A 144179-nucleotide genomic window follows, 5' to 3' on the forward strand; every position below is an offset into this window, starting at 1 on the left:
CATATATCACATTAAGACAAATTTAACAGTAAAATGCAATGTGTTCTTTTATTATTGTTCTTATTGTTCATTTCTTCAAGTTTGGACTACTTTGGGCTTTTAGGTTATTTAATGTTGAAGAAAAAAAAATTATTTACAGTTTAGAGCCAACTACAGATGGTCCCTGACTTATAATGGTTCAACTTAAAATTTGTTTAGCAGGACATGAGCCCACAGTTCAGTTGAGGAGCATCTGTCTTCCAAAAGTTTTTAAGGCAACTTGAAGAAATAATTAGCTGTATCTAAAATCACTCCAAGAGCCATTCTGCTTCTAAAATGTCCTCTCCTCCGCTCTCCCCCAACCCCCACCCCCCCCATCTTGTACAAAATAGTCTCAACTGGTTTGTTGATTTGGGGAATGAAGGCAAGAACTTTAGATATAAGGACAAAAAAATCTCTAAGAGCTGGTGTCTCTGAGACCTCTCCTGGGTCCTGGAATGGCTAGACAGGCGTAATTCCCAGCAAGTGGAGGGAGTTAAGCCCATCAATTCAGCACATCCAGTACACAACTGAAACATTGGCAACTTAAAGAATATGACAGCTTTAAGCTTTGAGACTGTAGACATATGAAAAATAAAATGAGAATGAGATAATTGTCTCCTCAGGAATCTGCTTACATGAAGTGTCTGGGGAAAGACAAATGTTATGTTTAGTGTCAGAAGTGCCATTTCATTCTGCTCTTTATTAAACAAAGGTGCTTTGCAATCCCCTGTGTCTCCGAGATTGACAGGTCATACCTCCAAGTGTCAAATATTATGCAAACACTTTTGCTGCACATCTACTGAGGAACTAGAATGAAAAGTCAAACTTGTCACTTGTGATGGAGTAAGGAGGGGGCTGGTTTGTTTTTGTGTCTCGTCTTGCAGCGGTGCCAATGTTGAGAGCTCACAAAATGCTTGTAGGTGCGTGGCTCAACCAGGAAATTTGATGAAGTCATAAAGGTCAGAATCCATTGGTGCCAGCAGTTGTTATGCAGAAGGAAGAAAAACATCCTTAGACTACATTTTCTAAAGGCATACAGAAGAAATCACAGACTTTTGAAGACCAAAGGATTCTGTTGTGTTTGATTCACTGCAATAAATTCGTTGAATGATGCTATGGCAGACAAAATCTGCTGACTTCCATTTCTTACTCAATTTCCTAATTTGCATCCAGAGGCCATATAGGCTGTTTAAAAGCTAGCTAAAAAAATGAGTTATAATAATAAGATTTTTGTGAAGTGTTTGCACACTGCATTTCCTGCCAACTCAAAATAGCACTCGCTGGTTGACTACAAATATGTCAGAGTACAGCAAAAGCACTAGAAAAATTATGCTCAGGAACCAAATAAATAACTGACTCGAGAGCTATGTAGGTAAGTAATGCTCTTGTTCTCCACCTAGATTGAGGAGACAATATCTAGCATGCTGCTTAAGAAGGAAGTTCGTTTTCTGAAATTCATTACTAATTACACTGTGGTTATATAAGAGAATGACCTTATTCTTAGAAAATACTTCCTGATTTAGGGTAAAGGATCATGATCGCATCCATTCGCCCTCAAATCAAGGGGTGATTCCACGTGCAGGGGCATATGGGGAATCTGTTATACCATTCTCATAAATATTTTGTAAATTGGAAATCTTTCAAAATAAGTTAAAAACCGTAGTTTCTCCAGTCTTACACTTATATCTGCTGCACAATCTACTTCAAGTTAGTTGCTGTTGTGAATTCTCAATTTTCTTATCTATGAAATGAGGCTAAACACCAGTGACAACCACAAAGAATTCAATGCAATAATAATGCAAGAAAAGTTAGTAATAGCTTACTACAAATGTTAACAATAATTTTCTATTTGTGCCTGATTAGGATTTTGGTTTTGGTAAGTTAACAAGCAGCTGAGTCTTTTACATGATACTTGCTGTGATGAGAAAACATGCCACTACCATCTCTATTAAATGGCCATCAGTGCTCAAAGATACTCGGTTTTTGTACATGTAAGGCAGGCTGTTACAGAAGTGGTCCGATTAATTACAAAATGAATTATATATCCAAATCTATTTATTAAATGAAACTGAATAGATTGGAAACTTATTAGACATTAAAACTTTTTTAGAAACTGTGGAATTTTTAGTAGCTTCTCAAAACACAGAAAAGACAGACAAAAAACAAGAAGCAGAGAAATGTTTGCTTACGTTTTCCCAGATGTAGTGAAAATGTTAGTAATTGTTTTTGGCGTGTATAGGCAATGAAGCCTATTACCATTATCACTGTGTCACGGAGGTGGGAGAAATATTTTATCAACAGAGAAAATAAGCATTGGCACCTCCTTTTGAGTAGGTTGGTGCTTGAGTTGTAATTAAAACCTGTTCTATTTTTCACACAGTAGATTATTTTTCTGATCCTCATGAGAGCTATAATTAATTACTCTAGCAACTTCAATGTTAACTTTAATTCTACCTAAAATATTTTGACAAGCTGACAATAAATATGTTAAAATAGCTAAGATATAGGTTGCTTTTGCCTTTGAAACACTGAGCATATTAATCCATGAAGATATTCTGTAGGGCAGGCACTTCCATCTGCATTTCTTAGCATGAAGGAAAAGAACCAGGGAGATTAAATACATTCATGGCCTCAAATGGAAGGTGGTACTAGAATGGACCAGACCAGTACTGGAACTGACCAGATAATCTTCTAATTATGCACCATTTATAGAGAGCTGCACATTCAGAAAACAAAATGCATTTATGGTGGAGACAAAAAGCATTCAAAATCCAGGCAATTCCCCCTGGTGAACTTCACATTCCCCTGTGACCAGGTACCTCTGTTCTCTTGACTCTCAGAGAGGTAGAAATATTACATCCCTGTCGAAGAGTTTTTAAAGCTCAAACTTTAGACTAAATTATATCGTACACCCCTACTGCATCCTGTTTATGAAATTCTAATTTCAAAGATCCTGGGCGACTACATACATTGTCATTCAAACTGGACAGCTCTGAGAATGAAAAGGGATACGGTAGGATTGTCTGAGCAAACCAGGATATATGATTACACCCTTTGAAGAATAAAATTTGAATAAGCTGTTGACTTAGTGATGCCAAGGGAAAGAAAGCATTCTCATCACAGATGTTTATTACTAGGGGACCAACCATTCCCCTGTGACCAGAATGGTGCTGATGGTACATAAGGAATTCTTAGAAGAGTAACTTGGGTAAATACCTAATGAGACGGAAGCTGTCAGCATTGGGCTCTTTAGACAAAGTTGTTAGAATATCACTATATTTGCTCAAAGATCAGTAGGCCCAGAAAGTCTCCTGCAAGATACAGTCTTAATAGCTATTTGTAAGACTTCACACATGAGCAAACATTTCATTTCATGTACTTGATGAAAAACTAATCAAGTTATTGTCTTATAAGAGAGACAAATAAGAATATCAAATACTACATATTACATTTTGATAGAATACAGAGGACGGATCATTGCCCAAAAGGAATTTTTTAAAAGGTATCATTCACATAAGAATTGTTTCTAGAGTGACTGCATCTTGTGTCTAGTAACTACTTTCACGGAAAAAAATGTAAATGTCACTCACAGTGTATTTTCTCAGTGATCAGCAGGATAGCATACTAAGAAGTTTCAGGGCATTGAGAGAAAGACCATGAAATTTGGAGTCAGAAACACTTGAACTCAAACTCTAGTTCAATCACTTAGTATGTGGGGGAAATTACTTGTGGCAAATACGGGTAGTTGCCCATCCAACATCATCTATTCCTCCCTTCTTCCTTCCCAACAGAACCCTGAATTTGTTCAGGTACACATTTGTCCTATTTGGAGCCCATGTGTTCCAGGGATAGGACTAAATATAAAGGTTACATCCATAATGCCTTTGCCAATGTTAGTTTAAGAATAAGCACATGTGGCCGGACACGGTGGCTCACGCCTGTAATCCTAGCAATCTGGGAGGCCGAGGCAGGAGGATTGCTTGAGCACAGGAGTTTGAGTGAGGTTGCTGTGAGCTAGGCTGATGCCATGGCACTCTAGCCCAGGCAACAGAACAAGGCTCTGTCTCAAAAAGAAAAAAAAGAAAAGAATAAGCTCGTGGCCAGTTTGGACCATTGAGAAATAAGTAAAAGTTTGCTGAGAATTCATACTTTTGAAAATGAAGGTGAAGTAAACACTTTTCAAACGTACAAAATCTTAACGAATTTATCACCAGGAGCCTGGCACTATAAGAAATGTTAAAGAAAGTCCTTCAGGGAAATGCTAATCATTGAAAACCTAGATCTATGCAAAATCTAAAGAACACTGGAAATGATAAATGTTTAGGTAAATGTAATTTTTTTCTTTTTAAAAATATTTTTAAAAGATAGCTGACAATTTAAAGCAAAAAAAATAATGTTTTAATGAGTTTTAATATATGTGGAAGTAAAATGTATGCTATTAAATACTAACGGTATAAACACACCAAATAAAAGGCAGATTCTCAGATTGTGTAAATAAGCAAAACCCAACTATATGCTGTTTATGAGAAAATAACTTTAAACATAAAGAAACAACTTAAAAGTAAAAAAAATAGAAAAATAGATGTGCTAACACTAATACAAAAAATATGGAGTGGCTATAATAATATCAGACAAACTGTATTTTAGAGAAAAAAAGTTGGGATAAAGACGATCATTTCAGAATGATAATGGGGTCATTGATTCAGAGGACATAACAATCCTGAACATTCATGCACCTACTTACAGAGTTTCAAAAAACACAAAGCAAAAATTTATAGAACTGTAAGAAGAAACAAATTCACAATTATAGTCAAAGAGTTAGCACTCTTCTCTTTAAAATTCATAGAACAAGTATACAGAAAATTAAGAAAGATAAAAGATTGGAATAACAATATCCATCAATTTGATGTAATTGACAATTAATAAAACATTTCACCCAACTCCAGCAGAATGCTCATTCAAGTGCACACAGAATATTTACCTTGAAAAACCATATTCTGGGTTGTAAACAATTATCAATAAATTTAAATGGATTCAAATCATTCTAAGCATGTTCACTGACCACACCAAAATTAATTTAAACATCTGTAGTAACATATCTGGGAAAATTCAGAAATATTTGAAAACTATACAGCACATATTTAAATAACCCATGATACAAACAAGATATCAAAAGTGGTTAGAAAGCATTTGGGAATGAATAAAAATTAAAAACATGAGGTACCAAAATTTGTGGGAAAAGCTAAAAGTTTTTAGAGGAAAATATAGCACTAAATTCCCATGTTAAAAACAAAATGATATCTCTAGTCAGTGACCTTAAGAAACTATAAAAGGAAAAGCAAATGAAACTGAAAGAAAGAAGAAAGGAAATAAACACCAGATCAGAAATCAGAGACCCAAAAGCTGGTTCTCTGATAAGACCAATAAAATTGTTAAACCTCTAGCCAGGGAGACCAGAGGAAAAGAGCAAAGACACAAATTACCAATACGAGAAATGAGATGGGGAGTTCATTGCAGACTCCACTAAATTAAAGGATAAGGGAATATTATGAATAACTTTATGACAATAAATTCCACAACTTAGATGAAGTTCTCTGAAAGACAGCAACTACCAAATGTCACTCAAGAAGAAATAAATAGATAATCTGAATGGTCATATATCAATTAAACACATTGTTCAAAATTAAAAATTGTCACTCGCGGAAAATTGTAGGCCAGATAGTTTCACTGGTGAATTGTACCAAACATGTAAGGAAGAAAATACCAAACTTATATAAACTCCTCCAGAATACCAAAAGACAAAACACAAACAAAAACACTTGGAAAAAAGAGTAAGATTGGAGTGCTCCCATTGTTTTATTTCATGACTTATAAAGCCATAATGATCAAAATGGTATAAGCATAAAAATAGACAAATAAATCAATGAAACAGAATAGAGTCCACAAATAAATAAACCTAAATATAAATCAATTTCTTTTCAACACAGGTACCAAGCAATACAATAGGAGAAAATCTCTTCACAGATTCTACTGCAACAATTGGATAAAGTTATGCAAAGTATGACTCTTTGACTTTTACCTCACACCCTAACTAAACACATACAAAAAATAATTAACTGAAAGTAGCTCATAGGCCTACTGTAATAGACAAACTATAAACCTTCTAGAAGAAAACATAGGAGAAAATCTTAGTGACCTTGGGTTTGGCAAAGATTTCCTAATTTACACAAAAACACAAACTATAAAATTTCAAAATCATTATACTAGACTTAAGTAGAATTTAAAATTTTTGCTATTCAAAAAGAATCTCTTAAGAAAATGAAAAAGCAAACCACGGACTGAGAGGAAACTGTTGCAAAACATATGGCTGACGAAAGACTTGTATCTAGAACATACAAAGATCCCTTGTAAGTGAATTATAAGAAAAGAACCCAACTGAAAATGGCCAAAATATTTGAATAAACACTTCACCAAAGATATATGGAAGGCAAATAAACACATGAAAAGATCATCATAGGGAAATGCAAGTTAAAATCAAAATAAGATACAACTATACATCTAATAGAATGTCTAAAATTAAAAAGACTGCCCATACCAAATTTTGTCAAAAATGTAAGGCAGCTGCAACAAGAATACACTGCTGATAGAAATATGAAGTGTTACAACCACTTTGGAAAACAGTTTGGTAGTTTTTTAAAATATTAGACACACACTGACCATGTAACCTAGTCATTCTAATTCTAGATATTTGTCCCAAGGAAATAAAAATACACATTCACACAAAGACTTGTAAACGAATGTTCATGATAGCTTTATTTGTAATAGCCAAAAACTGGAGACATTAAAATGTACATCAACAAGTGAGTGGATAAACTGTGTTACATTCATATAACATAATTCTTCTCAGTAAATAAAGGAACGAATCATTGACACACAAGCATGAGTGAATCTTAACATTATGTTGAGCGAAAGAGCAAGACATAAAAAGAAATACACATAGTATGATTCCATTTATATAAAATTCTAAAAAATGTAAATAGTCTATAGTGTAAAAATGTAAACTAGTCTATAGAAAAACAGGTCAGAGATTGCCTGGAGATCAGGGTGGGATAGACAGGGAGGAGGATGAGGAAGAGATTACAAAATATCAAAACATTTTGGGGCAATGGATATGATATGTACATTGTCTTGATTGTAGAGATGGTTCCATGGGTGTACATGTGTATACTTTAAATAGGTGCAGTTTATGATATGTCAATGATATCTGATATTGATTTTTCTTTTCATTTTATAATTGCATAATGGAAATCATAGTGGCTTTAGAGTCAGACATGTGAGTTTGAATGCTAGACCTGCTATTATAATACAACCTTACATAAGTTACTTATGGCTTTGAGTCTCAGCTTCTATATTTATTTATGTGGTAGTAAGGATATTTTATGTGAGGATAAGAATATATGTGTCAAAGGTTTGCTGTATTAAACATGATAACATGTATATTTTTCTTCTTTATCCCTAAACCCACTCCCATGACCCTCTTCTTGATGGGAACCTTTTATGTATGTGATATGTGGCTTTGAACACACATGTATGCATGCATGCATGTGCTTTAAAGTAATTAAATGGCATTGTGCTAAAGCTCTTACTTTTCCCTTTATGCTAAATGTTAAGGATCTACCCTTATTGCTTTATATATGCCCAGTAAGTTGATTCTAACTGCTGTATTGAATTCCACACTATGTGTCCACCAAAGTTAACTCATTAACTCCCTAAGAGATAGACACTTGTGTGTCCAATTGTCTGCTACCACACAATAATAATGAAATAAATATCTTAATACTTGTTTTTTGTGTGTGGACCTGCACAAGAGGTTCTTGAAATCTATATCCGAAAGTGTAATTGCTGATCTATAGGACAGACATATGATTAATTTTACTAAATCAGTACTTCCAGATTGCTTTCCAAAATGGTTCAATTTGCTTATGCTATTCTTCCACCAGCACTTGAAATTAACGGTCTTACTAATTTTTGCCAATATATATGGTGTCTCACTTTAATTTGCATTTCTCAGATTACTAGTAAGTTTAAGCATCACTTCCTGTTCTTATTACCTACTCAGCTTCCCCCTTTGTAAATCACATTCTTATCTTTCACTCATTTTTATATTGGGTTTCCTGTCTTTTACTTGTTGATTTATAGTTCCTTGAAATGTCTCTCTATTAATGTTATTAATTTTATGCATTGCTAAAAACTATTCCAGTCTGTCATCAGCCTGTTAACTTTAAGGTGTCGTTCATTGTCTAGAAATCTTTCATTTTAATATAGTCATGGCCATCATTTCTTAATCTAATTCTTTAAAAAATTATTTTGGGGTCATATTTAAAATGTACAGTTCATCACCTATATCTGACCTAATTCTTCTATATTTTCTTCTATTAGCTTTATACTTTTACTTTTTAATCCATCTTTAATCTATCTGGAGTCCAACTTTTTATATGGTACAATGTAGGCATTTATTTTCTCCAGGTTGTGATCCAGTGTTCCAATATCATCTGCTAAAGAGTTTCCCATCTCTATTACATAAGTGCAGCATCTTTATCATACATCACTCACATTTTTTTTTTGATAAAAAAAATAATGCTTCTGGAACCATGATGACCTAGAATAAGAAAGGGCACGAGAAATATTCCTACCTATCCACTGTCAGGACGATAATGGTGACACTGCTGACTATGCAGTCAGCCCTATGAAGCCACATGCAAAGAGTAAATCTTAAACACATCTAGCAGCTCCAAATGGATTTTTTGGATCAAGTATAAAGAAAGAAACAGCCTTGCTAGGTCAAGGGCATCAGATATATCTGGTGGATTCCTGCAATGCCTTCAATGTTTAGTAGCCTAATAATGTGTTTCCATGTCATGTTAAATAAATAAAAAGTTTTGAATGTCATAACCAAATTATATATTACATTCTAACTATACTTCTCCAGTAGCTGTTTAGCATGTTAGTGGACCTATTATCCACAACATTTTCTAATCTTCCCAAAGCTTCCTGAAATTCATGGAAAGATTTAAGGTACCTGACATGATATAATATCTAACTGGTAAATTTTTTTGTAAGCAAGGGAAAAATCTAGGCAAAAACAGTCTGATTTATGGCTTAATTCAGTATTCTATACACAGAAAGTCCTCAAAAAGAAAAAGTCCTTGCCTGATTACCTGGCTGAGAGCCCACATATTTACTGGGTTAGAATTTACATGCAGAAGGAAATCTTTCGTGAGAGTCATAATCTATTTGTCATTGCCTTTTGTACAAAGGAGAAAACATCCAACACTTCAAGGACTATTACTCTGTGCAAAAATTAACTCTATGCAACTTTTCATGGAGTCCTTTATGGAGAACATACAGTAGCACTATGGACTATGTACTTAAACGAATATTTCTGCCTTACCCTCGAATTTAGCTAAAAATTATTTTGGAATCTTGTTATTCTGTTACATCGTCCAGTGATAGTGAAGAACAAGTAGAAAATAGAACCAAGCAAGCTAGTATTTCTCTTAAAAACTGATAGTGTGTGGCATTATGAGCTAGAATCTTAACTAAACGACTACCATTGTCTAGCAGTAATACTCAGACTTTCCATTTTTAATCCCCCAGATATACTTTAACTTTAAGAGTAGAAGATCAGATTCAATCCCTCTGACATTTAAGTCATGCTCATCATACACGCAAATTTCTCGACGGTGTCACAGTCAAACTTGGCAGTGGTTACTCTACAAGATGGAGTTTATAGGGTCTTTTTTGTTGTTGTTGTCATTGTGTTGATCTTGGTGAAAAATTTGCAGTAATTCACCAGCACAGAACAAAGAAGAACTGTGATTTATGTTTTACAATGTACACAGCTGATACGCTGTAATGTCAAAATTCATGTTCCTAAAATCATATTTTAGGAAGTTCTAAGTAATGTACTGTTTTGGAACTAAAGGACATGATTGGCACATGATAGGCAGACATGCCGAAGGTCATGCTCTGCTAGGACAGAAGTGTTACGGTGTGACATAGCTCGCTTCCTTTCATTCTCCACAACACACTGACTACACCAGACAGAGTGCAGGGCCCCCATCTCTTGTGAAATCACAGCAACTACAGACTCACTTGAGAAGGAGAGACAAACTGCACATGCTCTGTGTGATACTTACAACATACAAAATATGATAGAAATGAATTTTGGCAATGCAGCATATCAGCTATGTAAATTATAAAACATAAGTTACTGATTTTTTTTCCTTCTGTAATGGTGAAGTATTGCAAGTTTTCCACCAGGACTAAAACAAAAACTATCAACTCCATCTTGTAGATTTGTAGATTAACCACCATTAAGTCTGACTGTGACACTCTCCAGAAATCTCTGGATATCTTTTCAATCAAAGACTTTTGGCTAATTTGAATCTAGGTAGGATGGTTGTAAAATTTCGAACATGCTTTTAGGGTGGCAACACAAATATTAAACACAAGACATAAGCTTCAGATGTGTTCACGTGGAAAGGTCTACAATTTTCTCCACATACACAAAAAAACTACATAAACATTTTTTTCTACTGAACTTTGTGAACTAGAAATAAAATCCAAAGCCCTTCTCTAACTGAATGGACCCCTCTGGGCCAAAGGTACCCCAGAAACACCTTAAAACTGAGTTCACAGACGTGACGGGAGAGGTAAAGCACAATTACACATGTATGACTTCGCTTCATAAATATTCATGAATCCTCCTATAGCTTGTTGCATATGTATATTTGACTACCCATTCAGAATACGGTCCTGATACTTTTTGTCTCCTTTGAAACATGTGCCTGGCTTCTGACCTGGGGTTTGCTTCCCCACCTGTAGGAATGGACGCCCACCAGGCTGCTAACCTTTATGTGAAATAAAGCTCTCCTTTTTCCAAAGTGTAAACCTTATTAGTTAATTTTTTTTAGTTAACAACTTTTACCAGAACTTGAGTATCATCATGCTCCTTGATCTCATACCATTCTGAATATTTCTGAAATTCGTATCAGTGACACCAGAGATTCTGTTTTGATGTTCTAGCGAAAACGTTCTAAGTTAAAATACGATGTTATATGGGAAAAACTTAAGTAAGCTCTAAACATCTTAATCATAAGTAATTTTTATTAAAATAACATATAAAGTCCCCACATTGTATATTTAATTATTTATTTCAGTAGATTCTATTACTTTTACTCACTGATCATATATTTCCAACATCATCAAAAAGAAGTCGCTTAAATTTCTACTTATCATAAAACATTTTGAGGGAAACATTTTACTGACTGTAAAATACTAGAGTGTTCTGATCTATTTTTAATAATTCATTGCTAGTAGTGTGATTGAAACACTACCAATCCTGCTAACAAATTATTTAAGATTAATTAAATCCATTAGGAGCAACAGAAAAAAAGTCACCTATTCACCACCGCAAGAAGAAAGATAATAAATAAGTTAGACTTTATGTAACAAAAATCATTTGCCTTTTAGAAAATATTTATATATGAACTTTCGAGCAATTTATGAAGCTAATAAGTTTCATTTGCTATCAAAGAACAAAGCAACATATGAACTGAAAATAACATCACCAATGTCAACCTCAAAGTAAAGACGTACTTTATCTAAATGAGCAATTTACATCAGAGTGTTCTTGAAAGAGAGCATTTAGTAAAACAATAATATGGCTCAGGTAAGAATCAAAATTTATAATTATTGTGGCATGCTGACCTGGTTTGCTACATTTCTGTTTCCAGTCTTCTTGTAATGATATAATGAACAGAAAATTATAATTACTTCAGCTAAATAACTTATTCAGTAGATGCTTAAGAGTGACCTATATTAACAGGTATCATCATAACATAAGGAAGTGGTGTGAAAATGCTAATATTCAGAATCTACCCAAGTTTTATTTTATATTGATGTTCTCATGTAAACGTACATCTTTCCTGTGATGTGACCGACTCCACGAACAAATTTCGATGAAACCTGTGGGCTTCTTTTATAATCCTCTCCCTGCTCATGTTTTAGATTCTCAGGCCAGTAGGGCTTGATGACCAGAACCCTGTAACTTTTAACTAACTACTTGATCTTTTGAATTGTTTCTCAGAAATGGTGAAATTTCTGCAAGCCAAAGGAGTTGAGATTCTGAAGGCCCCTGCAAAGACTTCCTAGCCAAGAGTCACCATTTACCACAACTTGCCCCAATGCAGGTAGCCCTTTGTTAATTTCCCCTCCTTAAGAGGCCTATATTTTCCCTCAGTTGGAAAGACAGATGGATTCAAGACTGCTTCTCTCATTCTCTGAACAAGAAAGATGTCTTTCCTATTAAAATTTCCTTTCTTTCCTGGAAATCCTTGTTGTCTCAGCAATTGGTTATTCTGTGCTGCAAGCAACTGGACCTAGGCTGGAACCCCCTTGCAATTTTGCTAACAGTGAGAATTAAGTTTTGGTGTGTCTTAATCCTTACAGCTTTCCTATGAAATTGGTCTGGTCAGTATTATTCCCATTTCGAAGATGAAGGACCAAGCCACCACCCCCACACAGTAAGTCCTCCCTTTTTGTGGAAGTTCTTGGGGCAAAGACCATGGTCTACCTTCAAATGACCTTGTTTTGATAGATCAAAATCAAGGAGACAGCTTTTTCCCCATCATATTCCCTTTACCTAAAATCTTCCTCATTTGCTAAAAACTTACTCATTTTCTAGGTGTGATTCGGAAATCACCTCTTCTCTGAAATAGATACAGTAGTCCGCCCCTGATCTGCAGCTTTCTTTTCCATGGTTTCAGTTACCTGTGATCAACCACAGTCAGAAAATATTACAGTATTTTGAGAGAGAGAGAGAGACATCATATTCATATAATTTTTATTATAGTATATTGTTATAATTGTTCTATTTTATTATTATTGTTCATCTCTTATTGTGCCTAATTTATAAATTAAACTTCATCATAGGTGTTATGCATAGGAAAAAACATAGTCTATATGAGATTTAGTACTATCCATCGTTTCAGGCATGAAACTGGGGGTCTTGGACCATATCCCCTGTGGATAAGGGAAAGCTACTGTATGTTGAAATAAATTTCACTGAAATAGATTTAATTACCTCTGCTTCTGTTCCTCCTAGCACTTTATTTATAACTTTTGTCATTATAACACTTATCATATCCTATTATAATTAATGATATGCCCATCTGCTTCCTCCTGCTAGTGATAGTCATCATCTTTATATCACTCTCATAGATCCTAGTACAGGGCCTGGCATTAAGTAGCTATTCAATAATTTTTAAAAAAAATAAATTGAATGAGTGACTCCATAGACAAGACAAAAGGTAAGAAAGACCAGATTATTGTCACTACTCATAACCTTGAAGCAACATCCCATCAGTGGGGGAGAAAAAGGTCTAAGAGTGAGGAGGAACATTAATACAGAATTATAAAAAGTGATGAAAAAATGTAGATAAAGGAGGAAATGAAGTGGCCTAAATTCAACATCATTGCAACTAATATTACAAGTGACATATCGCTGTGCACAGAGAAGAATTTTATTCCTGAATGATCAAGGATTTCTTATTTAAGTACACAGTTTTCTTGTATGCATTCTTTAAGACAGAAAGAAAAATGGGAAGGATATTATTAATTAAGAAAAATCTTCCAGAGAAGGAAATCAAATGAATACTGGCAATTCAGCTGTTCTCTTCAGAAAGTGTATCCAAGACAGCATGCCTTTTATTATCAGTCTGGTGAGGGTAGACATGGCTGTTACAAATAGTATCAAAAAAAAATTCATTGAGTCCCTACCTCACACCAAACATTATGCCAAGAATTTTTACAAATTATCAGCTTTTAATTGCATGAGTCAGATATCATGGTCCCCATTTTACAGGGAAGGAAACTGAAGATCAGAACAATTGAATGACTTGCTGAGGTTGCAAAGTTAGTGGGGGAGCTTTGGTCAAACCAAATTCTGGTCTTTTCCTGTAATACTCTATTATCACATCCTTTAGTGTATGGAAACATTGTTACCCACCACATTTTATTAAAATTATTCCCATTTTAAGACATTTTGTTTAGGCTGTTTCACATTTGCTAAATTGTAGTTTGAGGATTCCTTTGACATGCAGTTGGAGGATCTGGCTATATTCTTTGGGCATCTGATGGAAACCGCGTTTAGGTAACGTGTTGTCATAGTAGTGATGGCTGACAGGTGTGTCTTCTACAGTTTTAGAGAAGGGCCAAAATCCATAAAGCTTCACGTTTTCACACAGTTCCACTGCGACACTTGCAATCATCAAACCGGTGGACAAGCGGTACGCGGTCACACCTTTAGTTCTCCAGAAAAGGGCCAGATGTTTCAGGTACTTGGGATGGAAAAACAGAACCTTCTGTCTTGCTTTAGAGTCTCTGAGTGTATAGTATACTTTAAAAGAGACACCAGTGTTGGCCCTGAAAGAAAATGCTGGCAGAAGAAGAAATGCATCTCCATAGGTTGCAATGTCCTCCAGAAATATTGCTTTCTTTTCCTTTAAGTTCCCATATCTGCCAAATTTTAAAGAAATTATAATAATAACAAGGATAATAATCAAAGTAGCAGTTTTGGTAACATGAGGCTGAATGTACCAATGGTCAAAAAAGTGAACCACTTATATTCTGCATATAAAAGAGATAAACTGCAGACTCAGGGAAAACCCATTCAAATAAGCATCATGCCAATCAATATTAAAGACTAGATCTTCATCTCTCTTTCATGGAATACCTAGGCTTTCAATTTCTACTTTCTTCCTGGGCTATATTCTTACTGGACAGACATTTCTTATATTATTTTATATTCTGACTCAGTAATTTTTTTCTAAAGTTATATTTTGGCACTGAAACAGCTTCCAAATTTGTAACAATAAAATACTTTTTCAAACATAGCACACCTATCAATAGATTTTAAAAACTCATTGAGCTGTACACTTGTGATCTCTGTATGATATGATATGTACCTTTTGTACATATTTAAGTATAAAATAGAAGTTCCCTTTAGAAAACCTAAAATAACTATATATAAATATAGATATATTTTTAAATTTCCTCCATGCATTGTGCTACCTCTAGATGTATGATTTAAATAATACCTTACTAAGTATTCTTGTAAGCACGATTGTGAGTGTTTAGAAAATAAGCTTTTGGAATGCAGGTACAACATTTTGTTTTCTCTTAAGAGACGCTAGAGTTATTTGGAGGGGCATAATCTATTCATAATATTTATCAGTCATTTTTGATTTAAAAAAGTGAAGTAAAACCATGTATGGGATTTTTTATTAGTCAACCAACAATTTTATAGTAGTTACATTGCAGAAGTGAATGGTCATTAGTTTTTAGTGATAAACTATTCAAAGTGAAAACTGTATTCATTTTGCAGATTGTCCTAGAACTCACTCTCTGAAGTTTCTAAGGACATTAAATTTTATCAAGAAAGTGCAGCCAAGATAAAAGAGTAGTGTTAAAACTCTGAAAGAAAATGGAAAAAAGCAACTTTACTCTTGTTAAAAAAAAAAAAAAAGGATGAGGAGAAAAGTTCTCATTTGATTTGAAATATTTAGCTTATGGCATTAGAAGTACAACTGAGTTATACCTCTTACGAACCACAACCTTGATAGAATGTCAAAATTTGCAAATGTATTCTTATATATTTTCCCCAAAAGCCATTCCAGCTGTATTGCAAGTCAGCCTCAGCAAAAAGATTAACGCTCAGACTGAGAAACATTTTAAACAATGGAAAAATGTTCCTGAACAGTTATGTAAGTTGCAGGTACTTACTTTAGCGTTATGATGCTGGGATTGACAGTCACAAGATTTGTTTTGCTTCCAACATCTTTATTAACATCTCCTGTGGTTGGGGGGAGGTTACATCTGAAATTTGGAAGGGAAACAATTTTTAAACTAGAACTTGTAAAAAAAAAAAAGTGTATACACACAGATACGTACAATAATTGTCCTTTTATTGGAGAAAATCACTGCTGTTAAGAGCTCCTCAAAATCCATCTGATTTCCATTTAAAATTATTTAATAACTACGGAGCATTTGGTTGACATTGTATGAAATATACAAATTTGATAAAGGCTTTTAATATTGATAATGATCTCTTTTAAGTATCAAAACCAGAAATGACAAGTACACCTTGCCTAACTTTTGAAGAGTTCCCAATCTTTTTATTAAAATTGTTATTTATACTGATGATATTCCCACAGTGGTAGGAGCACTAATTTACAGACTTTTAAAAAATTGAGGTACTGTGACTAAAGTTATAGAGTCTTCCAGAAGCAAAGACTACATTAAAAAATCAAAATCTTCTGATTCCACATGGATAGTTTTGCCACCAAATCATGGTGTTAATAAATAAAGCCTTAATGTTCTTATAGTGATGTTTTCATACCAGTGTTCTCATCTTCCTTTGAGTACTAATTTGTTTTTAAATTGGAAAGCAAATTAAGAATTCTAATTTTGAGTAATTATATTCCCGTCACAAGAAAGGGAAAGTTGGTTATGACTCCCTCAATGCCATTTGTAGAATTTCAAGTAGTAAAGCTAAGCATAAAAAGGGAGCATCTTTGAGTGATTCCTAAGGAAGGCTGTTTAAAGTTGACATAGTCTATAATATGACTGAGATTGAAATATTTTATACCATGCTTTATGAAACATACAAATAAATGAAACATGTAGTTCCCTCATAGATATCAAAGATAAGTCAGAAAATGAATATGGCAGCCTGGGAAAATAAATGTTAATCCTAGGTACTAAGCCATACAAATGACCTCATTAGTGGGCTTCCCATAACAAGTCTACCTCCTAATACAGTCTCATGTTCTTTTGAAGAATCAAAAGTGACTTCCAATATAGTATCACAGGAGATTGCTAGGGGGAAGGGTATTTTTTTGTGTATGTGTATATATGCACATACACACACATATATAATTATATTTACATATGTATACACATATACACAAACGCAGTATATAGTCATAGTATAGTAGTATGTTACATGTACATGTATATATTATATACCATACATGTATACATATGGTAGTACACTACATTTCACATATATACACACATACACAGTAGTATAGTCATAGTATAGTAATAGTATAATCATTACCTATTTTTTCCTCCCCCACTTATTTCATATCTCCCAATCTTTTGAAATGAAAAAAAAAAAAAAAAAACCAGCTTCCAGATTGTGTTACAAACTATCAATATGCATAGCCAAAATAAGTTCAGGCTTAAAAAATTAAATTTTAATGACACCAACTATGTCTAGTCCTCATTTTGCCTTTCAGTTTAAATGACTGGCTTCAAAGGGAATTCTATATTCAGAAAAAATACCTGGCATCAGCAAATGTAGAATCTAGAAACACAGGCATTTATTTTAGAGTTATAAATTAAATATCTGCTGAGTTTTTTTTTTTTTTTTTTTTTTAGTATTCGAGCCTAAATTTATATTTCCTATACTCGCTATAAAGTAAAATGAATGTTTAGGCATAATCCTCAACACAGATGTTTTGGGAATTTTAAGTCTATAAAAAGTCTATTGCAAGAAGAATTATTTATATTCATTATGGCCTTTTCACACTGAGTTCTTGAAGGAAATGGCTCAACCATTCACATACTGGCCATTTTACCGTTAATCATGAAGAACATGAATATTCAGTAATTGTTGGACTGTCAGGTCTATGGTTGTTCCATCATTACCCTCATCATAAATTTTAAAATGAGGGGGAGCTCTTTTTTTAAAATCCTGTTTCTTTATTATTTGCAGCATTGACTCAATAAGGATCAAAGCATCATCTCTGATGTATACAATCAGTGCTCCTAAAACAGGGATAAACAGATTTCTACTTAGTCTTTTAAAAGGTGCATTTTAATTAAAGCCCATCCTCACTTGGATAAATCACCTTTCCATCATATTCTGAAAGTGGAGCTACTTTGTAGAATGGCTTGTTAGTACCACTCACACATAGAAACCATTTTGTTTCTATTTTTGCAAGCTAGCTGGTATCGAGACAGAAAATGTTTAAAAAGACCAGAATTCAGAAACTGCACGATTTTTTAAAAATTGCAAGCCAGAAGACTAAACAATGGCCTTGCATGGCTGTAAAATACCTTGATCGCCATTTTCCCAAGTATTATCCAAGAACAAAACATCCTTGAAAAGCTCTGCAAGGAAAATGGTCTTTAAGATCAGGTGAGTCTGAGAAATGTTGTTCCTTAGAGTTCTTCCAAGGGAGCCATGGGATCCTTTAAGATACTGAAGGCTCTGATAATTCCTGTACTATAAATCCCTCATTCACCATGATTTCACCCAGAATTTTGTACCTGACCATAGCACATTTTTATCCTTCTGGTATCAACATTCTGAGAAACTCATGAACCATGGGACACTTCGGGAAAGCCAACCTGAATAATTTGTAGACTTCAGCAACACAGCTCAAAGGGCAAAATTTCCATGAGATATCTTTCCACTCTCCCTCTAAAATACCCAACTGATCTTTTGTTTCAAAGAAACCAATTTGACAGGTCTTACCTAAAAACGAAGTCGGATTTGTCTATTTCAGCTCCGCAGAGAGACTTATTGAGAATCCCCCCATTTCCAACCACTGCGCACTGATTGTAAGGGTACCCCACAAAAGGCTGGGACTAGCAGGAGAAAAGGAAAAACTGTGTGAAATATCTTTAATTTTAGAACCACAAACATCAGCTTAATTCCAGTAACTTCACTTCTTATGCAGGCTAAGGGGAAGAAAAACAACAAGAAAAGGAACAAGCAGCAGTGTAGCATGCTGATCAACTTATTATGACTTATAATAAAAATCATCACGGTGAACCTAAATTTCATTTCTCTCGAGAGGAATAGACATCATACAATATGCAATATAATATAATACTATGAAATATAATATCTTTGTATACAAATATAATTTAACATATCTTACATCATATAATAAAGTAAATAAAATGAGAATGGCAAAATTCCACATTGTGCCTTTCTGATAAACAGGACTTTTTTCAGCAAAAAAGAGAAAATAAAGAAATTAGAAAGTAGCATGCAATCTTCTATTCCAGGGCATAAAGTTAATAGGTAATTTAGCAAAAATTCCCTGTGCTTCTTAAATATAAATTAGACCTTCAGGCTCGGTAATGGTATTAGATTTATGCCTGCCATCTCCACAAATGACCAGCCAGGGTGCTTCAGGGAGGCCTATCAACTCTGCGCTGACATATTTCAAATTAATTTCCAAGGCCTGAATCTTTTTTATTTCCTCCTGGGGTCCAACTTGCTTACCCCAAAAGTTTTCCCACTTTCCCCAAGTCCTCCACAGTCTGAAACATAACTTTTCAAGTCAATGGTGCACTTTTCCTTTTCTGGTCACTTTCCCAGAAGTAAGAATGTGTGATCTGGAGCCCACAGCAAAGGTGCCAGCTCATACTCCACAGTGATGAGGTCCCGATTCACCTACACTGTCTATAGGTGCTGGAGCTGACTTGTGCAATCTGGTTCATATTGGTAAATATTCAGGAATTTTGTGAGCTAGCAGTTAAACCCTTGGTAACCTGAAATTGTCCATGATGGGGATATTTACAACATTGAAATTGGCAAAGGCTACAAAATCAAGGTGCACCCCTTCCCAAAGCCAGTTTACCAGCGCACTGGCAACAGCCCATGGCCCATGTGGTTCAAGCAGCCCCAAGCACCAACAGACACCCCTGAACCACTACCACTGGCATCTGCTCCTGGTGCTGCATCTGGGGGAAGCCCAACAGGCAAACAGAACTCTATTTCAGTACTTCTCTCTTCGTAGGTTTATCTACTGTGCTTGTCATGTGAGAGGCACTTGTTCCAAGTGCATAACTTATTAACACAGTTAATCCACACAACCACCTTAGGAGCATTTTACATATGGGAAAATAGAGGGATGAGCTCAAGCAGGAACCAGAAAGGGGCAGAGCTGGGATATGAACCCAGGCAGCCTGTTCCAGAGTACATGCTCTTAACCACAACCCATTGCACAGTTTCTCACCAGTTAAGTTAAATCATTGACTTCATTAAGTCCCTTAATTCTCGTTATAACCATAATGCCTAGTAGAGAGTGCCTGGCTCTGAAATGAGTGGTTCTCAGATACCTCAGGCTATTTCATGACATTGAACTTCTAGCTCAAGATGTCTTCAAACAGTGTCTACTAAATGTTTCCACAATAAATTCTGGATGTAATAGATACGATAGAATGCAAAAATGAAAATATGCTCTTTATGGTACAAAACAGAAGAGATTATTGAGGGAAACATATCTCAAATTATGCACTCAAAATAATGAATGTTTTTCTCTGGTTTCTTGGTCAACTAGGGGAAAACATCCATATGCTTCAGTATCTCGTGTTCAGTAGGAATTTAAATCAATTACAAACCTCGACATTCCCTTAAATAAACCTCCAGAGAAAATGCAAATTTGCACGGCTCCAATGCCTGCTCCTGGCACACTCTGGTTGAAAATTAATTTTGTTGTTTCCCTTTTCAAGTGACTTCGAAAAGTTCGTGGAGGAAGTGACTTCACACCACTTAATCAAAAGCAATCTGCTGTGTGCCCAGCAGTTAGTCCCTGAGAGCTGCATGTAGGAGACTGGAGTAGACCACCAGCCCCACCTATCCATGGAAGGTGAAGGTTGAAGCAAAGCAAAAAAGTGGTCTAGCTCTTCAATTGTCACTATGTTGACTGCAGAATTTCCTCTCCCCAGCTTTAAAAAAAAATCAGTATAAATTTGGAAAGCAAATGCAATTGTTAACTGCATCACAATTCTCAAACCTATGCTAAGTTATTTCTTTCAAGTTACCCAATGAGAAACAAAATAGCTGCTGCTTCTCTGCTCTGGTCAGTAGAAAACAACACAAATACTAGCAAAAACTGCATAAGTGAAAAAGTTGCTCATTGTCAAATTCTCCAAGGCCTTCCCTGATAGGGAATAGAAATATTCTTTTGTTATCTTTTCAATTATTAGCAAATTCTATGCACTGTGAGAATTCTTTATGAGTTATTTTTACACCCTTTTTCTCCCAGAAAATTTGCAGTATTCTCTTCTTTATCGTTTTCCATTTATTTCTCATTTATTCTCTGCAAATTCTTCTTCCTCTGCATCATACTATAAAAAAAAATTGGAACTTACATGATCAAAAATAAATTAATTGAAAGAAGTCAAAGGCTCAACAAAAGAGAATGATAACAATCTAACATCCTACAGTTGGTAAACTGCACATATAAAGGGATCCCATTTTGGCCATATTGACTTGGTCTAACTGCTTTTAATCAAATTATGGAAAGGTGCCTGAGAGTGTATATTTATAAGCAATGGTAATTTTCCTCTTCATAGTAAAAATTTCCCACGTTTGGATTTGTATTAAGGGTCAAGTTTCTCCTCACTGTGTCAAGTGGTACGATCTCATATTATCACTCATTTGTTTACTTAACAAATATGTAACAAATGTATATATGTACTGGGAAATGTTCTAGAAGCTTGGGATGCATCAGTGAACACAGACAAAAAGCCCTGTTTTTATGGTGGTTATGTTTGTTGACCACAAATTCTTACATATTTCCTTCCCAAAGACAAGCCACATAAGCCTACATTTCTTACAGTTCTTTGTGAAGCAATTGATGTAGCCACACAAAGTGACAACAGGAAGAATCTTACTCCAGGTGAAAAATGGCCACCTTCACAAGCCCCAGCAATTAGTATGCAGAAAACTCGAGCACCACATCTCATGCTATGAAGAGTCCAGAAAACTTGGGACTGGAAGAGCTCATCATTTAAGATATAAATAGCTTTTCCTGCAGAGCCACACTGCATTCAAACTGCCTTTTTAAAATGGCCCACTGTATGTATTTTATACAAAATAAGTCCATGGTGTTTTAATTAGTCCCTTCATTATTATAAGTTATAGCTTAAAGTGAGAGGAAATTCATCTAGAATGGTGACGCAAATAACCGACAACAAATCTTTACTCACCACTGGAAACATATGAAAAATATTCTTTCTAATTGGGATTTGTTTTTTACTTTCCACCTCGTAACTCACATTAGTCCCAACCGGAGTATTATTTTGAGAAACAACAAAGTTTTGAACGGCGTCACAACAGGAAGCAAGTTTTGCTCTGCAAAGGAAAAGAAGACAAGTGAGCCAAGGCATAAGATTAAAAAACCAAAAATAGAGGCTACAATGGAAATGTAAAAGGGGAGTCTGCCATATTGACTTTCTAGAAGATAAATTATTCACAAAGATGACATTTTTATCTCATTCAATTCTAACTGTCCCTGGATGGTGGGGTTGTAACTCGTCAAGGTGAAATAGCAAAGCAGTTAAACATACTTACACTCAGGTAGGGACCTTCTCACTCATAGAAAATACTCATGAATACAACAATTTTAAATATAAAAACTTCCTTCTAAAAATATTGTTAAAACGTTGAAGAGAAAAACGTGGGACAACATTATAGTTATTTTGCAAAATACAGAAACTAAGTTAACAGAATCACAGTCACCAAAGCAGTATGTAGTCATTTATTATGAGACAAGTCCAACAAAAAGGAGAATTATTTAACACAGTGAATCTTTAAGGGAAGTGAATTTAACACATTGACTGATACACTAGAAAAAAATATTTTTTTCCCTTGGATCCATGGTGTTTTATTAAGAAAATAGAATAAAAACTTCAAAAACAAAATGATCCTTTCTAATTTAATGAAAAATTTGTTTTTTATTGTTTTCTGTGCGTTACTTATAAGCAACTTGAAAAACAGTTCATGTGGCTCTCAAAGTAGAGACGTGTGAGTTACATATGCTTCACAGGGCTCAAAACTAGCATGAGTTAAATACAACTCACATGGCAGTTAATGTGTTAAAGTTGTCATTCCTCATAGAAAGCCCAGAAAAGCATAAATAGTACCAATTATATTTCAAAACTATCACTGTGGAATGAAACATCATTGTTAGAATGCAGACCCAGAAATGTGCTTTCAGGGATCACCCAAGTTAGCCCTCAACCTCCAGCAGGTGAGTATAGAACCACTCAGAATTTATATTTCATTAATGTACTTCTCCAAAGACATAGATTCCAGAGCATCTCTTGATAAATATTCCGGGGTTTAATCAACCTTAAAGTCAAAATCAAGGCGCACCCCTTCATTTTGTCAAGAGATAAAGTCAAGAGATTCTTCCATTTGCACATTGGAACTATTCACTTAAATCCATTTTCATCAATAGGTTTTCATAGACTCTCTTCATAAAAATACTTCATGTAATTAAAAATGACAATCAAGCAAAACTTTAACCTTTTCAATCTTGAAGAGTTTACAGAATTTCCTCTTCTCTCAGGTTTTCCTCAAAGGAAAAGATTTTCATTAGTCATCTTTTTCCTCTTTAAATCTTGACTTATTTCTCCATTTTACTTAAAAATATGTATCCAAGCTGGATCCAATCACAAGACAAGGGAGAGGGAATATTCAGCAAGGAGGTTGACTTTGGCTAGATTCATTAGAATTGGTCCTTTCTCATTCCACACTCTTATTACTGGTTTTTGGTCCTGAATGATAAACATTTGTACATGTTTCTACTGAATTTTGTCCTTTTGAAAAAATACAATTCTCTAACTTGTCACAGTAATTTTAAATTCAGTCTTCCTAAATGCCAATAATTCTCAAGGTATGAAAAGTTAAGATGCTATTATTTGCATCCTAAAGTCAAGGTTTTCAACAACACTTCTTCCATCAGTTAACTTATATCGCTGAAATAGTGTAGTCTTCTTAATTGAATTCTGTCACATGCTCATGACTTCTTTTTGTATTTTAGAACCTATTATTGCAAAAAGATGGTTCATGGAGATTAGCAAAAGAAAAAAAATGAAAATGAAATGATGTGTAGTCAAAAACATGATGCTAAGTAATTTTTAATTATAAATTTAATTTTTGATAATTCATGTGACATATTGCAAACTCAGAAATCCTCATGTGTTTATAATTTTAAATGTCTTTCTTATCCAGCATTTTGAGGAAAGGCAATATAATATAATAAATTCCTGTTTAGCTCTGACAAATATCTTAATTTCTCTAAGGATATTCAGTACTGACATGAATATTGCATCACCAAAAACACTAACCACAGTTCCTTTTGTGCTTTTTGTTATGTTAATAACTTTTTTCTGAAATTATATTTTTAAAATATAAAATTTTCAAACCTACAAGAAAGTTGAAAGAAGTAGACAATGAGCACTTGAATATCCACCAGCTAGATTCTGCAATTAACTTTTCATTTTATTTGCCTTATTGCGTATCTACCCAGCAATCCATTTTTGTTGTAATCATTGCAATTCAGAGTAAATTACAGGTCTCAGTATGCTTCCCCTCTAAACCCTTCCTGTCTCCAGCCTTCCCCCAAACCCCAGAAGCAACCACTTTTGTGACTATTTTCCACCATAGATTAGTTTTGCCTGTTCTAGAATATGAAGAGAATCATACCACTTGTGTGCTTTTAGGTAAGACTTCTTTCACTCAGCATAAATGGTTTTGCAATTCATATATGTTGCCGTGTGCATCAGCAGTTTGTTCCTTTTTATTGCTGGAGTAGTACTCCACGGTACGGGTGTATCAGAGTTGGTTTAGCCATTCCCCCATCAAGAATCAACATGAACCATCTAAACACTCATAATAATCTCCCAGGAAGAATAACAGAATAATCATCCAAAATGTCATTTCTGCAACCTGCCTTTAGACACAGACGAATGGGACTTGTTAAGCCTTTGTATCCAGTGGCAGTATGACAAATGTATGGTCTTTGTCACGTCCCAGCTCATGCGGGTGTTAACCAAAAAATCTGCCATTTCTGCGACACCTCAGTTGTCTGTAACTTGAGCTTTCCCATCCCACAATAGTAAATGCCCAGCCAGATCACAAGACACAAGCCTGACCCTGGTAAAGCGCTGTACTTTCCAGAGCCTTTGCACACTCATTATCCCATGCGATTCGCACCACACGCCAAGTAGATAGAAGATACTATTATTCCCATTTTAAAGATGAGAAAACAGGGATTGAGAGAGGGTAAAATGACATGACCAAGGCAGGCAGGTTGTAAATGACTCCAACTCAAGTCTTTGGACATTCAGTTCTCGGCAGTTTACACTACAATATGTTGTCATTGGGGGGAATGCTGTCATTTAAGCCTTTTCCTTCTGGATGCTTTCCGAAATGGTGCCACGGTAACACGGTTGTTCACAAAGTAATGCTGGTAGCACCTTGCTGAAAACCTGCCCAGGCACGACTCGAAGGCTACCGTACCATTTATGTATAAATGCTTCAAATCCTATATACAACTGAGACATTTGAGGCTCTCATTTTACATAGAAGATGTACAGGATCCTCAATGGGATCAGGGTTATCAGGCAATCTGGTCAATGTGCCCTAAACAAAATGGAAAAGAAACCCTAGCTTGATGACAATCTAACCCCTGCTGTGTCCCACCTTCAGCAATTTCCTCCATCTAGTAACCCAGGTTCAAAAGACAATATAATGCCCTCTGCCCCCCAGGAAAAAATCAGGACCCTCCGTGCTGCACTGAGTCCCAGAATTCAGAAGAGAATTCAGAATTCATATTCTTTCAAAAGTACTTAACTTTTAAGAAGTAGGTTGGCCTTGGGAGAATCTGCCTGAATCCTTGTAGCATTGATCTATAAAGATGGAATCTCAAAATGTGCAAAATCATCTTTGCATCACAGGTGGTCTAATAAATACACTTTTGAGAAAGGGCTCTTTGTTAAAATTGTGGAGATTCCTTTTTCTTTTTCATTGTAGGTACTATTTTCTTTTCTAAAAAAATTTTTTTTGTTTGTTTTTGTTTTTATTCATTTCAAGTCTCAGGTCAAAATTCTTCTTCAGTTCTAAATGCAATGCTTCCTGGATTTCCATGAAATGTTAATGATGACTTAAGGCTTTCAGTGCAGAGGACACTCTAGGACACCCTGAATACTAACGACCTAAAGGCCGGAGCCCAAGCTCCCAGGCATTGCTTCTGTTTATTAAACTCTCTGATAGACTCCCTAATGAGATGTGGGGCTGTTACGGGGAGGTAGAAGCTGCAGGCACTTTCTAAGCACTAATAAAAAGCTAGATTTCTGGGATTCATTCTCTGTGATTCTAATGAGGGTCCTAAAGTCAGGAGTTTTAAAAGGTAAGCACCTGCAGAAACTCAAAGGACGTATTTCCCATCCTAACCATTTCTAAAACAGTCAAATTTCTTTTCCTTCACCAAAAACACAGCAAACCTAGGCCAAGAAATACACCACCTGCCTCTCTCCTGTTAATATTCCTTTCTTTTTGCCTTTCCTCTGGCCCCACTCAACCCTACATAATTCAGGGATTGATAATTCAATAACAAACATTCAGTGCACTCTCACTATGTGCTACATACTTACATTGATTATTTTATTTAAGCCCTACAATAGTTCTCCAAAATAGGTACAATTAATACTCTTATTTTGCAGATGAGGACAATTCGGGCCCCTACAGTTAAGGAGGTGAATATGAATACATATTCATTCATTCATTCATATTTATTTAGCACCTAATAAATACCAAGCACTGAGAGGTGCTGCTGTCTACACATTGGTCAATAAACTAAGCATTGTCTCTGCCTTTATAGTGTCTGTGATCTAGTAGGGAAGAAAAAGGATTTACAAGGATGACTTGTCAGGTAGTAAGTGGCAAAGCTAAGATTCAAACCCAGGATTCAAACCTTTACTCCAAAGCCCACTTCCAAGGCATGCCCTACAAAGAACTATGGTGTGCAGTGGGGGAAATTAACATAAGTAAAATATTCTTGTCTGAACTGCCATATCATACAACCCAATAGATTTTTCTAGAATCCTCAAGTTCATAATTGGAAGCACTTGTTAAAGAAAAAAGTAGGAGAGATCGATGGGCTCAAAGGGCCTTTCTACTACCGTTCACGTCACATCCTGCAGAAAACCCCACCTGTGTGTTCTCCACACACAGTGGCCATGTCCTAGTGGCTGTGCTGGACTCTGCAGGAGTTTGTGTGTTTGTGTGTGGGCCTGTGTGTACAGCTATGGGGAGGAAGGGTCTGGGGAAGGTGGGAGAGAAAGAATAACTTGGTATTGAGGGTTGAGAACAAGTCTTCCCTGGTTGGAGGCCGCTTAAGGCATGAAGAAGAAGTATAGGCTTTCTCCTGACTCGATAGAACCCAGCAGCAAGCACTGGCTTACCGAACTTCAAATGAGACCTGAAACTGCACAATTAAAGGAACAGTGGCTAGAAGGAGAGAGGAGACACGAATTCTACCCTGTAATGTTCAAACCATGCCCGGCGTGCTTGGGTCTGTGGGGAAGGCTTTACTTTCCAAGGCACGTTGACAATCTGGGGGCCTGTCTGGAGGGAACAGATCGAAATCCATGACAGATGAAGAACTGATCATGTCCAGGCAGGAGAACAGCAGATTCAGGGGATTCAACAGCTATCATCAAATATATTATGAACTATAATGGGAAAGAAGAATTAGATTTAACTTAGGGAGCTTCAAGATACAGAACTAGAACTGTTATGGTCTGAATGCCTGTATACCCCTCAAGAAAAAATACAGAACTAGAACTGTTATGGTCTGAATGCCTGTATACCCCTCAAGAAAAAAATTCCTATGTTGAAACTCTGCCCTCAATGTGATGGTATGAGGAGGTGGGGCCTTTCGGAGGTGGTTAGGTCATGAGGGTGGGTCCCCATGAATGTGAGGTTACAGTGAGAAGCTGATTGTCTGCAGCCTGGAAGAATTATCCTCACTAGAACTTGCCAGAACTAAGCTGGGACCCTCATCTGGGACTTTCAGTCTCCAGAACCGTGAGAAATGAATGTTAGTTGTTGAAGCCACCCAGTCTATGGTATTTTATTACAGCAGCTCGAGCCAACTAAGATAAAGAGCAATTCAGCACACAAGTGATGTTCACAGCCCAAAGTCACAGAATCACAATTTACGAAGTATTAAATACAAATATGAATAAAACATGAGTGGGCCCTCCAGGAGCTTATGTACATCAGAAGAGACAGACACAGATCATGCCTGGTATTTCGATATTATCATTTCAATATAATACGAAGTTATACTAAGAACACATGGGAAGTGCACTTTAACCTGAGCATTAAAGGGAGATTTCATGAAGGTGGTGTTAGCACAGTGCCCAGCACACAGGAGGCACTTGATAAATATTTGTTCACTGAATGAATAAACCTGTTTGGGAACAACCTTTCAGGTCATGTAGAATGGACGGCAGTGGAAAGAGACCAGACTGGGAAGTGACTGGCAGGTTACTGCTAGAGTCACCTAATTAAAGATAGAGTTGGAATCCATTCTACTAAGTGAAGTATCCCAAGAATGGAAAAATAAGCACCACATTTACTCACCATCAAATTGGTTTCACTGATCATCATCTAAGAGCACATTCAGAAGTAACATTAATCGGGTGTCGGGCAGATGTTGGGGGGAGAGCGGATGGGTATATACACACATAATGAGTGTGATGCGCACTGTCCAGGGTATGGACACGTTTGAAGCTCTGACTCTGGGGGATGAGGGGGCAAGGGCAATATACATAACCTAAACTTTTGTACCCCCACAATATGCTGAAATAATAATAAAAAGACATGAAGTTACAGTGAATATTATATGAAAACCAAAATAAACTAGACATTGACTGAAAATTTCTAAAAAAAAAAAAAAGATTTAAAGAGTCTACACTGAGCAAGTGATTTATAGGGTGAAAGGCAAGGAGGAAAATTTGTAGGTGGAAAAAACAAAGATAATGGATTAAAAAAAAAAAAAAGGCTGTCAGGCAATCAGACAATGGCTCAAGGAGCAGGTGCACTTCTAGGTCTTCCCCCAAACCTCAAGGCCCTCTGGGGAATCCATTCATTTCACAGAATTCATTGAGAGCATCTCGTGTTCCAGGCACTGTGCTGGGCCCTGAGAATATGCCAATGAATGAGTCAGATGCCATCCCTTGCACCCGGACAGCACAATGTAGATGAGAAGTAGAACATGGAAGGTACTTCGGAGCAAGGTAATGAAGGTGAAAAACGGTTAACTATGGTCTGGAAGGAAAGGTCAGCAAAAGAGGGGGAATCTTTTTCTCTACAAAGGGTCACTGAACCGCAGGTAAGAAAATCAATAACTGGTTGTGCAAGCAAAGAACAATTCGATTCCCCTCCAACTCCCGAGAGCCACAGAAAAATATTGTATTCATAAGCTTATAAATTTTTGAAAAGGGAATAGAAAACTATTTAATGAACTCAGAAAATATTTTTTACATTTTGGCATTTACATTACTGTGAACTGCAGAAGAGAGGTAGAGAGGTCAAAGAGAAAGAGCAAACTAAAACTGCAGAGAAACCAAGGGGGAAAAAAAATAGATGGACATAGCAGGTGACAGAGAAGAAAAAGAAAAGCATCAGACACAGAAAGTGAAACAAGGAAGGAAAACCTGAGAAAAGCAGGAGAGATGAAGACAGAAGGTAAAAGATAGTTGCACACAAAAACCAAGGATATAGAGACACATGAAATGTCCAGAGAGGAATTCAAATACCGACATGATCACACAGAACCACAGATTTACACAGACAGAACCTTCAGCAGAAAGGGGACCAGAAAGACACAAGACAGAGGACCAGATAGGAATGTAAAAAAGGAAACATGTGAGTTTGAGGCTCATGTACACAAATGCATAAATGGTAACAGTAAATACATGCCTGGTGCTTACTATGTCCTGTGCATTTTTCCAAACCCTTTACACATTAACTTATTTAATCCTCATAACAGCCCTCGGAGAGAAACACTACTATTATCACTACTGTTGCCCCCATTTTCCAGACGTGGAAGTTGAGTTAGAGAGGTGAAGCAACTTGCCTGAGGTCACACAGCCAGCAAATGACAGGACTGAGATTTGAACACAAGTGGTCCAGTCTTAATATCTGTGTGCTCTTAATACTGCCCTAAACTCCTTCTAAATATTGCCTAATATAGGCATAAACAAACAGTAACAGGGACAGAGATAGCCCACACAGCCACTGTCACAAGACATGGGTACATTCTGACCTGCATGGGAAAATATCTACATCTTGGGACATTTTGGAAATTGTGATTACATATTTTTAAGTGGTGCTGAATTTTCATGGCTATATGTGTAATAAAAAGAGGGAAACAGCATCCAAATCCCTCCCTCATGAAGCCCAGGGAAGACCTAGCCAGATACAGGTTCAGGGGCCAGGAGTCCACGCAGTCAAGGCTAAGGCAGAAAATCCCTGCCCGAGCAACAGATTATTGGGTCTGTATAAACCAAGACAAAGCTCCTAAGAGAAAGAGGATGGACACACTCAAGAGAACGAATATGAATGGCAAACACAAAAGAGGGGAGAGTCAAGACTCCACTGACGTGGAACAGCGTTCAAGGAAAATTGGAGATTTCATTCATTCATTTATCCATGTACGTGCACATTTATTTGACAATTCAAGCTCTTACTACTGTTCTCAGTACCAGGGATATAACAAAAAACTCAGGGCACATGCCCATGGAGAGCTTGTAGTGTAGTGGGAGAGAGACAATAGCAAAACAATTAATGCCATCAGTCTACACTGCAACAGGGGGAGGAGGTGGAAGGAGCTGGGCCAGGCCATGCCAGGCCTGCTGTATACCACTGAGGCATCAAAAAACCCCAGCCAAGACAGGCAGAACTGGAGCCCAAGGAGAATATCCTTTTGTGACAAGAGAGTGGACCTTCCAGACTGGCGTCCCTGCCCGTGTAAGGTTGGGGAGCCCACCGTTTTGGAGCACTTCTGAGTGGGACAATCCATTTGCTTACATCCCTAATCATGTGTTTATGGTTTGCTGGATCAGTAATAGAGCAGAGTGAAAGCAAGTTCAAGTTCGACTGAGTCCGATTCCATGTCCAGACAAACCCACGGACCTGGGCCAGCCGTGGGGTCTGGAGCACACAAGAAGGTATCTAATCCACTCGGGGTGTCAGGGATCTGCTCCCCAGAAGAAGCAAGGTTTAAGCTGGAAACCTAAAGATAAATAGCACTGGCCACGCAAGGTGGGAGAAGGAAATGGAGTGATAAAAGCTATTTGAGAAGCAGGGAAGAGGGAGTGTGGCAGCCTGGAGGAAAGAGAGAGAGGGGAACTATACAATTATGAAAAAAATTCTATGTGGCTCAGGAGACAGAGCGCTGGTGGGGACGCTGCAGAACTGCCCCCGAAAAGCACTAGGAGCAAGCCAAGGTAAACAGTGTGCCTGTTTTCTACGGGGAAGGGCAAGGCATGGAAGGGTCTCAGGGACGTGACACATGAAAAATGCATTTTAGGATGTGCACCCTGGCTTCAGCAAGGAGTACAGATCTGTTGGATCTGAAAACGATCCCACTAACTAGTTAGAAGGATATGGCAGTAACCTGGCATTGTGCATATTCTCCAGAGATGGCCCCATTGAGTCCTTCTCTCCTTGTATGCATGTGTGATCTGAAATCTGAAGCTTCTCCCCTTGAATCCAGACTGGCCTTAGTAACTGCCTTGACAATAGAATGCTGCACAGGTGGCATTCTGGGATTTCCAAAGCTAGGTCAAAACATCCTTGCAGCTTCTGCCTGGGTGGCTTGGAACGTTCATTCTTTAGATACTTCCCCAAGAAAACCAGCCACCATGCTGCAAGAAGCTCAAGTCACATGCAGAGGCTCTTTTGAAGGTACTCTAGATCTGTGGTCCCCACCCCTGGGGCCATAGACTGGTACCAGTCCATGGCCTGTTAGGAACCGGGCCACACAGCAGGAGGTGAGCGGTGGGTGCCAGTGAAACTTCATCTGTATTTACAGCCACTCCCCATCACTAGCATCCCCACACAAGCTCCACCTCCTGCCAGGTCACGGTGAGTCTGCTAAATTTGGTGATCGACTGGACATTGACACCGAACGAGAAGACAACAGCAAGTGCCATGCAGGGAGTTCTGATTTGGGCCAGTGGGAGAACGTGGTGCCTTCCCTGACACAGGGAATGGTCTCAGCAACAGGTGCGAGGTAAACACCCTGTTCATAATGAAGGTAGGGACCTGTTACGGTTTTAATTCATGCCAGCACTTGTAACCTAATAAATGGGACCACACTGCAACAATAGAACAGGGAGTCAGATTGTGAAAGAATAGGGTTGTAAAGTCTTTCTAAACAGGAGAGATTCACCCATCTGGCCTCGGATGCCATCTGGAACGAGCATAAAGCTATGACTGCACTGTCCTCTCAAGGTCCCCCCAGCGCGCTAGTTGCACGAGTGTCCCCTGCCTTTTTTAAATTGTTAGGCTAAAGCCAATTGCGAATTACCTAAGTGTGGAAAACACAAGCTCTAAAAATACAAAGTCAACTGTTCAGATGAACGTTAAGATTTCTGAATATATTTTATTTAATAGTTTACAATCTAAAAATAAAAAAAAAAAAATCCAGGTCACTGTCATTATTGTTCAATGTGTGAAGAGAACGTAAAGGAGTCATTTATACCAAACCTTGGTTGATAGAGTAAGTATAAACTTTTATTTATTTAGTGGTTTTAGTTTTTTTTTGTTTTTTGTTCTGAGACAGAGTCTCGGTCTATTGCCCAGGCTGAAGTGCAGTGTCGTCGTCATAGCTCACTGCAGCCTCAAACTCCTGGGCTCAAGTGATTCTCCTGTCTCAGCCTCCCAAGTAGCTGAGACTCCAGGTGCACACCACCATGCCCCGCTAACTTGTTTTAGTTTTCATAGATAGGGTCTCACTACATTGCTCAGGTTGGTGTCGAACTCCTGGCCTCAAAGAATCCTCCCACTCTGGCCTCCCAAAGTACTAAGATTACAGGCGTGAGCCACCATGCCTGGCCTAGTTAGATATTTTTAAGGTAAGAGCAGGAAACATTTTTTTTTTTTTTTGGCAAACATTGTCTGGCAACATATTGAGATCCTGAATTAACACTCTGAATCCTATGAAAACAGAGTTTTGTAATTACAATGCTGAATCAGTCTTATGTATAATTATACCAACATGCTACTCTGTGAAGCATTTCTTAAGGGAAACATTCCCAGTATATTTTGTGTTTATGCCACTTTCTTTTGCAGAAGGTCTCATGATTTCATGAACTTCAGTCCACCAGACCAAGTGCTCCATGTACGCTCCAGCGACTGAGCAACGCATGGGTCTCACGGGGCTTCATCTGTGTCTTGCACGGGTGGAGTTAACAGGTAGCCAGGCCTGTTCTGCTCCATTTAACGAGCTTGGTTCCCACACACAGTGGGGCCCTGGGTGCTCCTAGAAAGCCAGCTCACGTCTCAGGCATCCTTCCAGGACAGCTCAGGCGGCTCACTGTGGAATTCATCTTCTACTTTTTGGCTTCAGCCCCAGACTCAGCTTCTGTTTTTGCCTGGCCTCTGGGAACTGTTTTTGGCCTCTGGCTTCCTTCCAAATCCTGACTTTTCATCTCTGTCCTCAGGCTTCACCCAACAGAATCTGAAATAAGAATTATCCATTCCCACCCTGGGCTTGTCAACCCTCATTCAGTCACAGTTGAGGGCTGAATAATCTGAGGACTACTGAGGGGTGGGATATGCAAGTTTGGCTCTGCCTAGAACCAGGATGATTCACCTGCAGGCAGTTCCGAGTCACTTCTGGTTAGATCACGTGATGTGACCTACACCTCGAAATGGGAGGATGGGACACACACTGTTCACATAAAGGTAAGTCCTTTTGTATTGCAAATAATGCACAGGAAGACTGCGACTTAGAAAGTTGAAACTTAATACTTTCTGCTCCATGTGACCTACTTTCTATCATGAAAAGATCAAAGAAAGTTCAAATAGAATAACTTGAATAGGAAGTGCTGGTCCTTACCAAGTGCATGATCTAATCCATATGAAATGATCACAAAAGCAAAACTGGAGTTTATAAGTGTTTACACATTTCCCCAAGCAGAGGATTGGAACTGAAACTATTACAGCTTTATTGCTACATCATGGACTTGCTGTATTTGTTACAGATGTGCGGAGTTTAAACTATTTTTAGTAAAATTAATTGTAATCTAGCAAAAATAATATTACGCTGGAAATAATAATGATGGCTACCACATACTGAGATTCCGACATGTAACAGACTCTGCACTGAGCATTTTACATACTGAATATTCATAAAAACTCACAGAGGCAAGTATTATCTCCATTTTACTGACAAAGAGACCAGCTGGGAGATGTGGCTTAGTCTAATAACAATGATGATGATGCCACCAACACACCAATGACCAACTAGTTGTCAAAAGTAAAAAGGTGCCTTTAAGGTGTTCTAGTGGGAACTCATTCACTTCCAAGGGAGACCAAATTTTAAATAAATTAAAGACTAGGGATAACAAATGAGTTATCCACAGTCAGATGCATGGAACCAAAAATTTAAAAAAGACAAATGTGAAGTCAACTTAAAGCTGTGCCCATGCTCCTGAACCCAGAAACCGGACTATACTCTTCAACCTCTCATTACTATGCTGAGTCTTGACCCATTTTCCGAACCATTTAGAAAATTCTTCATTCCTCCTGCTGAAAATATTTTCCAATCATTATTTTTCACTCCATAAAACACATGGCTCCCAGATTAACCACCTCTATAAATTAAATAATCACACACACACACACACACACACACACACACAGAAAATGAAAACTTGTACTTGTGACCAGCATAAAGAAGGTGAATTTCAGGATAGTGCGGCAGCAATGGCTTCATCAGGTTGTTCAGGGAAGGCTTCCCTGGGGCAGGAACAACTGATTTGAGATCTGGAAGATTAGTACTCACTAACTAGGGAAGGTCGGGGAGGCAAAAGGGACAGCATTGTCACGGCTCTGGCTGAAGCAAGTGCAGTACATTTGGTGAAATAAAAGACCAATGCGGGAGCCAGGAGGAGTGTGGAACACAGTGAGGCCAGAGGAGCAGGGAGTCCCCAGGAAACATAGGGCCTCGTGGGATTTTAATTTTAGTCTTGAGTACAATGAAAAAATACCAAGGGGTTGCAAAGTGGTTGGGGCAGGGTGGAAAGGGTGGAAGTGGTGAAAATGAGTTGTGGCCAGAGTCCATAGTCCAATTTGCATTTTTAAAAAATCCCTTTTGAAAAGCTTCTGTTCATGTCTTTTTTTTTTCTTTTTTCTTTAGCCCCCCAGGAAAGTATCACCAAATGTTCGTGTCTTTTGCTCACTTTTTGGTGGGCAAAAACCTACCTAACGGGTACAATGAACACTATCTGGGTGACTGGCACATTTATAACTATGACTCAAGCAATATAAAAGTGATTCATGTAACAACAACAAAAAATTCCTCTGGCTTTTGTGCAGGAAATGAATAAGAAGGATCCAGCGAGGTGCATGGTGATTGGCGCAAAGGTCACAGAACAAGCAGAAGGTAATATCAGAGAGTGAGTATAGACAGCTATACTCCCAACCATAACATATTAATATTTCCAGGCTTTGACTGTGTAGTGGAAGAGAAAGTGTCTTTATATAAGAAGTGAAACGAAAAATAAAATCAAGATAGCATGTGGATCTATTGTGATTTTAGAATCAACTGGCTCACAATGAACACTTATTTCATACTCAAGAAATAGTTTGTGTTATTAAGAATACAATGATATAAGAACTCCAGTGAGTTACAGGGATTCTGAAGGTGGGAAAACATTCCATTTCACCCCCAACAGATCCAAAGAGAATGAAGGGCTTCAAATAAATCTCACCTCTTTTTAGCAACACATCTATGCCTAGGTTAAAAGAGAGTTGATCCACATGACTGAAGATGCCACTGGGTACACTGGAGAAATCCCAGCAACCCAGAGGGGAGCTGTCATTTGTCTGCGTAATCATCAGGCTAGCAGCGCACTGGCAGGTAGGACAGGGGCGTAGATAGTTATCGCTGCTTTGGGTTAATCCATGACACTAATCACGGAGTGCACTTTTACCTTCAAACTCCTGGCTCTCTCACAAAATTAGGAAGGTGGGATGATCCACACAGTTAGAGTCAGAAGGTCAGATGTCAGTGATTGTCCCTTAATGAATCTAGTTAGATACGGAATGGAAGACATGGCGTTCAGAAAAGCCAAGAATATTCTCGGACTTCAACAATTACAGAAGCCTCCTATCACCCTCTTACCACCTTTCCTTTCCTCTCTTCTAGGTCACTCTGTTGGGCCCCAGACTCAGAGTCTTCATTACTTCACATCTGGCCTAATGCACAAAGGCTGCTTGTTGAGTCCATTCTGCACAAGACCCCTGGATTAATCATTTCTGCCATGTTATAACAGAGTGGGCAACAGATTCCAAGACAGAATTCCGAGATTAGATATCCAGTTCCATCCTTTATTAATACTAGTGATGACACCTTGGAAAATTCATTAAACTTTCTCTCCAAACCTCTACCTCTTCATCTGTTAAATGGGTGAAACAAAAACAGCCAAATTTCTTCCAGCATCAAAGTAAAGATTATTTTTGGTACTATTAATATAACCACGACATCTATATTTAACCTTCAGTTATTCCACTCTCACTCATAAGGTGAAATCCAGATTGCTGGGGTCCCAACAGGGCCCTAGGAATAACATGACATCAACTGCCTGGAAATGTCCATTCTTCCTTTGGGGATTTTGTAAATACCCTTAAGTAGACTTATCTCCATCCATGCCCAGCTTCTCCTGTCTGCTTTCTTCCTGTTCTACAAAGCTCAGCCTTCCTTCTTCCATGAAATCTTTACAAGCCATGACCTTCTCTGAGCATCAACAGCAATCCATGGGTTTATGCCATATATTATCTTTTACTGGTGGTTATCTATCCTTGCATATATATCATCATATACACTGAAGGTCTTAGAGAGAAAGTTATCTCATTAACTCCAAGAGAAGAGAGGAACATCAAGTATGCCCAGTACCTACCAGCTGCCTGCATATGTATTAAATATTCAATGAAAACACACTGATCAATTAATTTATCTTGTTGCAGGTGTATGCCAACTTGGACAACTCCTCCATTGTTCTTAATACACAAGAGAAGAAGGGATACAGCTCTCTTCTGCTGCCACAATCTAAGAAATTCATCCAAGGGAAGAAGAGTACAATTATAGGATCTCAAGCTGGAAGTTATAGAGATGCTCTCTATAACTTTTTCCTTCACAGTAAAGACAGGAAACAGGGGACCAGGGACGACTTCTGAGTCACTAGCCAGGAACCAGCAGAGCTAAGATTAGATCCCAAAATTCCTGGTGCTTTGTCTACTTCGTTCCCCGGGTTGAGTTGTTAGGAGACCACAGATCATCTCGGTATCTTGCTTTCCTCCCCTCAGGCTTCTTCCAAATCTTTTAACTCCTATAATTTTCTCCCATCTCCCTATGGAGATTTCATACTTATATTTGCATAATAACAAAACTACCTCACTGGATAATATTGGTGACATCTAAACATGGATTTAACAATAAATTGGTATATCTAAATAATGAACAAAATATGTTGGTTATATTTGCATACACTGTTAAACACCTAGAGGAAGGGACCAAAGAACCCAAAAAGAGGGGCAGGAATAGAGAAAAGTGCCTGGCACAAGGCAGACTGTCAATAAATAGGAGTGTGTAAGGACTGCAGTGAAAAGAGGAAAAAAAAAAAAAAAAGGAAAGGAGGAATTGGCCAAAATTAAGCAATCTTCCCAGAGGGAGAAAAGGGAATGGAAGAATCAACACTTTTAGAAAACCATATCCTCCCAAAGCAAACTAAAAATGTAAGCTCTAGAGTAGTAATCACACTTCCGGGCTTCAAAACTTACTATACAGATACAGTAATCAAGGCTGTGTGCTGCTGGCATTAAGAATAGACAGATCAGTGGAAATGCATTGAGAGTCCAGAAATAGACCCTTACATTGATGGTAAATTGATTTTACACAAGGCTGCCAAGACAATTCATTGGAAAAAATAGTCTTTTCAACAAACGGTGCTGAGACAACTAAATATGAAGTTGGATCTCTACCTTCTATCATACACAAAAATTAATTCAAAATGGATCACAGACCTAAGTGTAAAAGCCAAAACTGTTAACTCTTTAAAGAAGTTATAGGAGTAAATCATGATCTTAGGTCAAGGAATGGTTTCTTAGATATGACAGCAATAGCACAAACAGCAAAAGAAAAGTAAATAAATTGGACCCCATCAAAATTTTAAAGTTTTGTGTTTCAAAATACACTCTTAAGAAATGAAAAAGCAACTCACAGAATGGAAGGAAATATTTGCAATTCATATATCTGATAAAGAACTTGTATCCAAAATATATAAAGAACACTTACAACTCAACAATAAAAAGACAGTCCAATTTAAAAATGGGCAAAGGATTAGAATAGAATTTCTCTGAAGAAGATATAAAAATGGCCAATAAGCACATGAAAAGTTACTCAACATCATTAATCACTAGGGAAATACTAATCAAAACCACAATGAGATACCACGTCATACCCACTAGGATGACTACAAATTTTTAAAAAGACAGTAACAAGTGTTACTGAGAATCTAGAGAAATGAGAACCTTTATACATTGCTGTTGGGAAGGTAAAATGGTGCAGCCACTTTGGAAAACAGTTTGGCAGTTCCTCAAAAATGTTAAACATAAAGTTACCATATAATCCAGCAATTCCAGTACTAGGAGTATACCAAGAGAAATGAAAACATACACTCACACAAACCCACAAATGTTCATAGAAACATTATTCTTAATAACCAAAAAGTAGAAACAAACCAAATGTTTACCAACTAATGAATGATAAACAAAATATGGCATACCCATATAATAGATATTATTCAACAATATAAAAGAATGAAATATCGATACATGTCACAATGAATGAATCTTTAAAAAACTGTGTTAAGTGAAAGAAGCCAGTAATTAAAGACCACATATTGTGTAATTCCATATATATGAAATGTCCAGAATAGACAAATCCACAGAGATAGAAGGTGGATTATTAGTTGCTTAGAGCTAGGAGGAGAGAGAATGGGAGGTTACTGCCAATGAGCATCTTTTGGGAATAATAAAAGTATTGTGGAATTAGCAGTGATGGTTGCATAACTCTATGAATATATTAAAAACCACTGTACACACTTTAAAGGGTAAATTTTATGATATATAAATTATGTCTCAATAAATATCTGAATAATGGGGAAAAGATAGAGATAATTTCAGACACAAAGCATCATCTGGATCTTTGTATTCAGATAGATATGGGTTTAAAAAATAGACTTTTGATAAATTAGGTTTTTTTCCTGTCTTCCTTCCTCTTTTTCTATGCTGGGTCTAAGACGCTAGTGGGAAATCCAAGAGCAATTGTCTAGAAGACAGGTAGACTAACTTGTTTAGGCTTCAGTTTACTCATCTGTAAAATGGGCATTATAACATGAGACTCACAAGTTGAAGATTAAATGAGATCATTTATTTCAATGTGCCAAGCACTGGGGCTGCCACGCAGTAGGCTCTCAATAAGTGTTCATTTGTTTCCTTTCCTTCTAGAGCCAGTCCATTAATCACTCACATCTTAAAATGAATTGGTACCTCACATGTTAGCAGAGTAACTGGAATTTTGAGAAAGGGGACATTTGGGGAACATGAAAACTTGACTTGGCCTGGTGTCCCTGGGCTCCAGAGCCTACATTGCCCTGAGAAGCAAGAGAGAAGGGAAGGAGGAGCTGGGAAAATTTACAGAAGATTTTGTAAAAACGGAGGTAGAAGAAACCTAGGTACCTGACAGAGCTGATGTTCAATACATTTGGAAATATATACAAAACATACAATGAATGATTGGACACTTCACATACTTTGCTGTTTTGCTGCAGGTTCATCCTACCTACTCTTCAATCCACTTAATGTTCTGCTTTATAACGTGGCAGCCATGGAAAAGTCCAAGAGGGTCATGTGATCCAGTGTCCAATATGGAATCAACATAAGTTTCAGTCTAAGAAGAGAGAATGAATAAATATCCAAAGGAATTAAAATCATCATGTTGAAGAGATGTCTACATGCCCATGTTCACTGCAGCATTATTCACAACCACCAAGATAGAGAGTCAACGTGGTGTCTATCAATGGTTGAATGGATAAAGAAAATGTGCTGTATATACACAATGGAATACTGTACAGCCTTAAAAAGGAAGTTCTGTCATTTGTGATGACATGGAAGAACGTGGAGAACATGTTAAATGAAGTAAGCCAGGCACAGAAAGACAAATACTACATGATCTCACTTATATGTGGAATCCCAAACAGTCAAACACAGAAGGAGAGAGAGAGTAGAGGCTGAGGGAAAAGGAGAGATGTTGGTCAAAGGATACAAAGTTTCAGCTAGACAAGAGGAGTAAGTTTTCAAGATCTATCAGACAGCATGCTGACCACAGTTAATAATAATGTATTGTATATTTCAAAATTACTGGCCGGGCGCGGTGGCTCACGCCTGTAATCCTAGCACTCTGGGAGGCCGAGGTGGGCGGATCGTTTGAGCTCAGGAGTTCGAGACCAGCCTGAGCAAGAGCGAGACCCCACCTCTACTAAAAATAGAAAGAAATTATATGGACAGCTAAAAATATATATAGAAAAAATTAGCCGGGCATGGTGGTGCATGCCTGTAGTCCCAGCTACTCGGGAGGCTGAGACAGGAGGATCGCTTGAGCTCAGGAGTTTGAGGTTGCTGTGAGCTAGGCTGACGCCACGGCACTCACTCTAGCCTGGGCAACAGAGTGAGACTCTGTCTCAAAAAAAAAAACAAACAAAAAAAAAAAAAAAAAAAAAAAAAAAAAAATTACTAAAATAGTAGATTTTAAATGTTCTCACTACCTAAAAATGAGTATGTCAGATGATTAATAGGTAAATTAGTTGGATATAATCACTCCACAATGTATGCATATATCAAAACATCACCACATTGTATCCCATAAATATAACAATTACTTGTCCATTAAAAATAAAAATTTGAATTAAAAAATAATTAAAACTTTAAGGAAAAAAGACCAAATTCAGTAAGCAACTCAGATGTCTGAGTTTTTCCCTTATTAGCTAATGTGTACACTGCTATTTTTAATTTCATGAAAGGTCAGCTCACATATTTGAGTGGAACATAAGAACTAAACCAAGGTAACGTAAAATATAAAAGAATATGATTACCAAAGCAAAGGACAGGAAGTCAACTGAAATGTAAACTCGGAAATGAAGGAGCAATGTTGAACACTGGAGAAAGATCTATCTACTGGGATGTTGTGCCAGTGTAAATAACATAATGTACCGATGAAGACATTGCAAGCAACGTTATACAGAGAAGAGGATTTGAATGACAGGCAGCCTAGAAGCAGGCTTATCTGACATGAAAGCACAAAGAAATATAGTTAATTTTGAGTACAACTTAGGAGATAAATTTTGAAATAGAATTTAGAAGACCAGCGGACCCCACATGGGTTTGATACATTTTTATGGCAAAGTTTATATTCTGAAGACTAAGAAGAGGAACTAGTCCCTAAATGTACAAGCGCTAGTGTCTGTTATTAAATGCAGCAGAAGTAATGACATGGTGCGGTTTCTGTTGCTTTTCTACATGCACAGCCATGGTGGATGGCATGACAAACAGAAGATGATATGACAGGATATTAACGATAAAAAATTATCTCAATGCAGAGGAAACAAAAGCAGCTTTTTCAATCTGACAACTGACCCAAAACACCTATCATAAAGTATACATCTTCTTAAATCAAAAAAAAAGTAAAATATGTATTGCTTTCAGCTGTCATAATAGTCATCCTATATGAAATGGAAACATTTAAAAGGGACAGAAAGAACAGTGGGTTGGAAAAATGGATATGGTTTTGTATAATCGAAAGCAGCTCCTAATAGGGATGATTTTTGCTTTTCTCCAAGAAATCTGTGCTATGGAACAAAATGGCTAGAACATAATAATGTTCAATAAATGCTGATTGAATGAACAAGTGTAAGCTTACAAAATGCTAACCGAAATCAAACAATACTATTGCTTTTGGAGAACGAACTCAGAAGATAACTGAAAACTTTGTAGGTAAAACTAAGTTTGGTTGCCTACCTAGTTCTATGATTTCATGTAAAATATTAACTTACCCATTTATTTGCAGAACTTATATCCTTCCACAAAGCTAAATCATTAAATGATACTGTTTGAACAATGTAAACATCATATAGATTAAAAAATTAACATATTTGATAAGGTAGGTAAGTTTATTTTAACACTGCATTTTTTTCCAAAGACCTCAAATAAAAATGAAAATAACACAATGGCTGTTATTTTAGAAATGTCAATAAATCTATGAATACAACATTGAAGTCTTTTCTTGCATATCCAACACAAGAAAGACAAAGGAATAACTCTCAGGAAATTTTAATTTAATCAAACCTGAGGGGATAATTTCAGATTTAATAAAATTGCTACCATGTAATAGTTATCTGTAACAAAGCAATCAGGCACAAAATACCTGTTTTACAAGTCGTTTGAAAGGTATTTCATTTGCATTAGTCTTAACTGTGTGCATTTACATAATGACACTGTTTTCTGCCACTAAGTTTTCAGTAAATATGTGGTTGATAATATTCAGTCATCTTGGATTCCAACTCACCTCCTTGAAACATGAGGATGTCTAAAAAAATCAAATGGTATTAGTGGCTCCAAAAGAAACTGAAAAACAAAATAATAGTGTGTGTATTTCTGGGGGAAAAAGTGAAAGTAAAATGGAAATTAAGCACTGTTGCTGTGTACCTATTAGTTTTCCATAATTGGTCACACAGATGAATACAGTTCTTTTAACTTAGAAAATCATTCAAGAAAGCTAATGCAGTAATTACCATGCAAGTTACCTAGGGAATCTAAGACTAATTACTGAAGCTCAAAGACCTTCTGCTGGGATAAAACCTGTTTACCAGAAGTTTCCAGAGCTTCACAAAGGAGGGCAGAACAGGGGGTATCTCATATCATGTTTAATTTAAATTTAAGCCTCTCTATATTATTCTAAAGTATCTGAGTTTCATGCTCAAGCAAATGATTATCAGTTTCAAAATCAAGAGAGTGAGAATGTGAAAAACAATAATTTCATAGACTGAAATCTAGGTAGATTTTCCACAAATTATTCTGTGCATTAGCCTGTGCTTAGGAAAAAAAAAATAACAAATTCTAATGGGAGAATAAATAAATGGTTTTAAAAGCAGATAAGGCAGACACCTCAACATTGTTGACTTTGTACAACTACATGTACATGAAATTAGATGGCAAGAAAAAACAGGAGGCGGGACATCTTCAACTCTTACTTAAATCCCTCTTTAACTAGGTTCAAGTGAAACTTAGACTGTCTGGAGGACAGGAATGGGTAAATCCGAGTCAGACGGACACGTACGCTTGTGGTAACCATGCCAACGTGGAAGGTGAAACAAGCAGTCGAGTCCCAAAGCAAACAGAGTCTCAGGGGCAGAAAAGTCCTTGGAAATACATTAGTCCATTTGGAAGGTCCTTGAGAATCTGATGGAAGTTATGGATTCTTTCCCCAGAAACATGTACAATATTTCAAGTACAGTTTCAAGGGCTCTTGGAAACCACTGGCACAGACTTCAGATGAAGAACCTTTCTAGTTAAGCCTCTCATATTTCCAGGTAAAGGCTAAGACAAGCTAAAGATTCAAATCTCAGGCTACAGAGTTCTCAGACCCACAATTAAGTGTAAAATAAATAAAAGCTTAGGAATCTATAAAAAGAGGATAAACTCCATCATAGCACACATACAAAATTGCTGAGAAGATGGACTTGGAGAGACCCTATTTCCTGCATAAACCAGCTTTAAATTGCAGTTGCTTTTCTTTGGGGGAAGAAAGTCCATTTTCTCTTAGCATTTAGATTTTTCCCAGACCAAGGAAAGGTCTTCTGTATCCAGTTGTCCCCAAAGTCAGCTCAAACTCATACTGTCCAAGATGAGCTTGTCTTCTCAAAAGCAATTTCCCTTTGAAAGCTTTCAGTTTGTCAGTAGCACCACGATTATCCCAATCAACCAGACCCAAGATTTCTCATTTGACTTTATTTTTCTTCTCCTTCACTTAGAGAACTGGAAAGTCAACAAGCAACCAGGTCCTACCACATCTTCAGTCACATAGCTATTTATTGGGTAACATCTGTGTGACAGGCACTGGAAATACACAGATAAATAAGACATGCCACACCCCCAGAGAGCTCCTAGTCAAGTGTCTCTCCCTTGATATTTTCATAGGTACCACTGATGTTGCAGATGCTCACTATCCTGTGGTCACTTTTCTTACTGCTAACTACTACCTGCTGTGGCTCCTTTAGACAACTCACTCCCTCCTAACACTCTAGCCTACTCATAACATTATGCTGCCCGAAACAAAAATTCACCTTGTAATTCCTTTGCTAGCAATATCCTTATTGGGCTCCCAGTGTCTCAAAGTGTCTATGGACTTTACTCTGATAAGCAGAACCCTGTGCATCATCAGAACCTCCCCTGTCTACCTAAAACTATCCCCTTTGTTTCAAGCACCTTGTAGTTCAAGTTCATTGCTCCAGCCCAGCTAGCCTTGAAATTTACTGGGCTTAATTCCTGGCCCCATCATCGCAAAATTGATCTCTCCCTCCCTTTCCACCTGTAGCTTCCAGGACAGAGCTACAGCTCAAGTCATATGTCTTTCCACAAAATGTTTCAAAAAATTATATCCTACAGTGATCTTGCATTAATATATCACAATATTTGTCTAAATCACTCCTTCTGACATTCAATCATAAATATTCATATTTTTATTTCTTGTCTCTCAAAACTGACTATAAATTCTTTGAGGTCAGTAAGAAAAACTTTCATTTTTCTTGTTTACTTTCATGCATCCACTTACCTAATATATATATTTTTGAGGCCCTATTTTGTACCCAGTATCATACTGGGCACTAAAGGGGTCTATAATGCTTTGACATAGTAAACCCTAAACAAATTTGTTGGTGAATAGAATTTACCCTTTTTTCTTGCAAGTAGCATATTTATTTAATAAAAATAAGTTTTAAGCTGACTATCAGATCATTTAACCACAAGAGTCCCATAATTTTCAAATAGTCCCTAGTCCCTGAGATGACTCAGATTTGGCCAGCTATATTAGTAAAAATTGAGGAAAGTAGATGATTTATTATGATTTAATTGCACAGACTTCTGTTGTGGGTTTATATAATTTAGTTTACAAATATGCCCATAAAAAGAACATTATGGTATAATAAATATTCAAGTAAATAAATAAATATCATCATGTCTGTTCTCTTCATTGACAACAAATAATAAGGATTATAGCCCCAGATGTTTATTTAAATTGGCCCTGAAGGGATGGATAGGCCATTGAGTAATCATCATAGTTACGGATGCATTTTTTCAATACCAAGATGGTACTATGGAAAGAATGGCTATACTGTCCTTGGACCACCAATCTATATGGCTTTTCTATCCATCATAATCTGCAGCAATGATTCTTTCTCATGCAGCTCTGGATTTGAAGAGACTGCTGATTTTTGATGAAGAATAAAGAGGAGGAAGAGGAGAAGAAGGAGGAATGAAAGGAAAAAAAAACCGTTAAAGAGAATATATTTTAAAAATTGAACCAGACATTGTGTGTGAAAACTTGCAGAGATAATTTTAGGCTCTAAATAAGGTTACCTTTCTCCAGAGAGGATTTACGTTTGTTTCTATCAGGGACCCAAGCTAAGGCCAGATCTAAATCCAACTCAGGATGGAAATGATTCAAATTTGGGCTTCAGTTCTTTTGAGAATTGATTTTTCCAGGAATTGCTGGAAGCTCTGTTCAGTTTCTCTGCCTTTCAGCCACACTTTTGCGTTCATATTTGGCAGGTTCCAAGAAAAAGCAGCCCTAAAGGTCAGGCTCCCCTCCCTTGGTTTCTCTCTTCTTCCTGATTTTAGTCCTATAAATTCTCCCTGCTTCAGGTAGCTCGCTAAGGCCCTCAAACAGGTGTATAGTATACTTTGCATTATCCTCCACAGGCTCGGTTTGAATCAACTTAACAGCCCAAAGCAGAAGGTCCTATACCCCTACTTTCATTATTGCTGTCACTATGCATCTATCTTTCCAGCTAATTATTGTGGATTGATCCTGAGTAGCTCAATACCTCAATCTCTCCCCCTTCCTTTTCTGCCTATTCAGCATATGTAGAAAGTTCTCTCAATGTCAGACTCTGTTGCCACTTGTTTAGGTTACATTTGTCTCCCTGACACCACGGTCTCTCAAATCCAGTCTGGAATAGAGCTGTGTAGCATAAAATATCCTGCAAATGAAATAGATAAACAGGAATCCCTTTTTCAGCCTCTCACCCTAAATGCCAGGGAGGAAAGATGCTTAATGGTACCCTACAGGAAGTCATGACATCCATGTGTCCACCCAGTGGTGAGAAGAGATCCACTCTTAGCTTTGACCCAATCGGGAAGTGACTCTTTCACCCATCAGGGCTGACCAGTGCCCTCTCACACTGGTAATAAAATCAAAGGCAGCTGGGCCAACGATACCAGTGTACACTGACTGAAGGAGGAACAAGCAGAGCCACAGCAAGATACAGACAAGAAGGGTTACCTTCCCACAAGAAAGAACTCCAGGCAGCAGATATGTCTGAGAGTATATTAGGGGAAAACAAAGTCTCTTTAGTAAGATTTTTAAAAGATTTGATGTTTAAAGTAAACATTAAAAATATAAACAAGTAAAGAGAAAGACACATCTCTGGATCAAAGTATAATAAAATAATTTGGAACAGGACAAAGCCAGTGTGGGATGCACAGCAAAGAATGAGAATGTGGGCCAAAAAAAAAAAAATCCCCCAAAACAATAAATGAAACCCAACAAATAAAAAACAGAGCAGTCTAGACCAAGAAAGCACAGAGACAATTGACCTAGCTCTATGGTATATGGAAGGATTGTGGGGGGAGCTACCAGATAAGAATCAATGCACCCCCACCTCATATTGCTTTCATAAAATTTATTTCTGTCTGGGAGGGCTTCACGTTCTCCAAGCACGATGGATAACTCTAGAAAGGTCAACCGAGAACCTGGTTTTGCCAGGTTGATGTCTCCTCCCTAGGTTATTATTAAAAGAACTCATGCCCCTTGAATGTCATTTGTGTTAAAAAGCTAATAAGGAAAAACTAGAAGAGAACATGCAAGAAAACAAAACAGTTTTGATTCTAAAGTGATGGGATTATAGATTATGTTTTCCAAACATTCCCTAATGTTATTACCTTGTATTTGCAAAATAAGTAAATAAATGCTAAATATAAAATGGTAGAAAGAAGAGGCAACATCTTCTAAAATGTAACAAAAGACATAATAAAAAACCTTCTTTTGAATGTGGGATTTTTGTAATTAATTCCAGTAACATAATTACAAATTTCTGTATGAAAGATGGGGACGTAGGGCCATGTGCCTTGTGAGAGGGTCTTAGAATTCAGTCATCCTGATTGCCGGCTGGTCAGTTCTACTTTTCTTTTTAACATGTTTCCTATTTCCCCAAAAAGCAAATGAACAAGACATTTATAAATTTCATACTAGTTATAAAAAAATAATTTTTACCTAAAATTTGCATATTCTTCTGCTTGTCGTTTCCATGGACAGCTCTGTATATTTGCGATAATCTGAAGGTAGTCATCTTCCGAATACCTAAGAGTTAAATGTCAATGAAATTAGAAAATAATGATCTCACATATAAGTCTTCTTAGAGGATATTTTTATAATCGACTCATTTTAGTCCTCTAAATCTCTTCTGAAATAAGGTGAAGAAAAAACAATTAAAATCATACTCATTTCAAAATACCTAGGAAAATACAATTTGCAAATAATTGTGCTGCTGGTTTCAGTATGTATAACTCGCACATATCATAAGCCAAGTATAGTATTACAAACCATGATAGCACACCAACTCACATATGTATCTTATGGGCATTTCACCTTAGCTTTAACTCATTGACTAATAAGTATATGCTATAGAGATGTTTATCATAAATACGTAGTCACTTTTTTCAGACTCTCAGTTCATAGATTTACCTTCAGATGTATAGATAAAATGTCCACAAAATAACCATCTTAAGTTGCAATTTTGAACAGTACATAAAAATCCAGATTGGGGTCCTGTTCAGTGCTTCTGAAATTGTACCTCCATGACTATAAATTATTATATCAATATACACTTCTCTTAGCCCTTCAGTCCCCAATAGATCTCCTTCAATGTGAAACTTCATCATTAAGTATTAATTCCTTAAGCACAGAATACACTTTAGTCTTTAAGCATTCTCATTTGACATGCAAATATCCCTTTGAATGAGAAAACCTTTATATTTCCTTTCAATTAATATCTTAGTCATTAGTTGCCAGCTAGTAGAGAATAAGGCTCTACCACAATGACAGAGTATATGTTGGTGAAGGGACAGGGGACGGAGCAGGCAATAAAGAGCCGTGTCAGGAAAAGTTATACCCCTACCCACATATGGTACAATGCAACTTCTCCCGAGTTTATTTCCAAAGGGCAGTATTTCTTATAGGCAGGGAATGTAGTCAACCAAGCAACACCCTTCCTCCTGGGTTTCTCTCCCTTCAATGATGCTCCCAACATGAGTCAAAAACACATCACGGGTTGCCTGGGATGGGGTTAACATGTGGGTGTGTGGGAGAGACAAATGGATTACAAAAGAGCATGAGAGAACTTTTGGGGGTGAGGGACATGTTCATAATCTTGATTATAGTGAAGGTGTATGTGTATATATATACACACACACACACACACACACACACACACTAAGACTCTTGAATTGTACAGTTAAGTTGGAGTTTATGGAACATCACTCACTTCTCAAAAAAACTTTAAGAAATGTTCATTATTGGACTAAACATTCTATTTCCCATAATGATATAACTAAGATAATAGGCACTATATATCAGCCATTATTAAAGAGCAAATATCTAAAATTTGAAATTCGATTTACTGTGAACTTAGAGCACATTTAAATTGGTAATGCTTTTTAAAGAGTTCCCTGGATAGCTAATAAGTTTTTACTTTCTGTGAGCTCTCAGAGTGCTTTGACCAATATTTCTATAGTAGCCTTTCCCACACTGAATTTAATTATGAGTTCACACATTGGTTTCCCACTCTCTCTCTTCCCCTTAGGACATTGAGGATGGACCATTTCTAGCCACGTCATCCCTAGGACAAACTGATTGTTCTTGTTAACTGAGGAAATGCATATTTAAATATAAATATGAAATATAATGAGGCCATAAACTACTCTGAATAAACTCAAAGCAACATTTCCTTATTCCATGGATTATGGCTTCTATGTAATAACTTTCCTCAGTCCTGACTTCCACTGACTTTTCCTATCCACAAATCTCCCTGTATGAAAGTCCAGCCCTCCTTCAATGTATTGCCTGAAAATGCTCACATTATAGCTCAATAGCCAGTCAATTCTGTCAATTCACCAACTCATTCTTCCTAATTTCCCACTTCTTAGCATGAAAGGGGGCATGAGTCTATGTGTGTGTCCTGTTAAACTTGTATACTTTTTGTCGTGAGTAACCCCGTATGTGACTGTACCTATCTTCTTCTTTGAACTCCCTCAATAATAATCGATGTAGAATTTGCTGTAGAGTTCACACAGGAAACAGAGAAAGGGTTATGTTGCTGCATAGTAGATGTCTAACCTCTGCAACTTAAAAACAAAGCATTCAGTGAAGCCCTTTCTCTTTCTGGCTGACTCTTGGACTTGGGAGTAATCTCCATTCTCAACCCTTTTTGTTGGCATAGGGAGGGCGTGGGGATCCTCTCTTCCCTTCCTCTGTACTTTCTCTCGTTAGTATGCTAGAGCTGGTTTCACCCAAGCTTGTGGGAGTTGAGCGCTAAATTTTCAGGAATGTTGTGAACAAGTTGTTAAACCATTGGTAGCTTTGAAATGGGAGTGTTTACACCATAGGAATTGGCAAATGTGACACATCAGGGCTCTCTGCCTTCCCCCTCCACCCAAGTTAGTCGTTACACATGAACGAGTTCACCACTGTTCCTATACTTCTCCATCACAATTGTGCAACCTGTTGGCCTGGCTCCTACCCATTCATTGTCCCCATAGTTTGAGCCTCACTGAGGCCTGCCAAGAAGGCCAGGTAAGACTTTGCTGCCACACCTACCTCATCAAACAGGACTGATCCAGAGTGGTCCAAAACCTGGGTTAAACAAAACTATCACAGAAGAGCCAAACAGCAACTACTGTTTAATTGGGAAATTAATGGTGACTTTATTGTTGACCAAGGTGTTGTGCAAATGCTCGAGTACATTCTACTTTTACTTTAGCTTCATTGAAAAGCAGAGTTTATGACATTTTGAAATCATTCTTGGCTGTATGTTAAGCTTAGCCTTAACATAAAAATTGCTATCCATTGCCAATTAGAATAAAGGTGCATCATAAAATATATATATATATAGTCTATAAAGCATTCTGTTTTAAACTTCCCCCAATAAATTATAGCTGGCTCCAATTTAATTTAATATTGAAAGATGCCAATCACAATGTTTCTAATCTTACCAGCGAGTTAGCTGTATAAAATGGCTTTTGACTTTGTAGTCACTGATTTGTAAAACCAAGTGAACAATTATAGCAGACCTATCTATTACATAATAAAAGAACAGATACTTCCGGCCATTTTACAATCAGAAGATAGTACTCAAGCTACTTACTCCCTGATATTACTGTGTTCAAAGAATTATTTTTATGTCCAGTCTAGAAATGAAGCATTATCTTCTGATATTATAAAGGTGAAGACTAAAGAATATGGTATATTAGAGATTTTTTCCCTAAATCCTTTCCCTTTTCCACTGAAAAATAAATCACCAACCAGCTTTTTTCAAAAATTAGGATTGCCAGAGTACCATCATGATTATAATGTGGGAGAATGGTTGCAGGAGAAATCCATTTGAGAAGGAAAAACCACACGTGTGCTCCAAGTGTGGGCCAATTTGAGGGATAAGTGTGTCTCTGCAAAAGCTGCTTGTTAAGTCCAATGTTCTAAATCTCATCATACTTTCCGCATACTTACACGTATCGTTGGTTTTCAGTTTACAAAGCACAAAATCTTGGGAGGCAACTCTGCTTATGACATTACTTTCATTTTTCTGGATGATAAAACTAAAAGTTCTGGGAAGATAAACAGCTTTTTCAATATTGCATTGTAAGTGGATGAGCTAAGAATTAAACTCATGTCTTTTGATTCACATTCTGCCTCTTTCCAATATATCATGCTGCATCTCATCTATTTTCATAATGAAACTGAAAATTAATCCCATCAGAAACATTTTCTGGTCCCAAGATGTACAATAAATCACACTGAATAATGCAGCAAGTTATGTTCGAAAGAATAAATAACGTCTATTTAAATAATTAATTATTAGTAATTCTCAAAATGAGACACAAATTATAAATAACATACTAAATGATAATAAATGCCGTGTTAAAATTTTAAATATTTTTCTGGAAATGTCTCTTTGAAGATGAAGATCCACATGCTGTGACTAGTTTTATCTCAATTAAGATATAAATAGGGCTTTTTAAGGGCTATAATTTATGGTTAATTAATTTAATCATTAAATATTTACAGTAGTTCTCCTTTTATCCGTGGTTTCATTTCTTTAGTTTCTGTTACCAGTGGTGAGCTCTGGTCCAAAAATATTAAATGGAAAATTCCAGAAATAAACAATTCATAAGTTTTAAATTGTGCACTTTTCTGAGCAGTGTGATGAAATCTTACATCGTCTCACTCCACCTTGCCAAGGATGTGAGTCATCCCTTTGTCCAGCATATCCACACTTTTTACTATACACTTATTAGGCTCTTAGTAGCCATCTCAGTTATCAGATCGAAAAAACAGTTTATATATATATATATATATATACAGGGATTTGTACTATCCATAGTTTCAGGCATCCACTGGGGGTCTTGAAACATATCCCCTATGAATAAGGTGGGACTACTGCATTGAGTGTTTATTAGGTGCCTCGAAATTATCTTGGGGATATTTATTTATCAGTCCCATTTAAGCAGCTGAGACACTGATGTAGTTTCCTATAACATCTCTTCCCAGTGAAAGCCAATCTTTTCCTATCCATCTAGATGGGTGGGAACAGCCCAGTAATATTAAGTCAGTAGTTTTCTGAGTGATGCTCTGTGTAGATCAAAAAGTCTTTTGCAGCTAGTTTCCACCAATCCCCCTGAAGAGCTTAGCTCTACGTGAAAATAAAATCTGAAAATGCATCCAGTGCTAGAAGATTTTCAGTCAATACAGCCAATCATTTCCACTGGGTAAAACTTTTTAAAGGAATGGCTAATGAGTGGATAAAAGCTAAACAAAGAGAAGCGTATCTACGCAGTAGTACCAACATTTCATCCACTAAAGGAAGAAGACTTCAATTTACATTGTTTTCAATTATGCGTGATGGTAACCTCTAATTAGAATGCCACGGGTATTGTCAATTGGCATAGGAGAAAGGGATCTGAAACATTTCTTCTCTCCATACCTTTTAATGTTCCTCAGACAAGTTAAATAAATATTACAAAGTAGCTTCAGAGATTAACTCCAGAAGATGCCAATAATACTTCTTCCCAGCTCCAATGAAATCTCCAAAATGCTATACTGCAGTATTTGAAAAAGCCAAACATTGATTTTAAAAAGTGAGGGATACTTTGTGTATCCTAGAAAAATTAACTTTGGGGTACTGATATTAACTATATACTAAAGACATGCTATGAAATGCTATGAGCAGTGACTAACCTTAGCCAACCAAGAGGAAATGGTGCATCTATAATATTTAGAAAGGGGCGGATGTGGTACAGGAAAGGCTACACAGATTGGTGGTGAGCACTAGGGCTAACAACATGGTATAGTAGGAGAGCTGTTACCACCCCAAGTCAGCAGGTGACCCAGAAAGAGCTGTAGTTGCAGGTGAAGAGGAGGACAGCTGGGCAGGGGCTGTGGCCTTTGGTAGAAGATGCAGTTATCCTTAACCCCAGCCCACAAGGAGGATCCAGAGGGATAAGACCCACCCCCCAACTCTCTCTCATCCCACCTTCTACTCTCCTGCCAATGACCTTCATAGGCTGAGCCTAACCAGAAGCCAAAGGGTAAGAGAGTCCAACTGATGCAGTTCAAGGAAGTCAACCTCCAGAAGCACAAGGCAAGGAGGAAAACAGTGGAGAATAGATCTAGATGGTCAGCTAGGAATACGTGGCACAAATGGAAATCCATTCGTGGTACTATTTCTCAGCATTATTTTGGGGTAACTCAATTTTACTTCAATGGACTAGTTTGAGGCAATTCCCAAGTCAAGCAGGACCTCACAGCAAAACACACAATATAACTTTCAGTATCTTGAATCTTTTTCCTCACAAATATCTGCAACATGCAAATACATCACCAGGATAGAAAAAATGAATAAACAAAGAATGAACCTGCTATTTAAGATTGTCCTATTTCTTTTTACAATGTGATCACGATAACATGTCTAGAGATGAAAAAACAGTGACCTACTCATCTAATTTATAGAAAGAGATCTCCAGACATATAACAGTATATGTAGAGGTGAAAATGACAAGTTAGTGATCTCATACCAACAATTTTTATAAATAAGATCCTCTATATTGCAAAGAATATGAAAGAACCAATAAATTCAGTATTTCTCCATCTCTTGAAGAGCAACATTATGGAGAGTGAGTAACAGCAGTGAAGGAGTGAACAAGCACAGAACACCTGCTAAGATTTCAAAGCCACACATTAGTGCCTATTAACCCTTTGCCCTTCCAATTCTCTTGACTCACATAAACAGAGTCGATCCTTCCCTCCTAACTCTGCTTTGCACCATTTCTATATCTATTATATATCCACACTGTACTTATCTTTCTATTTTCATGTATTTATTGAACAAATACTTACTGAAGTTTCCAAATTTTATTGTCAAATTATTTCTCTCTTTATTTCTGTCAGTTTTGCTTCAGCTATTTTGGTACTTGGTTATTAGATGCACATGTTTATAATTGTTATGAATTGCTGATAGATTGACATTTTTATCGTTATAAAATCTCTCTCTTTATCCCTTAACATTTTTTTGTTTTAAAAGTCTATGTTGTCTGACATCAGTGTATCCATTTCCAGCTTTCTTGTGACTGCTGTTCGCATAATGTATCTTTTCCCATCCTTTTACTTTCGATCTATTGTATCTGTGAGTCTAAGTGTGTCTTCTATAGATAGCATAGAGTTGGATACACGTTTTTAATCTAGTCTGACAATCTCTGCCTTTTGATTGGGTGATTCAATCCATTCATAATTAATGTTGGTATTGATGTAGTTAGATTTGTGTCTGTTATTTTACTTTTTGGTTGCTATATGTTTCATGTTCTTTTTCTGTTCCTCCATTTCTCTTTTATAACTTTCTTTTGCCTTAAGTAAATACTCTCTAATATCATATTTTATGTCTTTAATAATAAAATAGCAACCACTATTTTAAGTGATTGCTCCAGGATTTACCATATACATCTTAACTTACCAGAATCAGCCTCAAATTTATGCTACCTTAACTGCAGTATTATAGAGAAATACTACTCCTATATAGTTCTATTCCCTTCTCTCCCTCTTTACATTATTGTTATAACTATTACACCCATATTACACTTTTTTTTTTCCTTTTTCTTTTTCTTTTCAAGACAGAGGCTCACTCTGTTGCTCAGACTGGAGTGCAGTGGCACAATCATGGCTTACTGCAGCCTCGAATTCCTGGGCTCAAGTGATCCTCCTGTCTCAGCTTCCTGAATAGCCAGGGCTAGAGGCATGAACCACCATGCCCGGCTACTTTTGTGTGTGTGTATGTGTAGAGACGGGTCTCGCTATGTTACCCAGGCTGGTCTCAAACTCCTGGGCTCAAGTGACCTTCCCACCTTGGCCTCCCAAAGTGCTGGGATTATAGAGATGAGCCACCATGACCAGCCTACATATTACACCTATTAATGTTACAATCCCAACTATATATTGTTATAATAATTATCACTTTATCATCCTCATTATTTCCATAGAACAATATAGCTTTGCCCCAACCTATCTCCTTTGTGCTGCTATTGGCAAATACATTACACACATATTTGAGAAGCCCTTGCTAGGGCCTTGTGTGCCACTGTCAGAACTTTGTCTTCTAATTTGAGTTAAATTGGAAGACATTGGAGAAGAGAAGTTATCTGATCTGACGTGCATAAACAGGGCCCTTCTGTCTACCTTGTTGAGAATAATCTCTAAACCAGAAAGAGGCAAAAGTCGGGAGATACTTGTCATAATCTAGAAGAGGGTTGAGAGTGCCTTAAACCAAAGTGCAGGGTTGGAGTTAGTAAGAAATCATCAGCTTCTGGATTGGATTTGAAGGTAGCCAGTAAGATTTAGTGACAGATTGGATACGGCATAAGTACAAAGAGAGGAATCAAGGACAACTCCAGAGTTACAGGCCTGAGCAACGGGAAGGTCAGATGCGCCATTAACTAAAAGAGGGCAGAGTGCTGGAGTGTGACGTTGAGGGGCAAGTCCAGGGGATCAGTGTGAGACATGCTAGGTCTGAGATCTTAGAGACATTTCAGGAAAGTGTTGACTGGGCAAAGGTACACAAAAGCTAAGGAAGAGGTTCAGGCAAGAGATATGAATTTGGGAATCATCACTATGGTGTTCAAATCCATGAGACTAAATGAGGTCCTTGGGAGATGAGAATGAAGGATTGAGCTCTGGGGCATCCCACCGTCAAAAGTGAAAGGAGAGGAGGAGGATTCTGTAATGAAGACTGAGATGGGGAAGCCAGTGGGTTGTAAATATTTGTTTAAATACTTGACACTCCTCATGTACTATGAGCTGCTAAAAAGTAGAAATAATGTCTTCATTGCTTTGCCCCTTATGCAAGAGTTCTAAATCTGTTTTCAACCACGCATACTTTGAGAAAGCTCCGCAATGAATCTGATGCACCCTCTAGGTTGAAAGTAACTCTCCCTGTGCATGTCATAGTACTGGGCATATAGTAGTTGCTATGTGTTTCTAAAATTAAAATTTAATATATGACCAGATCATAAAAATGCCCAAAGCTTTCAGATAGCAATTTTGAACTATGACAATAACTAGCCATCAGCCATGATCTCTTACCAAGAGAAGCCGTACTGATCACCCAAGCTGCCAACAGGGTAACTGCTATGCAGGATAACACCATCTAAGTATATTTACATTATTGAAGCTTAAGTAAAATAAGTAACAAACTGAGGAACGTGTATTTTGCAGATGGATCACTTTTGCGTAGTTTCACATTATAAAACCAAATGCCTTTCTCTTTTTAAATTTGCGACTTAAAATTCTGCTCTCATTAAGAGTGGTACCACAGAGTAGTGAAAAGAGATTTCACCCAAATCCTGGCTCTTGCATTTGTAATTGCCTCATGTTCTGCTAGCCATTGAAACCCTCAGAGCTCATTTGTTTCACTTGTGGAATTAAAATAATAAAATCTACTCTGAAGAAACATTGTAAGAACTATAGATACATTTAAATTACCTGGCAGATAGTAGGCTCACAAAAATGGTATTTGCCACCATTGCTATTGATAATTATGGTAATAATAATTATTGTCATTAGGACAAAAATATAATAATGGAAGAGATATCGAATTGAGTAATGACTATCTATGACTATGTAACAAATTACTCTAAAACTTAGTGGCTTTAAAACAACAGCAAACATTTATTATTGCACAGAATTTCACATAGTCTTTTGTGACATTGCCTTGAAAGTCACACAATTTTATTTCTGCAATATCCTATTGGTTATACAGGGCAGCCCCCTTCAGGGTGGCAGGAACTATATAAATGTGCAAATTCCAGGAGGAGAGGATCTTTGGAGCCACCTTGGAAGTCTGGCTGGTATAAATAGTAAATAAATTATCCCTCTATCATTTCCTGTTATATTTGAAGATAGTAAAAATGTAACCTATTTGCTTTCAATCTCTGCATCATTTCTAAAATTGGAAATAATTCCAATTATTTCTCAATGACTTTAAATAGAGTTGAATATTTGCATTGTCATGGTCTTCCCATTAAAGGTTTCATTCTAATGACTAGCTATTTGAGGAAGTATGAGGAAGCCATCCAATGTGAATATATAATCAACATTGTAGTCTAACTAGAAAGCCAGTGTTTCAATCTTCCTCTGCAGGAAAATTCAGTTTTGTTTCCACTGACAAACACTTATAATAAAATAATACACTATTTCAATCTTTGGCATTGTAAAAGTGATAGTAAGGAACTCTTACCAAGTATAAATTAAGGAGTTCAGATTTGGCTTATGCTGGTTATTTTTCAACATCAACAATTACAAACACACACACACACACACACAGGGAAAAAAAAAACAGTTTTTATTTCTCATCCTCCCACTAACAGGTTGCCTGACTTTAAACAAATCATAATCCCATTTTTCATCTTTAAACTCAGGTAACTATATTTTTTTCAAAAAAAGTAATACATGTATGTGTATAAGGGAAGAAGCAGAAAAAAATATGAAAAAAAGAAAAAAGTAATACATGCTTATAGTAGAAATAAAAGTAACATACGGATTGGAAGAATTTAAGAAACTATTCCTCCAAGCTCTTAAATTGTGATTGTTTATTTTTCATATACCCTTTGAAGTACAGAATGATTGTTAAAACACCTTTTGATGGATTTTGCATAACTTTTGTTTCGTGTAAATGCAAAAAATTTTCACATACCTCTATCATGCCATCAATATTAGCTCATCTTCCCCTCCACTTAAAATTTTATATCAGCAAACCCAGCCATTGCTTTGGTTACTAAGAGAAATTGTCTAAGATATTAAGAATGTAGCATGTTGGTATGAATGGTTGTTGACTCTTAACTTCTTATTTTCTGACCTATTCCTCCCCATCCATGAAAGAAAAAAGAGTTAGATTCTGGAGCCCTTAAAAGCTGACCAGAAAAGGCAAGTTAAAAGGTCAGAGATGAATAGACAGACAAAAGTGTGCATATCACTTTAAAAAGCAATTAAAGCACCACAGATTTAAAGCTGAATAGAAACAAGTCATACGCCATCCCAGGCCATGAAAATCTTGTATATGACCAAATATCTTTCTTCCTGACAGACAACTTGAAACTTAGAATACTTGCTTTGTTAGCAGGCTGCCAAATGATAGGCTCACATGTAGGTTTTTTGAAGTTTGATCGACTATAATTTATGCCTCCTCTTTCAAGCAGCAATTCAGGTCATGTTGTTCTCTCCAGGATAAAAGAACACTTAGGGCCAGTCTTCAGTTCACTTTGTGTTTCACTCTGCAAAACGGCACCTACGAACTAACATCTTTGTGCCACTCCGTGAAGAAGATACCTTTCAGAGACTTCTGTTTTTCTCAGTAATTTTAACCGGTGCTGCGTGAAACAGCTCATCAAACACACACGCCCACCAGATAGTGGACGGTACAGGTCACACCTAGTCCGAGCAAGGCGGATATTCCAAATCTTAATTCTGAGCATTCGTATCTTACTGCCCCAAAAGCGATCTGACTACAAGTGAGCCTTCCATGTCTTCGTGATCACTCAGACAGTTATAGAGCAGAGTTTGCACTGTTCCTGAGACAATTTCTCCATCTCTCACCAGAGACACTATTTAAACTGCTGAGGTGTTCAAAGCATGTACAGGATTGCTGTTATTTGGAAACATGTTTCTTTTCAAGAGATCTCAGAATGATCAGAATGGTAGAGCTATTGAATACACATGTGGCGGAGACATCTGGCTGATGACCACTGATTGGTGACCCCTTTCTATAGTTCAAAGTAGCTGCTGCAAGCAGCTGCCCCGCCAGGCACTGAATTTCCCACACCAACCACACACCAACTCGACTTACATTCTATTGGCCAAAACCAGTCACATGACCCCCAGCATCTACAAGGGCCAGTCCCAGGCAGTGGGAAGTGAGTGGAAGTGATACGCATCCCCTCTAGACTGTGTGTAGGACAGGCTTTCTCTTTACTATCTTCCCTTTCAGCAGCAAGTCTGGGGACCATCTGCTGAAGATGACTGTATCATAAGACAGAAAGAGCCAGAATCCCAAATACTTGGGGGAGAGCCACCCAAGAGAGTTGCCTGACCAAGAAGGAACATTGAACGTTGCACGAGAGACAGAGTAAAATTTTAGGTTAAGACCTGAGCGTTGGGAGCTTTCGTTAGAGCAGTTCATCTACTCTGACCAAATGGTGGAAACTGAACAAATATAACAAATATAACAAGTATATTTTCTGGGGATCCAAGATTCTTGGGAAAATAAAAGAATAGCACAAGGAAGAGAAGGCTCAGCTGCAAAGGCAGAAAAACCCTAGAGAAGGAAATGAGTTCGTTTCCTGGGTCAGCACCTCTGAAGTGTCTGTTCTCAGAAAAATCATTTCATTTGTCTGAAGCAATGAGGACTCCAAGGGACAGCTTGGATATCCATATAGCCATTTTTCTAAAAATATAAGCAAAGAAGATTACAAGTAATAAGTTTGCCATACTGAAAAATGAGCCAACTAGCAGTGATAAGATGGCTAGATAGCATTTTTAATATAGTCTACTATTTTATCTTGGAGACAACCCCGTGAAAAGGGAGAAGAAACAAAAAGAAATATTCAGGGGGAAAAGATAAAGTAGAAAAAAAGAAAACAGAAAAGCACAGAATTAAAGCAAGAAAAAGAGTCAAAGTAGTTAAAATTGGTTTCAAAAAGGAGTTGAGGTTTATGGATGTGGGGATAATTTTTAGTACCCGGAAATTAAAGATGGTATAGAAAATGCATTGTTCATTTATTCAACAAATATTTACTGAGCACGACTATGTGCTGGGCCCCTGTGACAGGGACCAGGGGATAGAAGTGTGGACAAGATACTGTCCCACCCTCTATGGAGCCCAACATCATAAACAGAGAATAAAGAATTGTGACACATAATACCCTATCACACGGGTTCTCTTAATGGCAACTGCCTAATTTTCTATTATTCAAAAGATATAGTCAAGACCAGCGGAGAAAAAGAGCGCTATTTCCCTCCCACCATAACTCCGTCTTCCTAAATTCTATTTTAGCAACCTGAAAGGCACAAACTGGCTGAAGGAAGAGAAAAGTCTAAGTCTTTAACAGACCATGACAAAAATAGGGCTAGATAATTATTTCTAAGGAAATGAAATTACTTTTTTATCGCCATACACTGAATGGCTTTCCCTATTGTCATCTGTAAGTCTGTAATAGCACTAGTTGCAGAACGCACAATTCCTGGCCATAGACAATACAACCGCAAAAATTAGTCTCTTGTGTGCAAAATAACACTTTCATAACAACGGGCAATTCGTGCCTGCTCTCTCTAGACCTCTGCTGAACAGATACCAGTGCAGGCTAATTATACGAGCTTGCTGAAAATTGTGTGTGTAATGGAAAAGCATCCCCCCGAAGAATAGCTGGGAAAAGGTCTTAGCACCAAATACATAACAACAGAAAAAAGTGAGAGGGCCAACATGAGAGCATATGCACTGGCATTCTCATTAGCTTGCTGCACTTAACCACTTCTGTTGATGCGAATCAAAGGGCTGCAAATTCTCTGCCTTGTAACAGACTCCCTCTATGGTTAGACAAGCTCCCCCTTATGCTGACTCAAGTACTTTGGAACAACATGCAGATACTGATCATCCTTACGTTGAGGACTTTTGTCACTTTGGGAAGCAAAAATGGTTAATGTCAGAGAGAGAGAGAGTTGATCTGGGGAAGCAAGGACCCATTTTTCCCATTCTACTTTGCATGTGTCACTGTGCCACACATCTGACACATGAAGCCTACTGCAAGAGGTGTGGCATTCGAATCTCTCGGGAAAAGTTTCAGGAAGAATCTTGTAACGCCCACACACTCAACAAATGACAAGCAAAACAACAGCTCTGATGCGATCAACGGTGTGTTGTGCCATCACCCCAAAATTCAGTTTATCACACATTTGTATGAGTGTTTCATTCCAAACCAATCTGTAGCAACCTAGGGTCCTCGCAGGAATGATGACCTGCTCAAATTGTGGAACTTAAGATGGGCTTAAAGAAGGGACTTTTTCCAAAGGTATGGGCAGGATATAGGGAAATCCAAGTACAATACCAGGGGACTATTAACACATTCCCTAAGTGGAAGGATCCAGTGGAGGGAACAGAGAGGGGGTGGGGAAGAAAGAGGGAGAGACAGACAGAGATTGAGACCTAACAAAAGTCCTCATCTTCATTCAGGGATCAGCAATGCAGCACCCTCCTCAGTCAAGGATGCATTAACCTGCGATAACAGCACAAGGAGAGAGCTTCTTTTCCTTCCTTCCTCTTCCTGGTCTCTTTCTCATGTTCCACCCTTGGTCAAATCCAAAGGAAGACTAGATGGCAGAAGAGCCCAGAGCCTACTGATGAAGTTCATGTAGGCCAACCTCCCTGGGCAAAGGCAGACCAAGACTAAGCTGCAGCAGGGGGCTCTGAAGGGTGGGAAGTGAACCAGGTGGGGCAGACGGAAGACACACAGCACAGTGGAGTCCTCTAGCAAGCTCAGGGCCCATCACTTGGAATTTAAGGAAAAGCAAACAAAAATTTTAATAGAGCTATCCTTCTGTAAGAAACTGAGCTAACACAAAGGATTGGACTATGAAACCGGACTGACTCATATCAAAGCTCTGACCCACTGTGAAGCTTTCCTAGTAATTTCAAGGAGCTGAACAAGTCAAGAGGCTCAGACCAAGTAGAGAGAGGCCTGGGACATGAAGCATGGCAGCCCTGGTCCTGTCCTCCCACATTGGACATGGCCCAGAATAGTAAGCGAGGTCTCTGCATGAGGTCTATGGGATTCCTCACAGAGCAGTAACATTTAAATTATGAAACATTTCTCTTTTATACCCAGGGAGCTGCACAGCCCACGTGCTGTTCTCCAGGGAGCCCTGCCTCCTGGCTCCTGGGTCCCATTTACTGGAAGGATTATAATACAACCTTAGCCAGGGATTGGCCTCCTATGGATGCTCAATGGATACAGTCTCTTCCTCCAAGCAAATCTCATCAGTACATCTACCCCGAGGTGCAGCTGAGAAGCAGGTTAGACCAGGTTATCTGCCTTGCTTTCTTTACCCCCAGGTCAACCTCCCACACCCCCAGGGAAGGGAGGGAATGAATTATAGGCAGCTGCTTTAACTCCTTGATCCCACAAGCACTGTTTTTAACATTAAAAGAATAAGGGAGGGGTATGTGTGCATGACAGAGAGAGAGAAAGAGAGAGAGAGAGAATGATTATTGGGAAGAGAAAGAGAAAAATATGAAGGCAGGAACAGCACTAGGTCTTCCTTACACAGGATTGGCATGAGGAAATCAGCAAGCTCTCTTACTCTGAACAATCTTCAAACTTTGTCAGGCAAAGGCACAGCAAAATGAAACTCAGATTACAGGGAGATTAGAGCATCACCAAATGCCCTCGCTCCACTGCATGTCACTTGTCCAACACTGTTAGACTTGGCTCCTTCCAGGTACAACCAAAATGATGCTTCTCCCATCAGAATCTCAGGCCACCAGTGCCTCTTCCCTGCTTGAACCATGGGGCTTCTAGACTTCCTTTGCCCCAGGTTGAAGGAGATGCTGTAGTGAACTCTCTAAAATATAGGATTGTGGCCGGGTGCGGTGGCTCACGCTTGCAATCCTAGCACTCTGGGAGGCCGAAGTGGGATGATCGCTTGAGGTCAGGAGTTTGAGACCAGCCTGAGCAAGAGCGAGACCCCATCTCTACTAAAAATAGAAAGAAAAAAAGTTATCCCGTCTCTACTAACAATAGAAAAAGAAAAATTAAACGGGCGTGGTTATGGGCACCTGTAGTCCCAGCTACGCGGGAGGCTGAGGCAGAAGGATTGCTTGAGCCCAGGAGTTTGAGGCTGCAGTGAGCTAGGCTGACGCCACGGCACTGTAGCCTGGGTGACAGAGTGAGACTCTGTCTCAAAAAAAATAAAATAAAATAAAATATAGGATCGTAAGCAGAGGTGGGGAACTTGAGGGGGTCCCACAGCAGGAACTGGGGGTAAATCTGCTAACCTGCTGACACTGTAAGAAAAATTTTATGCAACTGTGTATCTTTCCAAGATAGTATCCAGAACGTGTATCAGATTCTCAAAAGGACTGAAGGGCCATAAAAGTTGAGCCAGTAAAACTACACGATCTTTTCAACAAACATGGATCCAGGGATGGGTAAGTTGAGTCTCCCTGCCAGGGTCTCACCCCGGTCTGCACTGTTGGGCCCCTCGTCCGTCCCCCTCATGGATAGGAGCTTCTCAGAGACCAACATCAAGGCTGAGAGTGAGCACTCTTATATTCCAAATGATTTCAGTGAGGCTGTGAAACATTTTGCATACAAAACACATATATTTTAAAACTAAATGAAATGAGAAGAGAACTTACCCTTTTGTTTTGTTAGACAAAGACTCAATGCCATATTGCAGATTCTTGCATTTCTCTGTCAGCTGGAGTGACTTCTCATTCAGATACGTGCTGTTTCATGGAAGAGATTTAAAAAAAAAAAAGATTCTTTTAAAATCAGAGCTTATAAGATATTGTTAACAAAAATCAGATTTAATTGATAAAGTGTGTCCAAATGAAGTCTGATTTTCATCCCATTATTGGATTTCTCCATGGAAAAGGAAATTAATGTTTTCACCTCTGACAGGTTTAAATTAAAAAAAAAAAAAGCTTACACTATGAAGTCAAACAGAAAAGAACTTTCTGTGGAAGACTTCATATCCTCGGGTTTTCATATTTTGAGGTTAGTATTTACAATGATTGAATAGTTTTAATCAGTGCATAGGTACTTATTTTTAAAATATTTTTAAAATATTTAATTTTAAAATATGTCTTTGGTAGGAAGCATGCAGGAAATCAATAATTCTCTCCATAAAAAAAACACACAATGCAAATCTGGCCTTTGATTATATAACGGCTGTGATATCAGAGCTTGGTGCTATTGTTCAATAAACTTGGAAACTTGGAGGTAGAACAAAACCAAATCAAAAAGCAGGTTAAGCACATGGGTTATGGAGCCTGGCTGCCTAGTGAGCCGCAGGGACATGGGCATGTTATTTAACCACTCCAGGCACAGGTTTCTGGATCTCTAAAGTGAGGACAACAGTCCTTACCACATAGTCTTATTGTCATGGTATCTTCATGCTAAAGAAAACAATGTAAAGCACTTGGCACCATACTTCACTCATAGTAAGTGCTCAAACATATCTGCTATCACTTTCCTTAGACTTTATACACACACACACACACACACACACACACACATATAATTCTAAGTTACTGTAAATGCGTTTATTTAATCATCCTGAAGGTATTTGTTGAGAACCTAATATGGGGTCCAGGCATAGGATGCTTAGGGCAGAGAGGGAGAGAACACAGACATGGTCCCTTTCCCTAGTGGAGCTTGCAGTCTTGTTAGGAAAAAAAGATATTTAGCAAACAAATAAGCACACAAATGAATACACAATTATAAACGGTGACTGGTATGGCTGAACCAGAGTGGGGGGCATCGAAGAGTCGCAGGGAGACCTGTTCACTCTGAGGGGTCAGAGAAGGCTTCGGAGGCAGTATCCTTTAGGTGGAGATTCCCAAGGATGATTCAAGCGAACTGGGAGGAATGTTCCAGGCAGAAGAGAAAGTATGTGCCAAGGCCCCAGAATGGGGAGCAGTGTACAGTGTTTGAGAGACTGAAAAGATGATGCGACTATAGGCAATGAACAGGTCTAAGAGCTGCAGGGTGTTTGGAGGGGTAAGTAGGAGCACGCAGACCTGGAAAACCAGGTTAAGGAGTTTAAACCCGACGCCTAATGGGGGCAGGCACCAGAAGGCTTCTGGACAGGGGAGTGACGTGACCCGAAGCATGTTTGAAGAGGTTCACTAACCACTTTGCAGAGAAATGAGGGGAGATGGGGTACGAGGGGAAAAGGAAGAGTTAAAAGGTTTCTGTAGGATTCTAGGAGACAACACAACTTGTTTTCCTAGTCAGGACAAAATAGGCTATGATGTGACAACAAACAACACCAAACTCTCAGTTGCTTTACAAAACACAGGTTTGTTTCTTGCCCACGAAATGCCCCCATATGTCTGGACTGCCTTCTAGAGTAGCTGTGCTCCATGTGGTTTAGGGATGGTGATGGTTAATTTTATGTGTCAACTTGACCAGACTAAGGGGTGCCCAGATAGCTGGTAAAGCATTATTTCTGAGTGTGTCTGTGAGGGTATTTCTAGAAGAGATACCCTTGATTCAGTAGACTGAGCAAAGATCACCCTTACCAACATGGGTGGGTGTCATACAATCCACCCAGGGCTTGAATTGAACAAAAACATGGAGGAAGGCCGAATTCACTTTCTCTTCTGGAGCTGTTATATCCATTTTCTTCTGCCTTTGGACATTGGTGTTCCTGGATCTAGGGCCTTTGGATTCAAACTGAGACTTAAACCACTGGCTCCCCTTGTTCCACTAAAGGCTCTCTAGGCATCTGGGCCTGAACTGAACTACACCACCAGCTTTCCTGGGCCACCACCTTGCAGACAGCAGACCATGTGACCTCTCAGCCTCCCTAATCACAAGTCAGTCTCTCATAATGAATCTCTCTCTGTATACCCTACTGGTTCTGTTTCTCCAGAGAACTCTTACTAATATGGGATCCAAATTGTTTTAGTCTTGTGGCACCTTCCCTTGAACAACTTGCTTCCATAATTGCTGTGGCAGAAGAACATGCTGGAAGGTCATATCTTGTATCTGAATGTGTTAGCACAGAAGTGAGATGTGTCCTCGGCCAGAACTGGCTACATGTCCCACCTGGTTGCAAAGTGGGAGTCAGAAACGAGCCATCTTCCTGGGTGCCAGAGAGGAGACCTGACACAGCTGTGCCCTGGAGACTGGGCCACACCTGTGTCCATTGGCGGGAAGAGCAGCAGACTGATCTGAGATCTATGTTAGAGGTAAGACTGACAGCACTTCATAGTATACTAGATGTGGGATATGAGGGATAGGGAGGTATGAAGATAAAGATATAAACAAGGCAGATTCATAATTGATTCTCCAATATTTCTCAGAAATGCCTTCTAAAAACACTGTGTGCAGAGTACAAATGGGCTCACAAAATCCCTCTTAATCCTGATACGATTTTTCTCCCCTGCCACTTCCTTCTCTCTTGTTCCATCTCCATGCCTCACCTTCTGTGCTTTCTGAATGTATTATCATACTTCCCAAGGATTTGTTTATTTCTAATTTGCCATGTATTTTATTCAGGCAGCACCGTTAATGAAGTGAAGTACCAAGCTCGCGGCGCTCTGAATTTTGACGGTGTTGCCATGTTGAATTGTGAGACTATGACAGGCAGACTCCTGTAGGACTGAGTCTCATATGCCTTTCCTTAAATCGCAGAGTATCCTTCCTAATAAAAACTCAAAATAGGTTTGCCCAACTAAAATCACAGAAGATATATGGGGAGGAAAAATGAGAGCATCTGGGATAAAAGTGGAGATATCAGAATGAAGTCGTGGGGACAAAACAGGGTCTTTGGGGGTCAGCAGGGTCAGCTTCTACTCTCTGACCTTAGCTTTTGTGTCTCAGGGTTTCCTTTTTTAAATCTGTACCCAATAAAGTAGTTAGAGGGATAAAATGAGATGTGCATAAAAACGCCCAACATGCAGAAGTTACTAAAGAAATGCTGTGTTCTTATATTCCCAAAGCCATTGTTGCATTCTTTTCTTAAACCAGTCACTGCTATTACCACAGATGTTGGAAACTTCTCACAAGTATAGAAAGCCACTCAACAGTGAAAGGAACAGAAGGGAAGCCTTTTTAGTTTTCATTGCTTTCTCTGCCTCCCTTTTCCCTTTTCATTCAGAGTCTTCAGAGCTTTCTTGCTTTTTGTGTAATGTCATTGAAGCTTTCTCTGGAAAGAGGAAAAGAAGGAACCTTCTCAGTTCTGAGTGGATTCTGTGGACAGATCCAATCTGAGGGGTTGGCACCCACTGCAGATGAAGGCATTTGGTTGAGTCCTCTTTAACTTTTGATTTGGAGACATCGCTCAGAGAAGTTAAAGACGATGGAGAGAAACTGATCAAGATGAAAGCAGGAATTGCAGAGACTCTGAATCATAAACAACATGGCAGAACAAAGTTCCAAGAGCAGTGAGTGCTGATTTGTAACCCTAAGAATGGTTACTGGGGATCAGGTTGGAATGGCCCCTCCTAAAGGACTGCACATCAGGGAGAACTTAAAATGGTTGAGGAAGCCAGCCAGCTGCAGAGGTGAAGCCCATCACAGCTGGCTGCCTGGGAGTCTATTTTCAGGTAGAAGCCCAGGCTATGAATGGAGAGGGGCTCACCTAAAACTAACTCGAATTGGTAGTCTGAGCAGTTGAGTCTAGGGACAGAAAAAAGAACAGGATGTGGGAGGGCTGCCAGGCAAACTCTAATCACCAAAAACCCTGGGGCCAGACTCTTGCAGCCTCGAAGTAAGAATTCTGTTTCTTTCTGTCAACTCTGGAACTTTCAAACATTTTTCAATTTTATTGCAATTTTTTGGTGAAAGCACTTCTTAAAAACTTCCTACCAGAATTAGCCGAAGCAAAGAAAAGGATGGTCCATATGTGAATTGCCAAACTATACAGTTGGGACTGTCCCTGAAGATACAAGTCATGGAAAAGGACAGTGGCCATCCTCTTAGAGATCTTTTAGAACCTGGTGGTCCAGTTAGCACTTGAAACCTCCCAGCCCCATGAGCTGAGATGGCTTTGTCTGTTTTTCCAATGCTTCTTTAATTGCTCCATTAGAGGATCACATTCTCTGTTCACATGTCACTGAGAAAGATTGCTTGTCTGCCCATTGGTAGCATTCATCACATTTTTCCAGCACTCTCAGTTCCCTGCCCTGGTGACATCCTGTCACATTCACCTTGCAAATATGCAGTAAGGTAGCAATATAAGCCCAGGCATAATATACTACTATACCTAACCCCTGAGGGCTGCTGGAGAAACATCACACAGGTGGGTGGGTTGATGCCTTGGTAAGTTAATGGTGTCCAATTTTCAGGGCATTATATACCTTGACAATTCCATTCCAGACCCAGTTCCTGCCATGGCTACTTTATGCATTCACCATTTTCCTATTGCCTTTGCCTGTTCTCTGCCCTCCTCACTTCTCATTTAATGGCGCTTCCTATTTCAGAGAAATACAATGCTGCCAGGTACGCATTAATCTTTACCTACAAACTGTCCTGACTTTCTGTCTCAGAGAGAAGTGTCTCCCCCTCTCACAAAAGGATAATCCACCTGCCATCCCATCCCTCCCTGTCTCCTCTGAGATCCAGCCTGCCCCTTGGTTCTTCTCTTTGCCAACTGTTTCCCCTCTCCCTACCAAGGTTGTCTTCTTCCCAAGCTCAATTCTCTACCTTCTCAAAATCAAAACCAAAATCTCACACTGTGCTCTGCAGCTCTATCTCTTACCTTACCTTTCGTTCAAAGTGCAACCTATTGTTATCCCCCCCCCTTTCTTTTTACCAGCAAGTCCGTGAACCCATTTTGGGAAAGCACTGCCAAATGCAAGGACTATTTCAGCATTTGTACTTGACCTCTGAGAGTGTCTGAACTGCTGACCACTCACCCAGCACCTGGTTTCCACCACAGTCCTCTCTCTTTGTCCTTTGACCTCTGACACTGCTCAGGGTCCTTCTTCCCCTCCGCTCCATTCTCATTTCCACCCCTCAAGGTGGGTTGTCCTGTGTGCACATTTGATCATACCATTTCCCTGCTCAAAGGCCTTCCATGACCCTATCACTCTTGGGACATGCTGTCCGACCCCTTATTAGCTGGACACACAACACCATTCACGATCTGGCCCCTGACTGTGAGTTTACTGACAGTTTGCTAACCTAAAGGGTGCAAATTTCCCTTTTTCCATTCCATGCCAGTCTTAATAGAATGTATTTGTTTGGTACCAGCAACCAAGACTTTAGGCACATTTCCATCACTTCAGGATGTCAGGGGGAAAAACTCTTTAAGAAGGTGGGGAGGAAAAGATACACAAAAACAAATGTTTCTGCCATCATTATCTATATGGCTGCTGTGCTTTTAAAAATTCTGTCTTTATAAGTCATTCTTTAGTTGAAAGTGATCACTTTACAAGACCACCTGGCAAGATTTCACAAAATAGTCAGAATCTTACAGACTACAATGGCTGCTTCAAAATAATAAAAATTAAGACTCTGACAATGCAAATAACATCTCTTAAAGGAAACAAGTTATTCAATCCCTACAAAATAATGCCATCAGTACTCAGTGAGCATCCACAAAGACCTCTAAAACACAGAATTAATGTCACCTTCTGAGTGTGACTTATAATTAATGCAATCATGCAATCAGTCCCCTGGCCAAGGAAAACATCCCAAAGAATAATCTGAATATAGGTGATGAAGGAGTTTCAAGAACATCCAAATTCTATTTATGGTGACCATAAAGGGGACAGAATTGGATTGTGAATTTAAATGTAAAGCTTAAAACCCAATCAATTTTACTCTCTCTGAAGAAAGAAAGCTTTAGAAGACATTCCAAAAAAAAAAAAAAATGGAAGGCCCAAAGAATAAGATTTTTTCCATATACTTAGAAACACTCCTTCTTCATTCCAGGGAAGGGCAGCCTGATGACCCAGGAGAACGTCCTGACCACCAGCAGAAACCCCCCTGCAGAGGGGCCATAACAGGCTGACCTGCCTCTGGGACAGAGGCCATGGTGATCACCTGTGCTCTCACTTCACGTTCATCAAGCAAACTTCTACCCGCTGCATGGTTTGATTCCTCTCTTTAATTGACAAATTAATATTCTGGTCTATAAAGCATCCTTTATGAGTTTGGTTAACAAAAGTCTGCCTTTGTAATTACCCATTATACCCAGGGACTGACAAAATCAAGTCTTGCTGCCTTTTCAAAGACGAGGGGCAGATCCTGGTCTGCCTCTTTATTTAGTCATTTCCTAGATATCTGTGAAGCCCACACACCAGGAACCAGAGAGAATGGTAGGTTCTGGAGCTAAAACTTTGAGCAAGACAGTGTCTCTGCTGCCTTGAAAAAACAGTCTGGTGCAGGCGGGGGGAGATAGAGAAATAAACACAGTTACCATCTAAGCTTGCAGAATGAAAGCCAGCTATTTTCTATAATCATATTAATTTCAAGAAACCACAAATCTATGTTTTGGTGAATGCCATTTAATTCAAAATATAGGAACTGCTTTTAAAATGACTACATAGAACTTGATTCTTTTATGCATGAACATTGCAGGCAACTTAAATTGCAAAAATTTCTGCAAATAATCTCTGCTTGCTTGGCTTTTATCTGCCTTCAGCTGCCCTTGACGAAGATTAATTAGCTGGCTCGCCACTTCTAAATCAGTCACCATAATGCATCCTTGCTCCCCTACCATTGTTGAAAGATAGTTTTCAAAAATGTAAAATCATAACTCTCATACAGATATAAAATGAACTCGTGAAAGATTTTTATTTTACTCATAAGGAGGGAACCAGTTCAAAGGAGAATCTAAAGCTCTGCCACCTTTATATGAATAGATCAGGAATATTGACGTGAGCGTGCAAATGGAGGGGTTGGGGGAGGGCCAGGAAAGTCATTAGGACCTCTACCACTTATGACATCATTTGCATATTTATAGGTAAGAATTATTTTGCATTACTATCAATTAAGTAAAACTTAGAGTTATCAGATAGCTCCCATAGGAACAGAATCAGATATTTCAGAGGTGTGTGATCTGAACAAGGCAAACGTATCCCTTAAAGCACAAGAATTTCCTCCTGTATTAACAGTATCATTGATCACCATCTGGTGTTAAAGGAAGGAGCACAGGAATGAACCTAACAGACTCTCACTTTTTCTGAATTTCAGCCCCCCTCAAGCCCACAGCTTGCCCCAAAATAGGGGAACCGATTGACCAGGCTCAGGTGAGTCCTTTGGGACTGTCAGGAAGTATCAACTTACCTGAGTAGCCTGAAGTTAGGGTTACCAAAAGGACAAGTCTGATGGGGAGATTTATGAAAACTTGAAATCCAGATGGACAAGAGTAGGGTTCTAAATAGGAAATGGCATCTTTAGGAGAGTAGAGATAAAACAGGAACAGATTGGGAACAAGTGACAAGCACTGGAGCATCCATGTTTCATTTCACTGGTCCCAAAATGTGAGATCCTTGGGTGTTTTGAGGCAAGCTTAAAAGCGTAGAGTCAGGGTGGAATTCATCCACTGTGCCATGTTTCTAAGTCTTTTTTAACTGACCTCCAACAATATTTTATTACTTTCTATGGCCAAGATTGTTTTGACCTTTCTTTAGTGTGCTTTGAATTTAAAAGTCTTGAGTATATTTTTAAGATTAATATCCACATTCCCTGATGCAAATATTCCCCTATGCCCTTTTAGTTAAGAAAGAAGGTCATCATAGCAACATATATTGGCTGATCACTAGGTGCCGGGTACTGTTTTAGAAACTTTATATTATACAAGTGCCATCTCATTTACTACTCACAATGAACATGTGGGTTAGGTACTAATTTTATAGATGAGAAAAATAAGCCACTATAAGATTAAATAACATACCCAAAATGACTCTGCTCGTTAGAAGTAGAGTGCAGTTTTTAACCCAAATACCATGATTCTGTGTTCTTAACCACTACACTATTTTAGCTCCCCTTACAGGGGAAAATTTGCCCTTCAATGGAGAACTATCTCATTGTCTATGGCACCACCACTCCCTCCAGGTAGTCAGATTCTGAGTCTATGGATGGATACTGACAAACATTCTCTTCTTGGCCAAACCATTCAAGCTTCTCTGAGCTCTTTCTCAACTACTGCCTATCCTTGGGCACATCATCAAGAAAGCATTTTAGCAAGAATCCTACTAAGTCAGATTAGCCAGAATCCCCCACCCTTGATATCTGACCACGCTTGATAGCTGATCAAATTCCTGATCCTTTCCCACGCCCCAGGGGATGTCCCATCACCCTGGCCCACCTACAATAAGAATCCTGTCTGGTCAGTTGAGCCAGAATTCCCCTGCACCCCTGATGTTTCCGCTTAGTAATTTCCATCCACTGACTCCCTACCCTGCTCCTTAGCTATAAATCTCCAGTTTTCCTGGAGTTTTTGGAGTTTAAGAAATCTCTCTCCTCTACTACAAAACCCCATCACAGTGTTTCTACCGTGACAGTCCTGAATAAACTCTGCCTTACTGTTTCAACAAGTGTCATGAATAATTTTTTCCTTAACAGAGCTATTTTACAATTCTATAAATTGTAGATAACTGATATCAATGCAAAATAATTCTTGTCGGTAGGTATGCAAATGAATTGTGTCCACTGGAGAGACAATTCTCCCTGCCCCACACTGAGAATTACTTTTGCCTCCATTTGCACATTCATTTTTTTGTTCCTGATCTATAAAGGTGTCTGTTCTGTGGATTCTCCTTTGAACTGTTTATAACACCTTACTAGTTTCCTCACTGATGAGTTACATAAAACCTTTTTAAAAATATATTTATTTTAATATCTGTATGAGAGACATAGTTTTACCTTTTTATAAAAACTATCTTTTAATACTCTGAATGAAAGTGCTGAAAATATTTTTTTTATTTTAATAGATTTAGGGGAAACAATTGAATTCTATTTCATGTATATATCTTACAGTGGTGAAGCCTGGGCTTTTGGTGTACCCATCACCCAAATAATATACATTGTACTCCAAGGATCATTTTTCATCCCTCATCCCCTGCCACCCTCCCCTCTGGAGTCTCCAATGTCCATTATACTACTCTCTGCGTTCTTACATTACCATAGTTTAGCTCCCACTTATAAGTAAGAACATGAGACATTAAGTTTTCTGTTCCTGACTTACTTCACTTAGATAATGGCCTCTAGGTACATCCAAGTTGCTGCAAAAGACATTATTTCATTCTCTCTTATCACTGAGTAGAACTCCATGGTCTATATATATTATATTTTCTTAATCCACTCATTGGTTGTTGGGCATTTAGGTTGATTGCATATCTCTGAGATTGTGAATTATGCTAGGTGACTGCAGGTGTCTTTTTGATACAACAATTTCTTTTCCTCTGGGTAGATACCCAGTAGTGGGATTGTGGGACTGAATAGTTTAGATCTAGTTTCAGTTCTTTGAGAAATCTCCATACTGATCTCCATAGAGGTTGTACTAATTTACATAACCAACAACAGTGAATAAGTGTTCCCTTTTCATTGCATCCAGGCTAACATCTATTGTTTTTTCACTTTTTAATCATGGCCATTCTAATTGAAGATGGTATCTCGCTGCGGTTTTAATTTACGTTTCTCTGATGATTAGTGATGTTGAGCATTTTTTCATGTTTTCTGGCCATTTGTACATCTTCTTTTGAAAAATGCCTGTTCATGTCATTTGCTCTCTTTTTAATGGGATTTTTTTTTTCTTGCTGAATTGTTTGAGTTCCTTATAGATTCTGGATATTAGTCCTTTGTTGGATACATAGTTTGTGAATATCTTCTCCCACTGAAAATATTTTTTAATTGAAAAAACAAATTAAAATTCTCCACTGATGGAGAAGGTAAACTTTGGTGGCAAATGGACAATAGTTCAAATCTCTACTCTGTTACACACTAGATGCTTAACCTTAAGAAAGTTATTCAACCCTTCTATGCTTTCAGCTTCCTCATGAAAAATGGGGACAATACTATCTCTCTGATGGATGTGATGCAAAATCTGCAAGAGATAATGCATGAAAACACTGAGCATAGTGACTAGAATTGAGAACCTGCTTCATAAGCAGTATTCAGGAGTATTCTTTGAAGGAAACCAAGATGTGTCCCCTCAAAATATGCCTCTTTGACATAAATATTTTTTGAGCTAAAGGCAATTAGAAGCAGCTGCAGAAAAGCTCTCTGCCTTCCCTCTGTCTGCCTAAAAGCAGGGCAGAAAATTATAAAGACAAAAGGCCTTCCTATGCTCCCCTCATTTCCCTCCTAAAGACAGGATGTAAATCCTCCTTTACAACCTTTTATCAGCTCAGAGACAACGCCAGAAGAATCTACGAGCAGACTTCACTCCATTAGTTCCCCATAAATTCACCTTCCCATATTTTCCTGCCTCTAGGAGCCTGGGACTGCTTTCCCTTTGTCTTGTCACTTCTCTAAAATTTATTGTTCTTTGTTGGATATACTATGTAAGCCAGATGCCTAAGTCACTACTTTGAGTTACTTTTCTCCTACACGATGTGCACTGCACATGTTAATAGACTTGCTTGTTTTTTTCTCTTGTTAATCTGTCTTTTGTTGCAGGAGACTGTCCCGACTACAAACTTATAAGGGTTGAGGAAAAATTATTTTTTTTCTCCCATTCACAGTCTATACAAAAGCAGTGTTATTGTCTTGGCAGGGCTCTTGAAGCAGTGCTTCTTCAACAGCAACGTTCTCTTGAATCATCTGGGAAATTTATTAAAATGCAGGTTCTGGGTCAGTAGATCTGGAGTGAAGCCTAATATTCTGCATTTCTATAAGCTCCCAGGTGAGGCCGATCCTGCTGGACTAAGGATCACACTTTGAGTAACGAGGTCTTAAAAGTGTCATGGATCAAGTTCTTATGCCCTGATAGTCTTTTTCGTAAGAGTAAGACTTCACACACAAGAGCAGTAAAACCATTTGAAAACCACAAGAGTAAAATGAGCTAAGTCACCATGTCACTAATAAGTGTTTTGTTTTGTTTTTAATTTTCAGATAAAAAGCACAACAGACGAAATAATAGAAGAGGAGATTTATGTTTCTGTGAACAATCAATGTAATTGCTTTCCTGACTCGGATGTATGGCTTGGTCTCCCAGAAGCTCTGCTACAGAAAGGACAGAATATCCTCCACTCATCCTGGCGAAAGCCTTCAGCTGGGCTCAGGACTGGATCCAGCCCAGCAAAAGCAGCTCTCAAATGGGCATTGTGCAAGCAAACTGGTTGAGAGCTGAAGGAACCTGGTCACTTCTAAGAAAACATCCAAGGACGTGAGTTCCGGAAATGTTTTTAAATGTCAGTTACATCTATGTGTAAGTGTTCATGTTGCTTATGTAATCACAATCAGCATGTTCTTCCCAGCCAAAAAAAAAGTAAGTAAATTTCTGTGCCAACTAAACATTTCTTCACTAAAACTCGGAGCAGTAAATTTTGAGATAATAACTTTAATGGGAAAATATCTTTTATCTGTATTCAATGTTGACTCTATGATAGTGTTTGCGATAACCATATAATCACTATAACCCTCAAGAACTTATAAATACTTAAATATTTAAACCACAACAACCATAAAAGTAAGTTTAGTCATTAGTCATTTAAGAGTGAACATTCTCTTATAACCTGTAAGTCTATAGCTCCACTTTTATATATTCATGTTTTATACTCATTTTCAGGAAAGCATTAGGTTCAAACACTAGGGATTTCCTGTACAAAATTTTATGGAACCTTCTTTAAAAAAAAAAAAAAAAAACAAAGCAGAACAAACAAACAAAGTTTAACAGGGTAGAGCAATCCATTTCTGGCCAATCAGAGCAAGAAAAAATTGAGCCAATGAAAACTGGTGCAAGGCTAGGAGCTAATATTGGGAAGTTGTTTAATCAATGTGGAGGCTCCATGGAAATTGTAAACCGTAAAAAATCTAAATGCTACAAAAACTAGTCACCAAACACATGTGAGCAGTGAACAAAATCCTAATTTACTGGCTTAACATTCAAAACCGGTAGATGTTCAGATATCTTCTAAAGGCTGTTTTGGGTTTATTTGTACAGTTCAGATTGATGTCATGAGAACAAAGATCAGTGAGAAATATCTTTCAGAAATATCATGTCCAAACATTTGCAGGCAATTTAAATATGAAATAAAATGGCAAAAAGAGTATGTCACAATAAAGTGAAAATAGCGAGTGAAACATGTCATCTTACTGTGACAATTTTATAAATATGAAGAGAGGCAAAAGGCCCTGTCAAAGAATAATGACAATTTTCAAAATCCTGAAATGCAAAAAAGGAAACTACTTTGTTCAATTCACAGGAAACACACCAGAATCTTCTTATCAATCAAGACTGTTTTTTTTTCTATGACCCATATTTTGGAAGACAATGATGAAAAAACTATAAACATATACAATTTGTTGAAAGAAAAACTTCTCAGAGTTTGACCTTGACATACTATTTTACTGTTTCCATGTATGTCTCTGGCATGACTTGCTCATCTATTAGTAGCCCCCTAATAAATTTGAACAAATGCATGAATACATAAGTGACAACTAAACCTGAGGTACTGCAAGACTGTAACTCGTCCAGGCAAGAGTAAATTCTGGAGCCGATCAATCTCAAAAACAAAATAAAACATTCTAGAAAAAAAAAATCAACAGGAAGAATTAAAACCAAAAGGATTTTCTGATTAACCCACTAATTATAAGAGTTAATCAACTAGAAGAACCCAATCTTTGTTCATTCTGTTTAATTGAGATGTTACTGTATTTAGAATGATGTTGTCCAAATGTTCTCATTAATATTTAATGAAAGTGTAAGAGAACTGGCTAACCAAATTTACTGTGCTTAGGTAAACTATAATTAGGAAGGGTTAGGAAAACATCCCCAGAGAACTTTCAATAACAAAATGAAGCAATATAATTACAAATGAAATCGAACAAGGAAACTGCACAAAGTAATAATTCTTGAAAAGATGGAATAAAATTACTCAAATGTGGTTCTGGGTTCTGAGAAGTGCAGTCAATCAAGTGTCATTTCAGGCAGCTCAGGAGCAATAACCCTACTTGACAAAATTGAACTCTTGATTACATTAAAGTGTATTAATCTCCTGGCTGCTTATTCACAATTTCCCAGCTGATAAAATGTCCTGATGTTGTTTCACTTACAATTTGGAGTGATCTGAATCTAGTTAAATGGGAGCAACTTTGTCCTGCTCTTTGGCTGTTTCTTTGGCTTTGCTGTCTTCCACTCATAACTTGGTAGAGCCCAAGCAAGCGCTCTGCCTCCGTTTGCCTGCAAGACCTCTTTTGCAAGACATCTCAGGTTTCCCCTTAAATCACCTGCCACCTGGAGGATATCAGCTCTTGTTCTTTAACTAATTCCTCCTCCCATTCCTATTCATCTGAAAAACTAGTTTTTTTGAGTAGGATCATGCATGATAATGAGTTTTAATGAGTTTTTAATGCATCACACCTCACGATGAACATATTTGCATTTCAGAAATGCTTTTAAGGAATATATTCTTTTCTACCTTCACTCCCAACTCTGTTGCCTTTAAGCAGAACCAATGAGAGCCAATGGCTGGCCTGTCCCGAATAATGAAATCATTTGGGCTTCTGCCGCCCTGGTCTGTCTGTGCCTACCCCAATCTCAACCTCCAGCCCCCCTCCAGCTGAATAGATTTTCTGTCCTCAGTTTTCACCTTTCGGGATTCTTCCTGGACATGGGTAGCAATCACTGTGACCATCCTCACGTCATCGACATGTCATTGACATTTCGGCTTCTGTTGCCCCTGGACACCTGCCCTCCTCTGATCCCACCCCATCTCCCTGCTCCAACTCTGGCCTCCCAGAGCCACATCTCATCCCATAACCAACCAACAGCCAAGCTAGCCCCAATTATCCTTGACCAGGAGCTCAGAGAAATCATTTACCCAATCAAAGACCCTAAGGTAGGGATTCTGACTCTACAGCAAGTCCCTAATTTTGGACAAAGAGGGGCTCCTCAAACCACACCATTCCTGCATTAAGTGTCTGGCAATAGGTGGGAGACATGGTGCTACCTAACAAAGCCACGCACTGGGACTAACCTGCGTGAGGACCAAGTGGCTGTCCTCCCTCTGAAGGTAAATGCTTCATTTGAGCCTAGGAGAACCGGCCACTGCTGCATCAAAACGGCTGCATCAGGGTGTCCTCCTTAGGTCTGAACCTGTATTTTCCTAATATACAGGACTCTAGGAACTCTGCCTACAGGAATTTTACAGGAATGAGTCAGTAAGTATCTGTAAGTACTTAAAAGTATGTATGGTAATATACGGTTTTAGAGAAGAAATAAGATGTAGTGTTAGATCAGTAGGAAGACTATAGTTTACAATAATCTATTGTACATTTCCAAATAGCCAGAAGAGAAGAATTTGAATGTTTCTAGCACAAAGAAAAGACAAATATCTAAAGCAATGGATGATATCCCAAGTACACTGATTTGGTCTTTACAAATTATATGAATGTATTAACTTATCGCATTTACTCAGGAACTATGTACATCTGTCATGCATCAGTAAAAAAGAAAAAAGTATGTATAGATCAATGGTACCTGTAAGTACCTGTAAATCCATGTAAGTGCATATTAATGTAAGAGAATTAAGGAGAATTTGAGAGCCATGTATACACCGTGTTAGCATTCTCTTATCTAAAACGTCTCTTTTCTTCAACTCTATTAAGACTGAATGCATTTTTTTATTCAAGGAATATAATATTCAGAATGATTATTTTTATTTCAGCTGTGGGTTTTTTCCTTAGGCATTGAATGCTTCCATTTAGTCCACCTACTTATTATCTTTTCTTGCCTTTTTTTTTTTTTTTTGCTTAACTCTCTATTTCTTTCCCAGTAATAATACATATTTTCTCAACTCCTTAAATCTCTTTATTAGATAAAATTGAATGTAATTTGGAATTTATAAGTCTTATCACATGCTCATTCTGCCTGAGCAATTCTGGATATAAAAGCACAGACTGTCTGTACTTTTTCAGAGTTCCTGTAACTATTAGTCTAAAATTCTTGCAATTAAAACTGTGGTTCTTTGACGCCTTTTCCATTTAATCATTGCTGGCACAAATGCTTTACTTATGCAGAGTTCCACTCTGAAATTTCTCACTTAAGGGTTGAAAGAACTACTAACCATTTTGCCAAAGGAGCTGGCCACACCATTGAGCCAGAGCTAAAAATAAGCAGAATCAACAATTTTTGATGTACTTATTTATTTAACTAGTCAGAAATCCAGCCACCATGTTCTCATTTACATACTATGATTTTGTTCATAAGTATGATAGCAATAGTAGAATACCCTAAGAAAATCAAGATGTATCTACTACATTACTTTAATTTACCAGACAGACAACTCACCTTATAGTTCACCAAGTATTTTCATTTGCTTTTAGAAACACTCCTGTGGAGTATTTTTATCACCAGTTTCATATAATGAATGCAATTTATTACTGTTAATGTTAACACATTTTATTTGTCCAGCTTACTTACTCTAGTATTCTCTCTGTAATAATTCTTTAATCTCCTTCAGAACTCCCCCTCCAATACACACCTCCTGTCTCCCTTTCTCTCCTTCCCCAACTCATGCCCTTGAAAACATTCTTAACACTCTTGCTTCTCTTTCTGTTGCCCTTGACTAGCAAATTTGGAGCCCTGGATATACCCAAACCTCTGCCATCTGGGGCTACCTCTAACCACCCAAATACTGCTAGAGAAAAACCACATAACTCTTCCAAATAGTTTCACTATAAATTCAGCTCTGTGAACCTCCAATGAGCAGCTAATGATACCTGGCAATTATACTATGTTTCCCTAATAAATTTCATTCTCCTCTTTCAAAATCATTATTTGTTCTCCTCTCCCCTCCAACCTCCCATACCCCTACCTCCACACTCACTCTCAGCTGATGACCTCACCTCATACTTTACTGGGAAAGCAGAAGCCCACAGAGAGCAGCACTTTTATACTCCTTCAACCGTATCTAAAAACCTGTTGGTGTCTATGCATATCTTAGTCAGCTCCAGCTATCATAATAAAATACTACAGCATGGGAGGTTTAAACAACAGAAATTTATTTTCCCCCAGTTCTGGAGGTTCAAAACCCATGATCAAGGCACCATCGGGATTGGTTTCTGGTGAGGACTCTCTTTCTGGCTTGCAGACGGCCTCCTTCTGGCTGTGTCCTCACACGGCCCTTCCTCTGTGCGTGCACAAGGGAGAGAGCACTGTCTAGTGTCTCTCCGTGTCCCTATAAGGACACCAGCCCTATCGGATTAGAGCCTCATCCTTATGGCCTCAATGAAATTTAATTACCTCCCTAAAGATCCTGACTCCTAATATAGTTACACTGGGGGTTGGGGCTTCCACATAAATTTTGGGGGGATACAACTCATTCTGTAACAGTGCCCATAATTTTCATCTGAACATATGTTACAACAGAAGAAATGTCCCTGCTCCCATTAAAACTCGACAATCAACAGCCCTCGGTGTGCTCTGGATCCCACCCCTCTCATCTTCCTAACATCACTGACACATTTCTTCCTTCCTTTGCACAAGCAGGGTCCCCCTCTCCCCTGGATCCTTCTTGCAAGCATACCAACACGCTCCTCCCTTGACTCCACAATCCCTCTTTCTGTCCCAACTCGTTTGTGCTACGTCCCTTTGAAACACCAGTTCTCTAACGAATCATCTGAAATTACTGCTTCCCCCTCCTCAACAATTTCTTCACTCATCAGAACACTCAAAACTGGCTAAAAAGTGGCTGCTGGGGCTCAGAAAATGAACCCCCAAATTTCCCCCTTTGGACTTCAAACTGAGAGCAAATGCAGGAAGTTTCCCTACCTACCTAAAGGCCAGATTGTTCCCAAGATAATCAATTGTTGTGAATCCTTAGCCCAGAAATGTGCTGGGGAAGATTGGGGCATATGACAGGACAGGAGAGGTGACACCACACCCAGAGTGCTGACTTTTGCGACTCCTTATCAAGAGCTGACCTCCCACACCCGCCCCTAGCATTCACTTGCTGCTTCTTTCCTACTGCTTATCATGATGAGCTCCAAGAGGGCAGGCTTTGACTGGCATGTTCCCTGCTGGTTCTCCTGCACCAAGCACAGACCTGGCATACAATGAGTGGCCACTGAAAGAATGAACTCGATCTCAGACTCTCTCCAGCTCCAGGCTGCCAGAAGACGGCTGTAATTCTCTTCCCCAATTCTCCATTTGTTCCCACCCCACCTATCTCCTGAGGAGAGCTGTCTCAGCCAGATGGTCCCGGGCTCTTCGCACATCAGAGTTAGAGCGTTGACAGAGAATTAACAGAGAAAGATAGAACCTGAAAGTCTTAGGAGGGGAAAGACTTAGAGAAATCTGTTGTCAGTCAAAAATAATGAAGAACGGAGGTATGAGGGAGAGAGCACTGCAAAGGGAAAGAAATCTCTATCTTCCAGGTACAAGCAAGAGAGTTCTTTCAGCATTTGTCAAATTTGAGTCTCTGGAGAGTGTGGAGAGAAAAAACTAAGAAGAGTAAATGGGATATGAACGGCATACCTGAGGGTTCTGAATTGAGTCCCTTTTGACGTACTTTAAGAAGCAAGAAAAACAAGGATGTAATTCTTTCTTTTTTCTTTTCTTTTTTTTTTTTTTTTTTTGGCATGTTGAGATGTACTTCCTTAAATCCCAGCCTGGACTGAACCACATGGGCCCATGATTTCAACAGGGTTACATTCATATGAGGAAACTGAAGTTCCGAGTGGCTCTGAGTGACCACAGTCAACTCAGTTTGTAACAATGGAAGGGCAGCTTGACATAACCAACTCCATCTTGTTTCTGACCCACCCCACCCTGGGTAATATTCTTTAGGTTGAAAGCTTCTGCTCAGCTCTGCACATAGGCTAGAAGAAAGGTGACAATAGCTTCTTTCCCAAAACTAACTCCGGGGGACACAAGGAAAGCATATGTAGGAGTAACAATGCCATGTTAAAGATTTGTGGGAGCTTCCTGACCTGACCTTCATTCTCCAAAGTTAACTACCAAGAACAAAGGAGTTTTACAACCTCCCTGGCCCCTTGCTGATGCCCAGAGGTCTGTCACCCTTCGTTACCTCTCACAACCACCCCCCTGCCATTAAAATAAAAAGGAACCTAAAGTTCATACTATTTAATAACTTAAGATGGTTCTTTAGGACATTAGTCCACCATCTTCCTGGTTTGCTGGCTCTCCCAATAAAAGTCTCCTTCCTTGCCCCAACACCTTGCCTCTCAACTTATTGTCTGTCTGGCGGCAAGTAATATGAGCTTGACCTTGGGTACAAGTCGGTAAGTGGCAACATGGGGACCCAAGCCAGGGCTTCTGCCTACAGGGTGCTTGTTTATATCACTATGCCCCCTGCTTCCCTCCAACCCAAGAAATGGGGTCAGTTGGACATGTGGCCTCCTACTGTTGCCATTTTCCTTTCTAAATGTTAGCAGTAATTTAGGTCAAGCTCACCAATTTATGCCTTCCGAAATATATCGTTATCTTCCCTTTAAACATCAAAATGACATTTGTTCCATTTTTAGTTTTCTATCACCTCTCCTCTTCTCTGTGATTCCTTAAAGATTGCCAGTAGCGAGTATCCAATTATACGTGTAAAGAACATTTAGTACCTGGCAGATAATCTGTCTCCAGCCAGAGAACTGAATTTACTTAAAATGACTGGCTCCCTCTCTCTGGCTAGATGTTTCCGGTGTGAAGATCATTGTCCTTGAGAAGGAAGTTGGAAACAGAAGAGGAAAAGAGCAGCTCTGATCTCCCCACCATCAGAGAACAATATCCAATCTGGTTCAAACAATAAGCATCACATCCTTTCTTGTTTTTGCTTAAAACATGGCTATCAAAAAACATCAGAGGTTCATTGTATTTGCAGTTTTTTTCCCCCACAATCTTCTTGCAACTTCAAGGCCACTCTTTTGCATACATCTTTCTTACAGGGCCTGGCTTTATCTTTTCCACCTGCCCTTTCTGAATCTGACATCATGTGGTCATGCTAATTTAGAAGACACTGCCTCTATTTTTTTTCACTTGCATTTATATCATCAGAATTTCACCTGGTGAGTCTTAAGTAGACACACATTGTTTTCCAAACAAACAAGAATGAGGTCTTAAAATGATACCCATGATATAGTTCATTTAAAAAAAAAAAATTACAATCTCCAAGACTGGAGACTCTGAAATGCTTTATAAAAGAGATAGTGCATGTTTCTATTATGGTCAAAGTCATGTGAACATTCATATTGCATGTGATCATCCCCAAAACTCTGTGAGGGGCATCCAAGGCAGAGACACTGACAATTACTTCCTGGAGCCAATCAGATAACATGAAATCTACTGATTAGCATAGAGAATGCTGTGGCTCCACCGAGACCCCTCCTTCAGGACTAGGGCATTCATTCTTCCAGCTACTGGGAGTTTGTCTGCTGATGGCCTGCACTGGGTCCTTCCGCAGGAATTGTCCTCAGTGAAAGAAGCTGTCTCTTCCAAGGTGACACCTCCTGGGAAACAGCACATCCAATGACTTACCTGGGCCCAGACACAACCCGGAAGGGCCATTCCAGCCTCAGTGCTCCCCATGGTCCTGGCCGAGTCCTCTATTGCAGCCATATTACAATCCATCTTCTCCACTTCCTAAAAAGCTTCCTGCACACAAATCTCCATCCCAGTCTGCTTCCCAGGAAACCCAATTTACAGCAATCCCTAATACAATAGAAATTATACACTATGTAGTTTGACCTGTGCATCTAATGGGTATGCAAAAAAAAAATCTTGTACATAAACTGTCCAATTAAATAGCCCTGAATGAGTGAGATCTTAGAATTAAAGCGATGCATATGAAGTTAGAACAAGTCTTAAATCTAATTTGATTTCCTTTTCAGGACATTTTCCGTACGTACACAGACCTCAAAATATAAAGGAAGCAAGTAGACAAATATGAAGGCTCTGCAAATGTTTGCTTTATATGGTCTTTTTCAGAATTTATTACAGATTATATTATAGATTTTATTATTTATCATAATAGTATATAGAATTTATAATTTCATGCCTAGTGATAATTTCAATCTTGACTCTTTACGTAAAGCGGAGCACCTAACAGTGACAATAGGTCCCTCATATCACTTTTAATCAAAAAAGCAACAATCATTAAGCCAATAGAAACAGCCTTAAATCATGCTGCCTGAGGAAAAACTTGGTATTTGAGAACAAAACAGATTAAAAAAAAATCTTTAGGGAAAAGCTTGAAATTGAAAGAGTCAACTATTCTAAAACTTTCATTAAATACCATTTTAAGTCTCCAAAATAATAAATGTATGCTCTGGGTCAGCATTTTGCCTAAAGCAGCACCTCCCACAAGTAATTAAGAGGTTTTTTTTTTTTTATGAGAAAGGATTTCACCAGTCAAATCTAATTACTGTGAATCAGAGAGACACAATTTGTATATCCCTTTCTGTCCTGCCGTAATACTGATCTCCTTACCAAGGGGTGGCCAACAGCTACCTTAATCAGGAGCCTGATAATCTACTACTTCATGGCAAACAGAGCCTTAATAATCTGGGTGCTCTCCTCCTGCCAACGCTGTTCTGAATGGTGAGAATACATTGAGGTTGTCATGGTTCGCAACACATTGATTAATCAGGTAATACACATTCTAAACACTTAGTGAAATGGACTGTGAAAAAACTATTTTACTGACTCGGGGGCAACAATTTGTCTTCTTCTACTTTAATGATGATGCCGTGTCTATGTCTTTACAGTCAATGATACTTAGAAATTACCTGAAATGGCTGGGTTTTATTGATTCAACACCACTTAGAGCCAACTGGATTCTGCTAAAATTTTCAAAAATTAAAGAAGAGATATTGGACATGCTAAGAGAGAGAGGGAGAAGAGAATGATAGAAAATATAGAAATTTTTAACCATATGTCCTAGGCAGGATGATGGACAATGCTCATTTTGAAAATAGCCAACTGGAAAATGATGAAAATCCCTTTCAAGGCAACAGAAAATAAATGTGCGTGGACACAATTTTCAATAGAATATTGTTGCCTTTCATTTGGCAGGACCAGAGCCAAGGAGACACTCAGGGAGGGCTCAGGAACAAAAGATATGTACCTGATATATTATGCAGCCAAATTAGCAAGTAATTGGACAGAAATGCTGAAATCTCACCAGAAGAAGCAGTCCTCCCAGAAATTCCAACCACACAGTAAAACAAATAACTGGAAGCTTGTGACATTCAGTATATTTATAAACGCTCATTCCTATCTTAGAAATCCTAATAATTTCCTCGGGGGAACCTTCTGGAATCCCCCCGAGTTATATGTTTTCATAGCATCCTATTTTCTTTTCCTACACATAACATTCCCGGGATTCAGTAATTAATGTTTCCCTCCTCCATTTAGTTCCATGAGGCCAGAGGCCTCGTGGCCTCGTGTCTCTTTGGTCCCCCCAACACGTAGCACGGTGTGGGATATATCACAGGTGCTCCACATATACTTTTTTAAAAAAGTGAATGATCTTCTCAACACATCAGCAGTTTTCTTCATTTTCTAGTCTCTTCTTGGTGGTTACGTGCATTCTTTCTAGAGACTTTTCCTTTCTCTTCCACTACCCCTCTGATGAGAAGACAATAGCAGACAGTATCCCTGGAACAACACGGCACCTACAGAACAGGGCCACGTCCCTCTCACACCTTTGTTCTCTGCACAGCAAAATAGATCACTTGTTCCAGTGCATTCAGGCATCCACGACGGTCCCCGAAATACATAAGCAACAATCTCAGGGGAATCTTACATCTCTGTCTGAAATCATCTTCAGAACAACATCCTATGCATTCCACCAGCCCCCTCTACAGAGAAGCAAAGTGAGGCAGAAACCATAGATATTAACCGAGTAGCCACCAGGTGCCAGTTATTACAAAATCACCCAGCATCCACGACAGAGATGAAACAAATTTCCATTGAATTCTTTCATCCATCTACAGCCAGGCGCACACTTTCCACCTTTTCGCTTTGCAGCAACATTCTCTCCATCACCCCAACTTGTCCCTCACACTGTCTCAACAAACTTCTGTAGCACTATTCCCAAGTCCTGTCTTTGCATTATTGTCATTGCATTATTGTCATTGCAACAGACACCATATATCAGTCCTATCTGTACCCCCGAATGGTGACTGTCAGTATATGTGTTATGCCTGCCATCTATTAATGCATTAACTTAAAGATTCTGCCCTTATTGTCAATTACAGAAGAAGAAAAACCAGATTTTCAGTATAGGGGACATTTTGACAAGTCTAACATGAGATTTCCTCTCACTCTATTTATTCAAACTTATTTCATTATCTCCCTTTTTTACTTGTAGCTTGCTTCCATCAACCATTAATTGTTTTTCTTTTAGAAAGAAATATGTAACGCATCATTGGTGTTACCATAAGCGGTGCTCTAAAGAATTACCTCCCCTTGCCACCAGTTATTTGGGAGTCAAGATTGCAGTAATAACCCAGGAATGTTTTATAAAACAAAATGACTTTTGGAAATTACAAAAATTAAAAAAAAGTGTGTGTGTATATATATACACATACATATATATACTATATATACACACACATATATACACATATGTACTATATATATAAATATCTCTAATAGCAAGATGTGCTTACATGTAGACATTTAGTTGTCTTAACTAGTGTGGGTTTTTCCAAAGGCAGACCATAAAACACGGATTGAAATGTAGGTAGGATGTTTGGAAGATGATCCCAAGTAAGTGGGGAGGTGAGATACTGTGGCATAAGGCCAAAAATTAAGGCCCAATATTATGCATGTCTTGACATCTAGAAAAAAGGGGAGGCCTGACTGTGAGTTCTTCTCTCCACTCTACCCCCACAGATGCGGTCCCCTAGCCAAGCAGTCCTTATCACAGGGACCAGTCACAGTTCCTGCTTATCCCTGAGCAGTGGGCTTCAGTTACTCACCGGCCTGTGGGATCATTCAAACAAGACAGTCATCTCCTCCCACAGGAACTCGGGGACACCCCACTGTCTTGACAGTGCAAAGCCTGCCTCCCACAGCCCTGGTGCCCACTCTGTTCCCGAGTGCTTGTGACCGTGTGTGACATGCAGTGTCCTCCTCCGCCGTGCTGTGAGTCTATGTGACTGACACATTGCTGTCCATCTCACCTATCCAGTGTTGGGTATTATGCAGCTGGGTGTCCCCAAAATCCTAAGGTGGGAATTGCTCCCTCACCAATGGGGAGAGTAAGGGGCAGTTAAAACAGATACGGAAGGAAGTGCACGTAAGAAAATGTGCACTACCAAGTGACAGCTGGGGCTACCTGACTAACTGCAGCTAAGACCCTCTGGAGAGTTCTGGGAGCCAGTTACAAGTAGCCTCAGAGACACCCTCCCCAAGTGGTGAAAGAGATGGCATCTACGAAAGCCAGCTCTTATTGGTCACCGATTGAAGGCTGCTCTCAGGGACATTAATTCTCCCACATCTCAGGCAAAGTGGCTCAGCCAGCCAGAGGAAGCCCGCAAGCCAAGAAATGCTGAGGCTGGCAGGTGGCCTTGGCCTGCAAGCACTGTGGCCGGAGGGCACACGGGCCGCGTGTGGCTGCTACAGCGTGAAAGGGTGGTGGTCCATCCGACCAGAATCCTGTTTGCTTTGATTTTCTCCACAAAATTCACTAATGCACATGCAGACTCTGTCTTTAGTGCAGATAAAGTTCTACGCACGAAATGGGGATAAAGGAAAAACAGAAAAATATTGACGGCCATCGTTTGATGGAGCACAGTGCCGATGCATCTCTCTGACCTCCAGCGTTGAGGAACGAGGTGGTTCTCAGACTTTAGCATGTGTCAAAATCATCTGGAGGGACCGGGTGTCTACCCCAGAGTGTCTCATGAAGTCAGTAGTCTGGGGTGAAGCCTGAGAATCTGCATTTCTCTCGAGTTCCCTGGAGATGCTGGTGTTGCTGGCCTGGAGACTACCCTTGGCTCCAGGCCAAGGCTCTACAACAAACGGTCCCCAAACAGAGAGCTACAGAGGTCCGTGCTGAGTGATAGAGATGTGACAGGGTCACAATGATCTCAGAGTCTGCCTCTTCACCACTGGGACAGGCCAGAAAAGCACGAGGGCACGTCATAGAAGGAAAATCAACAGCTTTGTTTTTGCAGACTTGTACTTAGAGGAGCGGAAGCAATGAGATTTCCTGTATAATAGGTCAAGGTCAAGGAGCCAGTTGGGTAAAAACATGTGCTTGAGGACGGCAGCTGAACGCTGAGTTCAGCCAAGGTCCTGGCGTCCATGAACGTTCTTCTCCATGGACAGAGGGACGAGGGCTTTCCAAAAAAGACAATATTGAGAAGGAAGTGGATTCAGGGTCACTGTTGCACACGCAATAGTCGGGCACTTATCTGTTGCAAAGGGGGTGCCTTGCACTGCAGTCCTTTATTGCTGAAAGGGCAGAAGAAACAGTCTATTGGAAACAGCCCGGGACCTTGTTTTCACAGAAATCCACCTGTTCACGAAAAGAGGACGGACCTGCCTAGCGCATTATCTTTTTGCCTCTTAATTCAAGTACGTGAGAAGAAGTAGTACACGAGAGTCCTTATCCTTGTGTGAAGAAAAGAAACAAGATCATTTTGTTCATTGTGAGAGTGTTTGGAAACATTGTTTTGGTTTCATTTTAAGCCCTATTAACTTTTAGTATTATTCCCACCAGTTTTCCTCACTTACTAGCTGAGTGCTTAAGTCTCTGGCAATGTCCATTTCTTTACATACAATAACACACATGCTCTAACCTACATGCCACAGGTTGCTGTGATGGGGAAGGGCACAACTGGGCTGGGCCTGTCCCACTGCAGCCTTCCTCAGCCCCTCCCTTCCCACACTCTGTCCTGCTCAGTCGTCCTGTCATTGTTTATTTCCTCTCTGCAGAGTTTAAGTGCATTATAAATCCTAACACTTTCATGCATTCACTGACTTAACAAATATTTATTTTTATTTGTTATATGACACTCCGTAAATGCTGGAGATACAAAGATGACGGGCAGTCCCTGCTGCTGCACAGCTCTCACTGTCCCCAAGAGACGGGCAAAGAGTCAGTTGAGTCTGGAGCAATAATGAGCTATGTAGAGAAACCAGAGGGAGGAAGTTAGAAAAAGGACAAGAGGCGACTGGAAGGGCTTCCCCAGGAAGGGGGCAGCTGAGCTAGGTCTCCAGGGAGAAACTGAGGAATCATCCGGGTAGAGAAGGAGGTGGCCAAGCAGAAGGAACAGCAAATACAGGGGTTCAGAGGCCAGAGAGAAGGATGAGTCTGAATGGCCAGAAAAGGGGCCAGAAAGGAAGAGTGAAGAGCAGGCCAAAGGAGCAGAGGACACCACAAAGCTGGCATTGTTGGAGTCCAACGAAAACACCAGTTTAAGAAGAAAGGAGGGGTCAAATTCAAGAAAGCAAGTAATGCAAAGATTAATGTGTTCATTGGTTATGTTGCTGATAACCTCAGCAAAAAGACTACAAGGAAAACAGTAGTAGGGGCAGACGTCAGTCTCTGACAACTTGAGAAATGAACTGGAGTTGAATGTCAACTTGCTACACGGTTCCTGTGGCCTGAAATGCACCGCCGTCCCCCGCCCCGCCCCTGACCTCCTGTGTTGTTGGGGGACTCATGACGTTACCAGTAGCACAGATGTGAAGCACACAGGTGCCCTGCTGTTGGTTTATATCTAGAATTCGCAGATATATCTCTGTACATCTATATTTCATACTTTGCACTACATCTATGATTCTTTTTTTTTTTTTTTTGAGACAGAGTCTCACTCTGTTGCCCAGGCTAGAGTGAGTGCCGTGGCGTCAGCCTAGCTCACAGCAACCTCAAACTCCTGGGCTCAAGCGATCCTCCTGCCTCAGCCTCCCGAGTAGCTGGGACTACAGGCATGCACCACCATGCCCGGCTAATTTTTCTATATATATATTTTTAGTTGTCCATATAATTTTTTTCTATTTTTAGTAGAGACGGGGTCTCGCTCTTGCTCAGGCTGGTCTCGAACTCCTGACCTTGAGCGATCCATCCGCCTCGGCCTCCCAGAGTGCTAGGATTACAGGCGTGAGCCACCGCGCCCGGCCATGATTCTTACAATGTATGATCCCTTACTCATTTATACTGCCAGTTTTTCACTTTAGGGATATAATATACCATCACCACCACTAACCCTACCACCAACACCTCCAGATACTCTACTTTTATCTGTACCTCGCATTTTATGATTTGGGGCTTCATTTGGGATCTTGTACTTTGTTCTGTAGCACCCCTCCTCTTCTAAGAATCCAAATAAGGTTACACCAAGTACTTGCTCAATGTGATCAGGCACTCCCCCTTGTGGCAGACAATGGCCTGACAGCCCCAAAGCCATTCATAAAGTCCTTTCCTTTGCCTTCCTCCTATGTGTAGGCTATAGTGCTAGAGCACTTCTCCCTCTAGACTTCCCCGTAGCCAGGCTGGGCATGTGATAAGTATAGCCAAAAAGATTTAGGTAGAAATCTTTGGGTATGGATTTCCTTCCCAACTAGAAAGGCAAAGCCTCATCAGGAAAAAGTGCTGTGCCCTGGTACTTCCCAGCTGCCATGCAGCCCCTCCAGGGCAGCTGCCCTTGGCAGGCATGAGGATGTGCACCAATCGCTGGAAGGCCCCCGATGGGCAGGCTGATTCCACTCTCAGATGAAGGGCAAAGGAAAGAAAGTCAAGGTGTGTGTTTTGAACCACATTTGTAATCTTTATATAAAAGGGATGTCTTAATATTGCTGTTTTAAAGGTATTTTAAGCACATCACTTCAAGGTGTGACCAGAATAATGATGTATGGACTCTAAAGCACTCATTTTAGTGAATAAAAGTTTAGTTTTAAAAGGGAGAGGGAGGGGTGCGATTATAATATAGATTTATATGAATTTTTGAAAAATAGAGGCTGCCCAGCTACAGTGAAAAAAGCATAAACTAGAAGAACAACAATGCATAGCCAGCCCACTGTGAGAACAAAAAGCAATTCAGAAAGCCAGTGTTGAGACCTTTTCTGTCCTAAAATCAGGCCTGGAGGGAGGAGTCTTGAGTTCAAGTCTCAAGTCTTATACCTACCAGCTGTGTGATATTAGACAAAGCATCTCAATTTCTCTGTGCCTCACTGTCTTCATCTGTAAAACAGAAATTAGCTCAACAAATACTTTCTTAGTTTCTATGGTGTGCCTTATTGTCTCAAGCACAGCTGTAAATGAGACAGGCAGAAGTCCCTGCCCACCTGGACCTCACCACCTAGTTGGAGGAGACAGACAGGAAGAACTAATGGAAATATATCTGGTGTCATATTAGTGAAAAGTGGTCCAGGGAAAAATAAAGCAGGGAAAAGGTGAGCAGAGAGTAGGATTGGGAGTGAGGACTGCAATGGACAACAGGGAAAGCAGGAATCCAGAATCCGGAATCCGGAGGCTGGAAGCAGGAAGCAGAAAACTGGAAACAGGAAGCAGGAAGCTGGAAACAGGAAGCAGGCTAAGTGGATATCTGGGGGTGAGGGTTGGGGAGCAGTGGGTCCAGGCAGAGAACGCTGTCAGAAAAAAAGGCACGAGAGCATAGCATGTTCTAGAAATAGCCAGAAGTTCCGTATGGAGCACAGCGAGCAAGGAGAGTTGAAAGGGATGAAATCAGAGAGACAGTGGGGTTCAGATTTTTTAATGACTCACAGGCCATCAAAAAGACTTTGGCTTTCACTCTGAGTGAACTGGAGAGTCACTAGAGGAGAGTGACAGGGTGGAGTTTATGTTTAAAAGGACCATTCAGCCTGCTGCTCTGAGAACAGACCCCGGAAAGGCACTGGTTCTGAGGCAATTACAACGATCCAGGCATATGGGAGGATGTGGGCCTTTTCTGCCCCACCAGTTTGCTATGATGTAATGCTTATGAACCTCAGTCTCAAGACACTGCATGCATTTAAGATATATTATTATTGCCAGTTTATGACCTTTATGCTAAAAACATGCTAGCAGGAAAAAAATGTAGCCAACAAATGCAGCTGTATATTATGAGCTCACAGACAATGATAAAGATGCACTTTTCAGCTGAATGTTTGCGTTCCCCCAAAATCCATATATTGAAATCCAACCCTCAACCTGATGGAATTAGGAGGTGGGGCCTGTGGGGGGTAATTAGGTCATGCAGGTGCAGCCCCCATGAATGAGATTAGTGCCCTTATAATAGGGACCCCAGAAGACTCTCTTGCCCTCTTCTGCCATGTGAGAAAATACGTAGAAGCCAGCCTTCTGCAGCCTGAAAGGTCCTCACCAGGACTCAACCACCCTGACACCATGATCAGGGACTTCCATCCTCCAGAACTATGAGAAATAAATTCCTGTTGTTGATAAGCCAAAAAAAAAAAATTATGCTAATTTTTGTTACAGCAGCCCAAACTAAGATCATCTATTTTTAAATTAATATAAAAATTTATAAAGCAATAAAAGAAAAGAGAACATCTTTAGCAAAAATTCTAATATAATACATGTCTCTCTGTATTTTGGAGGGTCTCTTTAGGATTGGTAAACTAAATCTTAGATTTAAAATATATACCTTTTTTAATCTCCATCAGGATAATAATGAAGTGAGAGTTGCTATTTCGAGACTATTTCAGATATCTCATTCCCAGGTAATTTGTTAATTAATATGTAAAATATCATTCCACATTCTAAACACTTGAAATGGCCCAACAGTCCCTTTTGAAATTAAAGCAAATGCGTTAACATGAAACGTGCATATTCACTTAGATTAAAATTTTGGAAAAATATGTCACAGTTTCTGAGTAAACATGGTAGAATAAATTCATATGTTTATCTCTGCTCCCTTCTAAATTCCCACTAAAATGTTACAAGAAAAAAAAAAAAAGAAGTAACGAAGATACAAATACACAGAGCAAAGAGAGAAGACAGCAATTTTTGGAGGATGGCAAGTAGATAGATGAATAGTAACTGGCTTAATGAAGCAAAGAAAGTTCAAACCTACGAGTCCACTGAGGCCATTACCAATATGAAGCACACTGATTAGAAAAGGCACAGAAATTGGAAGCAGGACAAATCTCAGAAAGCTGGCAGGGAGCAGCACTGTATACCAGAGGGTCAGCTGACACAGGGGACCCCTAACTCCTGTCTAGCCATCAGGCGTACACACCAGGACCTACAATGTAGTCTCTGGAGGAAAAGAACTAGAGACAGACCATGAACTTCAATGCATCAGTGACAGACGAGGGTGGGAGGGAGGCGTGGCAGTGAAAATAGGGATGGTTAAGTGAAAGTCTATAGCAGAGAGCAAATAGTAGACTCCAGCCCCTCCCCCCACACTGGACCCTCAGAATGCAGACAGACAGGCTCACACCCCCAGGCAGGGGCTTGGGGTTCCTCTGGAGAGAAAATAAATCAATAAATAAAATAGGTCATTTACAAAAGATCAGAAGTCAGAAGATTTTATCTGTTTTGTTCTGGGTGCCCATACCCTAGAAGAGAACCTGACACGTGGTAGGTGAAGAAACGGTTGCCTAGATATTTGGTGGCTGAATAAATGAATGAATGCGTGAATCACCGAATCAATCCGCAATCCGTGTGGCACCAGGTTTTTCAATGAAAGCACGAGAAGCTAGAACACAACTGAGCAAAGCCTTTTAAATTCTGAGTGAAAGTGATCTCCGACATGGAATTCTAGATGGAAATGAACTCTCATGAAGTGGGAAAATTAAATTACTTTGCTTTCATAAGGTGGGGAGGTAGGATGAAGAAGTTTTCAGACATATAAAGGCTTAAAGAGTTTATCTTCCATGAATCCTCAACTCGGGGGATGTGTCCACCAAAATGAGGGAGTGTACAAAAAAAAAGAGTTTGAGATTCAAGAAACAGGGGTCCCCATTTAAGGGAGAGACTAAGGAATTCCAGAATGATCCTGAAATAAAATGCTAGTCTGGCACCAGGGCAGCAGACAGAGAGTGGCCAGTCCTGATTGCAGCGGGACAACGGGTGGGCTCCAAGAGGAGTGTTTTCTAGAAAAAGAAATTGAACTGATGGCTGGACTGTACTGAGTGGGGTTTTACAGTTCCTTTGGAGAATTTGGGGTAAAATTTATGACAGCTATTCACAAAACCAAACAAACAGATATTAAGCAGGAAGGAAAAAAACAAGAACAAAAAGAAGACGTAATCATAGTCTAGTACATGGCTCAGTTGTGAACAATATTTATAAACTCACGATAATGTAACTGAATAGAGAATTCATTGAAATTGGCACAACTATATGAGGACAGTGGGAGAAGAGTGTGTGTGTGTCTCTGTCTGTCCTTTGATCTCCAACCTAGATGGAGAATAGAAGCACTCAATCTATTTCTGCCAGCCATGAGCACCGGTCTAAGCGACATACATACTTTTTTCCCTAGGAAAAAGAATTTAATATTGTTCTTTGGCTTTTTAACTACTTAATGGACTATACTTAGTTAAAAATAAAAATTCATTTCAAAATAAGGCACAATAGCTTCTCTCTCAAATGATGTGATTTATGTACACACAGAATTCAGGTGTTTGTGAATTATAAATTTCAATTATTCGTTGTAATCAGTTCTCAGCATCAGTGATCTGGAACACCACAGGTGACAACAGTGAGGCAGCGTTTGCTCTGAGTGTTCTACTGAGACACAAAAGGGGACTCTCACCAACGGAACACGTCCTCTAGGCCAGGCTGTGCGTGTCTTACGTTACCTCATTTAGCCCTCCCCACCAGTATGAGAGATCGAGGATGCCAGTGACAAGACGGGTCAATTTCCTAAAGTCAAGCAGTTAGGATGATGGTATGGGCTAAATGTCTGTGCTCCCCAAATTCACATGTTGAAACCTAATCCCCAGTACAATGGTATCAAGAGGTGGGGCCTTTAGGCGGCGATTAGATGATGAAGGCAGAGCTCTCACAAAGAGGATTAGTGCCCTTAGAGAAGAGGCCCGAGGCTGCTTGTTCACCCCGAGGGTGCTTGTTCACCCCTTGTGCTATGGGAGGATGGAGAACAAAGGCCCCATCTATGAAGAACAGGCCCTCAACAGACACCAAATCTGCTGGCCCCTGGGTCCTGGATTTCTTAGCCCCCAGAACCGTGAGCAATAGATTTCTATTGTTTACACATTCCTCATGTGTCTCCTTAAATTCCTCTCCATTCCCAGCACATGGGTTCTAACTCAGGCCTGTCCTAATTTCTGGCCATCATGGTCCCCCGACTGGTTTCTTTGCCTTCAGTTTCTTCCCCTTTCAATCCAACTTCCGTACAGGGGGACGTTCACAGTAGACCCCAACCCATCAGACACGGATGCCGGGCCCATGGTGCCAGGCCAGGCACCCACACTGCAGGCACCTGCTCAAACAGGTGTCCACCTCTGGTGTCCCTGGGAGAAGGGCTGGGGCCGAGGCAGAGCACTGGGACCCAGAGCTTCAGCTCTGTCCACACTGGAGTGACTGCACGGCCATCCTGGCTGCACATCAGCCCTGCCCACCGTAGCCCGGTCATCTCTCCGGGGCCAGTGCTTCTTTAGGACTATGCCACAGATCCTGCCACGCCGGCTAACCAGAGCAGAGCCTCGGAAAATCTCCGGAAATTAGACGATTGATGTGCATTGCCACAAACGCTGCTGAGCTGAACTTAGCACCTGCTTCCAATGGAAAGCCGGATGTTTGTACCCAAATCCAATTAGGTACCACCTGCATATCCACCCTCTCGGTGCCCAGGCTCCAAGATAAGAGCACACGTCTCCCACAGCATAAATATCTGCTGAACGGATGAATGAAGCCATTAATAACCTTTGACTGTGTGCTAGAGTCGGTGCTGTGCTGGGAAGAATGTTTTCAAAAGAAAAGAAAATCACCGTTTTCAGTGAGTCCGGATAGGATCCTTTGGATACAAATTTGTTCTTTTCCTAGCGGACTTGCTCTTAATAAAACTCATGGTGAATGAGGTGGATGTGCTTGTTCCCTGGACCTTCCTGAAAGTACAAAATGATCCTGCAGGCACGACCTGCGCAGGGTGGGAGTAAAGAATGAACCTGTGCTGCAAGTGCAGGGCGGATGGGGACACAAACACACACACACACACACACACACACACACACACAAAATAAAGCAAGCTGGGAGCTGGGGAGAGGGGAGCTGTCTGAGTTGGTTAACTCCAACTCGAGCAGAGTAAATAATGGGGTCCCAGTGTACTTTCACTGGTGTGGTTTATGGTTTCACTTGGAACATGAGAGGGCTACTTTCTGGAGGTGGCACCAGAAGACACAGCTCTATCCTTTAGAGCTGGGCACAGACTCTCTGACCCACCCACGCAGACTGGGGCAGCTCTAACCTCCCTGAGTCGGCAGACTCCTATGCTGAAGAAAGCTCTCTGGGGGGGCTCTTTTCAAAATGGGCCTGGGGATGTGGCCCCCTAGATGGCCCTCCGCAACCCCTCTCTCCACATGTGGTTTGTTCTACATTCCTCGATGCTTCTGCACGTCTGACATCACTAAGTCTGACATCACAGTCTGAAGGGATTCAAAGATCTCTGGGTTGGCCCCTGTGTCTCAGGATGCTATTAATATATGGCTTTCAAGCCTGTGTCTCTTCAAAGGCCTTTGTCCCCAAAAGCCTGTCATTAGTGATCCTTCACTGCCTTCCTCTTGCAAGGCCCCTTAAATGTCCAGAAAGACCCCCCTGCATTTCTCATGGGACACGCTGTGACATATCCCTGTTTCCCATCTGGAGCCTAAATCCCACATGGGGAGCACAGCCTACAGCTATGTGGCCTGGGACAAGTTCCTAACCCCTCCGTGCCTTGGTTTCCCCTTCTGTAAAGCGGGACTATTAACAGTCCTATGTGCTCACGCTGCTGTGAGAACTAAATGAAATCATACACCGAAAGCTGATAAAACCTGGCGCATTGTAACAGCTCAGTAATTGCTAAACTTCCTCAGTTCTGTTAAGCTTGAGACAACGCTCTCTGCATCACAGGGACTAGCGTCTGGGTGACTTATTCTCTGCCTTAAATAAACAGCATTTTAAACCTGACTTGAACTGCTCATAAAATGGGAAAAACACATAGGAAATCTGAATGCTAATGGAGAACTTTGCACATTTTATCTGTATCTCACCTGGGGATATTGATGATTATAACTATGTGGATTACCTAAGGAGACTTTTTTTTTTTTTAACTTGGTGCTCTTAAATCCACTGCCTATCTGAACAACACAACTTTACTTCTATGAAAGTTGATTATACAAACTGAGTCATTTTTGTCATAACCAACTAAATCGGAGTCAAGGAAAAAAACGCACTCAGGGCACAAAAAAAGCACCTGCTCCATGAACCGAATGTTCTGCAAACCCAGATGCTGAAACCACCTGCTGTAACCCCTAAGACCAGTTTTAACTAGTAGCTGCTGAAATGACCTGCTATGACCCTAAGACGAGTTTTACCTGCTGCCGTCACTCACCAATCAGAGCTTGCCAGCTCCCAGAAGCTTCTCTGGTGCCAAAGAGCTTTCTTTCAAAACAATACATAACATTTCTCTTCCTAATAAAAACCCCCAAGCTTCTCTTTGTTCTTCGGACATACTGAAGACCACCCTGTCCTGTGTGCATGCCCCGAATTGCCATTCTGTGATTCCCAAATAAAAAATTTAATTTAGAGATTTGCCCCTATGTTTTATTTTGATTTCAACATATTTGGTGTCAGAAGTGGGGTCTGAAGCAGACTCACCTTGTCGAGATGGACAAGCCCTGGAACTAGTGTGAGGTACCTGCACAAGGACCCCTTAAAGCCCCAACTTCCATAGGTCACCGCTTTTTGCCCTGGGGAGCCCCTCTCTCTCTCTCTCTCTCTCTCTCTCTGATTGAACTCCCATTTTTTCTTTTGGTTGAGTTCAATTTTATGTGGAAATTGGTCTTCCTCTTCCCTCCTGGTTATGAGATCTCCCATTTTAGAGGGATTTTTTTTTCCCCGCCTGGTTATGAGGTCTGGTTACAGGGATTTTTCCCTCTTGGAGATGGCTTTTCGTGCTTCTTGGTAAATACATACTTTATTTTCCAATTCATTTGTGTGCTTAGAGTTTAATTTGGCTTTTGTGCATTCAGCATTAAACCAAATCACCTAGATAAATTTATTTACAAATGGGCTGCTCTCAAAATGCAAAGGCAAGCCAAGACAGCTCTCCCTCTTCTGGGACCCCAGCTGCTAACATGTTCAAATATTATGGGGATCATTCAAACCAGTCTGTTTTCCTTTAAACTAAAAGACCGCAGCTATAAAATCATACAGTCCAAATAGGACGCATATCTCAATTGGTATCTTGAGGCTCCAAAACACATTCAGCACTCAAAAACTGCCTCACTGAAAAAAACACTGTCTCAAAGCTAGCTGAGACTCTTTCTGCTCCAAAGCCTTTCCCGCCCCTTTCTACTCCTCCTCATCTATATCCCACTCTAAGCTGAACTCTGGTTTTCTCAAACTCCTCAGCTCTTCTGGCACGCTGACGATTTAAGCAAAGACCCTTAAGAAACCAGAAGATATGAAAGAAAATCCTTTTGACTTTTGTACTATTTATTAAAAGCAAAAGATGAAATTCCCCTATAAAAGACACAGTCCCTATACTGACAGGAAAAGCAACACTCTTATCTTCAAAACGAGGGATTGAAACTAGGAGAACACTACACAGACCCTTTGAGACTCCTCACCTAATTCAGTCGCATTTTCTTTCACAGTTAATAATTCTTTGTCCAATCCAGTCTATTGGTAACTGACTCAAACTGCTTTCCTCCAAATTTGGTTCACGGCCTTTATAAGATTACCTATGAGGGCAAATAAAAAAAATCTTAAAGTTTAGCTTTATCCTATTTTGTCAAAAATATAATTTGAATCCTACTTTCTTCTTATAAACCAGTGAATTCATATTACTATGTTGTACTCATAACTAAATTTTTAATAAAAACTATAAGGCCTTTGTTTTTGTACATGTTTATGTTTTTAAATTTTTTATGTCTATATGTTATATGTATATGATATTTTTCTACAAAAGCATATTTAAAAGGTCTAATTATTTCACGTAAGAGGAAAAATTAAGCACTTAAAAATTTTATCAAAAATATTCGGCCAGGTGCAGTAGCTCACGCCTGTGATCCCAGTACTTTGGGAGGCTGAAGTGGAAGGATTGCTTGAGGCCAGGAGATTGAGACCAGCCGGGGCAACACAGCAAGACTCTATCTCTGCAAAAAAAATTTTTTTTTAAATTAGCTATGGGTGGCACACACCTGTAGTCCTAGCTGCAAGGGAAGCTGAAGCAGGAGAATTGCTTGAGCCCAGGAGTTCGAGGTTGCAGTGAGCTATGATGGGGTCACTGCACTCCAGCCTGGGTGATGGAGTGAGATCCCATATCTAAAAAAAAAAAAAGAGGGGTGTGTGTGTGTGCGCGTGCACATATATATATATATATATATATATGCCCCCGCACACATATATAGTAACTAACCCCAATATTTTTTAGTTTGTATGACTTAAGTAAATCTTTGATAAATAAGCTGATTTAAAATTTGTTCATAAAATAAAAATGAAGATGTCCTAAGAAGTGCTAACACGTTTTTTTTTTTTTGCCTAAGTTTGCTGGCCAGACAGGTTTATACTTGTCTCTGCCAGATGTTTTAAGATCCATAAAAGTATGAGTTTGACCTAAAAACAAACATACACATGGGGGTACAATGCGATGTCCATTGTTTCCTGTATATCAAGCACAGCAATTAAATTTTTAGAGTTTTTTCTTTAACAGAAAAATAACTTAAAATAATGACTAGTTTTTAAGTTTTTCACCTCAGTTTTCACTAGTAATCTAGGTATAATTTTTAAAAATACATAATTAGATGAATGTGAGATAAACAGTTATAAATAAACTTTTCATGTAATTTGAAACCTTAAAGTTATGTTGTATTAAATTAATATTCATAAGATATGAGTAATTTATAACTAAAATAAAATACTAAAACATTAATTGCTAAACATAGATTCAAGTTTATTTACTTTTGGCTTCTTAAATTTTATAAGAAGACAAAAGATATTTGAGTCTATTATAAAAACGTCCCGTTCCACATTAAAAAATATTCTATAAAAAAGATGTTTTTAGAGATTCTAAAATATATATTCATGAGATGTTAATAAACAGTAATTCAAAATTACTTCATGGGTGTTTACTAAAAATTAAAGTTGCTAAAAGTTTAAAGTTCTAATAAGTATATGTAATTCTATAGACAAAATGTTCCCAAAAAATTCATTCTTATGTAAAAATAATTTGTACAATCTCAATAAGAAAAATAAATAAATTTTTTTCCTAAAGTAAAATGATGGGTTGTTCTAATATAAAAAAGAAGGCCAAGGCAGGAGAATCATTTGAGGAGGAGTTCGAGCCTAGCCTGGGCAACACAGTGAGACCACCACCTCTACAAAAATAGGAAGAATTAGCCAGGCGTGGTGATGCACACCTGTAGTCCCAGCTACTCAGGAGGCTGAGGGAGGAGGATCGTTTGAGCCCAGGAGTTTGAGGCTGTTGTGAGCTGTGACCACACCACTGTACTCCACCCAGGGCAACAGACTGAGAATGCCGAAAAAAATTAAAATTAAAATTAAGATAAAAAAAGGAAAAAGGACTTATGGGACTAAGACTAAGATTTAGGGAAATGATGAATTTCTAACCAAGGTTTATGAAGGATGGGCTTTATAAAAGGCATTTTATATGTGATCAGGTTGACTGAGAATGGAAAGGAATTGTTCATAAGTTTTTTAAAAACTGAGCATTGGTGTCAGAGGTGTATAGAGTCTGGTCCTCTGTGTTCAAAACAGCAAGGTTTTCTTAGAATGTTGATCTGTTCTTAGTCAACAAAAATTGCAAGAGGTTTTGATTTGAACTCCGAAATCTGTTTTATTTTAAATTTCCACCATCTTCTAAACTACAGCTTTTTCCTGTTTTACAGTTTCTACCTCATTTCAAGCTGGAAGTGCTGTCTTCTTCACTCAAAATGATAACTACATTTCTCCAGGTAGAGTTTTCCTCTTAAAGCTTTTCAAGTTCACTTCTCCAGGGTTTGGCTTTTTGTGCATCTTATTACATGTGACTCACAGGTCATAGAACACTGCTTTCTGCTCTTCTTCCTTCTCTTCTTGAAAAGGTGCATCTTTTTTGCTTAACTAAATTGGTGACTGTCTTCCTCAGATTTTTTTGTTATTTCCTGCAACTTCTTCTCAATTCTGACTCTCCTATTGTAGCCTGATGCTGGGAATGTTTGTCTAAAAGGCCTAAGAGAACAATGTTTCCTCCAGCAAAACTCCTGGCTTTTCTTGATGTGTCTAAATTGTTCTGTGTAACCAGAAGACAATCTCACATGCTTTTACTTTTTCTAAAAGCCATACATTGCCCTGGTCAAGGTACTACATTATTCTTCTATAATACGGTATACACTCATGACCTTAGACAAACTCTTCCAGTATCTAATTGAATCCAGGTATCTTTTCATGAGGTTCAACTTCCAGGTTATCCAAACAGGCTCCCTAGAAAGAGAAAAAGTCATACTACAAGAGGTTTTTCTTTACTTTTTAAGTAATTGGCCTACAAAACAAAGACTTTGTGTTTTAAGACAATTTCTTAGACTTTGCGTTGTTTTTATTAGGTTTTTGACTATTTGGAAAAACTAAGTCATCTTTAATATAGGTCTAACTTACCTCTTTTTTTCTTTCTCAACTATGTAACTTTTTAAATTTGCTTTTGAAGTCTTTCAGTTATCACTCTGATTAAATGAATGACTATTATTTCTCAATGACATGTAGTTCTACTTGAATTAAATGTTTTAAGCCTTTGAACATCTTTGACAAACTTTCCCCGAATCAAATTCTAATTGAGGTCTTTTTAGCCTAAAATTGACTTTGGGATTTTCAGCTGGGCCCCTAGAAATCCTCAAAGGCGTATCTCTCATTAGGCTTATTTGACATGTTAGATTATATGAAATGCACTGACAAATAATAAAATAATACTAAATCTTCTTTAAATTGTATTTATATGGATATGTTCTTATTGTAAATGTTCTAAAGATTATATGAAATTTATAAAGGTCCGATGGTCCTGATGTGATACTATCAGTCATGATTCTTGTTATCTTAAAATGCTGTATACAATAAAAATAACTAAATTTCCTTGCCAATTACTGAACTTTCGTCAGATTCATAATAAAGGACTCTAACAAGTATTCTAAAATACAAGTTTCTAATAAATTTGAGATCAATGAACTAAATAAAAACATCCAAAACTATAATTTAAAAAAACCTGATGGGTTCATGAAACCGCTTATCAAGATCAAAGAAAACAAAACTTAATCCCATTTAAATAAATAACTGACAAAATTATGATTTTTTATAACTTTTATTTAAAATACTGTTGATTCTTTACCTAAATGTTTTGTTTTTTAGATTTTAAAAAAATTCTCTCTCAAACTATAGTTTACAACAGTTTAGTAAAGTTCTCTTTTACGAAGAAAGGTAAAAAAACATTTAGCTATAGGCTGGACTGCAACCTCAATTCTTCTACATTCCTCCAATTCAATTTTTTCCCATGGAATTACTAAAAGCAGGAATCGCTCTTTCCTAAAGACCTATAAGAAAGCTAGACAACTTGATGTAAATTTCAAAAGACAAGCCTCCTGCCTGATGCGTGGACCACACAGAGAGTTCACCAACTGCCTGATGCTATAACCAGAGACACTGTAACTGCAAATTGCCAACATCACACTGGTGACAGCTTTTCCCAAGACCTTGGAAACAAGACTCCATATCACAAGACTCATACCCTGCTTCATGCTTACCTTTTCCACTTGACAGAACCTGATATGAAAAATAATTCCTTTAATCCACCTCGTAGATAACATGAACAACATTCCTAACACGACCTTTTGTTTGAATGAACGAGTGATTAAAGTTGGCACTCTCTGCTTTAATTCAACCCAGTCGTGAAATGCTACTTAATAGCCACAACAGGTCTCAGCCAATTTCCCCCAAGGTCTTTTGATTTGTTTAGTTGGTTGCTCTTATACATGGGCTCTTGGTTCCAAAATCATTATACAATTAAATTTTTTATACTGTTGCCAATTTTTTCTTGTATTAGCTCTGTTCTTGTTGTCTGTCTAATCTTTATAAAGCCAGTTCTCCCAACTGGATGATGTTAGCACAACACTTTGAGATGATTATTAATACCTATGGGACTAATAAGATAAAACTCAGTCTGGGCACAGTAGCTCACACCTGTAATCCCAGTATTTTGCAAGGCCAAGGTGGGAGGATCACTTGAGGCCAGGAGTTCAAGACTAGCCTGGGCAAGACTCCATGTCTACAAAAAACAAACAAACAAAAAAAGTAGTCAGGCATGGTAGCACATGCCTGTAGTCCTAACTACTTGGGAGGCTGAGGTAGGAGGATTGCTTGAGCCCAGGAGTTTGAGGCTGCAGTGAGCTGTGATCATGCCACTGCACTCCAGGCTGGGCAACAGAACAAGACCCAGCCTCTATTAAAAAAGGGATGGAAGGGGGGCAGATGAGGTGGCTCGCACCTGTAATCCTGGCACATTGGGAGGCCAAGGCAGGAGGACTGCTTCAGCCCAAGAGCTCGAGACCAGCCTGGGCAATAGCAAAATCCTGTCTCTACAAAAAAATAATCAAGAAAAAACAGCTGAGTGTGGTCAGTGCACACCTGTAGTCCCAGCTACTCGAGAGGCTGAGGCAGGAGAATCGCTTCAGCCCAGGAGTTTGAGGTTGCTATGAGCAATGATGATGCCACCACACTCTAGCTCTGGGCAACAGAGCAAGACCCTGTCTCAAACAAAAACAAACAAAACAGATGAAACTCAATGCTGAACTCCAGAAAAACCTTACCTGAAAAACTTTTTCCTCTGGTCTCTTTGTTGCTCAAATACGACTTAAATCCCTCACACAGTCTCCCTTACCTCCCTCCACTCCTCGACATGGAAGAGAGACAACCAGGACAGGTCCACCCTGACACAGAGGGCCAAAAAAGCCTAATTTCAACACGGCTGATTAGCAATGCTTTCAGAGAAAGATCTTGATCAAAGGATGGAAATGTGAAAATTGATTATACAAATTGGAGCATTCTTGTCATACCCAAGTAAATCAGTCAAGAGACCATGGGAAAAAAAATCCTCAGGGCACACAGCACCTGCTCCAAAGAACTGAATTTTCCACAAGCCCAGATGCTGAAATGGCTTAAGACCAGTTTTATCTAGTAGCTGATAAAACTACCTGCCATGTCTCTAAGACTAGTTTTACCTAGTGCTATTACCACCAATCAGAGCTTGCTAGCTCCCAAAAGCTTGTACCATTATGTACCAGTATGTACCATTTCTCTTTCTAATAAAACCCCCAACCTTCGCTTTGTTCTTTGGCCATACCAAAGACCACCGTTGGCTGTGTGTCTGCTCCAAACTGCAATTCTGTGATTCCCAAATAAGACATTTAATTTAGCAATTCCTCTCTGTATTTTGACTTTTACATGACTTTTTTTTATTTCAGCTTATTATGGGGGTACAAAAGTTTAGGTTATGTATGTTGCCCATGCCACCCAGCCCCCCACCCGAGTCAGAGCTTCAAGCATGTCCATTCCCCAGACAGTGCGCATCCCCTCCCCCACCCCCCACATCTGTCTGACACCCAATTGGTGTTATTCCCAAACGTGCACTTAGGTGATGATCAGGGAAACCAATTTGCTGGTAAGTACATGTGGTGCTTATTTTTCCATTCTTGGGATACTTCACTTAGTAGAATGGGTTCCAACTCTCTCCAGGAGAACAAAAGAGATTCTATATCACCATTATTTCTTATAGCTAAGTAATACTCCATGGTATACATATACCACATTTTACTAATCCACTCATGTACTGATGGGCATTTGGGTTGTTTCCACATCTTTGCAATTGTGAATTGTGCTGCTATAAACATTCGGGTGCAGATGTCTTTTTTATAGAATGACTTTCGTTCTTTTGGGTAGATGCCCAGTAATGGGATTGTTGGATCGAATGGTAGGTCTACTTGAATCTGTTTAAGGTATCTCCATATTGCTTTCCACAGGGGTTGCACTAGTTTGCAGTCCCACCAGTAGTGTAGGTATTTGTATAACACAGACTCAACACTCCCTAGAACTGCGTGGATCTTCCAATGAGGAAAGGAAGAACTTAAATTAGTTCCTGGTGCCAACATTGGGCTCTGGCTCCACCCACCTTAGAGCAATTTGAATGGGGATTAGTACAGGATTCCCAGGATAACAATGCCCATGGCTTTCATAATAATATGAAATAGGAAATTACTCCACAACTCTTGGAGTCAAAGGGATACTGATTTTTAGCCACTTTTGTAAGAGTTTATCAGATGTAAAACTTTACCTCAAGGTCTTAAGGCCATCCATGGACTCAAAAGAATTTTCAAAACTCCTGTGCACTGACTTCACTCTCTGTGTGTTCCAGATTTCTCTTGGAAAGACATCCTCTGTGCTCCTACCCCAGAACTCCCCTGCCTGTGTGAGTAATAAACCTTTCTGGGATTGTGCCAAAGGACTACTGTCATGAGCTTCAGCAGTTCAACCTAACCTTGGGAGGGAGGTTCCCTATGTCATGGTGGAATTGCTACAAAAGCCATTATTAAAGGTATGAAATAGTATCTCATTGTGGTGTTGATTTGCATTTTTCTAATGACTAATGATGTTAAGCATTTTTTTTCATTTAGACATCCATGTATTTTCTTTGGTGAAGTGTTTATTCAAATCTTTTGCCCATTTTTAAACTGGGCTGCCTTCCTTTTATTGAATTGTAAGAGTTCTTTATATATTCTGGATACAAGTCTTTTATCAGAGATATGATTTACAAATATTTTCTCCCTGTCTATAGCTTATCTTTTTATATTCTTAATGGTGTTTATTAAAGAACAAAATTTTTAATTTTGGTAAAATACAATTTATCAATTTTTTCTTTTATTGGTTATGCTTTTGGTACTGTGTCTACGAACTCTACCTGATCGAAGGTGATAAAATTTTTCCCCTAAAAATTTTTTCTTCCAGAAATTTTAAGGCTGTAGCTTTTGAGTCTATGATCCATGCTGAGCTAATTTATTTGTGTATGTTGTGAGAAAAGGGTCTAAACTTATTTTTTGCATGTAGAGATACAATTATGCCAGCACCATTTGTTGAAACAACTATCCTCACTCCACCATCTGGAAGTCCCATCTCTAAACTTGTTAATTAATTTCATTAAGTTTCATTTGAAAGAATCTGTCACACTCAATAAAATCACATTTATAAAAAACTTATCTGAAAGTTACATATGGGAGATCATCCCCAAACAATAGCTCTATTCTAAATTTTATTGTTTTTATAGTAAAAATGATATAAAGTAATCTCTTAAATGTTATACATGTCTCATTTTCCAAAAAAAATACTCTTAAGGAAAATGGAGGAAACCTTACATAGTGTTCAAAATTTGGTAAAAATCAGTATTTTTCAGGTTGTGACAGCTTTTTCTAAGAAACCAGCCCAAAGTTTGTACATATGAGTAGTATCATATTATAAAATCAAAATTTTTATGTGGAGACCTCCTAGCTTAGAATATGCCACTTTTGTTTAAAATGATAGTCCAGTAACAGCCCAGCATAAACCAGTAGCAGCGCAGCATAAATTCAGTAACACCGAATTTTTGCTTTGGAGATGTATTTTTTTAAAAATCAGTATTTATCTAAAGTTACATTTCTTTACAGAGTTTCCACTGATCTGTGGCTTTTTTCAGAGTGTTCAAAACCTCATAGAAGCAGGAGTGCTAACATTGACTGAAAAGATATGTGATGGTAATAGCTAATCTCTAAATTTTTTGTTTAAAAACATTCTCCTCTGCACAAATGTCATGAGACGTCATGTCTGCTTATTCAGATTCTTTGTTAATGTACATTCTCCCTTTAAGAAATGATTATAGATACGAGTTTTCAACCTTCTGGGTTTAATTCACCCTCTTCCAATTATAAAATTTTTTGTATACTCACAAGCACACAACTATAAACTCAAGTTTTGTTCTCATTGGTATATTACCATGTAAATCTCACTACGTGTCTATCTTGCAAGGCACCATGGTAAAGTGTACCTCCAAAAATCTAGTACCATTGTGCAGACAAGCCAATAGGACTCAAATCCCAAAAAGCTGGTGCTCTAGATTACAGCGGGCACACAGTGGTAAAAGAGACAAGGCACAGACCTCACAGAACTACAATCTGCTGCATGAATAATATTCCCCAGATATAGAAAGCATACACAGTTTGCCATCCCCAAAATGAATATGGTATGTTGGATGAACTCCCAGCTCAAAAACACAAAAATATGCCCACAAACTTAGTGTGCAAATAGTAATGCTGTGTTGACAAATATAAACATGTAGGATGCAGGTATTCAACTGAAATAACAAAGTACCAATTATATTATAAAATACATACTATGGCATTAAAAGATACATTCTAAACACCAAATGTGGGGATTGCACATCATAGTCCACAGAGTAAGGAAACAATGAGATATAATCCCCCCCAAAATATACAGCATGTAAATATTCCTCTAAAGATGGCATTCCAACTGGGGTTCCAGCAACCAGTGAGAAACTTTAATCATTTGCAAAATTAATGGTCTCTTTACAACCTCAATTTCTTGGAATGCTACAGTTTAAAAATTATACGTTAGAGAATTTCAGCATGTTTTACAATAACTGCAACAACTAACTAGCAAGATAGCGGAAATTATTTTACAATAACTGCAAAAGCACAGGTTGTGCCCTAGAAAATTATCTTTAGAAATAATTATGCCCATGGATATGAATGTTCCCAAGAATTACTGATTATCCACAGCATGTACAAATCATTCTTAGTACTTGATGAAAAATAATAATAATTTTTTTTTTAAATCTCAAAGTGGAGAAAAGATGGACTTCACTGCTCTGGACCAGCTCACTTCCTAAGTGTGTACAAATAAATATACTACAGCAATCACCATCTTTGTAATGGCAAAGGAAACTATAAAACAAGGCATCAGGAAAGAAGAACACATAATTCTTAAGTCTGCCCAAAGCATCAGTGGCTCTTTAAAGGATTTCTTTTTCTGCTCCCCCAAATGACAGGTTGTAGAACTGTTGCCCCCTTAAACCACAGAGCAGCAGAAGACTAGTGACTCTCAAAGGAACCACTGCACCTGGCAGAAGAGGAGATACATTTACTTCCTTTTACTCTGCTCGTATTCCCTTCTGCTATGCTCAAGCCTCCTGTCTCACCAATCCTGCTGGTAACACCTAATTTTCCAAAATGTTTTTGTTTCTCCATTACGACCCCTTGCAGAAGATCTCCTTCAGCCCTCCCACCAGGCAGTCAGGCTTTTTTTTTTTTTTTTTCTTCTTTCAAATTTATCCTAATTCCTGCTGGTCCAAGGAAAATGTCTATTAAGGGGGCAGTGAACTCACACACAAGGCCAGGCAACACTACAACTCTAAGGCAACCTTGATTTATGTTGCGTTGGAACCACCTTCGCTTTGACATGCGTGTGTGAACATTATTGTCTGCAGAATGTTGTCCCTCAAGTCATAAAAAGAAACATCCCAGCCTCTTTGTTAAGAGAAGGGCTGTCAAGTCAGTTGTGGAGTTATACGAGTGAGACAGAAAATAAAATTCCACCTCTAGCAGCTTCCACAGTGATAGGTGGGCCTTTCAGGCACGATTTCTTCTGGAACTCCTGCCCTCGCGCTCCACCCACCTCACAAAGTGAAGAGAAGAGAAAGGCATTTCTTTGTGTCCTGCATGCTCTCCCGGGCTCTCCTGTCCACATGTAAATGTCCCCTTCAAAGCCCAGGAGTGACTGGAGTCCATGCTCTGAAGCCCTCCCTGGGTCAGCCAGCCCAGATAATTGTGCCCGACAGCTTTTCCAGATCAGAGCAGCCACAGAGGTGACACAGGACCTAGAAAATGACGGCGCTGCAAAATGCCAACCTGGGAAGCAACAGTGAAACCCATTTCCAAGCAAGGAGAGCAAGGAGAAAAAGCAAGTGACAGCAGGGCAGAAACAGAGGAAAAACTCCTCGCTAAATCTTAAAAGAGAAGGGTTACAATTGAGACCGAATTAGGGACTAGAAAAAAGAAGCAGAATGTGAGATTTAAAGCCTCAATTCAAAGCATTTCGGAAACCAGGCTCAAGACAAATTTAAAGTATTCTGAATTTCTAAAATCAGGACACATATTAGTATCACTACTTCAAAAAGCAAGGAAGCAAAGACACAGACGTGAAAAAGCTATTACTGATCTCGGAAGTAAAAATCCAATAGCCTTCATCTATTTGGGGCGTGAGGTAGAGAGGAATGAGGTAAGAGGGTGAAAATCAGCTATTCTAGAGTTAGGGTTAGTTAGAAGGTCCTTTTTCCAAGCTCCAGTTCTCATTCATCTTGAATTTTCTGAAGCCTGCAGTTATGATCCCAGTGTAAACATATATGACCAAAAATGTCGAATAAAACATTATTACAACTTTCAGTATAAGACGGCAAACAATGCCCGGTTTTCCCTCATTTAGACTATTTACATTCCTAGGTGTGGACATAAGTCTACCCAAAATGACAGGTGCACATTTGGGTGGCATCAGATGTGCTGTTTCAGAAATTTGTCTGGTTCGGGGAAGAAATACTATTAACAGGAGTGAATATGGAACCGCACGGAAGAATTACCAGCAGGTGATGTAAATTTCCACCTCGGAAACAGAGCAGGTCTAGGGAGAAACAACTAGGGAGGCTTTGATTCTCTTCCCACTGTCTGTCTTTCTTTACCTAAGAACAGGGAGCCTGCCCCAACCAGAAAATCAGGTAGCTTCTCCCACACAGGAAGGGACCTGCTTCCTGAGGTAGGAGGGGCTGTTTGGGTGCTGTTGGACAAAGCACTCGTTCACTTCTCTCTTCCTACATCCTCTTGAGATTACACTTCGTTTATATTATATTATATCAATCACTGAAGGAGTAAAAGGGAATGGGAAAGGGAATTGATGGATCATGGCACACTGGGACGTGAAGGGTGGATGCCAGGAGACCCCAGTGACCCCAGCCCTCTCCGGGCTTTAGGTGACATCTGTCATGTGCCCTTCCTGGCAGCAGCAGGAGGCCAGAGGGATCAGGATCACCCAGGAATGAATACATCTGCTTTCTGACAGTCATGAAACCAAGACACGAGAGCAAGAGAGAGCTTTGGGGTCTGGTCTCTAAAAACTCAAATTGGTAAATTTCGGTATGTCTATTTTATCTCATTTTTTTTTTTAAAAAATCTCAAATTTTAAAAATTCAGGAATTTGTTTATAGGCTATATGGCTCAGCCTCTCATCTGGCATATGCTCTGAGAAGGGGAATCTTTAAGCCCCTGGTCTGGGGTGGATGGCAAGGAGTCCTAAAGCCTCTGGTCTGACGAGCACAGTGCTAGAGAGTGGATTCCTCATTTGGGAGTATCTAAATTAAAAACAAACAAGAAAGATCATAAAACTTATGAAAAGATTCCATACTGTAGGAAGAGATTATTGCTCTTAAATGCAGAGAAAAATCATACTTTTGAAAAATACTGACTACAAGAAAGAGATCTTCAGAAAGCATTTGCTTCATGTTCTCAATGAAATACAAGAAAACATGGAATAAGAAATGGAAAAGTGAGATTTAAAAGGTTACTTAGATGCTTTCTGAGATGTAAACTGATATAATAAGGTGTAGGCTGAAAGAAGAAAAAAATTGTCGAGAATAAAAACGTAATCGATTTACTGTTTTTAGATACGGCAAAGCAGAGAATTGACACTACAGCAGAATAATTCAGTAACATAAAAGACAAATTTGAGAAGCCATCCTGGAGGGCACAGAAAAAAGACAAAACTAAAGTATGAAAGAGAAATAAAATTGCTTACATAGGGAGAGGGTGGTGAGAAAGAGAGAGAATGATAGCTATGGAAGATAGAAAATGATCTACTTCACAAAATGCAACCAGAATGTGCAGATAATCAAAGATATACAATACATTGTTTTTGAATTTAAAAATATCCAGGCCAGGTGATTAAAAAGGCCGACAGACAAAACAACTCAAAAAGACCACTGTGTAGACATATCACTGTGAATTTTTTAAATATAAATAAAAAATAAGGTCAGGCTTCAGTAAAACAAATAATCAAATGAATTACTTTTGAAAAAACAAAAGAAAGACTGCTTTTATTTCTCTTTCAGAGCCCTAAATGTCAGAAAACAAAGGAACAATGTCTACAAAAGTTTTCAGAAGAAACAAAGTGAAGATGGGATCCAATAATTCAGAACCTAGTGTTATCCAGAAAAATAAGCATTGTGTTCTCAAAATAAAAGTCATGAGCCACACACACACACACACAAAAAGAATTGTGCCCTCAAATATCTGGTGTCAAAAAGACTGTCACCCATATTCCAGGGTTAAACATATGACAAAAGGACGTATGCCAACTGACCAGGACAGGGATAAAACCCAAGAACTGAAGAAATGGAAAAGGGATTTAAAATGCCAAATTTCAAGCATTAACCAGAGAATTTAAATTGTACTTCTAGGTTTTTAAGCCATAACTCGATTCAAATTAAAAATAATTCTCAAAAAAGAAATCATGTAGTAAAATAATAGCAACTTAATAAAAATCCTGCTCCTTTTGCCACATGCCAAAAGAAATTCTAGACGGATTAATTTAGTTAGTATTCAAATTAAATATTTTTAAATGAGGGATGTATACTTATAGCAGGAGAGTAGACATAAATATATTCAAAAGCAGAATTGATAAAAAAATAGATATAAGGGATATGACAATAGAAAGATTGAAGACTTCTGTCAATGAAATAACCACAAACACAAGTAAATGTTAACTAAACTCTAAAATTAATTTAAATGCATAGTAAATAAAAGTTTTACAATTTTGCTATATGTATAAACCTCTTGTAAATCAATAAGAAAACAGAATATCTTGAAGAAAAGATAAGCAAGGATATGAAAATCCAATTTACAAAAGAAAAAATATAAATGGCCAACAAATATCTTAAAAATTAAACACAATGGTCAACAAATAAATACAAGTTAAGACATCAATTTTTCATCTTTAAGATGAAATCAGAAAGAGTGGGAAAACAATTATAATACACAGTTCTGGAAAGAGTTTGGGTCAACAGTCATCCTCTTACACCACTAACATGGGTATAAATTGGAAGAACTGTTGTGATAAATCATTGAGCAAGTCATAGCTACATTTTAGAATTTCATACACTCTTTGACCCAATCCCTCCACTTCTTGGAACTTATCTGAATAATCAGAAATGTGTGCAAGGATCTAAAGTCATTTATATCATAGTATAAATCAAAATAAAAATAATAAATAACCCAAGTATAAACATGGAAAGCATAAATAAATTAGGATACATTCATACGTTCCAATACCATGCTCTAAAAATTGTGTTGCAGAAGAATGCTAATGGCATGGAGAAAAGTTCAGATACAGTTTTTTTTTTTTTTTGAGACAGAGTCTCACTCTGTTGCCTGGGCTAGAGTGCTGTGGTGTCGGCCTAACACACAGCAACCTCAAACTCCTAGGCTCAAGTGATCCTCCTGCCTCAGCCTCCCAGGTAGCTGGGACTACAGGCTTGCGCCACCATGCCCGGCTAATTTATTCTATATATACTTTCAGTTTTCCAGCTAATTTCTTTCTATTTATAGTAGAGACAGGGTCTTGCTCTTGCTCAGGCTGGTCTTGAACTCCTGAGCTCAAAGGATCCACGGCTTCAGTCTCCCAGAGTGCTAAGATTACAGGCGTGAGCCACCTCGCCTGGCCTCAGATATAGTTTAAAAAAAAAAGTTACTGGCCCATGTCAAAATATACATAGCAAGATTGCTAGATATATGCACATAAAGGATATCGAAAAGGTAACAAAATATGAATAGCAGTACAATATGAATCTTTTGGGTGTTGAAATGACAGGCGATTTCCCTTTTCTTTGTGTTCACCTAAAAACATAAGATAAAACCTCTGTCATGACTCTCTCTAAAATAATGCGAGTTGGGACATAACACAGTTGGTGTCTGCACTCTGCCTAGCCCTAGTTTCCAAACAGGTACAAGGCAAAATCCTTCTGCAGGGAGAGAGGAAGGGGAAGGGAAGGCCATTAAGAGTAATAGCAGGCAAATCTCTCTAAGAAAATGGAGAAGTGGAGGTGAAGTCCCCACACCTCTGGCAAACTCATAATCCAATGCTCCCACATAGGCCAATGACACTAACTAACCAGAACATTCAAACAATAGCTACTGCTCTCAGGAAGTCTCATCCAGCCACAGTATCCTGAATCTTCACAGGGGATATTTAAGCCAGAATGGACAACTGCTACTAAAGGTACCAAACTTAGAAAGTTTCCATGGGGGTCTCTGGAACTCCAAATCAGCTAGTTACATAGGTTTGTGTCAGGCATTTCACTAACCTCACAATAATCCAACCCTTCATTCCTAATGATTGGGTATCTGGGAACTCACTTATGACCTTACAGCATTGTTCTATTGCATTTCTTTCATAATCAAAAATGAAATTAATCTTATTTAAGAAAAAATTTTATATTAATATTTAAGAAAAAAATTCCAGCCACTTGGAAATTGAAAGGCACACTTGTAAATAACTATGGAGATAAAACAAAAAAGTTTTCAATGTAACTATAAACAATTTGGAATATATTTTTTAAAATCTAAACATTATGTATGCAAACCAAAGAAATGAGTCCAAAGCTGCATTCAAAAGAAAATTCATAGTATTAAATAGTTCCATTATTAAAAAAAGTGAAAAACTACATAAATAAATCAAGCCTTCACTTCAAGATATTAATCTGGGGGGGAAAACAGAATACATTAAAAGGTAAAAGTAACACAAAGAAAATAGAACATGGAAATTTATCTGAATTGAGAACTAAATCCAAGAGCTGGTCATTTGAAAAACAAGCAACCAATTAAAGATTTTGATAAAGCTTATTAGAAAGAAAAATACTTCATTGTAATGAGGTCATATTTTAAAAACTATTAGCAAATTTTTCTCTTTTGTCTTTCTGAGAACCTGACCTTCTCCTAGCCAATTTGAAACATATTTGGGGGGAGGAGGGACTTAAGACTTTTTACTGAAAGAATGTAAAGAGAAAGAATAAGGTAGACTTTAGACAAGCAAAACAGAATTTGCTGCAGCCTCAAGAGAAGATTTTCCAAATTTGTCTCATTCTCCCACTTTAGCACACTAACCACCTTCTCTGGAAGACACAGACCCTTGAATTTTCGCAATCCTTTTCCTCTGGTCCCACAATTTACCTGAAGATTTGCATTATGGCAAAGAAAATATGTGGCAGAGAAAAGCCTGAACATTTCTGGAATTGAATAAGTAGGGGGAGAAGAGAGAGAAAGGAAGAGGAGAGTTTTGGCTTAGAGAGAGAAAAGTGGGAGCAATAACAAGGTAGTAACAGGGATAATAACAAGGAGAGAAGGGGCTTTGCTTCCTCCAATTAGGATTCTGGAAATTGATCACCTCTTGGGCAGTCCCCCATCCTGAAATAACTTATAAAAGGGGGAAGTAGAGTGAGGCCCTGATATTTAGTTTCCTGTACCAACCTTGGTTCTTGCATATTTAGGTGGGGCCCTGAAATAGCTAAGGGACTGGCCATGGAGCTAGCTAGCTAGAGCTGAGTGAGACAGTGTCATAGCAAATGTTGCAGAGTGACAACCCAAGACAGGACTAAAAGAGAATCTTACTCAGATCCCTGAGTGGGATCCCATCAGTGGAATCTCACATAAGGTCAAGACAGCCAGGAAGTACCAGCAGGTACAGTGAACCACAAACTGCAAATCTCATAATTGGCCATCAACAGGGTGCTCAGCCACCAGATGGAAAAGGGACAACATCACTCCAAAGATTAGAGGAGTTGAAGGATAGCATGACCATGAACCCCATCTCTAAACGCCACCAACACATTATCTAAGGCCCTCTCCCTTATATCCCTGTATGTCATCTTAAAGTGAGAAGAGATGGTAGAAGCAATCTGAGAATTCAGGCATTTGTTCCCAGAGAGAATAAATATCACCAGAAAGAGTTGCTTAAATTGTCACATCTAAGTTTTCATGTGGATTGAACATTTTGATCACACACACACACACACACACACACACCCCATCTTCCCCAGCACCTGTGACAGGCTGTATAGCAGGGAACTTAAGAATGTGGGATTCTGGATCCTCATAGCTTAGGTTTGAACTCTGGCTCCACAATTTGTTAACTCTGTAGCTTTGGGCATTTACTTAATTGCTTTGTGCCTCCATTTCTTCATCTATACACTCAGGATAATAATAGTTTCTCTTAGCATTTTTTTTAAGGATTAAATGAGTTAAACGTACAGTGCTTAGATCAGTCAATAGGAAGAGTTCATTAAGTGTTAGCTCTCCTTACCCCTAAAACCATCATTACCTAGAGTGTGGGCTCATGGAGCAAGATCAGACCAGCTACAGAAAAATTAAGAAATCGCAATTGTTTAACACAACCAAATAGTATCGTGGACTAAAATTCGTAACTCTGTTCCAAAAATAATCAAAATCACAAATGAAAAAGGGGACACAAAACATGCCAAAAGACAAAGAGGCTTTTACAAACACAGGAGAATGATATATATTTTTAAATCATAAAAAAAATGGGCCACCTTCAGGGAAAAAAAAATGAATTACCTATATTAGCTCAAGAAGTATATGCCAAGTAGAAAAGAAGTATGACAAAAGGAACTGAAAAATTCATCAAAGGATTGCCTCCAAAAAGACCCGGGATCAAATCATTTAATGAGTACATTCTTCCAAACTTTCCCATGGGGCAATGCTAGACATGTACAATAGTCACAGGGCTTGAGAAAAGATGGGATGCTCCCCAGTTCATCTTGCAAACCTGAGGGAAAAAAAGACAACTATAGGCTAATATTTTTCTCAAAAGCTTTTGTTACTCTAGGAGTTCTTAGTGCCTCTAATATGCTGTGAAATTCCAGTGAGGGAGATGTGGCAGGACATGGTGTTCCTCACTTCCAGGTTTCCTCCAGGGACTTCCAGACCCTTCTTGGAGCCATGCTGAAGCCACATAAAAGAGATCCTTGAGTCATGTAATCCAAGAGCCCGAAATATACAGAAGGGTACACCGAGCAAAAGGGATTCACAAGAGGTAGAAAGAGGAAAAGAGGCAGTGTACAAGATTACAATAATAACATTCTGCCGGTGAACACGTAAATTGATTCAACCCTTCAAGGAAGCAATTGGCGATATGACATAGAACCTAATGTGTATATACTCTTTGACTTAATAATCTAACTTCCGTCAGTCCGTTCTGGGTAATTAATTTGAAATGAAGACAAAGATTTATGTACAAGGATGGATTTAATAGAATTATTGATAACAAACTAAACAAAGCACAAAGTGGAAACAAGCCAAATGTCTCAAAATAGAAATAGGTGAATAGATAAATCAAATTATGCAACAATCAAAAGCAACGTATTGGGAAAAAAAATTAATGATGGGTATAGGTCTATGATTTTTTTAGGGAAAAAAGCAGACCAAAAACTACAAAGTATACTGTTAATTATATTTTAAAAATACATGTATATAGGAAAGACTAATGGAAAAATATAGACCAAAGCCAACCTGAATATGGTCTCTGGGTGGAACAAACCCCAATGAATATTATTTTCTTTTATATATGTCTTCTATTGTCTAACTTTCTACACAAAGCTGTATTACTTTTATAATCAGAAAAGAGTTATGAAAGCCAAATAATTATTGCACGTGGATAAATATTCATATGAATGATACAAAAAAAAAGGGTAAGTCTCTGTTCACTAAGAACAAAAACATACAGAGCACAAGAAGAATTCCAGTCCTCCAAGCCTGAATCCTAACACTGGTGCACTTTAAAGCGTAGAAAACAAAAGCAAACCAACCAAATCCCTCAATAAAGACAGGCTGAGCTGCTTCTCTCAGGGGTTTTCAACACACTATTATCCAGAGGGGAACTCAGCACCCACTTTTGAAGTGCAGCTGTTGTATCTCTCTTGATTCAAAGAACATGCACTTCGAGGAACAGGCTTTAAAAGGCTGATGGAGTGGGAAGGAGGCCCCACCTTCTCTCTCTCTCTCTCTCTCTCTCTCACACACACACACACACACACACACACGCGCGCTCACTCAATCGTGTCAACCGTGTCATCCCAGGCAGACCACTGGAAGCGAGTCCAACCGGTGCAGCCCGCGGTCCCCAAGCCTCCGCCTGCCCGCCCGCCGCTGGGCCCCGCGGTACCTGTTCGTGGTGCGCGGTGCCGGGGTCGCCGGGCTCCGGAGGGTCCTCAGCGCCGCGGGGGTGCCGTGGGTGGCCTCCCTGCTTTCCTCCACCGAGAGCCTGCACAGCCAGGGAGAAAACTTAAGTTGCTACACCGCGCGGGGAGCCGCTGGCTGACAGGCTGGGCGTCGCGCTCCACGCCTGGCGTAGCGGGGCATCCTCGCGCTCCCGGGCCCCGGGGCCAGGTCCCAAACCCCGGATTGGAAGAGCCTTAGGGCGGGAAGGAAGACAAACCAAGGAACGGAATGGAGAGCCCGGATTCCTGCTGGGGAACCCGACGGCAGGTTCCGCTCCGCAGCTCCGTTGTCCACAGCGACGTGCGCCGGAGCCCTCCCCACTCTGTCCGGCCCCTCTTCACCCCAGCAGCTGCCCGCTGTTCCAAACGTCGCCTCTCTGCGGACCCCCGACCCCACCCCACCCTCCGGCCGCCACCGCCCCCCGTCGGCTTGTCCCTCCGTGGCCGAAAGTCCGCGCGCCCAAGTCGAGGCGACCGGCTGAGGTCCCCGGGGCGCACGGCGGGGCGCGGGAGTTGCGGGGCGCCCGGGGGAGGGGGGCTACCTGGAGCCGGCGGGCGCGTCGTTCGGGCACCAGAGCAGGCGCAGCAGCAGCAGCAGCAGCAGGCTGGCGAGCAGGGCGAGCAGCGCGCCCCCCGGCCGCATCCTGAGCCCCAGGCGCGGCAGCCGCCGCTGCTGCCAGGGCAAAGCGCAGCCCGGGCGGCCCCGACTCGCCGCTCTCGCCGCTGCCGCCGCCGCTGCTGCCACCGCGGCCGCAGCCCCGCACACCCCCAGGGTTCACGGGCGGCGGCGAGGAGCGACGACAGCGCGCGGCGCGGGCCCGGACACCCGGGGCGCCCCCAGGCAGCGCAGCCCGCGCGGTCTCGGCGGGGAGAGGAAGCAGCCGCGTCCGGCTCGCTCGCTGCTCCCACCCAGCCCCGGCCGGCGGAGCTCGGAGCCCGGCGCTCAGCTGGCAGATGACGATTCGCCCGGCTCGCCACCTGGCCTCCCGGAGGCGCTCCGAGCTGCTGCGGGCTCTGGTCGCCGCCGCCGCCGCCGCCGCTGCCACCGCCGCCGCCGCGCGGGGTCACCTGAAGGTTGGGGAACGGGAGCTCAACTCCGTGCTGATTGGGCTCCAACTTTTCTGCCACCTCACCTTGTCCTGAGTGGCCGCGTGTCTCCTGGGAAGCCCACACAGCTCCCCCCCGCCCCCAATCAATCACACCGCAACTCAGTCCACCGAGCGCGAGGGCTTGGAGGGGCGGAAGGGGTAGGAGAAAGGGCCCACTTCAAAAACTTTCAAAACTGTAGAGTCCCTCTGCTGGAGCCTCCCCCACATAAAGGCTGCTGGGGACTTGGGAGTTGTTGGGTAGATCATGACACTGAACAGAAACAGCCACCTCCGCCTACTTAAATCCTGAATCAGAGGGACAGCAAATTGACACCAGGGATCTTTAGGGATGAGCAAATTATTAATATCCCCTGCGGGCTAATTCCACCCCTGCCTGTTTTTGTACATAGTTCTGTTGGAACACCTCCATGCCCATGACTTGCTGTTATCGATGACTAGACATGGCTGTATGATCTATGGCTGCTTTTGCACTACAGAGGCAGAGTTGAGTCGGGGTGACATACATGGTATAGCCCACAAAGCCTAAAATATTTACTATCTGGTACTTTCCAGAAAAAGTTTGCACACTGCTGTTAAATAAGAAATCATTAGACTGAGGCTGTCTCTGTACTTTGAATTCCTACCTAACAAGCCAAAACCTAACTTAGACTATAACAAACAGCTGAGTTCAGGCCAATCACAAGCAACAAACTCATTGCACTATGCCCACATAAGGCAAATACCTCACCACTTAGTGCCCAAATAGGGCAGCTGCCCAGGTATAGACAATCAGGTGATGTGTCAGTGCTCTGTATACCACCTATAAATGCTTCCTGTTCATGCTGCTGGGTGGAGCTCTCTGAACCTCCTCTGGTTATGAGTGCTGCCTGGTTCAGGAATCCTTTGCTCAAATAAACTCTGTTAAATTTAATTTGCCTAAGATTTTCCTTTTAACACTGCTATGCACTGAATGTTGTGCCCCCCCGCCAAAAAAAAAAGTTTGTAGGTTGAAACTCTAATCCTCAACGTGATTTGGTGGTATTTGGAGGTGAGGCCTTGGGGAGGTGATTAGGTCATGAGGGTGGAGGCCTCCTGATGGAATTAGTGTCCTTATAAGAAAAGGCAGGAGGGAGTTTGTTTCCTCTGTCTCTGCTCTCTGCGATGTGAAGACACAGCCAAGGGGCAGCCATCTGCCAACCAGGAAGGAGACTCTCACCAAGACTTGACCATGCTGGCACCCTGATCTTGGACTTCTTACCATTCAGAACCATGAGAAGTAAATTTCTGTTGTTTCAGCCACCAAGTCTAAGGTATTTTTGTTATAGCAGCTGTAACTAAGACACAGACCCAGGTCTAGATCATACTGGTAGTATCTCATTTATTACAGGACAATGAAGCAATGACAATGTGATAGAGTCTGGCTCTCTAATTTAGAAGTGGGGCTCAACCCTTTCAGCCCTAGGCTATCCCATGCACACATGGCCCACTGACTATCCAAGCCCCCTCTGAGTGACCTTCCTAGGTTTTAACCCCATAGTGCTTATATGAAGGCTCATTACACTATCCACCCTATTTTTGTATAGATTTGAGATTTTTCCAAAAGCAACCCTTGGACTTTACTATCTTGAGAGTACCTTAATAAAGATACTTTGAAAAGCTTTTAATGAGTTAACTTTCCCAAGTAATAAAAATATTTATATTTCAACTGAAGCCTCCTAGAAGCGTAAGTTCTTAACCTAAAAGAGGCCAAAGTGTGAGCCTTTGGGGAACAAGTAGGCCAGGCAGCTAAATAAAGCTGTCACCAGTGGTTTTGTCACAAGGAAAATAACATATATCACGGAGAGAGATACAAGGATGCCTAGTCCCTTTCTACTAATTCTGCATTTATCCCAAAAATATTTGGCTGAAAACAAACCAGAACTTTGCATGTAGTAATTGATCAATAAATGTTTGATCAATGAATAAAAACACTTCAGAACTAGTGATATTCTTAGAGAGAAAAGGAGCAAAAAACTAAAAATAAATGTGACTGAAAATATTCTTTCCTTCTATAGCTCACCATTGCTGTTAAAATAAGTTCTAATCAAAAAATAAAAAGCTGCTACTTTTACATAAGACTCACATTTTTAGGGATCCAGTTGCTTCATCTAAATATGATATAATAGTGCGATGCCATATTCAGATAGTGCTAAAATAATATAGTAATTCAATTCTACATATTTGAAAGTTTAAGCCCTCTGCTAAATAAATGGGATATGGCACAATTATGAAAATGGAAGAGTTTTCTGGATTTGGAAGAGATTCTGAATTTTATTTCTCTTAGTGTAGAAGAACTGTGCAGACAACTCACGCTGAAGATGGTTTGCAGAAAAAGAAAAAGGCATTATTGTATCAGCCAGGAAGCTGCAATTTCACCTAATTTACTAAAGTTTAATATTTCAGCACAGCTGGGCTCAAGGCAACAACAGAAGAGTCAGCCCTGCACTGGGTTCCCTAAACACACTGGCTGCAAACGAAGATACTTTTTATCAAGCCAATAGCTATAGGCAGGGGAGTCACAAAAGCCCATTTTAATTGGAAAACCAAGTGTAAATTTGCAATGGGAATTCCAAGCCCCGTGTTAAAATTTGACAGTAGGGAACTTTACTGCAAGCTTTGTAATTTAAGACTTGGGTTGGAAAGATATGAATTATCTTGCTTAAGCTTGAGAGATAAAGGAAATTGACAAAAACATGATTCCTTAAATATTATTAGCCACAGAACTACTGGAAAACTGTGCATTTGGTAACTTCACATTTGCAGGTTTGACTGGCAACCTCAAAGATCTGTGTCATGTAGTAATTTGAGATGCACCTGAGATCAGGAATCCAAACATAAACACAGGCTCATGTGCAGAAGCTGCTCCTAAGCTGGTGATCAGTGCAGAACCTACCCCACTCTCCAAGTCTACCCAGCATGTGCCTCTCATTTGGCGTTTGGTATTTATTCATCATCATGAATTCCCTTAACTTCATAAAATAACTTTTAAAAAAAATGATTGGGAAATTTCGGTATGTAAAAAATGTTAAAGCCATTGAAAATCTTCCTCAAAGTAGAAGAGATTTCTGATTTTGGGTGTAAGGTTTTATAGTTAGGAAACAGGTGACTTTCAACAAAAAAGATGATTTGGGGGGAAAACTAGAAATGTATAAGATTTCTGTAGGCACAGATTTGGGGATTCATAAATATGAATCCCAAATATCAAGTGTCTACTTAACACTTGATACATGCATATGTATATCTACTATGTAAATATATATAATATACATATAGTATATAATACATAATATACATAGTGTATATACACTATGTTTACATAGTATATATACATATACTGATATATACCATTTCTTTTTTTCCTTATATTATTTCCACTCCTATATACCAGTGAGTGAATATTTTATACCATATCTATATATATAAGTATATGGATATATACTCACTATGTAACTATATATGTGTATATGGTGTATACACATATACATAATGTATGTGTATATATAGATATATCTCACTGGTATATATCAGTCAGAGTTCTCAATATAAGAAAAAAGAGGAATACTGTGAGAAACACTGAAAATTGATGAACCAGAGAATCTTTTCCTTCATTTGGGTGACATTTTTTACCTATGCTTAGAAAAGATGGTTTCTCATGTTTCCAGACTACTTGATTGGTCTTTGTAATATTAAAGATTTGTGAGGACTGCAAGACAATAGCACATTTATAACATTAAACTACTCCTTGGGGAGAAAATTTATAAGATTAGTACAGTCAAGGCTACATATTTTCAATAAATCATAGAATAGAAATAAAAGTAGAAATAACTTGAAGAAATCAATGACCTTGTCTTTGTGTGTGTGTGTGGGAGGGGGTATCTCTTCAAATATATGACAGATTTTTGCCCACTGCTAATTGAATATGAAAAAGGAAGCAATTCCATGTACGAAGTAGTTTTAACTTTGAAGATAGTATAACTAAAATTACAGAACAGCAAAAAAAGGGATACTATTCACTTTATAAAATAGATTTTGAATGTACAAAACATTCAAACCTCCAAAACTCCTCTGTCTCTGAAATTCACTTAAAAGATCATAAAGGTACAAAAGAGGAAATGGAAATGATTTATCCTGAAACTATAAAATGGTCACAATCCCATGTGTATATTCTGCAGACTCCCAAGAATGCCAGCAAAGGATGAACCAACGAGACAAGAATGCCAAGTTCAAGATACGTGTCCCCTATTTATGACCTTAGATTTGTGGGACAGAAGTAAAAAAGTTTTCAAGGCTCTACTAATATCCGATTTGGAAGCACAAAGGCTGGGGCGGAATCAGTGTCAATGGCCAGTTCTGCAGAGTTGAAAGAGAGATGGTGGTCAATGTTTCTGTTTCAGTGAATGCAGCTTTCTCGTCAGAAGAATGCTAACTCTCTAGAGACAATGCTAATCTTGGGGAAAGATGCTACAAAAGAATGTAGCTACCGATTAAAGTCAATTGACCAAGAAAGAAATGAGTACCTATTCTAGCTACCCAATAAACAAAAGGCCATTGAGCCACCAGTTTTCACACCAATCTGGCCACTCCCAGGATATCCCACCTAATTCCAGAGTCTGCAGGACCAGGCAGAACCCCAGTGGATTCAACAGATGGGGGGGTGGAACTTGAGCAAGCAGAGGTTATATATGAAAATCTGTCGAATTTCTCTCCAACTCCTCTTCCCCATCTCTTCCTTCCATTCACTTTGAATGTACAAAACATTCAAACTTCCAAAACTCCTCTCTCTCTCTCTCTCTCTCTCTGAAATCCACTTAAAAGATCATAAGCGACAGTGGGGTAATAGAATGATCTTTCATCCAACCTAAGCTATATAACAAAAACAACAACAACAATTCAATAGCAACCCCTTAATGCAAAACTAGTTTCAACAAGTGTGTAAATAAAAAGTGCCAAAGATTTTCCATTCACAATATTCCTGGCAAATAGCAGAAAGAAACAGACATGATTTCTTTCAAGTGCAAGTAGGTGGAAAAAATTATGCAAAAGTTCTGCAAAATAGAAGAAAAAAGGAATGGAATATAACCATGAAAAAGGCAAATGAAGAATATACGTTGTAACAAGACTGATTCCAGGAAACAGCAGAAATTTTAAGCAACAACTACTTCATACTCTCCAGGGAATTAAATATAATGTAAATATTGTGATAGGAGAATCCAAAGAAGAAATAAGAACCGAGAGAAGAGATAATAGGGCAATAGAATATGCTGAAAAGTGAACTGACAACAGTAAAACAAAACAAAAAGCTATTGCAGAACTTAAAATTATTTTTGAAGTCTAAGGAGCAGAATTTATGTGGCAAAAATCTGAATCATTGTCATAAAGATTGGACTGGTGACAACTGCAAAAATAAAAAGAAAGGGACAAGAAAAATACATTGATCAGAAAAAAATATGTATCAAAGACAGACATTAAATATACATTATGTAAGTATTAGGTGTTCTTTTAAAAAAGCACAAAATGAAACACTAAAAACATTTAAGGATATAATGGAAGAAAACTTTCCTGAAACAAAGAAATATGTGAATGTGTGATGTTTCATCTTCTGGTTGTCTGAACTCATTATGAAAACTTACGGTGTTGCAGAGAAATTTAACATGGAACAACTAACTTCATGACTTATTTGTTGCAGAGATTATCCAAAGACAGAAAAAGAATCCTAAAAATATCCAGACAGATAAACACAGGTAAAAATTAATCTTGTTTCCAACTTCACCTTAGCAACATTAGAATCAAAAGGAACAAAATCATATTTAAAGAGTTTTTAAGCAGAAAAGATGTGACCCCAAAATTCTAGACCCAGCCAAGATAGTTTCCATAGGTAAAAACGAATATTTTTACATATAAAAGTTTCAAGTATTTTCAAATATTCAAGAACTCAGAATATCTAACACTTATGTGTGTATCCTGGAAAAAAGTCAACTTGAGCCATAATCCAACCATAAAACATGAATAAGAATAAGGAATTCACAATGAAGAAGTCTTGATTATAAATAACTCAGATGATAAATAAGTCATTTAAAAATAGAATTAAGTATAAATAATAGTACCCCACAATATAAGCATTACGGTTTCTTTAAAAATAGCTACGTAAATATAAAATAATACATTGATGCAATAAATCTCAGAAGCTCATGGCAAATAGTGAGAAGGATAAAATAAGAAAAATAATGAGGGATGTAGTGAAAGCTGAAAGCTCATTAATGTCCTCAACTTTCAGGGTAGATATATACAATTAAATCATTTTTTAAAAATTAGAAAAAATAATCATTGTCTTACCAAAAAAAAAAAAAACAGATAGAAAGGAACAATATATAAATATCTTCCAAAGAAGATGGGAGAGAAAGAAAATTCAGACTTTTTAGCAAAAGAAAGAATACCAATTCAAGTGCCAAATGACATTTATAGGAGGCCACTGATTTGCACTGAGCTCCTGCACTAGGCCCCAAAAGGCCAACCAAAATGCAGTCACTCGTGCTAATATTCTATGTCACCAAACCAAGACCAAGTTGTTTATGTGACTTTCCAAGAAATTAGGAGAGAGAAGTAATAGCTAAATCTCCAGACAAGCCAGTGTTAGCCTCCACCGTAAGGAAATCACCTCTGCTTTAACCCTTATAAGGAAAGTAACCTGAAGTAACCCGATGTTAACCAACCCACTTTTTGTATCATGCTGTTTCTTTGTTCCTGCTTAAGCTATCTTATAAAAGCCAGCTGTTCTGCCATGCCCAGTGTGGCACTTCTCTAGTTTCAGATGAGATGCTATCAGATTAATGAATCACGAATGAAAGCTGCCTAGATCTTTTAACCAAATTTGTTAACATTTTGTCTTTTGACACAAGGAATAGATGGATCTGTTACAGACACTTACAAATCTTTAAAATATAACAATTAAAAACTAATGCATAGCTGAGCTCTCAATAAAGAAAAATCCGCAGGTACCAGAACTGAGGATTGAACTGAAAAGCCTAGTAAGTGTGAGATCTGACACAGCAGCGTACCTGAGATGCATTATCATCCTGGTAACCTAGAGCTTTGGTTACCTGTGAGTCTGAGCTAGAAATACAAAGATTCACACGCCTGTACAACGACAAATATTTGCCTCTGTCTAGCTCTAGGTGAAAGAATTTTACTCCATAACCTTTGGATTCGAGGCCCAATTTTACACCACCCAAGTAGTCCTGTAATGCTGCAGTCCCCAACCCCCAGGCTGCAGCCTGGTATACCAGTTGGTGGCCTGTTAAGAATCAGGCTGTGCTGCCTGAGCTCCACCTCCTTCCCCCCTGCTCCCATTATCCATGGAAAAATTGTCTTCCATGAAACCAATCCCTGGTGCCAAAAAGATTGGGGATCGCTGCTGTAATGAACATAAAGTTATCCCTCTCTGGCTAATGATGTCCTGGTGTGCAGTTATAATAGAAATAGTTACAAAAATGCTAACTATCTGGCTCTATAAAATCTCAAAAAAAAAAAAAAGGATTCTCATTAAAAACGAGCTTAAATTCAAAAATTACAAAACACTTAATGAATTCATCATGAGTACGTCTTAGTGGGTATAACTAATGGAAGAATAGTAGCCCCCAGAATTTGATATTTAAGCAATATAAAAAAATCCATAAAATAAGTTCAAATCATAAGAATATGAAAGAGTGAATTCTTTCTAAAAAGAAAAACTACAAGAAAGAAAAAATTAGTCCTTGATATAAAAATAATCCACAGAGAGATCAAGTGACAAGATTATACATGGCTAAAGAGAAGATCGATGGCCTGGAATACCAGTCTGAAAAAAATCACCCATTGAAATATAAAGAGATGAAAAATATGAAAGAGGCTAAACATCTGTAGAAAAGAATATAAAGGTCTGTATTCCTGTTATCTACTGCTGTGTAACAAACCACTCCAGCACCTAGTGGTTTAAAACAATAACCATTTTATTATATTTAAAAAATGTTCTGAGTCAGGAATTTAGGGTTCAGCTGGGTGATATATTGTTTCACATGGTATCAAATGTGGTCTGGAGGCTTCAATATGGTTTCACTCACATGTCTTGGCCTTTGGTGCAAATGGCTAGCAGGATGGTCTCAACAGGGACTGTTAACTGGAGAGTCAATATAGAAACTCTCCAGTATAGTGATCTTAGAGTAGTCTGACTTCTTACGTAGTGGGTCATGGTTCCCAGTGAAAATAAATGTTCGGAGAGGCCTGGGCAGAAGCTGCAAGCTTCTTATAACCTAACCTCGAAAGTGCCAGAATTTTACATCTGCTGCATTTCATTGGTCATATCAGTCCCTAAGTGCAGTATATATTCAATGGAAGAGGAATTAGACTCCACCTCTAGGAGAAATAACAAATAATTTGTGGCTATCTTTAATCTACCACAATCCAATATTTCCATAATAGGAATTCTAGAAGGAAAAAAATGGAGATATTGGGGAAGAGGTAATATTTAAAGAGGTAATGTCCGCAGACTTCCCAGAACGAATGAATGACTTCAAATCTCAGATTTAAAAGTCACAAGTCCTGACCAGGATGAATAGAAATACATCCCAATTGAGACGCACTGTAATAAAACAGCAGAATTTCAAAGACAAAAAGAAAGCAATCAAGGAGGAAAGGACTGTAACTTACCAAAAACTGATGATTAGATTACAGCATATTTCTCATCAGCAAAAAATAGAGCCCTAAAGTTTACTGAATCTTCAGTGTGCCAGGGGAAATAACTATCATTCTCAAATTTTATATCTAGCCAAACTATCATGCAAAGGGGAGGGTAAACTAAGAAGTGTTTATAAAGACTGAAAAAGTCTACCACCCATGGACCCCTTTCGGAAAGAAAAACTATATAGTTGACCATTGAAAAACAAGGTTTGAACTGTGTGTGTCTGCTTATAGGCAGATTGTTTTCAATCAGACTCAGATAGAAAATACAATATTCATGGGATGTGAAACCAGACAATATTGAAGGCCAACTTTTCTAATACTAGCTCCTGAGACTGCTGGACCTGGATATGTGCAGATTTTGGTGTATGCAGGAGGTCCTGAAACCAATCCCCCAGTATACAGATGGACGACTATAAATGGTACAGTCCAGGAGAAAAGAAATTGACCCCGGAAGAAAGGAATGAGATATCAAAGTAAAGGTGAAGAAGTAAAATGGCAAAACAGCATTGACTGCATGAAACAAAATCATGATGACTAATCTGTGAAGGAAACTACAAAACAAGATTGAATTAAAACAACAGATAGCAGTAACACGAAAGACAAGCAAACAGGAGGGGTCAGAGTTAAAGCATAATTAGGTCCTTACCTTATTCAGGAGGTGGGTACAAATAGCAGTTACCTTTATACCTTGTTAAATCAAATATGCATTTTTTAATGTTAAAACATTCATTAAGTAATAATAATATGACAACTCTTAAACCAGTGGAGAAGGGAGTAGAGAAAAATCAATCTATTCACCAGAAGACCGAAAAGCAAGGGGAGGCGGGAAGTAAAGAGAAGTCCAAAATAAAGCATAAAATAAAATGGTGTCAATAAATTCAAATATGTCAGTTATCACAGTGAATGAAATAAACTAAACTTACCAGTTAGAAAATGGAAATTCACAGATTAGATAAAAATAAAATGACACAGAAAAATGAAAATAGCAGTATGTAAAATGATATACAGAGGAAATGCCAGCCAAAAGAAAACTAAAACACCAGACAAAACAGACATGGAGATGGAAAATATTGTGAGAAATAAAGAGGGTTATTTTATAATACCTACAGGCACAATGCACTAGGTAGAGATAGCCCTGAATCTGTACGGAACAACCAACAGCATAACCTCAAATTATACAAAACAAATTTGATAGATTCAACACACCTCTCTCTTAAGGAGACAAAAAATTAGGAAAAAAAACATACATTGAACAACACAATTCAAAAAAACACAATCTTCTCAAACTCATCTGGAATACATCTGAAAACTCGTTACATTTCAGCCCACAAGGCAAGCCCCAACAAATCCTGCATAATTATTATGGAGATCACATTCTCTGACCACAAATCAGGAAAATTATAAACCAATTTTAAAAAGATTAATGAAAGTATCCCCATACTTAAACAAACTTTCAAATACAGATGCTTCCTGACTCATTATGGGATTACATCCTGATTACATCCTATTGTAAATTGAAAATATTATAAGTAGAAAATGCATTTAATACACCTAACCTATTGAACATAATAGCTTAGCCTCACCTACCTTAAACATGCTCAGAACACTTAAATTAGCCTACCGGTGGGCAAATCCATCTAACACAAAGCTTAATTTATAATACATTGTTGAGTACCTTATAAAATTTATTGCATACTGTACTGAAAGCAAAAAACAGAATGGTTGTATGGACACTAGAAGTGCACTTTCTACCCAATGCCTATCACTTTTGCATCATCGTAAAGCAGAAAAATCGTAAGTCAAACCACCATAAGTTGGGGACCATCTGTAATTCACAGGTCAAAGAAGTCATCTTAATTAAATTTAGAAAATATTTAGACAAAACCAATATTGAAAAGACAACCTACCAAATTGCAAGCTGTAGTGAAAGCAGGAAAATGGATAAATGGATTAAATGTAAATATTAAAAATTAAAAATTGAACATAACAAATTAAGCGTCCAACTTAAGATGCTGGGAAAATACAGCAGAATATGAAATATGCCCCCCCCAAACATGGAACAAAAGGTAAGGAAAATTGGGAGAGCAATCTAAGGAAACTATCATTCAATAATAAATTACCTTAGCCTAGGTTTTTTCCCCCCAATCTCCAAAAACAAAGCTGGGACAGGAACTTTTATGCAGGTAGTTTATTTAAAAATAAATCCCCGGGAGGAAGGGTGAGAAACTGCGGAAAGTAAAGCAGAGGACAGAAAGCCACTCATCAAATTGGACACTCCCGTGGGTGACAAGCTTGACCGTGCCTAGGAGTCTCTAATGAACCTCATAGAATGTGCCTCTGTATTGTCAGCCTGAAGGAAGGTCGGTCTTTCTCCATTAGCTCCTGTTGCACATTGCAATTTCAGGTTGCACAAGAATGAGTGACAGGTGCCCCGCTGTGGTACCATGGCCCCACATCAGACTTGGATTCACAAGAGAATGCTTCTATACTAACAAATTCTCCCAGCCGACAGTTTTCTGCAGCTAACCTAACCACTGCATTTCCTCTGAAAACTCCAATGGCCTTTAGAAAGGATGGGCACAATATAAGGAGAAGCTTTAGTCAGTAAACAGTGCAGAAAAAAATAGAATAAAAAGGCCAGATAAATGTATCGGCCGTGGACTGAAAAGTTCTTGCAAGTTGTTTTCCTATGGAAATATTTCTTTCCATTAAAAATTTCAGGTGGACATATTTCTTTGGAAAAGACAACATGTGTAAATATAGCACTGAGAGTTTAATAGATTACTTTGTGATCTTCCTGTTCTGAGAATCAGAGCACCTTGTTTTAAAGTACAAAACATGAGGGGTTTATTCAAACAGAGCTGGTGTGTAACTGAGCAGGATGTTTTGCCTCTCCAATTTTCTTCGGCTGCAGAGGTAAAATGAACCTATTAGGGACTCTATTCCGCCTCCTGGACTCAGACAACAAGATACCCAAGCCAAAAACTGAGTGTTGTCCTTCATGCCTTGCTCTCTTTCAATGTCCCCAGCCCCCACATCCAACAGATCATCAATACACCTTTCCAAGTCTGCATCAATAACATCTCTTGAATCCATTCATTTCTCTCCATCCACACTGCCGTCTGCCTTTTCTGTGCTCGGGACCACCACCACCTCACTTGTCTGTCTTATTGCAACAGCCTCTGAGCTGATTTTATCGCAGCTGGTGTTCCCACCACCACTTCCCTTCCATCCCCCAAACGACAGAAAGAATGACTGCTCTAAAATACAAACATGCAATGATCTATTGCACAGCACGGTGACTGTAGTTAATAACAGTGTATTGTAGATTTCAAAATAGCTGAAAGAATGGATTTTAAATGTTCTCACCACAAAAGAAATGAGAAGTGTATGAGGTGATGGATATTATGTTAGCCTGATTTGATCACTCCACAATATGCATTTCTTGACACATCACATTGTACCCCATAAATAGATGCAATCATTATGTGTCAATTAAAAATAAAATAAAACTTAAAAAAATAAGGGATTTTTAAAAAATTAACACAAATGTGAGAATAAGCAACAGACATTTGCCTCTTCTCCTAGATGCCTGCCTGGTAGTCTAACACCTCTTCATCTTTCATCTATTTTTATGGGAGAATTCCATTTTTATGAATTTTGGGGCGAGGGGGTAAGAGGGCAGGCTCTCACTATTAAAGTCTGTGGGAAGCAGACATTCTGTCTCCAAACTCTCTGGCAGCTATTATGGGCCTGTGATCCAGGTGTGGCCAATCACACACTCACCTTTACAAAATTTGGATACCGAGGAAGCGACACCAAGCTGCAGGGACAGTTGGGAATTATGCAGCATGGCAGCAGTGGCTTCAGTGAGAATTCTGTGGCACTGGGGACAGGGGTGTCTGTGGATCAGTGTCCGTGGCAGAGCCGTGGTGAGATCATGATCGTTGTCTGGCCTCCTTTGGTTCATGTCCATTTTCCAAGCCATGCTCTCTAGTCCTTCTGATACTTCCAGAACTAGACAACAAATATCCTTCCATTAAATTCCACCATTGCCCAGGTCAATTAATTACTCATGCTTGCAACCAGGAACACCGGCTGGCATATCATGAAACTCCCGCTGCCTCCAACTCCTACAAGCCCATCTACCACTTCCAGCGACCTGCTGTTAACCCCACGTCCTTAGCATGGCTTTGGGATTCGAGCACCTCCCTCCTCTCCTGCTGTTTTGTCTCATCTAGTACTTCAGCCACACTCGCCCTTCTGCATTCGAGCTGGTGTGACATATTGCCTCTTGCTTCTCGACCGTTGTACATGCTGTATACTCTCTGCCTAAAACCCTCCCCTGTATCCCCCCGCAACACAACACCACCCGCATCCATCCTTCACTTGGCTACTGTCTACTTGTCCTTCACATCTCAGCTTCAAATTCCTTCGGAAAGTCTTCCTGAAAGTGCACATGGATTTCCTTCTCTCTATTGCAAAAGGGCTCCCTTCATCTAGCAGGGGACTCAGCTCCACACCTTTGGCCTTACAGCTTCCCAGAGAGACCCGTTTCACACCAGCTTCAGTGAGAAAAATCCTTGAGCAGGATGCAGTTTGGTGCATGAGCTCATCTTTCTAGTAAGAGGGATAAGAGAATTCTTTGACCTGCCTCTCCCTGGTCCCGAGTGGGGTACTTTCTCCAGATAGATTGCTCAATATCTAGCTGTTTTATTTAGAAAAAGAATTTCTTATTGTGAGTGAGGGGTGTAAAGGAGAGAGAATTGGAGGGGGTGCGTTAGGCATTTCTGCAGAAAAAAATTAAGGATAGAGATCTTTATAATGAGCACGGAGCTAAAGTAAGGTGTTTTGAGTTGTACAAAGGCAACCGGAAGCTTAGAGCTGGGAGAGAGAATTCTAGGAAGTGGGAGAAGAATGCACGAAGGGAGAGGAGAGGAGAGACTTCCAGTGCTTTATAAATCCACCCAGGCTTGGTGGCAGCCACTGACATTTACAGATGAAAAATCACTGCAGTGCTTTTAAGTGTCGACACGGGGAAGGAAAATGAACCTGTGACTTGAAGTCAGAGAGATGTGAATGCTCAGTTCTGCCAATCGCTAAGTCAACTGAACCTCTCTGAGCTTCAATTTCCTCACTTATAAAATAAGGATAAAATACCATTCTTAATATTAAGTGCCCAAAGCAAAGTGCAGAATAATGTCTATAGCAGGGTCCCATTTGCCTTGTTCAGAAAAAGTAGCATATCAATCAAGCCTTGCTGGGCATATACGAAGTGGTAGCACTGGGTACTTCAGGAGAAGAAATGTCAGAGTGGAGTCAGACTTAACATTCCATTGTATATTTCTTTGTCCTTTTTGAATTAAATGCCAGGTACATGTTTTAACTATGCTAATGAACTAATTGATTGCATAAGAATACCTGAGATAACTCGTCATATAAGTTTCCAATAAATACTGGCACCCTTCCTCTTTGCAAGTGGGTACAAATCACCAACCTGGAATAGGATAAGAAAGCTGGGAACCTTCTGGTGTAAACCCCACTAGTCTAAGTGTGAGAGCCTGTGCGTGTGCTTTAGTATGAATGGGTGTGTACGTGTGTAAATCCTGCCTACGTAGCACAGAGTAAATGGAAATCAGACAACCTGAACCTATATCCTGTCGAGTTGAGGCTACTAAACCTAACTAAAGTATGGAGGCGCTTGGGTTTATACCTCAATCTGTAACAGTTTGCTTCATTTTTAAAAGGTACAAAAATAGAAATTAATCATTGAACAAATGACATTTTACCCTTTCCATTTCTGAACATTGAGATACCAAGTAAGGGTGGTCCAATCTTATCTACTAGTTCTGAAAATTGGAAGATATTTTTGAGAACTTCTGGAGTAAGCCCTTGTTTTTACACATTAGGACACAGTCACCTGTGGCTGGTTTGCTAACTCATTAACCATCACCTGCTTAAACTCAATCGATTATTCTTTGCACTTAGCCCCCACGAACCATTTCATCAACCAGATCTCAAATCAATAGCATGATTGTCCACCTGTTAGTTTTCCATTTTCCAAAGGGAAAAAAAAGGAAAGACAAATTGACAATAGAGTCAAAAGGAAGCTTAGTTTGAAAAGAAAAAAATCTACTGACCTGGAATAACTAGTATATTGTGGAAGCCACTGTGACTTACAAACCGCCCCAGGTCATTTTTTTGAACCAAACACATAAATATATTATTGTGGATCTAAATTTACAACACATCTGTGGGAAGATATTCCAAAGTAATGGTGACCCAGGAACCTATCACGTATTTATGTTGTTCTTCTACATACATGTTTTATTTACCATAAAAGATATAAAACGGGTCGGGCGCTGTGGCTCACGCCTGTAATCCTAGCACTCTGGGAGGCCGAGGTGGGCGGATCGTTTGAGCTCAGGAGTTCGAGACCAGCCTGAGCAAGAGCGAGACCCCATCTCTACTAAAAATAGAAAGAAATTATATGGACAGCTAAAAAATGTATATAGAAAAAATTAGCCGGGCATGGTGGCGCATGCCTGTAGTCCCAGCTACTGGGGAGGCTGAGACAGGAGGATCCCTTGAGCCCAGGAGTCTGAGGTGGCTGTGAGCTAGGCTGATGCCATGGCACTCTAGCCTGGGTGACAGAAGGAGACTCTGCCTGTAGTCCCAGCTACTGGGGAGGCTGAGACAGGAGGATCCCTTGAGCTCAGGATTTTGAGGTTGCTGTGAGCTAGGCTGACGCCACGGCACTCACTCTAGCCTGGGCAACAGAGTGAGACTCTGTCTCAAAAAAAAAAAAAAAAAAAGATATAAAACGTTTGCTTTTTTTCCTAAAAAGATACTGTAAATTATTCAAAGTCTGATATATTTTACCATTTCTTCCCACAGGTAAAGGAAGTTTCTTGGATCACTAGTAAACTTTTTAAAAAGCAATCTTGAAGCCCAGAAAAGCACAATTCAGTAAAATCAAACACCTACACAGGAGACTTCATTGTTCCAAAATTGTTTCTAAATATAGAAAATCGGACTTCCAAATGGAAAAGTCAAAGGTCATCATTTGGAGATTAACAAATAGTACTATTGTGATTAGAAAACAGCACAGAAATTAAATATCCCTTCTTCTGTACCCTGTGAGAGTAGGAGATCAGAAATTAAGATTTGGAGGCATTTTTGATCTAGAGTCACATGAACAGCACTGGGATTTTTACTTACATCAAAACCATCCTGATAATTAAGAAAACCTTTGATGAATAAAATATTCCATTTCAGATCCTTATCTTTTAGTTGCTGTCTCTTCTATTCCTTTATATTTGGACATGTAAATGATAATCCCTCAGAAGAACTATTGATAAAGAGACTTCTGCTTAGTATTTTACAGCTGATTCACCATGAGGTACAAAAACATTTTCTTTTACTCTCACGTTCATTGAATTTCTTAGGATGGCTCCATACCATGTGCATTGATTGCTGCACTGTTCCAACTCCCTTATATTATAAACTAGAATTCTTACCCTCTTAGTCTACATGATGTGTAAGTGGTAATTTCACTTTTAAGTTATGAGATAACCATATGTTTACCCAGTTTAATTAATTTTCCCTTGGAAAATGTTCCTTTAATTATGTTTTGCATATTTGAATGAGTCCCATTTTCCACCTGTGTTCAAAGACACCTGATTCTAATGGATTGATTATCTAGGTTAGAGAAAGGATACCGTTATGTTTTGTCTACTTTGATGATGAACCCTACGTGTATTTGACCTAGCAGGTATTTTGTATTCTATTTTATCACCTCATTAACTCCATTAAGATGTTTTAATGATATTTAACATCTTATGGATGTAGAATTAAAATATAAATTTGTCAAATGTATATAATATTATAACTAAAATTATAGAGCCAAGACAACTTGGCATTCTCTTCGTGCCTTCTCTGAGAGTTTTACCAACTTGGACCTCTCTCAGCCAATTGTCTTCACTGTTTTCTCCCCCACAGTCACTTGTATTTGTTTCACTTCAGCAATATTCCTTTGACTACTACCACTTTATCTGCTTTGGTCAAGTTTCCAACACGCACACAAAATAAAGGTTTGCAGGAGTTATTCAGGTTATTTGAGCCAATATCATGTTTGGTGTTTGGATTATTGGACTAAGGGGAGCAGAGCTAGAATTTTCTTTCCTGCCTTATCCAAACACAGCCTAATTACCCTTTCGATTCCAGCTGTGAAAGCCCGACCAGTGGGAAGTGAGATGATCTTTTTCCCAGTCCAAAAGCAAGTTATTAGCAGCTGTGGACCCAGGAATCTGTACTGTCTCCATGGGTGCCCGTCAAATGTGACCCCAGGTGTCCACTGAGTTGGAAGAAGATATTTTCCGATTCTTCCTGAAAACAACTGCATGTTACTGCTGCTACTGCTTTCATTCCACCTTAGAACTACTGATGCTGTCCTATTTTAAATCTAGAAAATAATTTAAATAAGTACAATAATATTGGTAATATTACTGGAGCTCACATTTTCAGAGAAAAATATTTATAGAGATTCAATTAAAAGGACAGCTAGAGAATAAAAATTTAATACAAGAGAAGGCAAAATCTAAAATTACAGATAAGGATGAACTGAGATTTTAAGAACACACTTTTTTATAGAGTCGGTCACCACGTTTAAGCAGAGCTGAACAGATGGCTATCATCCAACGTTGGGAAGGAAGATTCCTCAGCTCAGAAACAAACAGCACTTAATAGACACCTGGGGGAAGGAAAATTCTGTGTGCCTTTTTCTCATCAGCTCATTTTTTAATAAAGCACATTTTCAGAATTTATAATGATTCAGGACAGATATTGGAATAACATCACTTATTTTGAGCCCCACACATAAATAACAGATAGCTCTCCCAACCTTTTTTTTTTTGAAATAATCAATTAGCCTTATTTAACTCTTTTTTGCTTGCCTATATATTGAAGAAATTTAAATTTTCCATTTTTCTTATTTTCTTTGTAATAGCTTTTTTCACTTAAGGAAATACATTCAAACTTACAGTTTTCCTGTTTGGAAGTCAAAGCTCTCTGACGATGGGAATGTTGACTGTCTTGTTTATACTTTATGCCCAGTACTCAGAACCATGCTGTTATTTAAATAAGTAAAATTAAACATTTGGAGAATGAATGGATGTATGATATATGTAAGACACATTAGGAGTTCATTGGCAGCATATGCATTATGATGCTTTCATATAAATATAAATAAATTTTTTTTTAATTTCAGGTTATTATGGGGGTACAAAAGTTCAGGTTATATACATTGCCCATGTCCCACCCATCCCCCTGAGTCAGAACGTCAAGCGTGTCCATTCCCCAGACAGTGTGCATTGAGATTTTTAAAAATTTAAGTGCCTTCTTGAGTTTGAAAATGACAAAGCTATGAAGTTCACCAAAGTGGTAAGCACACAGAGCATAATCTTTTCTCCTGAGACCTCTGGCAAGCCACACTAAAATGCTATTTTTATTGGGAAAGAGAGACAAGTTCTCAAGTGATGGCGTCAACACCTGCAGGACTCTTTCAGGAAGAGGAAACCAGAAAGTATAAAATAATATCTTGTTGATGAAGACCCACAGCTACAAGGAGTGGATCCACCCCGACTCACACCATAGGAATGAGTGGTAGAAGGCGGAAAGAGAATCACTCTTGTACAGAAACAAGAAAGTGTCATTAATAATGTCTGACAGTAGCCTTCACAGGGGCTCTGACTACCCTGCCTAATCCTAAACTGACATGAGTCATGTGATACCCACTGGAAGGATCTGTTAGTGGCATGAGTGTGTTATGTGTCTCAGGCTTGGGGGTGGAAGAAAGGTCAAAAATGTAGGTATTCTCCAGTCCTCAGTTCTGTCCCCTTACTGTGACTCTCATGGAACATTTCACATGCTTGGACTGACTCCCTTGATCCTGAACTGGGAGACTTGTAAATCTGACCTCCAGCCTGGTCCTCTCTAGTCAATAGAAAACTCCTGTTTCTGGAAGCCTCCTGGACATCTCTCCACCTTGATTTGCCACTAGTACCTCACTTAAATTCCTAAGGTTAGCTCTTCCTCCTGCCCAAAGCAAACCTTCCATGTGGCCTGTTTCTTATGATGACACTGCTGAGCCTCTCGAGCTAGATTTCCCAGAATCAGCTTTATCTTTAATTTCTCTGCCTCTCTTCCCACCCCTTCCATCCATGTCCCCTGTCACTGCCCTCTTCCATACAGCCTCGAAACTGGTCCCTTGATTTCACTTACTTCTAACCTGATTACTCCTACTTGCCACTACCACAATATTTTTTTTTTTTTTTTTTTTTTAGAGTTGTCACACCTCGGTCATGCCGTGCTGCTGTTCCACAATCGAATCTTCTCTGTCTCTCAGTTGCCCCTCAGTGGAGATGACACTTCACAATCGACACCCAAACTACACTCCCTAGTTAGCATCAGGATCCGGGCACCTGGGTTCGGCATCATCCTGGGCTTGTCCCTTAATACCTCTGTCAGCTCAGATGTCCCCCCCCCCCCTTGATGGATCAGTTTCTTCATTTAAAAAACCTCCTCTTAGGGTCATGTAAAGATTGAATGAGTTAATATATATTATGTTAGGCACTTAGAATCGTGCCAAGTACTTGCTATGTATTGTACTGGTGTTTCTAGTTATGGTCAATCTTATCACCTAATGAACAGGACCACTCATTTTTCCCCGAACATGTCTTCATGTGTAGTGTTTCTGAACTTTTGTTCAAATTGTTCCTTCAGCCTTCAATGACCCTTTCGCCACTTAAAGTGTACTCATTTTTCAAAATCTACTTCAAATACCAATTCTTCCCTTGAAACTTTTGCTTAAAAGATTTGTCTTTTTCTGAATTCAAGATAACGCATCTGCCCTAACTACTTTTATTCATAGTAAATGAAATAATACACATTTTAGCATTTTTAAATCTCTCTGTAAGATATTCTTTAGGGCCATTATGTTCTTAAATTGACCTTCTTATTTGCAGCCATACTCCAAAAAATTTTTATTGTGCTATTTTATTTCATTTGTTTGCAAGTGGTGAACTTGAGATCCTTTTCAATAGCAAAACCAGAACCCAAAATCACAGCTTTAGGAAGAAATAAAGTAGAGCTTTCCAAGAACCTAGCATTTTAGGATTGAGGAAGATTTTTTTAAGAGAGAAGAGTTTAAATATTTAATATTTTTAAAGTATAGACATATAAAGCACTTCTGAGAAATCTGAAGAAACAAATACAGCATTGCACTAGTATTGTACCATTTCATATCATTTCAGAGATGATTTTAAAATTTGGATGACTAGTTTTTTCAACTTTACGTTCTCTGCTCTGTTTGATGCATTGCAAAATTTTAAAGCTTGGCCCCTCGTGGAGACAAATTACACCTGGAGAAATTAGTCCAGGTGTTGGCAATTAATTGTGGTGTCAGAAAGTCCCCGGTAGAGTGAGACCGAACATTCTCACTATGTTCCCTGGGTTCTTTTTCTAACATTATGGATCTTTCTCTCTCTCTCTCTCTCTTTTTTTTTTTTTTGATATTTTATGTGCCTTATTTAAAAATTTCTTCATCAAAAAAATAAACTCTCAAATATCTAAAGAAGCTGCAAATTTTTACTTACATATTCAGGTTTTTAGTGTTTTATCTCTTCCTCTCACGGCCAGCTTTTCTAGTTTATCTCCGGTGGGCCCAGTCATTTCCTCATCTTTAAGCTGAAGCGCTTCATGTATCATTTCTAGACCTTGAATAGGATCTACATTTCCCTCAACGTGCGTGAAAGCATCATCTTCAAAAGCACGTGTTAGAGGAACGCTCCCATCACTGGCACTAATTATGGGATAAAAAAGCATTTCCCTGGCTCTGCCCTCTGTGAGCCTCTTTCACAAGGGCAGCGGTGTCCACTGCATTCAGAACAGCAGGAATTGTCCTTGCTAGTCTGTGGTACTGGTGAAGAACGTCAAACCTTTCACCTGGCACAGGTACTCTGCTCCCTTAGGGTCAACAGTGCAGAATGGGAAGTTTTCTGCTGAAGCCTGTTGGTTAATACATTGAAGAAGGTAGATTTCCCAACATTTGGCAATCAACAATACTAATTTTCAGTGAGGTTGCAAAGCTACCAATGACTGGGGGTGGTTTCATTCCATCACCTCTCTTTTTGGGGGGCATCGTGCTCGTGCCCGGGGCCGTTGATGACTCGGGGTCCCAGTGGCAGTGAGAGGCAGGTCCTGCCCTCAGTCGGAGGCAAGGAGGAAGGAGGCGAGAGCCCAGGTCCTCTGCGGAGCTGCACCTACGACAGCGGCAGTGGCAGAACCAGCCAGAGGATGGATCTTCACTTTCACTGAGGGAAAAGTGCCCCCATGTGGTTTGTGCTTGGCCTTGAATTTATGCACTTTCCTGGCTTTTTTTTTTTTTTTTCTTTTTTTTTTGGGACAAGGTCTCGCTCTGTCACCTGGGCTAGAGTGCAGTGGTGTCATCATAGCTCACTGGAACCTCAAACTCCTGGGCTCAAATGATTCTCCTGCCTCAGCCTCCTGAGTAGCTGGGACTACAGGCATGAGCCACCACACTCAGCTAATTCTTTAAAATTTTTTTTTGTGGAAACAGGGTCTTGCTATGCTGTCCAGGCTGGTCTGGAACTCCTGGCCTCAAGCAATCCTCCCACCTCAGCCTCCCAAAGTGGCTAGGTGTGAGCCACTGTGCCCGGCAATTCTTTCTTATATTAGTTACTCAGCTCTGTTTTTGGGGATGGCCCACATTGCTGTGTGTGAACATTCAGTGCACCGCAACTGTCAGTGCCCTGCATTCCATAGCAGACATAAAAAACATTATACCTGTCCTCTACCCCAGTGGTGAACACCCTGATTGCCTCCAACTCCCACAAACAATGCTATGATGAATATTCATGAATGTTCCATTGTATGCCTGCGAGTGAATTCCTTTTGGGAAATACCAAGGAAGAGAATTCCTGGATACTAGAAATATGCATACTTAATTTGATCATTTCCTGCCAGAGTGCCAAGTTATTGTTAAATTATAATTTTGATGAATGATGAATTGGATCAACTCTTTGGTGTTTGTTAACCTTTGGGGGTTTTTTTCCCTTCTGTAAATTTCCTATTTGTATTCTTAGCCTATTTCTTTTTTTATGTTAGAGTTCCTATTTTCTTCTGGTTGCTTTGCAGAAATTCCTAGTTCCTTATGTAGTCTAGGTTTTGTCCTTTGTCAGTTTTAGGCATTGTCAAATAATTTCTCAATATCTGTCACTTCTTTGTCCATGGCACATTTCATTGAATGGAAATCCTTAGTTTTTGCTTTATGGTAGATGCTTTGTGAAGATATAAGAAGCTCTTTCCCAGCCTTATGTAAGGAGCTATTCTCATACAGTATCTTCTATTAAATTTGAATACATACCTTTTACATTCAGGTCATTATCTGGAGTCCACCTTTGCATAGGGTAGATTGGAATCAGTTTCGTTTTTCTTTACAAGCACAGCCAGTTTTCGTGTAGATTTTCCAAGGTTAATTTGGGGAGAGAAAGCAACCCATTCTTGCTCATGGAGCTAACAGGAAGCTGAAATCAGATAGAGGAATTGCTTAAGCAGCCTTGTGGTGATATTGACATGCTAACGGTGAGACTTTTAGGCCTGGAAGGGAGGAAAGGTACCTTCACTGTAGCCTGGAGAAGAAAATAAATTCATCCAGATGAGACATTGCTGGACCACTTTATTCGCATGTTACTCTGGCTACAAGTTACTCAAATATTATGAGATCATCCCTGGGGGAAGACATGACCTGGGGAAGAGTAACATTTAGGGATTCCTTAGAGCTTTGCTCCCCAGCCTTTTGGGCACCAGGGACTGGTTTCATGGAAGACAATTTTTTCACGGACTGGGGCAGGGGATGGACATGGTGGGGGGATGACGAGTGATGGGGAGCAGCTGCAAATACAGATGAAGCTTCCCTCTGTCACCGCCCACCACTCACCTCCTGCTGTGCAGCTGGTCCCTAACAGGCCACGGACCTGCAGCAGTCCATGGCATGGGGTTGGAGACCAAGGCCCTAGAGTGCCATGTAATCAGGTGTGTCCCCTTGACTGATTCTAAAGATGACCAGTATGCAGGTAAGAGGTTAAATAAAGCTTTCTTTCCCATCACCCGCAGTGAATCTCAGAAGCATATCACACACTAAACACAACCAAAATAAGACTATTCTGGATGTACTGTGTGTTTTTTTTGTTTGTTTGTTTGTTTTCTCTGATACCTCCTTGGGCTGTTCATTATCTAAATTGGGTTGCCTTAGGGGCTTCAGCGAAGGTCATCATTTAGGTTGTCTTTCAACATGTAGAAGTGCAGGGTGAAATATTCAAAGGATTATTAATGCCTGCATAGCTCAGTGCTGCTGAGTCAACTTGACTTTGATTGAGTCCAAGGACCATTTAGAAATCACAGCCTCTGGGTATTGTCATAGCCCAATGCCCATAAGACTCTGTCTGGGGCTTCCATTAAACTGATGGATGTCAGGAAAGGGGAGTAAAAGTCCTAAAATCTTGCATGAGAAATTTGATAGGCCTAAGTTTGTTCTCTTACCTTTTCCAAAGAAAAGATAAGTGATGTCTAGTCTTTTAAGACAAGCATTCGAAAATCCCAAATCAGAACCACAGAAGAGCCCTTCTAAAAAGCAAATCATGGGAAATATCAACAGATGATCATATTGTTAGCAATCAAACCGGATTGATCCAGAAATACTACTTTCACACACCACCTTTATTATCTGCTTCTCAAACTTTATTCTATCGCATCATCTCCCTTTAAAGACAGCTTTACCTGTGAGTATTAATTAAGTGTGAATGTTAACATGCAGGAAGATTTATGACTTCCTTGGCCTGACAGCTGTGCTGCAGCTGCGATGCATCCGTGAGGATGAATGGCCCAGTCTGCCACACATGAATGATGGTCCATGTCTCCAAGTTGGCCAGAGAGTTTTTAAAAGTATTTTGGGGACCTTGCCAGACAAGCATTTTCCATTCCACCTCCTCACCCCTTTCTAACCACTGCCACTATCATAAAAAGACCACATCTATATGAAGCAGTGTGTAAAATTGGAGCCCGGGTGTGAAAAGGAAAAAAAAAAGTAAAGAGTGAAGACCTCATGATCAAATGCTGAATTGCAAAGTTGCAAAGAATGAACATTTTGGCCTAGCATATCCCCTACTTGAAACACAGCCACTTTAGGCAAATAGAACAATATATTTTCATATAATCTATCTGTACGGATTTAAGATGGGTCAGAAACACAATTTTTGTCCTGACAGTGGAGCAAGATGACAAAAAGAATGGATGTCAAAACACCTCTGAAATTTCAGAACAGAAAATAGAGAAAACAAATTTGCAACTGACAATCATTTCTGATCATGACACTTCGTACAGTTTCCAACCCCAACTTTTCCAAAACTTCAAGATTTGTCCACATTATGATTTATAGGAGTCACACGAAGGTATCTTCCTTCTGGTTTTGCTATGTATTCAATTTATATAATCAGTGTCTACCTTAATGTGACTTAACTATCCCTTTGTCTTATGGCTTTATTAGCATACCTTGATTAGCATAACTTTAGTAAGAGTACCAGGGTGCTCTTGACCTGGTGAATGACTTGATTGTTCATTACTGGAAGTTCTGGAAAGACCCATCAGCTCTTCACAAGGAAGCATCAACAGTTGGTTTATGATTCCCGTAAGATTCTTGAACGCCTTGCCTCAAATGTCTTGCTTTGCTGTCTTCACTGATCCTACACTGTTAAACCTGATCCTTACCAACCCTAACCAAGCTCATGCTTTGAAAGCCCCACCCTAAGCCAAACTTCAAATTCTCAATAAATTCTGGCCTTGCCTTTCTCCCTGGGGACCCTATGGAAACTCTGTGGAGGCAGCCTTCTCCTTTACCGTGGTAGGCAGTCAACACAGCTCTGTCTTACCAACGGGCTGCACTGGTTAGATCTGAGAAGCATTCCACAGAAGGGCCTGTAATATTGCTTCATATTCATTAAAAGCATTTAGAACAGACAGAGAAAATAATGACATAAATGACAAATTATGTGTCACTTTAATAAAGATTTATGTGCAAGAGAGGGGGATGGAGAGATTTTTAAATGGTTGTTAAATAGCAGCCGGGCGCGGTGGCTCACGCCTGTAATCCTAGCACTCTGGGAGGCCGAGGTGGGCGGATCGTTTGAGCTCAGGAGTTCGAGACCAGCCTGAGCAAGAGCGAGACCCCATCTCTACTAAAAATAGAAAGAAATTATATGGACAGCTAAAAATATATATAGAAAAAATTAGCCGGGCATGGTGGTGCATGCCTGTAGTCCCAGCTACTCGGGAGGCTGAGACAGGAGGATCGCTTGAGCTCAGGAGTTTGAGGTTGCTGTGAGCTAGGCTGACGCCACGGCACTCACTCTAGCCTGGGCAACAGAGTGAGACTCTGTCTCCAAAAAAAAAAAAAAAATAGCAAATGTGTGGGTCTTGAACTACATATATTTACATGTATCCTATAAAAAGTAGCAAAC

The 144179-nt window shown here is 39.2% G+C and overlaps 1 protein-coding gene and 1 pseudogene across 1 annotated transcript; both read right to left on the reverse strand.

The window, feature by feature from the left end:
- Window positions 1-14132: 14132 nt before the first annotated feature.
- Window positions 14133-118388, reverse strand: ST8SIA6 (ST8 alpha-N-acetyl-neuraminide alpha-2,8-sialyltransferase 6). The gene is made up of 8 exons (XM_069458894.1): window positions 118288-118388; window positions 117691-117789; window positions 63754-63843; window positions 47808-47894; window positions 22105-22249; window positions 18632-18744; window positions 15868-15960; window positions 14133-14601 (listed from the first exon to the last, which is right to left on the reverse strand). Exons 1-8 carry the CDS (start codon window positions 118386-118388, stop codon window positions 14133-14135), a joined length of 1197 nt encoding a protein of 398 aa, XP_069314995.1.
- A 20857-nt stretch (window positions 118389-139245) lies between these two features.
- LOC138375345 (obg-like ATPase 1 pseudogene) lies at window positions 139246-139786 on the reverse strand (annotated as a pseudogene).
- Window positions 139787-144179: the final 4393 nt, after the last annotated feature.

Source organism: Eulemur rufifrons, chromosome 25 (assembly GCF_041146395.1).
Source record: "Eulemur rufifrons isolate Redbay chromosome 25, OSU_ERuf_1, whole genome shotgun sequence".
Lineage (NCBI taxonomy): Eukaryota > Metazoa > Chordata > Mammalia > Primates > Lemuridae > Eulemur > Eulemur rufifrons.

Bases quoted from the DNA above. Each gene is read 5' to 3' on its own strand.
- ST8SIA6 (XM_069458894.1), bottom strand. From the start codon at position 118,388: ATGCGGCCGGGGGGCGCGCTGCTCGCCCTGCTCGCCAGCCTGCTGCTG. The intron at 47,895-63,753 runs GTAAGTTCTCTT...TTTAACTCTTAG, and splicing joins TTGTCTAACAAAACAAAAGG to GTATTCGGAAGATGACTACC. The intron at 18,745-22,104 runs GTGAGTAAAGAT...TTCTCCTGCTAG, and splicing joins TTTTTCATATGTTTCCAGTG to TCCCAGCCTTTTGTGGGGTA.